The sequence below is a fragment of the Xiphias gladius genome, chromosome 23 (genome assembly GCF_016859285.1).
Source record: "Xiphias gladius isolate SHS-SW01 ecotype Sanya breed wild chromosome 23, ASM1685928v1, whole genome shotgun sequence".
Taxonomy (NCBI): Eukaryota; Metazoa; Chordata; class Actinopteri; order Istiophoriformes; family Xiphiidae; genus Xiphias; species Xiphias gladius.
In genome coordinates, this window is record NC_053422.1 from 3,206,168 (window position 1) to 3,316,911 (window position 110,744).

The following is a 110,744-nucleotide window of genomic DNA, read 5'->3' on the forward strand; positions in this document are numbered from 1 at the left end:
CCCCGACTTTATATTAAGCGTTATGTCTAAGATTTTTATAAAGTTACTGGTTCGGTATTATGCAAAGTTCTGAGACCTAAGTATGTGTTTGGTTTTAATGCTCGTTAAACAGCAGAAAACGACACTTTCAGATTAAAACTGAGAGACAGTTTTGTTATTCTGAAAGCTTCACCCACAGAGGGGGAAAAAAAAAAGGTATCAAGTTGGTCTGAGGGTGGCGGCAGTGGAAAGGCCATGTTGTCGCCTAAAGTGGACGGTGGCCATTTTGGGACAACTCAGACGTGACTCAGCCTTTACCATTGGACACACCGCGAGACGCCTGAAAGACAAGGTGAGTGAACATATTCAGGGCCAGAAAAACAAAACATAACCAAAGTTTAAAGAAGACGAAAAACTACACTTGTTTTATACAGATTTACGCTTTTACACATTTTTTGTAAAAACTACTCAGAGGAGATGTAACACTTCAACTGGTGAGCTTTAGAGGTGCCGGTATTGTATGAAAATGCCTCAAACACCCTCTTGCGTTGGACTGACCTGACTGAAACTCCGCAGCCCCAGTCGGGGTCTCGTCATGCATTTCATTAAAAGACTTTGAGAAACCTCTCTGTGTTTACTGCTGACACTCAAATGTGCGTTCATAAAAAGTTTTTTTTGGCTTCGCCGTACTTTGTAAAAATGGATTTTAAAATGCTTACTCGCAGCCTCAGCGGATATGAGAAGTCCTGCTTTCACTTGTGTTCCTCGCAGGTTCATGCAGGCTTTCTGCGTGTTCAGCAGAAAGAGCAAAGAGCTATCTGAGTTTTTAATCTATTTCAGCAGAACCACAGGAGCAGGCATGGGAGACTCCTGCCAGCTTGGGGACTGCTGTCAAATGCCAACAGTCTGCTAAATGTCACAGTATTTGAGTCCAGCGTGCAGTGAGCAGAAATGAACTTTTCAATCCGTGAAAAAGGGAATCACATTTACGCCATTTAGCAGGCTCAGAGTCGCTGATATCATGTTCATCAATCATGACTGTGCAACGTCAGCCCAGGGCGGAACCTGACATTATAGGCTCCACTTGAGACTTTTAGTGTAATTAATCTTTCCTCGTGGGTATCTATGGCCGTTAATAGCGTGTTACAATGTCATCTTGGTTGCCGCAACATATTCTGCCACCCCGACATCCGCAACCACACGCAGCACGCGCTCATGTTCGAGTGCACGTGGACACGTTTACGCATGTGATTCTGAGGCTCTGTTTTCGTCTGCTTTTATCTATTTTTGTCTCTCTTTCGGGCCTGAGCCGTCTCCTTCCTGTCGTGTGTTTGAGTGTGTCTGCTTTTTTCCGTACATTACATGAATCACTTTGCAGGTGACAAGATCACATGGATGGCAGGAATTCCAGATAATCCATATCCCATTCCAATCTGATCTCTGTTCTTGTCCCCTCACTCTGAACTGCCTTATCCACGTTTGGGAGCTCTTTTAGTTTTGGAATGCAAATCTAAACTGGAATCATCCTCGTACATGCCAAAACAAGCCGGCTGGACTGTGCCGAAACAAATACTGCATGGCTTTGTGTTGGTTTTCTTGGACATGTCTCAACGCTGCCCTTGCCACATGTTACTGCAGAGTTGGAGGAAAAAGTAGCAGCACCCTCCAGTCTCTCCGCTGCCACGAAACAAGTGCCCAGGTGTTTGTACTTATTTTGCCGATTTGCCTTATCAGGACTTGTGTGAGCCTGTGGTCTGATTGAAGTCTCCTCCGCTCACTCGTTTGTTAGTTTTTTCGTACGTGTCATGATGGGACAACCTACACGTATCACTTGTGCGGACATCCTGGCGCAGCCAAAAATTTGAGCCAAGACCGTCTGCACTGCGAGCGCGCCAACTGCGCATGCACCAGGCAAGTGAGCTGGACGCCCGTCTCATGCCCTGGACGCCCGTCGTGTTTATTTCTCATCCTTGGTCTTATTCTTGTTAAGTGGTCACACACACACTGTCTTCTTTTTTTGACTTTTTCATGTTATTCAGTCAAATTCAACATAACGAGACGCTTCTTCTTGCTGTCAGGAGGTCGCCGTGCACATGTGTGGAAAAGACCCCCGATGGTAGCATGAGCATAAAACCCTTTGATTCTTTAAAAATGGCCTTTCTTATGGCGCCGCTTTCAGGCCAAAAATTTATATTTTTTGGTCCACTGTTGTTGCCATGACCTACTAATATCTAAACGCTCTATTTTTTTTACCTAACAGAATTGTTGGATTGCCCATTGAGCATCACAGCTTCAGCCCTATTATATTTTTTTTGTCAGAAGGTAAATATCCTGTCCATTTTTCATGCATCCATCAGTTTTGTGTCAGTATAACATGAGGCTGTTACCTTGGCTATCAACTTTTAGTCCTATAATCCACTTGAACTGTGTTTTTATCAGATATAAACCTAAATTTAAAACGTAAATTTGCTTAGACAATAAGATAATTTACAGTATATGTGCAAATAAATTCAACCTAAACCTGTATTTAATTCATTTTCCTCCACACTGTAACAGAACAGGAGGATGTTGGTCCATGCACTGTATGCATTTACACAGGACGATAAAGTGCCCCCAAACAGAGAGGAAATATACGGGACGGACACACACACACACACACACACACACACACACACACACACACACACACACACACACACACACACACACATATACAGAGATGCATTTATTACCTGGCAGTGGTCAGCTGAGGACAGAGAAAGACATTTTAGCATGCTACCATGCTGACATTAGCATGCAGCAGATGAGAGTTCAGACAAGTCTGATAATATAGAGCTGAGTCTGAGATGTCGTAACCTGACCAGGGGGAAAAAGACATGAGGAATTAACATATAAGGAACCAGTGAGAGAAAAACAGAAGAAATTTTCATAGTGTGGAGGCTATTTATGATTAGTTGAACCAGAAAAAAAAAAAAATGAAGGATTTTTTTTGACAGACCAAAAAGGTAATTTTTTTTTGTTTTGAGCTCCTTGGTGCAACGTGCTGTGCTGGCCCCTGAGGAAGGCTGCAGCACCTCAGTACCAAAAATCAGAAAATGACAAGTCGAGTCACTGTTCACACTTGGCTGCAGCCGATTCTGAGCTACTCTTTTATGAACAAAAGCATGCAGACGTGGTTCCAGTTCGGCCAGGGACTTTTGTGGCATCGCTCTCATTTCCTGTCATCTCTCTACTGCATCTAATAAAGGCTAAAAAAAAAAAAGGATTTGGAGACTTGAGCATCAAGGCATCAGCCCGTCTCCAACAGAGCGCCTGCTGGATCATCTAACTGTGTCCGTTAACTGTCATTTCCAAACAGAGTGTCACTGTCAGACACTTTCCAACTGTGTTTGTACGTTTCACCGCATGTCACCCCTCTCTACATTGGCACATTTTTTGCCACGCTATGTGTGGTCCTTTGGCAGGTACGAACACCTTCACACCCATGTGTGATTGTTAAACATGTCATTCCAAAAACTTGGGCTTTAATGTCCTGCTATAACTGGTGTTGAACCTGGCCGCAAGGACTTGCTCCCCAGACACAAGATGTGAGGTCCATCGGCGTTGGACCTCACTGATATGAGGTCCAAGGTCTGGCTCACAGTCGGCGTTCCAGTTCATCCCAAAGGGGTTGGATGGGGTTGAGGTCAGGGGTCTGCGCAGACCAGTCAAGTTCCTCCACGCCAAACTGGGAGAACCATTTCTTAATGGACGTAGCTTCATTGTTGTGTGTCATGCTGAAACCTTCCCTAATATGTTGCCACAGAGTTGGAATAACAGTATTGTCTTAAATTCGATTTCCCTTCACTGGAACTAAGGGGGCCTCGTCTAAACCAGGATCACCGGTGGGACGCTTTGTCCATGGTAGGGCTACTTCATTTGTGTTTTGGTCCGTACAGGGCTTCACACAGTCTTCACACAACTTTGAGAAATTATACATTTTTTTTCTGGTTCTATCTGTGCAAAGCATTTTAGGATCCCCATATCGCTGCAACAGCTGTTGGCACAGAGTTGGTTCAGACTTGTGGCTATGGCTCCCAAGTGTTTTCCACTTTGCACCTTTTCGGGATATAATTAATAAACTGAAAGACTGAGCAGATTTGATACAAACTCAGTTACAGTATAATTTGCCCTGCTGTGTCTTCAGTCAATGGAAAGTTAAAGCCTGCTGTCAGTCCATTCAAAAAGGGACACTGAGTAAAGCATTCAAAGTCCAAAAGTGTGATAATTACTCAGTATGGACGCAACATGGCAACCTGCTGGTCAACATTAGCTTTGCTAGAAAAGCAAACAGGTTGTATTTGCTTCACTTTATTACACTAATTGTATCAACTGTGGCACAACAGAAGCCAGTATTTGTCAGAGGAAACATACATACACATAGACCAGACCTGGTGACATACTGTACTGTATGTTAGTTGTCAAGGAAAGGATGATTGCACAGAGTGTTTTTTTCTTTTCTTTGTTCTTCGGCTTCACCTTGCTTCCCCTTGTAGAGTCACACCTGTTTGTGAACAGCACAACAGCTTCCTGAAGATGATGTGCTTTTTGGATGTGAGGAGAACAGTTTTTCAGCAAAATTTTAATCCATTTAGGAATTTGAGACAAAAAACCTCCCGGAGCACCAAACTCTACCAGCTCCAGACGACTTCAGCTTCTTCTGGAAAGAAGAATTAACAAACTGAAGAGAGACAGTGTTTGTGTGTGTGGGAGGGTAATATGAGGAATCCAGTGACTGTGCTAACAACCCTGTTATCTGTGGAGTTTGTGCTGTACACAATGAGTCTCTGTTCGCCTCAGTGGCTGGTTCAGACTGAGGGGTCAAGCGAGGGACTCTTTGCCCTCTGCAGGACCTACGAAGGCTTCTCCAGCTGCACCACGTTTCCAGCGTGGATGGGTGAGCATCCATTTATACTTTATGGAAGTTTGGTTTTATCGATTATTTGTGTATTCATTGCAAGTCAGAATAGTCAATACTGGCCCAGCCAGGAAAGAAGGATTCATTCAGCTGTACGGTGTGACATGTAACACAGAAACTCAAGGCCAACTCGTGGCAGTTATTGGGAGACTCCCCCCCTGCAGTTATGCTGCTTTATATAGATATATTTGTGCAGATAAGTTTATGCAGTTCAAGGTTCACCCACTGTCCTGTTCCAGAGTTCCCAACCATACAGTCTTTGCTCTGTTGAGTTTGCTCCGTTGTCATGGACATGGATCTGTTGACATTTGTGCTGTAGCTGTTATGATTTCTTTCATAGCATCTCCAGCACTTCTCGTCTGTGTTGGCTTAAAAACGACTATTTCCAAACATTGACCCTTGAGGTAGAGGAGCTGTGTTAAAGTGAGTGTCTTCACCATATAATATGGCCTTCATCACGTACGTGCCTCACGTAGCCCAAATGTTACGTCCTTAACTTAACACGATATTTGCGCACATATCAACATGCTGATGTTAGCACGCTAACAAGCTAACAAACCGAACATCTGAATATTAGCGATGTGAACAGGCTAAATGTGAGCATGTTAAAAAGCTAATCATAGCACGGTAAATGTAATATGCTAAATGTTGCAAGTTAACATTAAGAAGATGCTAACTGATGGCATTTTCACATGCTGATCTGACGCATGCTAACATGCTACCATTCAGTCCAAAGCAAAGGTTGACAAAGATCTTAGACGGATAAAAGCTGAGTCGAGCCTGAAAAGCAGAGTCAGCCTCCTAATCTTACAAAATATCCCACATTATAATGTCTTTCAAAATGGCTACGATGACGGTTTTTGGGGATAATAATCGTGGTCATGTCAGACCACAAACTGAACCCGTAATCACAGTCTTGCAGTCTTTTCCCGAGGGACCATGCGCAGGTTATCGGGCAGGAGGGGTCAGAGACAGAGACTTCCAGGATCAAAAATGTCAACAACCATGGAGCCCGAGGCGTCAGAGACTTTTATCAGACTAAGCGAGAGAGGGCAGAGCAAGGCCAAACACAGTCTATTGCTAAGGCCTTGTGAGGCGTTCTAGATGCAGCAAAGGGGTTTGTTCCCAGGACCTCAGGCTCAGACTCAGGCTTAAGTCCAGAAAAGGTACCAATATGTCAGCCACCATCACTAAGCAGGGCTGGATAACCAACAGCGCAAAGCGAGAATTTTATTTTAATTTTTTGGTAAAGTTGTGTTTTATCAAACTGCTTCCGCTTTTTTCTGTGCTTCAAGTAATCAACACCCATAAAACCTCAGGCAGGGTCGTACCGTTCCATCATGGGAGAACTGTGAGGCTGTAACCAACAATTACTTTTTTAATAATGGACTTTTTTGTTTTTTTTTTAAGTTTATAAAATGTCAGAAACTAGTGGAAAAATGCTTGTGATTATTCCCTGAGGCCCAACTTAACGTATTCAAATTGCTTTTGATGGCTGAGCGACAGTCGAAAACTGTTCAGTTTACTATCGCAGAAAACTACAGAAACCACCAAATACTCACTTTTGAGAAGCTGGACCCAGTGAATTTTTTTTTGGCATTTTTGCTTAAAAATGACTTAAATGATCAATCCTTGATCAAAATAGTCGCCAGTTGTTTTTTTTAACAACCTACCAATCGATTTATCGACAAATCATTTCTGCTCTGGAGTACTGGTTGGTTTCTGGGTGCCTGGGGAAATAATGAAGCTGACATGTACTGTGGGGATCGATAGGGGGCCAACAACGATTTGTTTTGCCGTGCGAGCCCCCAGGAGGTTAATCCGGCCGTTTTTTTCTAAGTACAACGTTTTAAATCTTCTACTTGCAGGAAGCTACAGTTTGTCCTGGATGTTTCTGTCCGCTTCCAGTCTGCTGTCTCTGACCGCTCTGCTCACTGTCAGGCCTGCCATGACCAGAGGAAGGAAGGCCATCGCCACTCTGCTCCTCAACATCACCTCTAGTATAACACACAACTGACTCAAGCTGAACATTTTTAACCGTGCACAGGCCAAGATCACTGAGCATATCCTCATTCAGTAAAGCCCTCCTGCGCTCCAGGGAACAAACAGCGTCCTTCACTTGTTCCTGTACATACAGCAAACAGCAGATTAGCACTAAAACGCAGATCAGCAGTGGGTCAGTGAAGGTTGTGATTGGGGTGTTCTCTCTCTGTTTTGTCTGTGTTTCAGTGACTTTTTTTGCATTGCCTCTCACTGCATCAGTCTGGGTGAAAGTTTACTTAACATTACGGTATAGTCAGTAGGTAAGTAGGTAAGTTACCTGGCGACTAAGCAGTCCCATCTACACAGTTTTAGCAGGACCACTAAACCCTGAGTTAAGTGAAATGTCTTGCTCTTCGGCACTTTGACACTAGGTAGTCAAGCAAGGGTTAAAATCCTCAGACCCACATTTTTAGAAAAGGTCAAATCAGTGTCATTAAAGAGTAACTAACCACCTCGTTTGGGGTTTGACTTGCGGCTTTGCTGCAGTGCTGTACAGGCGTACGCTTTCGGGAGGGGTTACAAATGCAACAGACTCAAGTGTCTCAACCAGAAAGGGCAGGACGACACTGCATTTCAGCCTGGTGCCAAGTCACTCTCCTCTCGTTTAATCTACTTCCTCCCTTCCTGCAGTTGCTCTCTGTGCCGGCGCTCTGATCAACTTCCTGGTGTCCATCGAACAGCGGGAGCCTGAGCGGCTGCAGCATCTGGGCTGGACCTTCTACATCTGCTGCGCCACCCTCTTCTACGCCTCGCTGGTGACCGTGCTGCTGGGGGTCATTCACGGCGACGGCGGGCGGGTTGAACCGGCTGTCAGAGGTGGGGCGGCGGATCTGTCTGTGATAGCAGCCTGATGAACAGATAGATGAAAATGCATAAAATGTCACGTTCTATTGTCAAAACGTTGCAAGGTGTCACTGTATATTCACATTATAATACTTTATCTCTTATATGCAGTATATTTCATATGTACCACCGTTCAGCCACCACAATGAAACCGGGTTTAACGTTGTGGCCGATCCCCGTATTTACCGTGTCACTTTCCTCAGGAATATCAGGAAACCGTAATGTGATGTAAATTTACACTTATCTGTATCCTGCTCCTACTTCCCTCTGTGGCCTGTTTCTTGTGCTGCTGTAAGTCACTATATCAATAAAGTGTTCTCTGTGAATTTGTGGTTTCACACCTTAAGATATACACGACAAAAAGCAGCCATCTCGTGACGTATCTGGGCCTTAGGCTGCGTATCCCAACCTGGCCCAGCACCCGAGCAGCTGCCTTTCACACGGAGCTCTCAGCGGAGCTCAGTGTGCTAGAGTTCAGCCTGATTTGAACGGGGATAGCGATGAGGAATTTCAGCTATCTGCATTTCGTAACTTAATCAAACAGCTGACGGCGTGGCTGAAGCAAAGGTCTTTGTCTCGGTCTTTTAAACGTTGAGCTGCTTCCGGCCAACCGGTCCGAAATATCAAGGATTTTCATGATACTAACCATTTGTGTGAGGAATTACAGTGGAAAAAAAAAAGGATTAAAAAAGGGTAAACTGTTGTTTCTGAGCTCATCAGGAGAAAATAGAAGTTACGGCCTAGAGAGGAGACAGGTGCTACGTCTTTAAAACAGTTGAAAGATGTCAGTAAAGGGGGCACATCTTGAACAGACAGCGCCACCTGGTGGCTGAAGCACTGCCTTATTATGCAACCTGAACATTTTCACACAGTGTGGGGAGGTCCAGTGTGTTGCTCAGGGACACTTCAGCAGGCTGTGCATGAACACACACACACTTGGTAAACAGACAGACTTGCTATCCAACCGCCTGGATATGTGGTAAAAAAATCAGTGTAGACAAAAGAGCGTATGTCTGTTGTTCTTAGACGGGTTCTATTATCCCCCCTCATAAAGCTCTCTAGACAGAGCAGTAAAACAGTAAACCTTGACAAACTTAGGCAGAAATGATTTTATTTTATTTTCCATTTGTATACAACATATCAAGACAGGCCATCACAAAAAGCCCAGGAAAGGACGATTGTCTTTTTCCCCCCAAGTAACACGACAACAGCGTGAACTAAAGTATGTTACTGTGTGTTAGCAAATCTCAAGTGACGTGATTTACTTGACTCGTGATGTTAGTCGATCATCGTAGTGTAAACTGTGATGAAGCAGTGAGGAAGAAGCTTTACATAATAAAGTACAGCAGATGGTCCTAGAAGGAAAGAGAGAAGGACTGAGTTTCCCCCCTTGGTGCAGATCTACAGACACCTTCATGCATGGGAGAAGTTTTAAAAGGTGTTAATTCCAACAATACATGCAAGTGAGAGTATACCGAGTGAGAGTTTAGACAAATATTGTCAATAATTGCAGTGTTTTACAATACAGGGAATGTACTTCAGTTGTGTCAAAGGACTTTTGCTAGTGGCTTGTTTTTGCCGTTTTAAGGTGAACTCTTACACAAACAGGAGGGACAGTTACAAACATCACTTTCATACTCAACATGAAAACGTGCTTCAAATCTCAGGTTGCATGTTTTCCGTTTTTATTTCGCGCCTGGAAATTATATTTAGTTGAGAACGTGTACGGTGTCACTGCACAGCCCTGCTGTCTCCCCGTCTGGTTTTTTTTTTCCAGATAAAAAGGTAAATGAGAGCAGAGCAAAATATAAAACATCACTGCCACTTCAGGAAATCTAAAGACAAGAAGTAGGAAGACTGTGATTTCAGAAAAAAAACAAAAACAAAAAACACACTTTCCTCTCAACATCCAGTGTGTGTAAATCAGTCTTCCACACAGGAAGAACAGTTGTTAGAGTGCTTATTTAGGCCAGGCCGCTGTGTAGGAGGAGAAAGAGTATGGAACACAAACAAACAATCAATCAAGTATAGTGCTGCACATTTTTTTCTCCCCCACAGACAACAAGCACTAACATCATCATTTTGGGTTTGTTGACATTCTCCAAAGACACTCGCCAGTTCTGGCCTTGTAAATCGCAACACTGAAAGAAGATCTGCAACCAAAGGGGATTTTTGTGCGTGTAAGCTGCAGGAGTTGATGGCATCTGGGGGGGGTCCATCGGACTCTTCCTGACAGGTGAAGAACTTTAATTCCAGTATAAATGATCACTTTGCATCAGCAACAATGATTTCCTAAAGAAAACACACACACAAATAGAGAGGGAAAAAATAAGTGATCCGTTACATTTGTAAAAACCTTAGCAGATCAACTGATATTGAAAGTAGACTAATAAACTCTTTGTGAATTTAGATTAAATTTATCATTACAGAGAAAGATCAATAATATGTTGTGTTTTTTTTAAATTTCTGATTCAGGGAATATTGTTTCTAAAAGACAATACATTTAATAAAAGTAATAATTTAAGATTCTCCATCATTTCTGGTGGTCAGGAAAAAACTACAGATTTAGTTTATGCTGTCGGAAACATCAAACTGTGGGGAAATGAACATAAATCTATGAGCTCAGCTGGCAGGAAAAAAAAAAAAAGGACTTTAACACTCTACCACCATCATGTCACCTGTTCTACATGAGCAGAAGCAGACTCCTTCATTTAGTGCCGTTGTACTTGACCTCCTTCCCACATTTCTTCAGTGTCTCCATGAGAACCTCCACATCTTTGTCGGACTCGATCCAAACCAGTTTCTTGGGCAGGTCGACCTCAAACTTGACATCTGAGAGCAGAGGAAACAAACACTGTTTAATTCCAGGAAGCAACAGCACCGTAGATGCCCTGCAGTGCCTTGCATGACCGCTCTTGTAATACGCTGAATTGTATAAAGGAAAAGATTCACCATAAGACGCTTTAATTCTAACGTTTGTCATGTGTTATTCATTTCTGGCTCCAGTGCTCCAACAAAATAAATCTTTTCAACAATTTACCATCATGGATTGATGAGATCTGACAGTGTAAGAGGATCTGAAGGAACATATTTCCCTTAAAAGGTGCGTTTGGTCAGAACAGGTTTCTGGTTGTGTTGTCCCAGCCCAGACTATGGGACTGGTATGAGATAGAAAAACACAAGCCTCACTTAGGCATTCAACATTTCAACGACTAAGCCAAATAAAAGTTTATGCAACTGCATCAGGTGACTTTCTGGCTGACTTTAACATTCAGAGCCAAGAAGTCATGAGTGTGGTGCCTTTAAAACTTTGAAACTGCACTTTCACTTCTACTGAATTCTCTGTGAAAGGACAAAGGAGAGAGCTGCAGGCTCTTTTAAGATTATGCTATTAATTAATTGAACATTAAATATTATTTACCAAAGGCAATGTTGAGATTATCAAGAAACTAATTTTAAAAACTGGTTTCAGGTGGGGGAAAACGATACTAGTGTTTCTTCGGTGTCCTGCTGTTGGTTCCTCCACCACAAGTTTGCGTTGGAGGGCTACAGACGATTCACTTTATGTACAGTATGTATCTGTACGTATTTCAGCATAACAAGACAAAAATAGTCACAGCCGGCTTTAAAAGTTGAAATTAAAGAGTTTAACTACTGCTGATTTGGGTTTTTTAAATGTCGACACCAAATTATGTTGACTGCTGATAGTTTGTGCAAATATTCAATACCTACATGTTTATGATGTTTGATTGGCATTCTGTCTTTCGTACAGGTATTTATCCTTGTCACTGTACAGAAGTCTCTAAACCAGAATGCTGACCACAACTGGAAAACTACAAACTGTGTGAACCACAGACTAATGGAACCGTTTTAGGGTTAGAAACTCACAAGGCCACGGTTCTTACATTTAAAGGCAGGTAAACTCTTAAGTACTTTTGGCTTTAAAACTTTCATTAGAAGAAATTACGACTAAATACGCAGAGGAGCTATTATTTCATTGTTTATGTTGCAGATTAATGTTGTGCCGTTGAGGCCTGAGGGGGACACCCATCATAGTGTAAGTGGATGGCGTGGCTGGCCCATACATTGCTTTAAGAGAAGTCATAACCTGCAAACTGATACCCATGTCGTCCTGGGCTGCATTACACTGGCAGAACGTATTTGTCGTGCATTGATCGACGCTAGCCTGCGGAGAGGCCTCAAATAAGTTGAAGAACAAATGAGTCTTTCGGATCCTTCAGATCGTGTAGTGTGAAGGGGAAGAAGAAGACACACGTCAGCCTCACCTCCCAGTTTGTTGAGGACTCTGGTAACAGCTCCTGAACATCCCTCACACGTCATCGCCACCTCAAACTCGTGCTTCTGTTAGAGACAGATTCAATCATTTGCTGTTATCTCACTGTGCGTTTACTGAAGGTAACGATTCCCTTATTTATCACATTTGTTGTTAAATTCAGTACATCGACAACTCCGTTAGAGCACACAGATAACAACTGGGGATCACATTCTTTGAGCTATGATTAACAGTTGTTAACGATTAAGCAACTGATACTTTGCGATTCATTGATTAGCTTACGAACCATGAAAAAAAAAGGTCAAAAATGTCGCTGAAAAAGAAAAGAAAACCCCGAATATTCATCTTAAAATGATATATAACAAAGAAAAAAGTTCTTCACATTTGATAGGCACTCGTTTTTTTTCAGCTCTAACCCACTTCATGTCAAACACCAGCACTGATATTAATGTAACGTTAAAAACTAAACCGCCTCAGTTTCCTAATCCCATTGCTGATGCTAATCAAAGTTGGTGTTGGGTTCACGCTGTAACACAATCAGGTCAGTGAACGGTATCGATTTTGGCCTCTAACGACCCGTGGTTTTCAGTGGAAGAGATCGGTAACTTATAAATACGCCGACTACGGCTAGTTTAATAGCTAGCTTGCAAGCTAGTTAGCATTCCGACACGGAAATGCTTTCTTACTTAAAGCTAAACTTCACAACAGATAAAATATGGGCCAAAGGACTCACCGTCATGTTTGAAGTGATATGTCGAAATCTGCCGTCAGACCAGCTGTGGACTTGTACCTCTGCTCGCAGGTGATGCAAATACTGCGAAAGCCTCCCACAATACTGTCTGTCCGCAAAGCTAACTTTCATTAGCAGCAGGATTTCCGGTGTGAAAAAAAACAAGAAAAACTTATTTACAAAAGAACTTTTTTTTATGTTGCAATATTTCTGAGTCAATTATACATTTTTTTAAAAGTTCATGTTTACATATTATAATTATAATTATATAAATATTTTTCTTCTCTTTCTTCTGTATTTTATGCATCTTTTGTTAGTTCTATTTACGGTCTACTTTGTGAATAAAGTTTCAGAAAAAAAGAAAAAACTATTCACTTCCAGTTTTATTCAGAATACATTTCGGTTAACTTGACGCACAGCAAACGATCAGCCCGGTGACTTGCCTGGATGTTTGTCTTTTTTTTTTTTTTTTTTTTTTTTTTTTTTACAAGCGATTTCGAAAAACCTTAAGTTTCTTTGCACTTAGTTATTTGAGCAAATCGTGCAAGAGGAAGAGAGTATAAGCTGCGCAGGGAACCTCTAATCGTAGCCTCAGTGTCGTCTGGCTGCCCCGGTTCTCAAACCAAGCGCTACCATTCTGCTACTTTTTTTTTCCAAAATAAAAGCCCAATATTGAGTAACGACGAGTTTTCTTATGAAATACAGACTTGACGATGAAACACAAACAAAACGTCCTTTTATTAACAGGTTTCGGTGGAAACGTCGAAATTTAATCTTATATTTCCATAAATTGTATTTTGCTATATTGTCCTATTTTTTTGTCCCTGATTTTTTTTTTTAATCGTACAAAATTCAAGTACACACGTTTATAGATATTTAAGGCATAGTTCAACCGTACATTACTAGCTTACATTCACGTTGAGCAATATTAAAGACGGAAAAAAAGGACGACAAAAAACAAAAATACACACTCAAACATGAAAAGAGAATAATTTACCGAAGAGTGAGGGTCCCATTCAAGCAGTACAAACAAGTCCAGTAAAGTGTCCTTCATACACTGAAGGGATTTTGCAAGTAGGTTTTGTTCATTGTTCTATTTTTTCATTGGGGGTTTTGACCTTTAAATATTATTTACATCTATGAGTAAAATTGTTTGTTTTTTTTAAACCAGAAAATCCAAGTTTTCCTCCTTCGTTAGTGCTCCAGCTTTAACAGACATCCCAGGTTCAGTGAGGGCTCGTTAGGTGGAGTTGTATCAGACAAACATCGTTTTTCTTTCTAAACTCTTGTAGGGAATATTTTCTTCGGGTGGCCGACGCGGGCAGCTGCCCCGGGGCCCCAGCTTTTGCTCCATTAAATTGGGGTCTTCATAATTTGATCAATCAAATGTGTGTTTTTGATTCATTTGTATCAGAGAAGTACGATATCAACTGTCACTCGAGGGTCTCATGAATAAATCAATACAGGAGAGCGACAAACGCTGATGTTCATTGTCCGAAGGGAACTGGAATCGCCATTATCCAGGTAATAAAGGCGACCCCACCTCCCCTTTAGCTCTATTCTCTAAATGAACAGTTAGTATTAAATCACGTTAATCGCCATATGTAATAGGAACCTCCCAGAACGCGTTTTTCTCCGTCTCCTCGACTAAACAAGGACCGTATTTCCTCCAGAGGCAGGGCCGAAACATGTCAGCCTCAGCCCCAATATATCGAGTTTTAAACTCGCCAATGGAAACTCTGCCGGTTGTAATCCGTCTCCGTGGCAACAGCACGTCGAACACCAGGACACGCCGCGTCCTCGGCCGACCGGGTCACGTGACCACCCCGCTGGCTCGCCGACGCTGGGAGCCGAGCAGCAGACTCCCGTTCAGCGTTCAGTCGGTGCAGTGTCGCCGCCGGGCTGCGTTCGGTCACCGGGCATGGTCGCGGTATGAAAATCGGAGGTCTGCGGCGACGTTAGCCTCGCGCAAAGCCAGCCAGGACCGGAGAGAGGACACAAGGTTGCTCCGAGGTAGGTCGCTGTGCGTGGTGAGCCGTGTCGCTGGGTGTTTACGGGCACAAAGATGGCATCGGCTCGCAGAGCTAGCGCTGGCTAGCCCTGGTTTCGACGAACGTAGCGTTAGCTCCGCTAGATTTAATGTTTTGCGTCGAGTCGAAACAAAATAAAGAGGCGACAGGTTATTGCTTCTCGTTAACATAACCCCAGTAATCCCCATTCTAGCTCCCGTCTTCCTTTTCTTGCTGTTTCAGTCCCTTGTGTGTGTGTGTGTGTGTGTGTGTGTGTGTGTGTGTGTGTGTGTGTGTGTGTGTGTGTGTGTGTGTCGGAGGCAAATAGCCACTAAACCGTCTTTGCACAGCCCTATTTAACTGCTCTCTTGGCACAGCATAATTAATCATAAGCTCATTTGATGGTGCAGTTTCCTGGCCAGATCCCATCAGTGATGTTTGTCCCGGTTGTCTGCCTTATCACCGCGTCCATTGAGGCGACGGAAACACACTCACGTCTCCTGGCCAAAGATTAGTTTAAAATGATGGGATTATCTGGTTGATTTGGTCGGTCAGCAGTGTGTGTGTGTGTGTCCTGCCATGAAAGGACAACACCTCTCGTTTGAAAACATTAAAGATCAAATAAAGACGGACAAACACAGTAGACTTGGTGTGGCCGCACCCTGGTTAAACCTGAGCTGTGGGTTTGTTTACGGGTAACGCTGCATCCAGTTTCAGGTTTAATATTGACATTAGGGCCTTTTGAATTTTAAAGCTCACTATTGACACCTTTATGTAGTTTTTTGTTACTTGAGCTGAAAAGACTTCATGTCCTCTTTCACCACAGAATGAAGAAAACAATTATTCGGGTTTTGATACAATACTTAGTTGCAGCTTAAATACAGTATATACAATAACTAACGATTATTTTCATCAGCAATTACTCTTCTGATTATTTACTCTAAGGAACTGATTAATTGTCTTGTCTATAAAATGTCAGAAAAAGGAAAAAAAAAAAAAGAGATCCATCTAAGTTTCTCAGAGTTCGGCAGTGACCGCTTCGAATGTCTCGTTTTGTCTGACAAACAGTCCAAAATCCAAAGATATTAAGTTAACTGTTATATAAAACAGAGAAAAAGAGCAAATCTTCATATCTGAGAGGCTGAAAACAGCAAATCCTCTGCCATTTTGGTGAGAGCTGCAGGTTATATTTTCGGAATCGACCAAACGATTTATCGACTAAACGTTGAAGCTCTCTCTCTCCCTCATATTCATATATATACACACACAAACACACATATATAAATATACACACACAACTCTTTTTAGAAATAATAGACAAAAAGATCAATCAATGAATCACAAAAATATTTGTCAGAATAATTGGCATTGAAAAGAACTGTTAGTTGCAGGCCTAACAAGCATACAGCATACAAAAAAGCAAAGAAAAGAAAAAAAACAACTGTCAATTTCATATCCTCCAAAACTATATTTTCAGCTGCAGATCATGAACTGGTCTTATTATAATAGTGTAGTTAATATAAAATATTACCAAAATTTAATAAAAGTTATGTACATTCCCTCTCAGTAAAAATATAATATGGACCTTTGATGAAGAGGCTGCAGTTTTCTGTTGTTTTGGACTCTATTCTTGCCCTGCAAAGAACCCGTGAAGTATATCTTATTATTGATAACTAATAATCATGTTATTCAAAAATGGACTTCTTAATGGCTTTTTTGTTTCAGTTTTAAAGTGCTGGTGGCAGAAATTCCGCACTATGTTTAGAGACTTTGGCCTGCACACAGTTACACTACAGTTGTTGTGGAAATCTCCCAGAGGAACTGCTGGGAGAAATCAAGTTTCACTCTATTTGGGCAGTAGTTTTTCTTAAAAATATCACTGTTTAGTTGTACTGTGTAATGTTCAAGAATCAATAGTTTACAGTGCTAATGTGAGGTAGATGCAGGACAAATGTCTGAAGTGGGAATCCTACAATAGCTTTAAAAGCCTATATTTGTTTTGCAGGGGGTCTTCTTTGGTTAGAAGTCCAAGTTGTAATTTTTCCTATAAAAAACATACAATCCGATTTCACAAGCTGTTCTGAACTCATTCTACACGAAGCAGCAAAGATGTGGCATGAAGATTAAGGAAGTTGTGCTCGCTAGACGTGAAGTTGCAGTTGCAGGGAAATACGAACAATTTTGGTTCCTTAAAAATGTCTTATTAGTTTGAACTTTTTTTTGGTGTCCTTAAGCATTGAATCCGCAATGGACAGCAAAGCCTTTCTGCAAATCCATCTCTGATTAGAAACAGCAGCAGCAGCAGCAGCAGCAGCAGCAACACACAGCAGGTCATAAAGATGTTCTCACACATCCTGCTTTTGAACCAACAGCCCATATGCTGCTGTTATATAACAGCATGGCTTAGTGGGCTGGGGCTGCTAAGTGCCTTGCTCAAAGACCATCCAACACACCAGTATGTCAGCCCAAAGCTTACTGTAGAGGGAGAAAATGGTGCAGAGAAACATCAGATAATATTTTGAAGGGATCTGATTTTAAGCTGCAAGTGTTAACCAGGGCTGCAACCACAAGTTCTTTTCATTATCGATAAAATATGCTTATTATTTACTCTGATTAATTGTTTTGTCTATTAATTGTAGTAAAATAGTGAAGGAGGCCCATTATAATTTCCCGGAGCCCAACGTGATGTATTCAAATATCTCATTTTGTCCAACCAACAATCCAAAACTTCAAAATACCCAAGAAAGTATCATATATGAGTTAAAAGAGCAACAGCAAATCATTACCTTTGAGAAGCTCGAACCAGCAGACGTTTGGTATTTTTGTTTTAAAGTGAAATAAAACGGGTTATTTGATTATCAGAATAGTTGCAGATTAACTTTCTGTTGATAGACTAACGAATTGCATCTCTAGCAGTGTAGTTTGCCTCATAATCACAAACTGACGTTGATCAGTTCCAGTGAAGCAAAACATTTTTCTCAACCAGGTGCTGGTACACAAGTGAAATTTCAGACCTGAATGAAAAATTTCAAATGACTTTTTAGTTAAAGACTCAAAAAAGTGTTTCACTTATTGTTACTTTGAGCTTCACTCTGCAGAACGATGGCCAGTTGTGGTCCAACATGCAATGCTGAGAATAGACTACTCATGTATGTCACATCTTGTGTCCAGTGGTTAAAACTTTTGAAATGAAAATATTTGCATATTCATTGAGTAAGAAGGAGTGGATAGTGAGGAGGGGTTTAAGAATTTCGAAACGGGTGAAAAACCTCATCAGACACAAATTATCATTCAAAGCAGAAAAGTTTTACATGTTTTGAGGGAATCTTTAAAATTGTAAGTGTGGAAAGAAAGTAGTTACTTTCATTTACGCATTTAGCTGAATGATGTCTGCGGTCGATCAGATGCCAGTATGTTTCACTTTGAAATGGACAGAATATTTCCTTGCAAACACACACTGTCTGTCAAGGGTCGATTCCTACTGTCTTAGCTTTTTAAAATTCCCCTTTCAGAGCATGAGCATGTAGCAAAACGGAAAGAATTAACACAAATCAAAGCAAAAACACGGAGATTGTTTGCACATTTATTATGTTATATCGACATTGTGACAGTGTAAGAGCCAAATTTGTCTCCTTTTTTTTTTGGGCCAAACCATGTATTCTGTGGTAATGATCAATACAATATCATGGTTGAATTAGGTCCCCATGGGACCTGTTGTAAATTAAGGAACAGGACAACTTTATGGTAATACTGGATTGTTTCCATATTATTTTTTAAATTAATGTGAAGAGTACCTTGATTTGCCAGGTATTGAATTTGCTGGATTAGCCAGATCTTTTCATCTGGTAATTTTATCCAGAAACAGATTCTTAATTTATTTAGTTATTTATTTATTTATTTTTTAGCAAATGTATCACATCAGGATCGACATGGTATCTAATATTGGTATTGGTATCAATGCTGGACTCCCTGATCTCCCAGCATTAGGATCTGCGAGGCTGGGAGAGACGACACCCAGCCGTCCACAAAACCACCTGACCCAACATGATGGCCTCCAGCGATGTCGACATCCGAGGAGAAGGTATTCAAATTAAAAGTGCACTGTTTTTGCTGACGTAACACCGCCTTTAGTTATTAGATCCAAGTCTTAAAAACCGAAAGACTTTTTTTGTGGGAATGATAGTGTAGATACAGTATAATATAACGTAGGCCAATAGACGCAGTGGGATTATATGTAATCCCAGTTGGCAGGTAAACACTGAATCATCAAAGCAGCTTTGATTTCATTTACAAAGTCCCTCTGATGGCGTCGCTGGTGTCTTCGTTGACAAGAGGTCACACCACTGAAATATTCACCATGTTGTGACATGTTATCCACGACTTATTTAGTCATTAGAAGAATCCATGAAGTACCGATTTCGACTCTTCTTAGAGCAATCCTGTTGATCTTCTACTCTGATTCATCCTGAATTTTTAAAATATATTTACAGTGTCTGTGTTTGACCTCGCATTTAGTTGCCCTCTTTCCCCGTCTGAAATGATGTTAATGTGTCTTTTAAAGGTATTGGAGGGAAGTGTTGGTGTCTGTGTTTGATTGACAGCAGCTGGCAGGCTAACAAAGTGCCAGTAGGGAAGAAGAGACAAAATAAAATTGCGCTGTAGCTACATGTCATGGACCAACTGGGTGTTGTTAGTGCTACTGAAGAGTAAGGAGCACAGCAGCATATATCCGGACCCAAGTGGCATTTGCATTTATGTTTACGTTTTGTTTTATGTGCCGCAGCTGAGCAGCTACTTAGCAGTTTAGCATTTAAACTGGTGTTATCAGTGCACTCAACGTGCTAAGGTGCAGGACAAGACGCGTTCTAGTTTGTTAGATAAGAAGGAGACTTTAGCAGATAATGTGGGTTGTTCAGAGTCCGTGACAATGCTGCTTTAGGCGAAATTCAATTGGCTGTATTGAATTAAGGTCTCTATCTACGCAGACGGATACCAGAACGATTTTCTGTTGAATTAATGCAAAACAAGGCAACATCATGAAACCAGAAAGTATAAAACAGAAATTTATCCCAGATGGTTTCTATTTTTTCTTTTTTTTCCTCAAAGAGAAACACAAGTGATTTATAGAGCAGATAAAGTATGTATCCTGTAACAGACAAAAAACAACGTAATTCCGGTTGGACTGTAACTCATAAAAAACATGACCATTTGTTGTGTAGCAGTCAGGGGGCATCAAGGCCACTGTCATGCTAAACGAGTGTCCAGCTGAGAGGTCTGGAGCATTGGGCTGAGGGTTTTAAAGATGTTCTGAGTTTCACTTCACTATTAGTTTTCACACCGTGAGCGGACATTCAGCCCTGCTGATGCAACAATGAAAACTCCACTTTTCATCCCTCCTACACTAAAACTGTTACCTAACGGGTCTTCTCTCCGTGTAAAGGGGTAATAAGAGTCACAGTAGACTATAGGAAGGTTCACTGACGTCTTCTGTCTCTGTGCTAGAGCAGCAGGATCATGATAAGGTGATAGTGTGGTGGCCAAAATATAATTATTTTATAATAATTATAAATATAATAATTATTCCTCGGAGTTCATCTGTAATTTGGTTTTGCCACAGGATTTCTAAATTACCTTTGGATGCATTATTATATCGCTCCTGTTGAAATAAAAAAGAAATTGGAGGAATTAGTGGAATGTAGATGGGAAAAGGAGGAACACGTGTACACTGCACAGTTCTGCTTTGTTAAATCATAAAGTGACAAATTGTAAAATGTCACTCTCATGTTGTTTTCCATATTTTACCAGATTACATGTACTCTGCTGTAATCACACCAAGCCTATAAACTGATTAGGTTTTAGGATAATTCATTACCTTTGTGAGGTCCATATATAGAGTGTAATTAGTGGCATTTTTTCTCTTTGCTCTCCTTCTCCTAGGTTCTTTGTTTTCTGACCAAAATCCTTCAGAAATGGATGCTCTGTGTCCCTCTCCTCCTGGACCATCCAGACCCCAACGTCACTATGAGAGGATTGGGGGGCGGGCAGGAACTTCGTAAGTGTTACTAATCTTACATGCAGTTAACAGCCAACAGTCAGTAAGAACAGTGTCAAACAGTGAAACCCTAGTAAACATGTGGTGGTTCTGGTTCTAATGCAGATGTAACTGTTTTTTTTTCCCCTTCTCCAGTTTTTGTCAGACTCTCATCCACCTGTTGAAGGGGAACATTGGAACGGGGCTGCTGGGTCTGCCTCTGGCTGTCAAGAATGCAGGTCTGGTGGTAAGTACGCAGAGATTTTATCATCTAATCCCAGCAGGTCACAGGGCAGGTCTGGACACCAGAGGCTGAGGCCACGTTGACAAAGCTAAGGCCTTGCTAAAAAAGAAAAGGATGTAATAAGCTTAACATCGTAATATTTGAATTGCACTGGGCTCATCATGTTGAGTCTCCAGAAAAAGGGTTAACAAATTACAAGAACATCTTCATGGAACAAGTATTTAAGATTAATGACATATGAAGGCAGCATCCCTGTTTCAGATCCAGGGTTTCTGCAGTCACACGTGATCCCCCTTTTTCTTCACACCTCCTTTTCTTTACAGTACTCTGGAAGAATTCCCTTGTAATGTAAAGCATTTGTGCAGCAATGGCTGAGACAAGGCCAAAATATTGAATTTAGACAGCAGTAGGGCTGCAGTTATCAATTAATCTGCCAATTAATCATTTAATCATTTAGTCTATAAACCAGTAGAAAACTGAGAAAAATGGCCATCACAATAATCAAGAATAGTCCAAAACTCCATAATATTCAAGTTATCATAACATGAGACCAAGAAATCCAGCAAATACTCGCATTTGAGAACCACAAGAACCACGAGAACTTTTGAGAACCATTATGTTTTTAGCAATTTGTCTTGAAAAATGACTTAAGTAGTAGTCAATGATCAAAATAGTTGCTGATTCTTTTTCTTTTGTTTTGACTATTTGATAAATCAACGAATCGTGGCAGATCTAGACAGCAGCCTCTTAGGCCATATGAGTGAATCACTAATTAATGTACTTATATGGACACGTGGTTCAATTTGACAGACTTTATTTCAACTCATGGGACATTCCCATGTTCAACGGCATGTTTGAGTATTATGTTGTAACTTTGAGAAGATTACATATGTTAATCCCCCGGCTTTCCCTCCCTCTCCCTTTTCCCACTGTCTGTCCGTCTTTCTCCATCTAGCTCGGACCAGTCAGTCTGCTGTGTATGGGTGTCATCGCAGTCCACTGTATGAGGCTGCTGGTCAAATGTTCCCACCACCTCAGTGTAAAGTAAGTAAAAAGACCTCAGAAAGTCTGAACGCTTTAAAAACCGCTCTTTGCGCTGGATTTCTGTCATGTTAACCTACTTCCAGCAGGTCAACTGGAGTGAAATAGCAGAAAACATTTCAGCTCTCTGAAACGTCAATCGCAGACTTTGTAGTGTTTTGATGTCAGCGCCTCCTGACAAAGCAAAGGACTTCATGTACTCATGACATCATGCGCACTAACCGACCACAACACAGTGCAGCCGTTGTCTTGTTGCTTTTTAAGTAAGGAATTTGACTTTTTATTTTCCTCTCGCGCTTCTTCTAACGCTCCCTCCGGCTACACATTTAACGCACTGAAGGGGGTTGTAAGTTATCAATTTTTATTTCGTGATGACAGTATATATCATGAAATGCAGTGGTACATTATCTAGAAATCCAACCGAGCAACCCTTTATAGGGCAGCTCTGGGTTGTGCATTAATCGCAGGGTTGTCAGTTTGATGTCAAAGTGTCCTTGAGCAAGATAATAAACCCCAAGTGGCTCCAAATGGGCAGGCCAGCAGCTTGCATGGGTGAATGAGAGGCCAATTGTAAAGCACTTTGTCCTTCAGGGTAGAAAAGCGTCATAGAGGTGGTGTCCTTTTACCATTTACCATAAAATAACTAGACACAAATGACTCATATGGCAAATTAATTACCCGACAAATCAGTCATTGTCATTGACACTGATACTGATACACAAATCCTGTAAACTCAGTATTGCAGTAACGCCGTCTCTCTCATTGATGACCTGCCAGCAGCAGTGGAAGAAGTATTCAGATCCTTTACTTAAGTAGAAGTAGAAATACCATAGTCTAAAAATACTCCATTACATGTAAAAGTCCTGCAATCAAAATGTTACTTAAGTAACAACAAAAAAGTATTATCAGCAAAATGTACTTAAAAATCATAAGTAAAAGTACCTTTTAGCAGTGGTCCTTTCAGAGTGTTATATTGTTAATAATGCAATGTATTACTGGATATTATTATTTAATGTTGTATTTTGTCACTGTGTTCCCAGTTTTAGGTACTCGATAATCTGCTGGTCAATGTAATAGACAAGCACGATGTCATAATTTATAAGCTCCTAATAATGTGTTGCAGATAAAATTTTAATCTGAAGAGCAAATAGCAATTGAAGCTGTCTGAATGCACTTGGTTATTTTCCGCTGCTGATTAACAGCTTTGGCTGCAATGCAATTTGAGATGCTTTATTAAAAGGGTGGTTACCACAGTATAAACAGTAAAGAAAAACCTTTATGTATTGGTCAGATTGCCCCACTTGAAACCCGACTCTTAATCCAAAAGTGTCCTCCTCTTCTATGATGGCAGCAGATTTGTTTCGAGTGCTTTTGGGAAATGTCGGATTTTTATTTTTATGTATTCATTTTTTAACAGAAAAAAGGCAGGTCGACATAAGTTGGGTTCGACTTTTTCCGTGAGGTTTTAAACTAGTTTGTCTTTCCCTGTAGATGCAGCTGAAAACGTTTGCTTCCAAAACGCAGCCAGAGGATAACTTTCTGTCAGTGCCTCCATTTCCTCACAGCAGGTCCACTGTGGCTTGTTTCTGCCAAATAATGTAACTGTGCATGCTGTAAAACCACAGCTTCTGCTCTGCTCTCCTTGTCATGTGTTTACTTTCCTGCCCGCTGTGCAAACAGTGCCTTGTTTTGTTGTCGCCGGCTGACAGATTACACTCCACTTTAGTGCGTCTCCACCCTTTTCTGCAGTGTAATCAGTGGCGTTTCAGCGCAGAGCTCTGCAGTTCACCCGCTGAGGCCGTCACCGGCTCCACAAGCCAGACATAATGTAGCTTTTGCCAATCAGAAGCCGTGCAGTGCTGCAGTAAACGTTAACACAATGAGACCATAAACCTGAACAGTGATCCACGATCTGTTGTACAGCTGTCAGTGAGTTACAACTGAGGTGATTAACACACTCATGTGCACTCGTTATCAGAATCCCATTAGTTTGTGTTGCAGTTGATGCTGCCTGCGACAGTGAACCCGCGTGTCCACGCTGTCTCCCGCGCTAAGCCCAGTTCATAGAGGGATATACACCAGCCCTGCCGTGCTACAGAGGATTTAGCATGGATAGCATGGATGGATGAATGGCGTCTACAACAAGCCTCGGTCAGAAATAGCTTTCTACACAAACAAGTCACACATCAATCCGAGAAATGCAGAGAGGAAATGCTCATGGGAAAATGCTGCTGTAACCTTTTCTGAGATTCAGAGTGAGAATCATCACTTCCTGTTGTTGCCTTCTTCATATGCAGGGGCCACAGGTTGCATTTAATAAGCACTGTACCTACAGATATGCAGTTATCCATCCACATGTGGATGAAAAAATATTTGATTTCCAACTGTACACGTCATTAGCTGTTTTACTTTCTTCCCCGACCTACATCTGTTGTTCTTAGCAGCAGTAATGAACCATTTTATGCTTTCTTGACTGTTCATTGTTTCGTAATGTCGCGCTTATCTGATCTTAGCCGCATAAGGTTGTCCTACAAGTTGCATTTTCATTTTAGGCTTTTTGTTGGTGCACCGGGCAGCCTTCAGTGTGTGTGAATGTCTCTGAATGCGTGACTGCAAAGTGTGACCGTCAACATGAATAAACAGACATTAAGAACATACATCCAGTATCTACACAGGAATGCAGAATGAGATCTGTGCTCAGAGGCTGCCTCAGTTGCAGTGCTCTTGAAAGAGGGGATTGTATCTAAAACAGATGAACACGATGGCAGTTAAAGGATGTGAATATGTTTCTTGTCTAGGGTGAACAGGCCGTCTCTGACCTACGGCGAGGCGGCGCAGTACGGGATGGAAAACGTTTCGTGGCTGAGGAGACATTCGCAATGGGGAAAGTAGGGCAAATGTTTACCTGCTTTTTTAAAACCAGTTCTTGTTTTAAGCTCAAGTTATCCCCATACAACTGTATGTCATGGTTGATTTGTTGTTTGAATAACATTTTCAATAATGAATGGATAATCAACAAACAGTCAGTTGTTCAAATGGAGCAGTTCTTTCAAAGAAATGTGTATTTTGCCTAAAAGCAGTACCAAACTACATACATACTTCCAGTAACACTTGTGGACATTATGAGGTAATTATTCAGAAATACAAAGACCTGTAGGATGAAGCGTAACGAAAAATTCCGGCATGAAAATAGCCAAATGTAAAGGAGTAGTTCAACATCTTGGCAATGAGATTGAAACGACTCACTTATTTGCGCAGTAAATAGGAGGCTACTGCCAGCAGGAAGTTAGCTTAGCTTAGTGCCAAGGCTGGAAATGGGGTAAGAGCTAACCTGCGTCTGTCCAAAGATAAAAATACATACACCTACCAGCCTCTAAAGCTACCAGACTAAAGCATATTTCCCCAAATGTGGAGCTGTTCCTTCAGGCACTTTATATATTCTAGGCACAACATATTGCAAACATGGATGTCGGTCCAAAAATATCAGTGTTTCCCTTCAGAAAGCCATGTTGTTCATCTGTGTGATAGTTAATGAACTGTATCGGTCTCAGTATTTACTGTGCGAGGATTCTTACTCTCTGTCTGACCTCTTTTCTTCTTCATCTCTGTCTCTTTGTCTCGCGCAGACGGATGGTGAACTTGTTTCTGATCATTACGCAGCTGGGCTTCTGCTGCGTCTACTTTGTCTTCCTCAGTGACAATGTCAAGCAGGTCCTGATCAGACACATGCGCACACACACACACACACACACACACACACATACGTACACTGCATGTGACGTACGAGGCATTAACTGACACAGTTTTCCCGAGCTGAACCTTGATCCAAACACCAATGCTTAGACTTACTCTAGAATGATTTCTCTGTTTAAATGTTAACTTGTTGCTGCTTGTCAAAGCACTTCGTGGGACGGTTTGCTGTGTCAGCATAACGTACAGGTTACTGTGTGTCTCGATCCTGCCCAGCTCTAAAAATCTGAATAAATCCATACATGACCCAGTAAACGGAGAGATTGAGCACGCATCGAAGTGTGCAAACCGGGGTCTGTTTACTGTGACTGTGGACTTATGGCCTAACCTCAGTTGGGGTGGTCACATGAAGGTTATTTTAGTTTAAATGGCAGTCTCCGTCGTTATGCCTGAGTAATGGCCATGTATGTACATGTGCTCACTGAGAGAGTGAGTAGGTCTCAGTGCACGTTCAAAGTTTACACATACCACACTAGATACAAATAAATAGGTCGCTAGCAGTGAAGGGATAACAGTGATTTCCATAACAGCAGAGAAAGGGTTTACATACACCAGCTTCAAAAGAACAAATTAAGAGAACCCCAGACAACATCTAACAACTCCTGCACACCCTACAGCATGCCGTCGCAAGGCTACAATGGAATTTCTTGTACGTGCGGTGGAAATAGAGACAGACTAAGATACAGATGTACAGAATTTGGAGGAACATAAGACCAATTTGAATCTTTCATACATGAGAAAATGTGTACATCATCAACACTGTCACATTTCTGCTTTATAATATTTCTATAACCTAACTTTATTTTAATTTATTGTCTTGAATTAGAGACGGCCAAGTTTAGATTCTCTGGCCAAAGCATGTTTTTATGTGTCCAGAAAACAAAATATTCACATGACAAAACACCATGAAACGCACTTAGTTATTAAGATAATCTCTTAGACAATCTGAATATTATCAGCCAGGTTTGACGCAGGTTCTCTCTTCTGCTTTTTTGTCCAGTCACACACTTCTATATCATCCATGGTTGTTTGCTTTATCTATGATTGCTGTGACCTGACCCCTGATATCTTTACCACCAACTGACCCACTGATGTGCTTGCAGATGTTGAAAGTTACATCGGTTGAATGGCTTTCAGTGCACTTTTTTTTAATTTTTAACCTAGAACAACGCAGTTTGCATTTTGTGTGTACACTATGAGCAGATCTAATTAAAAACAAACCAACCTTTCTGCATCGGAATCAGGCCGGGTCCCTAAATTCTGGCCAGTAAAATGGTAGTCCTGGATAGACTCGATATGTGTAGGACACTATCTTACCACTAGATGGTGGTGTCTGTCTGCTGTGGTGGTCTGGTCTCAAGCTGGTACTACACCATATCAAGCAGAGTCCAGTACTGAGTATTGAGGTTAGGGTTTTTTTTGTTTGTTTGTTTTTTCAATATATTTGTATCAAGCAGTCCATTACAAGAGAGAGATAAACCTTTTTTTTTTTTTTTAATTTATAACTTCTGAGCACCTCCCTCACCCGATTGTCTACATACATAAATAAATAATACAAACAATAATTACAGAGGGCACTAGAGTGTAGATCAAAGATAAAAACATACAATCACGGGTAAATACATATAAAAAAAAAAAAAATTAAAATACAATAAAAAGATAAATATTGACCATAAATAAGAAAAATTATGTGAAAGCATTGACAGTGGTCACAGGCACAATCAGACGAACAAAATTTTATTAGCCCTTTTGTACAGGTTAATGCAAATGACTGATTAACTGTCCCTAAAAGAATTTTCTTTTTTTTGTTAGCAATTTTGTGACTAATGCACAAAGAAATAAAAAGAAGATGAAATATAAAAAATCTAAAATAATAAAACCAATAAAATAGATCAAAATAAAAAAGAAACTAGATAAAAGACACCGACAAGGAAAATATATGGGAGGGAATAAAAACTGTAAAAAAATCAGTGAATCAGTTTCCGTTCTTCTCACATATGAACAGACTCATTTCTCTTTTCTCCCCTCGTCCACTCGGCCTTTACCAGGTGGTGGAAGCAGCCAACGCGACCACCTTCAGCTGCCACATGAACTACACCAACCAGACGCAGGTCCTGGTGCCGAGCTTCGATTCCCGTCTCTACATGCTCTGCTTCCTGCCCGCCACCATCGTGCTGGTTTTCACCCGAAACCTGAAGTACCTGGCTCCTCTGTCTCTGGTGGCTAATCTGGTCATGACCGTCAGCTTGGTCCTCATCTACTTCTACTCTCTCACGGTAAACACCAGATTTATCACTCGTTTCTGGTATGTTGTGTGTGTGTGTGTGTTTTACCTGTGCAACTCCACCTTTTGTCCCACTGCCTCGTTTACAGGACACCGCATTACGTGCGACTGATTCACAATAAAAGCCACCTCGTGTTTCCCCGGTGAAATTCTTTCAATGTGAAGCAGCAGAAGGAGGAAATTTTGGTTTTGCATTAGTAGTAACTGTGGTGGGAGGGTTCAAACTAAATAGTGACGCTGATATCAATAAGGGAAAATTACAAACAGTACTGCTAGATTACTTGTTGCTTTGTTTCCTCAGAATCTCTCGTACCTAGGTAAGCGATTTGAATCTTGCACAGGAACAGCAGACTGTGCCACTAGTAAGAAAAACTACCATATTGAGAGGTAATTACATCGAATGGTCATTGCTGAAAAATGGCACACAGAATGCTCTTACTGTGTGTGTGTATATATATAAAGAGCACTTTGATTGACAGCATGAAAAACAGGCTCTGTTGATGGAAAGAGCAATTTTCTTCCTGTGGACATGTTTACTTTGACAAATGTCCTACGGTTCAGCTGTGGAAAACGACTTAAATGTTTTACTTTCATTCAGTTTCATTTTCACTTTAAATAAAGCTTTTTATTTATTTGATTTGCATTCATCGACACACAGAGCAGTGATGATTACTTTCTTCTGCTCTGCTGCCACAGCGATGCTTTCCCTGATCTGTGTCTTTGTCATGCCTGTGCAGACATATATCACCACAGCCTTTAGAAACACAAATGTACAAGTGAAAAATTAGGTTTCTCCAGCAGAAACCTGATAAAGGCAGTAATCTAATGTGATCTCTTCCTCGCTAAGGTTTACAGCCCCCGACCTTAAAGACTCACTTTTTCTCCGTGTCTTACACTCTGCCTCTTTGTTTCTACTTTGCTGATTGGTTTCTGGGGTTGTTGTGGATAACTGGACAACTGGTAGTGACAGAGGCTCCAGATTACCTGTTATTCCAGCTGTGGAGTATTTCATCATGCAGCTTCTGCCCTTTACAGATACATAGCAGTCATGTTCCCAGAGAAGCGGCCTTGCCTTGAAAAAAGCAATTTCTTGCATCGGAAACCTCACAAAGATTTAGCACTGAGAGATAAATGTTGCCCGTAGGGTGTTTCTGTGGCTGATGAATTACCTGAGCAAGGAATTTTGGGAAAACTAGAGCATAAAGGCTAGAGATAATTCGAAAACAGTCTGAAATCGCTTTCTTTTTATTGTTCGGATTGATTTTGTCACCTCACTGTATTTTAGCTCTGCAGTTAACACCAGAACGCATAATAATATTGAAGGGGTTCTTAGGTTCTTGCGCCAATTTCATTATTAATGACTTCACATCACCATTTTAAGGTTTTGGCTCCTTTAGGTGACCTTCATTGTAAGAGTAATATGAAATATGATCATACGAGGTGAAATCACAATGAGGTTTCCCTATAACAGCAAAGCAGCTTTAAGTCCAGCTGATACATTTAATTCAGAGTCATAGTTTGACTGTTCAGTGAAGTAAAAGGAATCAAGTCCAAAGACTCACATGGTCTTGTAATCTCCCGTTTGGGTTTATTTTGCATTCGTGGCAGTTTGCTGTATTTTATTCTGCTTATTCCACAGCTACTTATCAAAGACCCGATTGATGTTAAAGTATTCCACTTCAATCTGAAGTAATTTGCAAGCACTGGCCAGCAGATGGGTCCAACAGCACCAAGGAGAGGTGTTCTCTTGGCACAGTGGCGTTTTTACTTAATGTGATTACTTACTATCCATAGAGAGGGTCTGTTGTCTGCAGGATTGTCTGTCATTCAGACATAACAAACCAGTCAGAAGAGAACATTCAGCGGAGCCTTAGGTTATAATATCAAACAAAATGACAGGACTTTCACAGAATATAGAGTTCATGTTTGTCTCATTTTCTCCATTTTTTTCCTTCAGCACATCACTTACCCCATCAACCTACCAAAAGTGGGAAGAGCTAAAGACTATCCTCTCTTCTTTGGGACAGCCATCTTTGCCTTCGAAGGGATCGGAGTGGTACGTGACCAAATGATGATAACTGGGTGAAGCTGAAAGAAGCAAGGGGTCAAACACATTAGCATCTGTACAGTGAAATCCCATTTACACCTGGTGTTCACGTGAAATACGCATCTGAATACATGATCTGGTTTATGACATCTGGTCGGGGGTCTTTGGATTTACAACTGGTATTATAGCTGTTCACATCATCTCCATTTTGCCCACGCTAGGACTGGATTTTTAATATACAAAATATGTAGGCAGGAGTCGGTGTGCTTGTCAAAAACCATGGAGCGTCCCAGGTTAAGAGAAGCGATGCTCCTGTGTTGTTTGTACTCATTGTTTTTGTGGCTTTTTGCCAGGAAACTTAACATGGCAGCACAACGCACAGTTAGGTGACCTTTAAACTTGTTGAGCAGATGTTTTTCTTAAGTGTGGCCAACCGATTTAGATGTCATTTACACCTGGCGAAGCTCCGACAACAATATCAGCCAGACTATGATCCCAATTCTAATCACAGTCCGCTCTGTGTGCATTTACAGCTTGCATTTAAATGCAATTCCTCCTAATCCAGATAAGATATTCAGGTACAGATGGCATGTCTATACTGGTTGTAATGGGGTATCTTATATTTAACATGATATCTTATGGTTCTGTTGGCTGTTAAGAATGGAAAGTCATCTGAAATCAACAAAGTCTGAATTTAATTGGCTTTATCGTGTTACGTCATTTATGATGTTTTTGCTCCATATAAGAATCAGTGTGTTCATATCACTTACTTAAGGGTGGAACTTGAAGCTTGGATGTATGGAGTGAATTCAAACCATCAAGGAGAGTGGACCTTACCTATTAAATGGTGGTTTACACCCTTGACTATTATGTGAAGCAGTCATGTTATCTGTCAAATAGCAGAGGCATTTATTAAGCTACAGTATGTTGACATTTTGTAGCAAGAAAGATTTTGCATGAGCCTTAGCGACAAATCAAATACATGAATAGTCATGTGTGTCCAAAGTGGGCATTAGCATGCACGAGGCTGTGCTCAAGCTTCACATGAATTCAAATTTGAGGCATACATGTCGCTTTTGTTTCAGTACGCAGTTAAAGCTGCACTGAACCCATAGCTCTGCAGACGCCGTAGGCTTCATTGGTATTCAATTAACACCACCCGTTGTGCTGGAGAGAAGATTACACTTTTCAATATGTTGAGTGCAGTGCAAGAGAGCCTCAGTCTTTTGCTGAAATGTCAACACAAATTTAGCCTTCATTATAACATCCATAAGCCAAAATCAAGGCATCAGAGCCTGAGAGGAAGTGACATTTTAAAATGAAAAAACTCACAGGAAGACTGCAAAGGCAATTTTTCTCTCCTTCGGACTATTACCTCTAATGTTCAGATGTCGCTGAATCATTTAGGCCCATTGTCCTGGTAACAGTCTGGTTGTGTCTTTGTCACCGTGGGTCGGCAGGTTCTTCCCCTGGAGAACAAGATGCAGAGGCCTCAGAGTTTCTCTGGGGTTCTGTATCTGGGGATGGGCATCGTCACCTTCCTCTACATCAGCCTCGGTACCATAGGATATATGTGCTTTGGAGAGCACATAGGAGGGAGCATCACTCTCAACCTGCCAAACTGCTGGTAAGATAACATCGACGTTCCAAAGATTACAAATAGATATCGGTGTCTAATTCGCAGCATTTGAATACATGACATTAGATTAGCGTGCTGTTCTTTTCTAACCCTGTTCAGTTACGATTTGATTTGAAAAAAGGCTTTAAAACTTTCCTGGCCAGTAATTTGAGGGCTAATCTCTAGTTTTAAAAAGGTGCGGATTTAGTCCAAAAACACAACTGCTTCTTTTTACACCGCACTGGCTGTCGGCACTGTAGGCACATAAACACCATGTATGTGTCCACAAAGTCAGAAATGTTGCCGACGCACGGACGTAGAAACTGTAGATGAAGTTTCAAGAGGCTCTAGTTTCTCATTGTGGAGTTTTTGCCTCCCAACACCCTCAGTGAACGTAACCTGTTTATACTGGATGTTGGTTTGATGTACAAAGGAAGTGGTATTTGATTTTTAAGATAGTCTGAAAGATTCCTTTCATGCAAATATGCAGTAAACACAAATTTCTTTTAATATATAATTATATATTAGCATTACAGTTTATCAGCAGTGGCTGCAACCAGTGCTCAACCAAAGTCAGTATTACATGGACAACAGTACCGTGGAACTAAAGGTGAATTTGTTGAAGCAAATTAGAAGGATGGTAGCGAGTCTTCCTGTGGTGCCGCCTGGTGGCTGGCTTCAAAAGAGTTAAATACTCCCTCTAGCTCCATACAGGACAGTGAGACAACATCCCAACAAATTACTACTTTAAAAATATAGGTAGCCAATTCTCCCACAAAAGATTATGATTTTACCAGCTAATTTAACCTCTTTTTAGACCCACACCTGTACCTTAGACTTTTATCACTGACGTAGAACAACACGCTTGCTATTTTCAATTTCTTTCTTTTTGTTGGTTCATGATTAAACCAGTGTTGCACATGAAACCCTAGCTACTGCGTGTGTGTTGATGAAGTCAAGGTTGGCTCAACGGGCAGAGCGGCCAGCTGCCCAGGGCCCCTGGAGTATATGGGAAAGCTCCAAGTTCAACGGCGTGTCAACTGTTTTGTGGTCATTTGATCAAGTAAAATATTTCATTGAACAATAAGCACTTCTAAGCCCCAATACCAACTGACATCTTAATAGCGGGTTCCGCTTTATTAACTTAATGTTGGGATTTGTCTAGAAGAGAAATCTTGTGTGTCAAAATCCAGTTATAAATCCTTCGCTATTTCAATTTAGTGCTTAAATGCTGAATATTCCTAAATTAGTTTGATCAAAGTGTCACACAGCAAACCTGGGAATATGTAGTATCTCAGCAAAGAAGTACCAGAGATATTGCACAGGGAGTATCAGGAGTGGGGGGGTTAACAGGGGCCCAGCAGCTCCCTTTTGCCCCGGGACCCCTCAGCAAGTCGAGATCGTGTCTGTAAAATAGACCATTGTATAACATATGGAAAAATCTCCGGTTACTACTTTTAGTTAATAGGCAGTGTCCTTTCTGCAGAGCCCGGCACATGCAGCAATGCAGAAGCTAATAGTAAATCTCCAGGAATTACCCATATACAATAGGTTAGAAAAACAATCTTCACTTACTCAGGGCAAATGAACTTCTTAGACAAATTTGTGCTGTGTGTTGTCTGTTCTGGTTCGTAGAGCTTTTGATTAAGAGGTTATGTGTGCTCATTTTATTCCCTCTGTGAGCTCATTTTCTTCTTTTAGGGATAATAAAGTTAGTAAAATCAAATACTCCGATTGGAATTGCTCCTTTCTTGTTACCGTTGTCACAGCTGCAGGAGACGGACGTCTTTTCAAATGCCTCCTGTGACTGGACTGATGTGGCTAATTAGTGGAACAGATTGACTGTTTAATGAGGTTGAAAACAGAAAGACTGTAATTACCATTATCTGTATTTGAAATAAGTGAGCAGTAGACGGTTGGTGTTTACTTTGTATTTTACAGGGACTAACCATTGATTCCTCCCTAACCTGTAATATGATTTTAATGGATCTTGAAGATGAAAATTGAGGCCTTGTGGTGAAGCTTGTTTTGTGTTTTATGAAAGGTTTTTGATTCTTTGCATTTCAGTGCACTAAACAAATTTAGATATGATTGTTTTTTTTTAGCTGTAACTTTGCTACACAACAGTTGTTATTTAATCCATGTAAGTCTGTCTCTTTTTTCTTTTCTCACATTTCCTCACTCGCTCTTTCTCTTTCAATTTCGCCCCCTTTTCTCTGTCCATATTTCCAGGACTTACCAGGCTGTGAAGCTTCTGTACTGCTTTGGTATTTTCATCACCTTCGCCCTGCAGTTCTATGTTCCGGCAGAGATCCTCATACCACCAGTAGTGGCCCGCGTGTCGGAGAGATGGGAGACAGCTGTTGACCTCCTGCTTCGCACTGTCTTGGTCATCTTCACATGTAAGCATAAACCCGTCAGCAAAGTAGTGTCAGATATCATACAGTGGCACGAATCACGCCAGCGAATTCACTAAAAGATGAAAGAAGTATCTTGCCAAAGAGATAGCCATTGTATACATTCAACTTTTCTTGAGTAATTTGAAATTTAAGAGGTCCTCTCTGCACAGGTCAAAGCTGCATTGTGACGATATGGTTGGATTTGGACTTAGAGCAGCAAGAAACCAGGAGTGAAATCCTGCTTACAAAAAAAAAAACAAAAAAGAAAATGAAAAACCTGGGGGTAGGCTCTCGCCATACAAGCCTTGGCATTTTGGAGTTGCTCCGTGGCCAGACGACCCAGTCGTGACCATAATGATTTGGCCCTTGTCAGAGTGGCTCAGTTCTTTACACCTGCCCATTTCTCCCTCATCGAACACGATGGCTATGAGAACCAACTGTTCACTTACTGTCTAATATATCCCAGACCGGCGTTATTCATTTCATCTGTGAGTGATCATTATGTCTTTTCTCTTCTGTGTGTTCTGTATTATACATTTTAAACTACTTAATATAAAAGTTATTTATATAAAAGTCTTTAATTTATTACCCCGTTTTGTTTTCTCTCGTGCACACGCACATGCACGCACGTGACGTGACGTGATAAACATACCAGCCAATGGTTTCACACTGTTCCGCTGATCTACAGGTGACAGCTGCTAGGAAGTAAACATGGATGTAAACAATCCAGGTTTCATTTTTAACAAAATCAGCTTTGCAGATGTGTTATCAGGAAAGAAACATGTTTCTAGACCTTGAGGATACACACAATGTGTTTTGTGTAGCACTGAACGTAAACACAAACTGGAGGTGTGTACGTGGCAGTGTTGTAATTCTCTGGTTGGAGGAGATGACTGCAAGATCTCAACTTTCCTACTCCAAATCCACTAGTGTGTCAGGAAAGGCTCAGAGATCGCTGGCTTAGTAACAAACAAAAAAACAGATGTCAGAGGGAGCAAAGACCCACCTGGTCTCCTCTACCTGCTCTCATCCTTCCTGTTTTCTCTCCAACCCAATTTCCTGCATAACTTCACTTCTGTTAAACTGAGACAAGGTACCATCGGTTTAGTCACAGTTCATAAATGCAGGATGGTCTGTGATCATCCTTGCTCGACAAGCAGCATCCTCTGCCCACTGACTTCTCCCTTCCGTTCGTTGTATGCTCCGGTGCCGTTCAACGCAGCGAAGTTCAGCACAACGCCCTAATTTCGGAGCCTAGCAGGAACAAGAAATTTGCGTCGGCTTTGCGCTTCCTTCCTGGCTGATGTAAAGCTTATGAGCTTCATACTGTGGTGCACCCACTTTCTTTTTTTTTGCGTTTTTTATTAGGTTCATTTATACAAAACAAAGAGCAGTGACAATCACCATGCCAGGTTGTACTTTAACGGGGTCACACCCAAAAGTGTTTTTGTAATAAGTCACAAAATAATACGCAGCTCAAAATATGCAAGCAGACCACATCCAAAATCTACCTGTGCTTTTTACAGTTCTCTCTTCTTGTTTACACCTTTGTCTAAAAAAATTATATGGAGGTACAAAAGGGAGAGAAAGTAATTTACCAGAGAAAATAGAACAATCGCAGTCATGGGGTTTTGTATATGCAAACAGCATTTCGAACAGAGCTGAAACCTTGAGATCAGAGAAGCAGAAAGAGTATATACTCAGAATGTTACTGGTTTGAAGCCTGGTGTGAAAATTAGCAAGAAAGTCTGTTGAAAGATGCCTCTTATCCCTCAGTAACAAGGAATGTGTGTGCATTTCTGACAGCGATTGTGTGCGTCTGCAGTTGCATGCGTGTCCATCCAGACGTGTAAGTATGTGTGGGACACTCGCACCCTGGCCTCTCCGTGATGGAGTAGGTGTCATGTGAATGGAAATGAAACCCAATAACTTAACAGGCGCGTGTCCTGTAAACCCCTCCAATCCATCCTCCTTCCTCCCCTACTGTCAGGCAGCAGCAAACAGTTCCTTGTCATAGCTCCTCTGGGCTATTTATAGCAGCAATAATCCTCTAATTGCTATTGATTCCCATTCAGCTAGGATTGCTGATCCTTTAACTCTGTTGTTGTCTTGTGCCTCCACAGTCAGACTGCTGTGATTTAGTGTTGAGGTGCTGAGGCACGTGAAGGTCAGCACGGGGGCAGATTTCTACTTATTTAAAGATCATTATGTTCACATTAAAGCTTCCCAGGTTGAGATTTCCAATTCCTGTGTAACTCGTGGATTTAAGCAAATTCGTGGAAAGTCAGGCCAGACTTTGTTCATTGGCATGATTTTTGCAGAGCTCATGAACGTAATCAAAGTTTTACCGACTATATAATCTGCTTATACTGTATCAGGCCTCGGAAACATGCTTTCTCTTATGAGAAGTTAACCTCTAATTAATGGAAAAGGTCTCTGTAGGGTTGTTTTCTCCTTTAACCCCTTAAACTCTGATGTACCCACCTGCAGTTGCATCTTTTGAAAAAATTACCACTGTGCAAACACACAGAACTTTACTTCAGTTTCAAGTGTGGATATATGAAATTTGTCAAACTGAATTAAAGGGAAATGTGTAAATATAAGGTATAATACATCTACAAAAAGAGGTGGGGACAGTCCCTTCGGACTGGCAGATGTAGGCGGTCCGAGAAGTTGTGCTACATTTATGAATGCATCACACTGCTCAGGAGGCACAAGCAATTTTTGAATCCTCAGATTTGAGTAACCTTGCATACGGGGTGCTGGGGCTGCAAGCCATCCACTCCTCACATAAATGGAATGACAGCTCTATCTATATTCTTGTCAGCAGGTCAAGCACATTTTTGGTGCGCACTTGACTCTGCCAGGTTCAGTCCTTATGACCAATTTATTCATGGACAGAAACTCTAAATGCAGTTCAGGAGTGGAGTGTGTTCAGCTTGGGGACCTCAGTATCACATCTCTGCTTTCAACTGATGATGTAGTGCCTGTAAATGACTCATCAAACCTAAGCCCCTTTTCAGACGTGGAACACGTAACACTGCTGCCCTTCATCTCTCTGTTAAAGTGATTTTTTTTAACTCAGATAAAACAGAGTTAGTTATAAATGTTAGGATAGCAAGAAAAAATCGTTATCTCTACTCTACTGGTTTTTTGAACTTATTTTATACTTGAAGCCTTAATTAATGACCATTGTGAGCATGAGAAATTCTTGACACCACTTCTCATACTGAAGCTATTAATAGTATATTTTCACACCAATTTTGTCATTTAATGTCATTAGAGACCGAATACTGCTGCCGGTTTTGTAATATCTAACAGCCAAAAACTTATTGCATGAAAGGACATTAAGTTGGGACTTTGATTTAACTCCTGTTTGCTCAATTTAGAGTGCGGTTTTTTTTCTCTCTCGAGTGCTCTCTATCTCTCTCTCTCTGTATGTTTTACCTTGTGCCGATGCTGTCTTTCTGTTAATCTAACGGCATTCAATTCAGACCTGTGTTGAAAATGATAAGGAAATGTAAATTCGTCCTACATAGTAAGTTTGCTTTTGTGACTTTTACATAAAAGTGACCAGGGTGCTTATTCAGACATGAGAGTAAAATGTTAAATGGCCATTACTTTAACCAAAAGTGTTGCATGTCTGAAATGGTCTTTAGTGTGAATCTATTCAGATGAGAACAGCAACTCCAAATTTGAGGCCACTTTCTTTACTTGTCTGAAAAAACCAGACTCCCCAACCGAACAAGTTCACTTGTCTTGTGGTCTTGACCAGGAGAAAAGATAAGACTAAATATGAAAGGGCATGTTGGTGCAGCACCTGCAGTGATACAGGCAGACTGTGCCAGACGGTCACAATGAAGAAGAAGCTGAGTCTAAAGCTAAAATTCTTCATCTTCAGACCAGTCTACATTCCAACCCTAACCTACCCTTCATAAGCTTTTCATAGCAGCTGGCGCTGTCAAACCGTCTCAAATGATGTTTGATTATTCACTCTGTAAAGAAAACACTCCGGTTTGAACCATTTAAATAGCTATTTTTTAGCATTATGTCCACAAGAGGGCAAACCAATATGAGAGACATAACAACTTGGGTGCATTTTTTTTTTTAAAGATGTGCCCTGAGGTTGCTAGTGCTGGAATGCTAAGCTAACTGTAGCTTACATAGCCTGCATACAACTTTAACCGAGGTTCCACAATTTTGCCGTCTACTGACCAAAATCCGAGGTACTTCCAAACGGGTCGCTGTGAGTTGTGTGTTGAATTGTGAACTCTCTGCAATTATAGCCACACAGTTGTTGTTGAATTATTCGGTTGTTTCAGCTTGACCCATATTTAATTTTCAATCAGTGAGAGTGATGTTGTGTGACTCCTGTCCATCATTCAGTGAGTTCAGTGCAGCGACCTAGGCCAACGCGAGAACTCGTGAAGCAGACAGCCACGGTAAGGGTGATTGAATATTAGTTTTTTTCTTTTCTTTTGTTTCTTTTTACAATTCCATTATATAATCAAATTTAGAATATTTCTTTGACAGCCCTAATAATAGCTGACAGAATAAGCTAATGTGTACAGGTGGTTGGAATGAGTTGCCTGGGCTCACCCTTAGGCACAGAATGAGAAGCTTAAACATCTGGAGGGAGAGTCAGTTAAAGTGGTTATGGATGTTCCCTCTGGAGGTATACTGATCATTCCAGTTGGTAGGAGATTACAGGGCAGACCCAAAACACACTGGAGGGACTTTGCATCCCACCTTGACTGGGATCACCTCAGGATCCCCTAGAAAAAGCCGGAGGACATTGCTGCAGAGAAAGACATTTGGGCTACTGCAAAAAGAAAAAACCCAGACATTGAAAGGTGGTGGACAATTAATGGATTAATGGATATATGCACAGTGCTTCTAATTAAAGCAGCCACTGAATGGTTAAATCCAGTCAGCACACTCAAAAGACAATTTAAGAGGAGCTCAATTGATCCTACCAGTGAACCTGACTTTCGCTTTGATAAGATTTTGTAGCAGAATGTGATTGATGGCACTAATTAAATTTTGGATGGATGATACTAACTTGTGCCTCATTCTCAAGTCAGCTCGGGTTCACAGTCTTTCTTGGTGCTGTTTAAAGAAAAAAAGGCTAAATGAGGCCTTCAAAACAGCTTACTTTGTCAAAAACAAGGAACTGAAGAAGTAATTGTGTTTGCCGCAGGCACAGTGGAATCAATTGCCAATCTACAAGTAATGAGGACGATGGAAGCTCACTACTTTCATTGTGTTTACAAAGAATACGTATGTGTAGTAGCATAGTGGTGTGTTGTACTGATCTTTTTGTCCTTTGTTCCAAAATCCAGTTTGCTGAAGATTAACATAAATATGGAAATATTAGGAATGGGTTCATCAAGGTAAACAGCCGGTAGCACTAACTCTCCAGTCAGGTGCTATTAAACCATTGCGGAAGGAGAGGGCAAAACAACATGATGTAATTAAAACAACGCCAGTCAAATCTCAAATGGTTTAAAACAATGTACAACATATGATGGAGATATGTTTGTTTCATGTATTAATTTAAGGATTGTAAAAGTCACGCTTTGCTTTCAACTTTTCCACCTCAGACAAAGACTTTTTTTTTTTTGCACAAGGTTTTTTTTCTGCACAAATTGAAAATCCACATCAAAACAGGTGGAAGGAAACACACCTTGTATCTATAATTCATTCATCCATGTTAATCATAAAAACTCCCAGACAAAATAATCGCGACCCAAAGGTCAACTTACTGTATTTGAGTACAGTAAGTTTAATGCTGGACCTTTGAGCTAAGACTAAATTGTCACACAATTCCCAAGGTCAAATATACATATGGAAAATCTTGAACATAATAAATTTCAATAATTTCTTAAAAATAAGAAATTACTGTAACAAAAGTGAGTAGAAGTTTATATGTATTTGTCTCCAGGCACAAAATATAAAGTTGTAGCCATCAATAGTGTCAAATAATTTTTCATCATTCATCCTTTTTCACTCCCTGAGTCTAACTTGTTTCCCCTTCTGGGCGCTGTGATCCCTCAGAGGGAGCCAAGAAAAAAACTGAGGGGTCACCTTTTGCATGCAAACTATTGTAGCCCATATGTCTTCAGATTTTTCTCTGATTTTTGTGTTTTGTTTTTTTTTCCTTGTAAAGTACTTGATGCTTTGGCTTCTAAAAATCATTCAAATGAAAGGTTAGAGAAGCTAAATCACTGTGACCACCTCGGATGAAATCATTACAAGCAGACATGACGGTTTTTTAAGGGGCCAAAATGACTGGGATCCACTGCTCGACAATAACTGCTCCAACACTTATTTTTTGACTCTGCTAACTGTCTGAACACTGTCATCTCCACGGCAGGTCAAAGCAGCCTGTATAAAGTTTCCCCGTCAGACTGTGATTAACTTCTTCAAAGGCACATTTTTTAAAATAAATGTTGGTAGTTTAGAGCTGTCTTCTGTCTTTAATTATGTCAAGTGTGTTGGTAATGCATAGCCTTATGGGTATAGTCAAATAAGTAACCCATGCAGCCGACAATATAAAATAGGTTTCACTGTCTGGGTAGGTATTGATTGTCCTACGCACTTGTGGTGATGTTAAGTGCTTTGCATCAAAGCCTCCATTAAACGATGCATGTTAAGACGACAATTTAACTGCGGGGTGATGTGAAGGGTCTAAAATAAAGCAGATAAATGTTACAATCTCAGGTTGAGTGTGATACAGATGCTGGTGTCACTGCACCAAGGAGTGCTTAAGGTCTTAATAGTACGCAAGCTTTATTGGACAGCATTATATATATAGGAGACAGTAACAGGGAAGATACAGTACATGAGGGAAATAGAGCGGAGAATAAGATGCAGTGTAAAGACATAAATGCAGCTTATTTAACTGCACTACACTGATGCTATTCAATATTGGGTTTGTGAATGTGCACTTGGTATTATCCACTACATAATTCGACAGATAAACAGTTTTTAAATGGGCCAATATGAAATTTTTGATTCCCACCGAGGAAAGTCCAGCTTCACTTCATTGGCATTCTCTCCTCACTGCACCTCACATGAAATAAAACTTCAAGTCACGGCAGACTTATTGAGTTACAGAACCACAGCTCTCGTTGGCCCCAGGATCTTCATTTCCTTTATTAGCTGTGATTGAAACCTATAGAGAATTATGCAGATGACATTTGCCGTGCTGCACCGGTTTCTGCACATGCATGTTGATAAGCTAATAAAAGAGAATAAATGCATACATGTGCCACTTCATGTCTGCAGGTCATTTGCAAGGCAGCCTGTGGTTTCATTGGCGCTGAGCAGAGTGTGTGTTGTGAATGTGGAGATGGTGCAGCAACAAAAAAAAGACTTGCTTCCAGTGAAATCCCAGTGATGCATAGTTGAATAAAGGAGTCGAGGGACAGGGGGATGGAGGAGGAGTCATGTTGCTTCTACATACACATCTACAAGTAGAAGTTTGCTTTTGGTTTTGAATCCGAATACATGATGAGATTGAAGCATTGCTTCATCGTCAGTGTATGTATAGAGTACATCTTGAAGAGAATGCTTTTGAGAGTCTCAGTCTTTGAGTAGAGAGCAGATGTTGGTTCTTGGCTGTCTGGGGGGAGAAGCTTTTGTCTGTGTTACACTACTGCTGCTGTATTTTAGCTATGTGAATTTGATTCTCTTGGTCTGTGCTGCAAAGTTATCTGAATGTGCAGCGAAAGACAGCCCGACAGCATACAAAGAAACAAAACCCTTGACAGCATAACATAGACAGGTCCATCACTTTTTGGATGGTTTTTAATCTTCTTCTGAATGTTGCAAAAAAATGGAAAAAAATGCATATTAAACCTGTGATGAAACAGCATCACATAGACACTAAAACCCTTATAGTAATATCCAGAGAGACTTCTGAGTGTTTAGAAAAGAGGCGGAGCCCTAACCTTTGCCTGAAGGATATTTCATCTTAGAAATTGCTACCATCCCAAAAGAGAAGACAAATTTAAGCAATAAGTGGCTAAGATCTGAATGTCTCAATCTTCAGTGTGAGGAGGAATTGGGCCATTTTGTCAGGTTAACTCTGATCGTCTTGAACACATTTGTTTACTTAGTGTTTGTTGTTTAATATTTTCAAATGTTTTCACCGAATGTGAGATCAGTTGGCCGACAGACCATCTGCAATGCCAAAGTGTCTTTCAATTGATGGTTGAAAATGTCACAGGAACTGCAATATTGACTGATGTCCCAAATGTATTCATTTCTCATGGTTTTACTTAGAAAGGCCTTTAAGTGGCAGTGTTGTAAAATAAACTTTGATGTTACTCGGTTTTTCCAGTCACTACAACAAATCCTTGCCTTTATTTCTTTCACTTTGAGCTTAAACAGTAAGATAAGAGTTAAAAGAAGGGACAGCCTTGAGCAAACTCTCCCTCTCTCTGCTGAGCTGTGCTGTGACTTATACTCCCACTCGAAAGGTCACTTCATTTCAATGCAGGGGGATCTCTTTTGAAGTGAACTCTCTATTCTAATTCACTAGAGAGAGGCTGAGGGGTGGAGGAGCTTACTGTTGCTGTTACTCTTGTTTTGGATCAGAGAGTCTCTGAGTGGCAGTTGTTGGAATGCTACATGGCTTTGCCTTGTTTCTTGCACTTGTACTTGTCATGACACGGTTATTTTACAGGTTTTGGCAAGGATTTCCTGAAGGCCGCATCCTTCGATTGCTGTTTCGATCAGTTAATAAATCTCAAACGGGCACCCAGAAAAAATTGTTAATGTGAAGTGCCTTGGTAAAGTCGGATCAAGTGATCTTGACCAGCCATGGCAGATATAGTAGATTTCTGAAACAATCTTGTTGGAACAAGCCTTCATAAACTATATCAACCTATAAAGTAGTGATTGCTACAACGTCACTTACATATTAAAGCTGCATTAATCCGTGTTTTTGGCCATTCGGGAGCAGAACTCGACAACAAGCTGAAAATCACACACGTTTGACATATTATCACCTTAAAAACTCAGCATTCTAACATTCATTCGCGCATAAGGGAAAAAGTTAATATTTTAAATTTAATAAATGCAACAGACCATTTGAAGTAGTTTTCTTTGTGATCCACTAATTTAGACCAATAAACCGCCTACCCCACATCTTCACCCCGCAGGTGAAGATTTGGGGTGAAGTGAGGACTCCAAAGACTGCACCAATTTTCACCACCATTAGCTAGTTTCCTACAAACAACTAGCCATCAGAATAATTTGAAAGATGCTGTACTCAAACAAAAATTCTCCGCATAATAACACCTCGAAAGGGAAATACAACCCAAGGCAGTTCTTGCTTTCCATAACAATACCAATGCTTGTTGAAAAATAGGCCACGAAATAAATTCAGTGTTTTGTTCCTGCCTGTATAGCAGCTACAGTATATCGGCTGCACTGGTCATTCCATTTTCTCTTTGAAAGTGCTTCCTTTTTCTGAGTCACTTTGCCACAGGCTTGAGCTGAGCAGCTAGCGTGTGTCGTTAAGCTGTTGATGGGAACAAGAGAAGACGTGAGGATGTCGCGTGAGCCTCCTCTTCTTCCTTTTGTTTTTTTGTACTTTATCCTGGAGCACTGTGGCACAAAGGTGGCATGCCACTGGGAATGCATGTTGCATGTTCTTGGACTGTAGTGCTGTCATATTTTTACCCTTTCAGAAACATGATGTGTGCACACATTCACCTTTACGTCTTGTGGAGCCGATTCATCTCTGTTGTTTGGCCTTTGCTTTCTTTGCCTGTTGCAGCTCGTGTGAGTTACCTTATGTCTGTGAGAGGCAGTGAATCAAAGATCATATGTGATGTGATGAACCAAATGTAGGTCTAAAGGTCTATTTTAGAAAGCAATTTCAGAAAGGCACTATAATAATAACCAAAAAGCAACAATGAATTAGGTGGATACCAATTTGCTTATTTGTTGGGCTACAAAATTATCTCAAAATTAAATAACTTTTTTACGGACATTTTTGCATTGTTTTCTCCTACTTTCAAGTTAAAAGAAAATCCAGTTTAGGTTAATAAAACAAAATCAATTAGGTACCTTACAGGCCAAAAGTATGCACACATACTTGTGTTGGATGGGTTTGAGGTCAGGGTTCCGTGCAGGCCAGTCGACTTCTTTATTAGCAAAGTGGGGAAACAGTGCCTTCATGGAGCTGGCTTTGTGCACAAGGGCATTATCATGTTGAAATAGGAAAGGGTTTCCCAAACTGCTGCGACAAAGTTGGAAGAACATTATTGTCTAAAACAGTGCCCAGCTTTGGTGCCAGTGCCCTCAAAAGGTGGTGTGAGATGAATCATAAGGGGTCATGAGTTCAGTAATGGGCTAAAAAAAACAAGACAAAAGATAGTTATACTCCACATAATTACTTTTATCTTATATGTGCTTTTTCTTACTGTATAGCCTTACCTCCTCAGGCCTCTAAAAATTATCCAAATGAAACAGTCTGAAAAATGAAATCACTTCGCCCACAACTCGACGAGTGGTTGCAAGTAGACACGGCTTTCTATTAAGGGGTCAAACGCAAAAACGTTTGGGAACCACTGGTCCAAAATATTTAATTGTATGCTCTGGCATCAAGTTTATCCTTTATTTGAAGCAAGAGGCCCAGCCCAAACCATGAAAAACTGTATGTGGACAAGTGTGTCCACATACATTTGGCCATAGAGTGAATATAAACTCAACAAAAGGTAATCCTGTTTTTAATGGTAAGGAGAAGGAACTCAAGCTCTTTGGATTAAACCTCTGTGATATTGTGTGATTCAACACAACCTTGAACTGGTGTCAATATTGAGGTGATATGTTCCTGTTTTTCATCCTTTTCCATCTGTTAGCACACACATTCAAGTCTTTGTCATTATAACAGCACCCATGGTAAAATAAGGTAACAGTTCTTGCATGAGTCTCACCTGACTCACTTGGAGATGACAAGAAGGACAGTCAGCCCTAAAAATCACATCTTAGAAACAAACCAGAACACAACGTCTGAATGTGCAAGTCAGGTTTTTAAACTTGCCTTATCTTTGAATGACAACCTCTGTCCCCAAACATCCAAGCCACCAGCTCACTTAGTGTGCCAGCTGAGCTAAAAGAAGCACAGCCAGAGTAGCTGGACTGCGAGCAGACAGGTCAGCCTGAGGATTTCTGTCTTTAGCATAGACCTCCTGCCGGGCGGGGAAGGTTAGCCTCGCCCTCCAACTCCATCTTCCCTCACTTTCACTCTTCCTCTGTTTTCTTTCTGTTCTTAACCTTGTCTCCCTCGTAGTTTTTCTCATTCTGTTTTCTCATTCTCAGCATCTATATCACGGATGCTCAATATTCTGGCCTGTGACCTAATTTTTTAGGGCCTAAAAACGACACCAGAAAGTAAAGGAAGCTGTAACTCTTACCGTGGAGAATGCCATGTTCTTGTATTTTATTTTCAGTTCGTAGCTGCTACTCAAAATGGATTGTATTGAAATTCTGATATATTAGTAACATATTTAATGTACTTTTTACCTAATATAAATGGAATATCAGTGGGATATATCAGTCCCAGAAATCTCATGTGACCCAGACTGTATATCAAGCAACACCATGAGGAGTCTTGGTCTTTTACTTCTTTCTTAGGCCACCCATATGCCCCCTCTGCTTTTCTTTTATGTCCTCTTCTGTCCAGACTCTAGTTTTATAACCTTCCTCTGCATGTTAACCCACCCACAAGCTAAGACTTGACACCTAACCAGGCCTTCACAGGAAAAAAGGCACTCCGTGTAAAAAAAACCGCAAGGGGCTGCATTGGTGGGGGCATGTTGCCTTAACATTCCTAGATTAATGTGAAGGCCAGTGTGAGTGAGGGATGGGTTATGCTTGAAAAGAAACAGTGTTGCACTCAGTTGTTCACATAAAAAATGCCACAAATAGTTGTGTAACCAAATAAAAAATGAATGAATCACTAGGTGAAAGTTATTGTGCCGACAGTTGCCAGGTAAAGGTAGAAATAATATGTATGTATGATATGATTACAAAGTAATGTCCCCCCGTATTTCTTAACTATCTTTTTGGCACATAAAAGGACAAAAAAGTTGTGGGACATACGGGTCAACACTTTGAAAAATTGTTCTTGTCATTGAAGTCAGTCTTGCATTTTCAAACTCCCTCAAAAACTTAGAGCAGCAACTGAGGGCTCTTAAATACAGACAGGTCAGCGTTATGTCAAGCCTAACCTATAGGTTAGTTGCTGAGTGACACGAGAATGTTAGCATTTCTTTACCTTTCTAAGTTTTTCTGTTCCTACAAATTACAGTTTACTCCTGTCACTACCTCAAGGCCACCAACGCCCACTCAAACATTTGACCAGATTGTCCTCATGATCTGATATAACCTTCTCCATCTTATCCAGGAAACATGATTGCTCGCTCTGCGGCACGCTTTCCATTTTGGTCAAGATGTACGTTATTTATTTTAAAAATCACGGTGTCAGAAGAGATTGGTATGGATTTATTCATGAAACGAAGCTCTAAAGTAGCAAACATTCCTCTTTATCATACTTCCCCTCAGCTGCACAACTTACCGCTGCTTCACAAAGTGGCTTTTCTCGCTGAGCTGAACTTAGTTAGTGGTGCTATTCTATAGCATGAACATATTTGGTGCTATTAGATTAGCCGAGCAGGGTATAAAAAGAAACAGCCGCAGTGAGCTGTTAGATATAACCAGCATGGCTTGAATGGTCACAACTGCTCATGGCTCAGTAGCTCCCCCCTATAAAATGGTATCTTTAGTAATTGTACTGCTGCTGAGAAGCCCCAGCTCAAGAGTGCAGGCTCTTTCCCTCCTGCTCAAACTCTACATGACTTGCATGAGGTAGCATGGCGGAAGTCACTCCTTTTGATTTCTGGAATTCCTTAATTCCTGTTTTATTTTCAGATTTCCCAGCAGTAGTACATTTTTGCTATTAAGTCTTTTGCTCTTTGTGATTTTCTTGTTTCCATGCTCAAGTTTCAGGGTTCCCCATGCACACATTTTTAGATCAAATAGCATTGTTCTCACCTGACAAAAGCAAACAAACTATGGGGGTCTATGTCAAGAGTGTCAGAGGATGACAGATTAAGTAAAATAGCGGCAACAGAGATGCTCACAGACTTTCTTGCCTGCTCAAGTGAACTGGTCCGCTCATTAAAAAAAAAAAAAGAAAGGAAAAAAAAGGGATCCAAAGTGTAACCAAACCATTCAATGCATGCTCTGTGTAAACACGCGTTATTTGTTATTTATTTCTTGAAAACTGAAGTACCCAGGCATATAAAAACACTCCTCACGGTGTTGATCTTAAATAAGTGATAAGCACCAACAGAGAAAGCGGGGTGTGTTGTGTGAAAATGTACGTTTTTGACAAAAAGCTATAGTAAAAGCCTTTAGGGTTGAATTACAACGAATGCAGACGACCGTTTACCTTCTGACACAAAGTTGACATTTGTGGAAAATAAATGCTCTTAATTGTGCGGCTGCGAGGGAAAGTATGATAAATAAGGACGTTTGCTGCTTGTTTAGAGCTTGGTTTCATGAATAAATCCATACCAATCTCTTCTGACACCATGATTTTAAAAATAAATAACGTACATCTTGACCAAAATGGAAAGCGTGCCGCAAAGCGAGCAATCATGTTTCCTGGATAAGATGGAGAAGGTTATATCAGATCATGAGGACAATCTGGTCACACATTTGACCGGGCAGTGGTGGCCTTGAGGTAGTGACAGGAGTAAACTGTAATTTGTAGGAACAGAAAAACTTAGGAAGGTAAAGAAATGCTAACATTCTCGTGTCACTCAGCAACTAACCTATAGGTTTCCACTGAACCAGCGATGTCTTGTAAAGCGATGCTGAAATCAAACATGGCTCTCAATCATCCCAAAAGGAATGGATAAAAAAAATAATATAAAATAAAATTACACGTCATGTACCTCTGCTGAAGCAAGACAAACACAATGAATGAAAGTAAGGGTAGAAAGGGAATTAGTCGTCAAATAGGCAACAGGGCAAAATCACATACAGTGATAGAGCAAAGGTTAAAGAAAGGACGAAGGCAACTTTGTGCACGATTACTCGCCAGAAAGTGAGCAGTTCTATATCCTAGAGTTATTGTGGAACGCTCTTTGTGAAGCAGCAACTGTAGGAAGTGTTTGGTTTGCATTAGCAACTTTACTAGGCCTGGAAGGCAATCAGTAAACAGCAACAGGAATTATATCTGAAAGTATGAAAAGGAAAGGGAGTGTGAAACTAAACTCAAAACCACAGCAAATGAATTAGTTAAACTTTGTTTATATAGTACATTATAAAAAAAACACACAGTACAATGTGCTTCAAAAAGATAAAAGAAACACAGCAGAAAGGATGTTTTTAAAAAAGAAAACAGATTTAAATATGAATTAAATAATAGCAAATAAAATTACAACGAATACTGATGTTAAAATATCTTTTGTAGGTAAAAGTTTTGAAAATGTGAGTTTTAAGTTTTGCTTTCTAAAAGTAGTAAGTGACGTACACATTTTCAGCTCTGCAGGAAGGCTGTTCCAGAGGCTGCGGGCTGTATGAACTAAATGCCGCATTACTGTTCAGGGTTTAAACCTGGACCAAGGAACTGTTGGGAAAATAAACTGTGATGAGACCATAAAGTGATTTGAAAAACGAGAGAATCAGCCTTAAAATTAATTGTATGGCTTACAGGCAGCCAGTGGAGAGATTTTAGTATGGATGTGATGTGTGCACTCATTTGAGTTTTCTGTCAGGATCCTGGCTGCAGTGTTTTGAAGCAGGCAGGAGGCCTGGGAACAGACTAACTACTTGTACTATTGTACCAGTGCTTGCTGTGCTGAACAAAGACTTTTTAAAACAGCACCTATCTCTGTAGTCACCAACATAGCCACACGTGTTCGGTTTAGTACAAGACACTACTACAGCTACAGCCTGAAGACTTTTTTATAACTTATGACAAAAATATGTCATGAGCCAAACAAGTTGATGTGTCATATTGACATGTATTTTTTGTGTTATCTGGCCCTTGTTTGTATCTTAGAGGATGTTGCTGCCTAAGTCTTTCCTGATTAAATAAAGGTCAAATGAATATTAAATGGATAATCATCAAAGTCCAAACGGATCACAGCCCCTCCAGCAGACTGCTGCCTCCTGATTAAATGAATCCTCGCAAATGCTTGTAGGGAAGATTTTTAATGACAGCTTCTGCTACCTCGTATTTTTGTAATTTTAAACAACCATGAGCCACTAGAAAATTTAATTGGTAACTCTGATGCGTGTACATCCTGTTTCCACATGGCCAAAGGTTTTGACTGCTCTAATAATGTATCCCGAGGGCTGAAATAATTGATTTAAATCCAAAGAAATTCTAGCCATTTGTAGAGGATCTAGAAGGAATAGTTTAATGAGGACAGCCACCCCCTCCAACAAAAGTTTGTAATTGCATATCATATCCGCGCATATCCTTGCTGCATGCAGATACACCCCTTCCTCGGTCCCACATACAGTGTTTCCTAGTCAAGTTCAATTACTTTGTATTTTGTGCTGGAGCCATGGTGACTCAAATTGGCTGGAGCGATATACAAAGGACTGCTCTGAAAATTAAGGTACATTCCGCAAAACATCAATTTCCTTTGTAGTAGCGAAGTACAAAGAAAGTTTGTCAGTCTGCCTGCTAAGTTGTCCTCCTTCCTGTATCATATGTGTGAATATTAAACAAGGGTTTGTAACTTCTAGCTTGTATTCAAGCCTTTTTGTTATAGGAAACATGCAAATTATACGTAAACAGTTTTAGACATTGCAACCCACCCCTGACAAACTTAGAGATCAGAAAAAAGTTGCTTGCATCTGAAACATTGCTATTTGAAGCAACACCGTTATGTGATGAATCCAAGATAGTGTCTGTTGGTTTTTGAGAGGTGTTTGCTGATTGCTGACTCAATATGCTGATGAAGTGGTGGGAAAGGGGGGTGGGCCAGAGGTTATGTTGATAGATAAATGGAGGACAATAAGGAGGAATGGAAGGAGAAGAATTATTCAGAAAAAGTGGCAGAGGATGTGAGATTGATGCCAAGTTAATGATCTTTGGGGATCATGGCTGTTTAGTTAAATGACATGCTTTGCTGGCAATGATGAGACTGTGTCAGAGAAAAATACAAATCAGCATGGTTAAGAGGTTTATTACTTTGTCTTCCTCTTTCCAGCATCATGGTTTATAGATTTGTCATTGACAGGGTCGGACTGATAAATGGGGGTTAGAAAATCGCAGGCTCCAGTTGACGAATCTTAAGCCCCACCACCTAGTTACTGCTACGTCAGACGAGACCATCGCCCGCTGTTCTGTCGAGCACCTTCTACAGGGTAACAATAAAAAGAGACACATAAATAGGATTAAAAAAGAGTCAAATTAAATAAATTGGAATAAGACGGGTTAAACAGTAGAATAACAATTATAGTGCGCAACAAAGAAGTTGTCCGAGTTCTTGCTCTGCTGGGATTGGGGAAGTGAGGAGAAAGTGGTGGGGCTTCAATTGCTGTCATTGATATGATGTATATATTAGAAGACTTCTTCTTCTATGATTTGAGATTTATTTTTTTCTGGAGTGACAGTGAAAAGTTATTAAAATTTGTATGCTGCAGCTTGTGGCTCCATGCTGAGCAGATCCACTCCTGGCTAATTAACATTAGCATATGCAGACCTTGAGTGATCACTTGCTGCTGGTCACTGTGAAAGAAACTTTGAAGAAAAGGAAACTAAGACCCTCCCTATCAATCTTTGATCGGGCCTGAGAGCATCCCCTACTGTAATTGACTCCACTTGGCTGAAGAGCTGTTTCTCCGAATTTGATTAAAAAGTTGTGGGCTCCGCTCAGAAACGGCCTGCTGGCAGTCTACCGGCTGCCAGAACCCCACTTTCCTCCTTCCCTCTGAGTCTCTCCTTTACTTTCTTCTTCTGGCTGCTTATGTGAACTGTGAACCCCAGTCTCTCTGTCGATGCTGATTGGCTTAAAGATAAAAGCTCAGAGTTCTAGTTGTTTGATAGTGTGTTGTCTTAATGATCGAGTTAAAAATAGCAACAGCTTCTGCTTTTCCAGTGCAGAAGTTCTGGACTTTAATGAACGTATTTCTGCACTGATTATACTTGTGGTCATTGTTCGTGTCCAAGGAAATGAATAGCATAACAGCTCTTAGACATTTCTCGATATCGTACATTATAGCAAACCCTGCATTCTGTCTGGACCTCTTGTCTTTCTAGATTCAGAGTGATGCTCCAAGCATTTTAGTTCCCGTCCAGCAGTCCATGACCAGCTCATGGCTTTTTCTGCCTTTTCACTAAGCATTGATTTGCCCCATATTTGAAAAACATATCTTTTTATCTGCAAATCAGGTAAAAAATGGGAATTTTTTTTTCTTTTTAGACCTTTAGGTTAGACATAACCGTTGCTTCAACTGCCTTTCAGTTACTGTATTTCAGCATTTAGATAAGACCTGCATCAAAAAAGATTCATTAAAATGCCGTTGAAGCTACTGTTACTGCAAATGCAGACATCTAAAATAACTTTAGACTTTAAACTTTATCCTAGATGTCTAGACTAGAGTATCCAAGACCCAAGCGAGCTAACCGAGTCAGGTCCCATTATATTGATGTGGATCTTAGTCATATGGACTCTCCACAAGCTCTGATCATGTATTACATTATAATCATCATAGGAGAAAGACGTTTTTGATGCAAAACAGATCGGGGCTTGGGACGCATTTTCAATCGGGTCTGAATATCCTGGGCTCTCTTTGGATCAGGTCTCTCTTGTTTTGAACATTAACTTATGCACATTGGGTTTGGGTAGGTTTTTCACAGATCCATTTTGGATGAAAAGGATGTCTAATCTTTAAAATACATCAAGAGGTCTAAGTAGAACTAGATGTCTTTTGGCCTTTAAATTTCCAAATCAGTGCTAACTGGCTTGTATTCTTAATTCTGTCTTATTTTGGGGACGGCAGATGCCCAAATGTTTAGAAAACCTGTTTGTTTCTGATTCTGATGAGGCATTTTCTCCTGTATTACTCCCTCCATCGCAAGTGGACATCGCCTGCCTCATTGGCTATAGCCTGCAGGAGCTCAGGTGCACATTTTTTTTACATAATTGATCCAAGTACCAAGTGGATCAGTCCGTGTGGAGCACATATCCAAGTACTTACTGAATTCTTCTAATTATACATTCATTCAGAAGCCGTGCTGCTCCTGAATCATTCATCATGGCCAAATTGGGTTTGTATTAAGCCTTGATGTCGCATTGTGTGTTCCCTGAATTTGGAAGTATATTTATCAATGTCAGACCTTTAGATAGAAATCTTTGGAGAGCTATTTAAGAAGAAAATGCAGGATTTTTTAACAAAAGTTTTACTGAACTGAAGAGGGTTATTCACACCTTTCAACTGTTTGTTTTGTGTGTGGGTTTTCTTTTTTGACAATATTTATTTCATTTCTACTCTAATTACAGTTAAATTTAGATTCTGCCTTTTAATCTACTGTTTGTATTTTCTATCTGGTTTTAAGCATGTAGTTTGTACAACTTTTCATTTTTATTCAATTGACTTGTTTTTTCACTGTTCCTCTTTTTCATTTTCTGAAGGAGTGCCTCACTGTGTAGAGTGCTCTTCGGCATACCAAAGTCTTGCAGGCTGAAGGGAAGAAAGTGGAGTATTTTCTTTGTTTCTATAATATCGGAGATTGTAAGGCCAAATTAGTGTGCTCGGAGCGTTCCCTCTCCAGCCCTTTGAAGCTGCATGATCATCCACATTCTGCCTCTCCCTCAGGGGACAGCAGCCAGGCTTTTAGCTGCAGCCTTGCAGTTTATTTGCTATGAGGGTTCAGCATACCCTTTAGGTATGCCCGGCTCCTCCTCCATCACCATCCTCCTTCACCGCCTCGCCTGCCTTGTTTGATGGCTCGCAAAGCTTCAAATGTAGTTTGAAGAGCACCCTTCAGTGGCAAGGGCCTTTCCCTAGAAGTGACAGGTTTACACCCCGAGAGCTTGTGGCGGCGAGGTGCTTTTGCCGCACTTGTTGTCACATGAAAGCTCGACCTTGCCGTCGCCCCGTAGGTTAATTTGACAGACTTTGTGAACACGCAGTGGCAAGCTATTGATTATGGTTCAGAGAGTCTTTTATCAGCTACTGGTAATGGGTGTCTGATGTACGAAGAGCACAGGAGCACCAGACTTATCCTCTCCACTCTCTATGGGAGAAAATGGTAACGGACAGAGCGAGAGATGAAAAGTGCATGTTTGAGTGTGTGCGGCAAAGCAAGCCGCTCTCTTTTCAGGTGTGTCCATGTGTGTAACAATTGCTCATGTGCAGACATTTCAAGATGTAAGTGGGGTGTGTCAGCAGGAACAGAAACACACACCTTGGTTGTCACAATGCATCGTGGCACTGGAGCATGCCCTTGTGTTGTCCGATCATGGCTGCCGGGCGCTGTTTATGCCCATCTACATGACAACGGGTGAAGGAGACTCACAGCGTGGTCACCACTCCCAACACGTGAAGAACAACCCTCACAATCACAGCTTTATTTTCTGACATCGCTCTGCTCTCTCCGTTACAATTTCTCATTTTCTCCCCCTTATTCCCCTTTGCATTGTCATCTTCCTGGCCTTATCCATCTCTTGCTGCTCTTCCCTCACCTTCCCTTTATTTCCAAGTACGGTCCAACCCATTTTTTTCTTTCCCATCTTTTAAACCATCCCTACCCTCTACTGTAGCTCATACCACTCATGTTCAGTAGAGAAGATGAAAATGAAGAAATTGCCCCTCTGTCTCCTCTATAGGGTACTAATTTCCTCATCCAGCTCTTCTACTACGCACGGTCACTCTCATGTAACAGCGATACTGAGAAGTGGTGGAAAATGAGTGAAATCCTAGATCACAAACATGAAAATCAACCAGTATTAAAGAGGCCAAAGGTCACTGTGTTAAGGAGTTTGCGAACAAAGTGAAATTTTTTGTGTGTTTTATTTAATCCTTAACCCAAAAAAACCTGGTATACACAGTAACCTTTCACTTTGATTCTGTAACGTTTGTTGTGAGATAGAGATTTTTGTTTTCTGTCCTACAAAATAAAGTGTTAAGAGCTGGTGGAGTTTCACAAGTCGATACTGGAGCTTCAGCACTTCAAGATGTGCAAACTTTAACTACCCAGTTTGGTACATTAGTAAAAAATAGTGGAAGCTCACATCAAAAAGAACCGGACCAGTTACGATGTAGTTAATCATTAAAAGCAGTTGGCAGTGTGATATGAAATGTGAAAATCATTTATGGCAAACAACTTTTAATGGAGTTGGTATTTAAACATAGTAGATCAATTGTAAGTTGTCTGCCTTTGTGCAAATCCTTTGTAACAGCTCGTAACGAACCCAGTAATAAATACAACTAATTTTACATTTATATCATTGTACGCTCTGGGTTTGTCCTACTTTTAAAGGTTAATGAAAAAAGCAAAATAGTCTTAGAAGGTCAAAACTCCAGCAAGACTGTCATGTGCAGGGCTACTCTGTTGTCAGACCAGCGTGTTTTGACTTTGTGGCCTTAATCAGGGCCGGTATTCAGCACTTATAAAGAATATTTAAATAAGGTGATTATGAAAACAAAACTAAAAAGTTGAAAAAGTTAATTAGACAATAAATCATCCACATGTACTGTAGTTAATTGGGTATCGGGGCTATTACTAAGGTCATATGATAATAGAGGAAGCAAATCTCTGAACTGGGATCCGGTCAGCCAGATTACAAAGTTGTTCTTAGTATTTTAGGCACTTTATTTGTGGAGTTTTGACCCTGTTAGACATTTATATTGTTGTCCATGCACAAGAAGTGACATTTAGAATCTTCAGTAAAGAGAGTCTGTTGAACAAAATTAATTTTTTACTCTACCTGAGCCCACCTCTCAGGTGAGGTCAAGAAGAAGCTCCCACTCATCCCGTCCCTCTGTCTGTCGTCCTCCAGGTGCTCTCGCCATCCTGATACCAGAGCTGGATCTCGTCATCTCATTGGTCGGCTCGGTCAGCAGCAGTTTCCTGGCGCTGATCTTCCCTCCCATCCTCCAGATCATAGCTTTTCACACAGAAGGCCTGTCGCCGCTGGTGACCGTCAAGAACATCGTCATCAGCCTGGTGGGGCTGATCGGCTTCCTCGCGGGAACTTACATCGCCATCGAGGAGATCATCGCCCGTAACGTACACAAACACGAAGAGACGTTCTCCTCCTACATGATCCAGTGATGCAGTGAAATGACTCTTGGCAGGTTGACGTTACCCATCCGGGACATTTAGAAACAACTGTAGGGCACATTTAAATATTTTCTTCTTTGATTTGCTGCTGTTGGATACGGTGGCCGTTTTAGGATTAGTCTATCAAATTGTCGAAGCAGTATGAAGGTGTAGGGATTCGTGGTGCTTGATGTTATGTTTTCTTATGTCACTGCTGGACCACAGCGTCCTGTAGTACTCACATTTAATCAAATCCAGCCACTTAGTGCAATCTAATGACAACATACTTATGGTAAAAACTAAATAATTCCTTCAAGTAGGAGATACCTTCAAAAGAATTTCAGAATCGAGGGCATTTAGAGGTACTTTATTGTTTTGACAGCCTGAATATATTGATGTTTTTCATGTGTCAGTCAAAAAATCAAACTACCTCACAAACTGGTATTAATTTGGTCATTTAAAACTTTCTAACATCCAGATTAGACACTGCTGCAGAAATTGTGTGGACTTTTAATCCTCAATCCAAACAACATCTCACTTTGACCTTGTCAAGTTTGACACCCACCACCTCATTTAGAAAAAAGGAAGAAAAAAATACGACGTTTTGTGCACTCTGATTTATGCCTTATTCAGCGTAACAGCGCACTACTTTGACAGTAATTTTAGACAACTCGTTGCACAGACTTTAAATCAAGTAACTGTAACTTCAGTGTTGCAAAAGACAACAGAGTTTTTGATTTTATATGTTTGTTTGTTTTTTAAAAACAAAACCTAGAACAAAACAGGGCTGGGTATCAAAATGGTTACGAATTGGGAACCAGTTCCAAATGAATAAGAACCATGGATTCTTTAAAAGTTGTGCTTTTTGATTTTGCTCGATCCAATCCTGACAGTGAGGTTAGTACCTGCCGCCTCTCTGTCTACGTCAGCGGTGTCTGAGCATGTGTATTGTGTTTACAATAGGCTTTAAAGTACGGAAGTAAATCGCATTGACCAAAGAAAAAGCTGGGAGTCCTTATTGCGTAGTTACGACCTCTGCGTCTCACAATTATGACTCCGTCTCTTCGTAATAACAAGACCTTCACCTTATAATCACGAATACACAAGTGTTGTCATTACCGTGTCGTTAACGAGTTTTATCGTTTCAGCTGCAGGGAGCGCATTGAGTGCATGCGTGCAGCATGAAGTGATTAATAACAACACTGCTCGTGACTAAAGACAGTTGTATTGGATCGGATTACTATGGAAACAGCTTGGGTCCGACATTACTTGCTGCCAGCCGACACTGAAACAGCAACAGCAAGGTAAGGCTTCTGTTTAAAACAGTTCATCGGCTCCCCAACCATGCGCTATGGAACCTGTAATTACGAGATACTTAACGAGAACCTAGAGAAAACATTTTCAATTTCGTTTTTCTTTGGTAAATGCGGTGAACTAATACTGAAACGAAAGGGAGAGTTTTCGTTTCTCTAGTCGTATTGATAATGCCAAAAAAATCACCTAATTCTAGAACAACCGAAGTACGGAAGTAAAATCAAAAGGAAAATGAACAGCAGTTCACTTTTTCATGACAAGATGAAGAAGATTCATATGGTAATTATTTGATTTGATGAGAACTCAAATTGATGAGCACAATCAGAATCCATTAAATCTTAAATGATGCCCAATTCTAAAACATGTATGTGTTAGATTTCCCGATCAAAAGAAAAATATATCAGATTTTAGAAATGTAGTTGTACTTTGTTTATGAGGGACCTCTGCTGTTTAACAATTTGTCTTCGTCTTTAAAACTTTTATTTTTTCTATCCAATTCCTTTTTTTTTAATGTGTTTTAATGTTTTAATGTATTTACTAAATTAATGATTCGGTATCTTTTTTTTATTTTATATTCAGACAGCATGCGTTTTTAAGAGTTACAACTAACCTCGACTGTTTTATTTCAGTTTAATTACAGAGAGACTCTGCATGTAATATATTGTAATATGTATGTAAAATAAAACACGGTATTATAAGAATGATAAAACAAAGCCCATACGTCAGCTGCAGTAGGCAGAAAAAGTTCAGCTGTACCTTCGTATGTCTTCAGTGTTAATGTGACAGTTTTCTTTCAAAAGAAATGCAAAACAAACAAACTGAAAGCTTTGAGCCTTATGTGTAAAGGATTTGAAACAGCTGTTGCTTTGCATCACAGTTGTGTACATATACATTTGTTGCACATTTGTAAACAGCCGCACACACACACAAATGTTCCGTCTTATTTTAAATGACAAACTGCCCGTTATTCTCCTTCACACACGGATGGATTTATGTGCTAAAACTGTTTGAATGAGAGTTTACCCAAGTTTCCGACTGGGAGCTTTGAGATGATGATGATGATCATGATGACGATGATGATGATGACGATAATGATGATGATGTTGATGCTGATGATGTTGATGTTGATGATGTTGATGATGATGATGATGATGTTCACCTACCCAAAGAAGACTAAATTCATTAACCAGTTCATTATTTTTAGATTCATCAGTTGTTTAGTTCATCACAAATAAGAACAAATGCCCGTCTCAAGTTCCAACAGACTGGAACCTACACGTCTTGGATTTTTATTCAATAAATTACTCAAAACGGATAATCCATTTTCATTTTAGCACTCTTTCGTTTCTTTACTCCTTCCTCAGAATAAATAACACTGAAAGTGTCCACAAGTGTTTTACTGTCTTTACTGTCTTTTTCAGGGAGTCTTGGTTCCTCTCAGGGCTAAAGTGACACAGGAGAAACATTCGTTTCAGTGTCGGCTGCTGAGTTTCCCTCGTCGCTTTTTCTCCATAGTCAGCAATAAATAGTTTTTTGTTTCCTTTTTACACATTAGAAGTTACAGCTGTCAACAGCAGTACATCCAGAACCAGTGTTGCCAGACTGGGTAGTTTTGCTTTAATTGGGCGTTTAAAATAAATAGTTTTGGGCAGGCTGTTATAATTTGGACCACTTTTTCTAACCGTGTTCGGCGTTTTCCACCAAGTAAACGGACACCTCCTCTTTTCCGAGTTGTATGGTCGTGAATAACAGAGCTCAGAGTTCAGCAGCTCAGCTCGGCACACAGTGACACAGATAACTGACGACCGTCAAAGCCAAATGCCATTTCAGTTTTATTATTGATTACTCTGCCGAATATTTTTTCTCAATTAATCGATCGACGATTCAAGTTTCCCACAGCCCCAGGGGATGTGTTTTCATAGCATAGCCAACAGTCCAGAACCCAAAGATGATCCGTTTAGTAACATTCATGACAAAAAAAAAAAAAAGCATCAAATCCTCACATTTTAGAAGCTGGAACTAAAATAAAACCTCTAAAAATAGTCGCTTATTTGTTTTCTGTCTCTGTCTGATGACAGTGTGCAGAACCGGTCTAAATAAAAATGTGACCCTTGAGGTCACATTTTTGTTTTTTCAGATCATCATCAGCCTTTTTATTCCCACAAAAGCTCCGACCTCTGATGTGGTAGCATTTAAGTATTTAAAGCAGCACTGATCGGCGCTCCGTCTTATTTCCCGTCCTTTTGTTCAGTCACATGCATCTAACCCAGCTACATAGTTGCTTATTTTTCCTGTATTTGGGTAATTTAAGGATGTGGCACACATTGACTGCAATTTGGAGGTGGAAAAAAAAAAAAAAAAAGCCTTCACTTGAGTGAAAAATGGACACAATAACACCCAGGATGTGACCTTGTGAAGGACCTCATAGTTACAACTAGTCAAGTGTCCCGTTTTACCCTCTTAATGTGGAGAGGAGAGGCTACCTGTACTAATTTGATGTACAGGTCTGCAAAAAAAAAGACCAAAAAAAATCAAAACACTGCCCTTTTTTAAACCAGGTGAAAACGAAGGAGTCGTCCGGCAGAGATTTTGCTTAAAAACTAGATTCATGTCTGAGTAAACACCCTGTTTCCTAACGCATTGGGACTAATGCAGGAAGACACTCTTGTGGCTGCGGCTGCACAGTTACATCCCAGAGGTTAATAAGCTGGTTAACAGACTGGAGGGAGGGAGACCATTGTGACTTAAACGGTTGCTCCAACTTGCTGACTTCACTTTTTCCATTTATTTGAACCCGATCGCAGATTGTAATTGATTTTCTTTCAGAAAACGCCACTGAGCGTTTCAGACTTCGCGGTCTTTGTTTACAGAACGTCCTTGTAATTACATGTTTTGAATGTCATTAAAGCTTTGATAAGACTTTAGGGAACAGTTTATAACGCAGCCCGCAATTTGCAGTGTAATTTAGTTGTATGCGTCAGGTACCCATAAAAGAAACACTACCTATTGATTCTTAAACGTAGAAGTACAGTGGGGGAAAAAAAAAAAGCTCCGTGGGGGACGAGACAGTAACAACTGGGTATTTTTGAGGGAAAGGAGAAATAAATTATACGTAAGTATTTTTGTAAATCCTGGTGACCTTCGGGAACAGTACTGGAAACAAAACCGGAAACCGGGGGAAAAAAACCTTGTTCTAGCAAAAAGCGGAGAAAAGCCACAATATTTCACACCCGTTGTGCCCGTTTCTTCCCGTGTGATGTAAAATACATGTTGATGTTTATTTATTGCCATACGTAGGAGAAAATAAAACATAAAAGAGGAGCGCTCAAATATTACCAGTCAGCGGGCAAGCTGCACCCACTCTCCAGGGATTTATTCATGCCTTCCGCTTCAGTGTATTACATGAAATAAAGATAAGTCAAGAAATGGGTCGATACTTTTGAAAAATGTGCTCCTAGCAGGCGCGTTCATCCTGCACCGCCACAGGTCCTAACCGCTACGCAGGAGTAGAAAACAAACATGCCTTTGTCAAGTGCACGGCTCTGGATTTCAGTGTCTGTTGTGATCCGAGGAGGAGAAACTACAACAAAACAAAGTCATGTAATAATGATATGATATCATATCATTATTACATGACTTTGTTTTGTAACATAGCTAATCTTTAATGTTTAAGGGGCCCCTAGTATTTTAGTTAGAGTAAGAATAAGGTAAGTGGGCTGTAACATCAAGAGTTGACCGATCTCCCCGTTATACGCTTTAATCACACGGTATGAACAATGAACTTCAGTGTCGTTTCCCAGCACTGTACCGCGTCGGTACCAGCATTTACAAAAACACCCCTTTCCTCTAAAATGCCCGGTTGTTTTCTCCCACTGTACCTACATCTACCAAACGTACACACCTTGATGAAATTTGTAAATCTGCGAATGCAATTTTTATGGTTTGAATTTTTTCATTACTTTTATGAATATCACGCATGTACATGTAAAGTATTCCATAAAATTGATTACATTCCCGGTTGGTGTCACTAATGTTACAAATCCTTTCATTTTGATACAGTTTTATTTGTTTTTAGCCAAAACTCGAGACGAATGAAACCAATTGATTTGAAAAACAGAAATGTTTGACCAATTAAACTACCATGAAAGCTCCATATTAAAGAACCAACTGTAACAAAAGTCAGTACACCCTTCATGAGGGGGGGGGATTCAATTCTTTTTTTCATGTGTATTTTGTTTGTACGCCTTTATTTTGACGACAGACCCGATGCCCCTGGACATGGATGATACCAGTCTAACGCAGATCTGTGAAGAGATGTTCGGCCATTAATCAAGGATGATTCTTTTCAGCTGCTCTTTGCTGGAGGGGTTTTGTTGCTCCACCTTCCGCTCTGAAATAGTCTGAAGTTGTTCTGTTAGATTGAAGTCAGGGGAAAAACCTGGCCAGGTCAAAGCTGTTGCTTTTTTTTCTTCTTCACAAACGCTTGTGTGATTGTTGCAGTGTGTTTGTCCTTGTCCTGTTGGAGAATTCCTCTCCTGCCAAACTTCTTGAGCCGGGGATTCATCTGTTCTTTCAGTACTTGCATTCAGAGTGCCATCTATGAGTGTCATCTCCCCTACACCCTTTGACTCGTTTTAATGTTACGTTCTTTTCATGTTCTTCGACAAAGCTTAATCCCGCAGATTTGTGCAATGGTTTTCTTCTGGGACGCCGTCCTTTAGAGGCTGACTTCATGCAGTGTCCTTCACTCTGTCTGATCAGTCACTGGAACTCCAGTGTCACACAGATAATCCTTGGGCCAAGTCAGAAGCACTAAACCGTTCAGTTTTTCAAGGCAAGGTTGCGTAAACAGCGAGTTGTGCGCGGCGTCACTTTTTCGGGACGGCCACTGCGCCTTCTGTTATCGGTAGCGTGACTCTTCCTAAACATCCCTACCACCACTGCCGCAACTGTGTCTCAGTTTATGTCCGGTAGCCTGCCGATGCTCTTGTGCCGTCTGCCGTCTTTATGTTATAAACTCTCACAATCTGGTTTTTTACTTGTTCAGGCGGTGATCACCTGCATGAGACGCAACTCAGACCAAAACTGAGAAAGCTGTGGCGTTCACTGTTTCTTTTCATAACCTCGTTCATGCAACCAGCCTTAATTGGAAATCTGCGGTGTACTCACCTTTGTTGCGCGGAGGTTGTACTGTGGGTCTCAAATTTGTAAAGTAGTCATTCTAACTTTTTTGTTTTTAATTATACATAAGATCAAATACCCTACATTTAAACCTACATTATTATTTATTATATTATTTTTAAGATGGAACACTTCTGAATCATTTAACGGGGGTTGACAGCCCTCGCTGTCAACGTTTGAGCCTTTAAGTCTTTTTGTGTCTCACGCTCTGCAGAATGTAAATCCCCGCCGAATAGAGGACCTCGGAGCTCTGAGGGCCGAGCTGCTTTAGCCACCATCTCTGCTCGGTTCGTATTCTTCCTCTCCGCGTCCCTGAAGTGCAAACGCATTTCAACATTTGCTACAGAGGCAGTCCAAGTAATCTCACTCGTTGCCTAATTGATACAAATGAGGGGGAGGCCGATTGGATTGGAAAGAGGAGAGACAGGTCGGCCGGGGTTAATTTTCCTCCGTATAGCTGCACTTACATTCAGCCAGAGATGGAATCTCATTAACCCATGTGGGAGCAGGGGAGTCTTTAATGTAGACCAATGTATTCAGACAACAGCACCATGCATTTTAGATGAGCTGGTCATTATAGACTGCGTGCATGCCTGCGTGTAGCTTTACGTCGGTGAAAGTGTCCTAGAGTGTTAGGAATGAATATGGAGTTGTCTCATTACCTCCGCCAAGGAGGTTGTGTTTTCACCCGTGTCTTTTTTGTTTGTTTGTCAGCAGGGTTACTTAAAAGCTACTGAACCAATTTGAACCAAACTTGGCAGAGGGATGGGACACGGGCCGGGGAAGAACAAATTAAATCTTGCTGCTCCTCCGGTTAAAGGGGCAGATCCAAGTTTTTTTTTATTTTTTTTTAATCACTTTCCTTGACATTATGAGTTCCCGTTTTTCGCCTTGGCGGAGGTCTGAGCTCTACTGAGTGCCGGTCTGCTGAAATGACTCCTCTTTTTTTGCTTATTACCAACCACCCGAACGCACTTTGATGACCCCTACTAAGCACTTCCTTTGTTGTTGCAAGCCAAGCCCAATTCACTCTCACGTTGCAGCATCTGTCTGAGGCTGCGACAAACACAGACAGGACACGTGACACTAAAAGACTCAGTTTGTGTAATTGACACATTTATCCAGCAGCAAAGCTTGGATGCAGAGTTAATTGTGATTGTAGTGATTGTAGTATTGATAGTTGCAGTAGCTGGTTTCTGAACAACGTCATCAGTGAGATGCAGCGAAGGCAGGAGGCAGAAAATGACCAAAATGAGAAATGAGTGTTTATTATCTTCATGAAGGAAACCTGCCTGTTAGCTCAGAGAGCAGGATTAGCTGTTAGCTCCGGCGATCTGGTCAGAACTCTGGATTTTATGAAGCTCTGGATGGTTTTACACTCGCACTGATGGAAGAAACACCAGTTTTGAGGTCAGACAGCTCACACACTCTCTGAGTGCTCAAGGCGGTTTCATGAATGCTGCTAATGCTCCGTGTTTTACATGGTTAGAGTTTCAGTTTGGGAATGGGTGACAGCTGAAGTTGAAGAGGCACTGGAACCGAACTAATCAACAACATCGCCTCCGCCACTTCTCGCTCGTCGCTGTGGGAGTGTCACAGCTCGCCAGTAGCTGGCTCACCAGCAAAAATCGTGTAAATAAGCACCTTCTCCAACAATTCATGTGACGTTGTGGCAAGCAGCACTTTGTTTTTACTTAAAATCCTGCAGGCCATGGACTCTTCCGAAGACATGCATCCACGGCTGGTAAACACGAATCTCACTGGCTCAGCGCTGCATTGCTTTGTTGTTGTTGTTGTTCGGCAAAGCACCGGCTCTCCACCAGGTGAACAATGCCTTGCAAAGTGATTCGCTCATGTCCCCGGGAAAATGAAGGGGGTCGAGCTTCGTGCTCAGTGGGTCTTCGCCATGATAGAGAGGCGGCCTGATGGCTTTGGAGCCTTGGTTGGAAAATGAGTCATTTTTAAATGTCTCTTCTGTCCTTTTGCCCCGTGCTATTAGTTGATGTTTTTGGACACACGGGTCTGTTAAAAACCCAACTTATACTGAGGGAAATACCCTTGACCTTGTGCTTTCCTATGTTGTTTATGTCCATGTTGTTGTAGATTTTGTTGTCTCCGACCGCTGGACTGTGATCTACCATGCCCTGCTGCTGCCTCCTGCTCATAGGCCACCTACCTGTATCCCCTCTCGGTATTTTAATTCCAAGTCAGCTACCAGTTTCTGAAAAACGTTCTCAGCTGCCTCTGCTCGTAATAGCCTTAATCATGGGAGCCTCTCTGTCAATGATCTCCTAGATCATTTTAATAGAACATATCAGACCTTACTTGATCAACTCCCCGTATCAAGCTGAAACGTGCGAAACGTAATGCACCTTCCCTGGCCTAAGGACCATTCAAGGGGTTTAAAGAGGCTATGCAGGAGAGCTGAGCGTACCGTAAATGGGAGAGAGACAAACTCAAGGTACCCCTTGAAATCACAAAAACCTCAGTGTTGGCCTGTCAGTGTGCGGTTAAAGAAGCAAGGTGATTGCCGGTAGGTGCCACAACCCCAGGGTCTCTATTTCAGGCAATCAACTCAAGTGGTTAATCCTCCTCCTAGCCGGCATATGGAAGCATCCACTGAGGTATGTGAGCAATTTCTCCACCATTTCTTTTAATGAAATACATCACATTAGGCTCCAGATCACACCTGTGACCAGAGATCTCTTCATCACTACTGAAAAACTCTGCCAGTATGTCTCACTCTAAGCAGATGTCAGTGCTAAGATTGGGGGAATCAATCTCCCTCTTAAATTTCTCAATCTGTCAACTAGATATTATCCCCACTGGATTTTCTGAAAGAGGCATTTCAGACTGTTGGACCACAAATCCTCTCTATGATCAACTCCTCTTAGTCTACTGGCTCTGTTCCTTCCAATTTTAAAAATGCAATATTTTGACCTTTCCTGAAGAAATCTACACTTGACCCTCTTGTTTGAAAGGATTTTAGGCCAATTTCATACTTACCTAAACTTTATCAAATTCTTTTATAAACGTCTGTTGCAACTAAAGCAGTTGCTGAAGTCACCGAAGTCGTCATAACAGGGTTTCGTCCATATCCGTAAAACTCACCAACGCCCCATTCTCAAGTAATTTTTTTCGCCTGTCTAGTTGCAATCTCTGCTGTCTAAAAACTTCAGGAGCGTTCAGTCGTCCTCAGACATGTCTGATACAACCATGCTCGAACCACTCTAACGCTTAACCTATTTACTGGCCCTTTGGATATTTTTTAGGAATATTTTAATTTTGTAAAAGACCTAGAAAAAATAATATAATTAAATCACCTCTCCAGCCTGACCAACCATTTACCCACCACCTGCACTGCACCTGTTTCACTAGCGTTGTAGAGCGTTGTTTTAGATGAAGCTGAGATATATTGATGTTCGGAGAGCAGGCAGCTCTCAGGAACATGCAACTGCACCACCTTTCACTGAGAACAGTTTCCTGAACAGTTTCCTGTGGGACCTCAGCTTAATGGATACCTTCTCTTGATCTTCATCCTCGAGCAATTTCTCATCTTCGATTTTATTTTGATTTTTTTTTTTGATGATGATTTTTTTTTGAGTAAGTATTCGCTCAATCGCTTCTAAAGGAAGCGGATAGAAAAAGCCACTTTGATGATGCGCAAGATGATGTGATTAAAGTAATAAAAATAGTATGTGTAATGCAAAGATGTAAATTGTTTTTCATGCTGCATTTGCATGCATTAAACTCTCTCCTCCACTCATGGTCATTTCTTAAAGGAAAGGACAAGGACATTTTCTTATATATATATTATTATATTATTTATTTTTATTTTTTTTATTTATTATATCCAGGCAAAGGGCAAAATCCCCATTGAAATCTTGAAAAATCCCTTTTGTTCTTGAGATCTGTGCATCATCAGAGGTGTTGGGTGTTGTTTTTGTTTTAGCTACTCTCAACAAAAACAAAACACCTCCTTTTCATCATCAGGTAGCTAATATAATATCGAAAAAAAAAAAAAAAAAGTAGAAGCCTGACATGACTCTTGCTGTACTGATGAATTAGTTCTTTGGAAATGGACGTTATACTGAATTTACCAGGACAAGAGGAAAGCATGGAGGAAGTATTGGGTTTTTTGTTTGTATGTTTAAATAACTAATGTTTAAATAACTAATGTCTTATCTAAGCCTAGTTATCTCTGCCATTGAGGTAAATAAAGGTCCCGGCCACTATTTGAGAATTTTGTAATCATTCCAACTGGAATCATCCTTCGTTTCTGTGGAAGAGATGGCGATTTGACGACAACAACCGAGTTTACTTGAGGAAAATCCCGGACAAACGTTTTGAGATGACCCTCCGACTGCTTTTCTGACCTTTGTCCAGTGTTGCCAGGCTGGGACTGGGAGAGTAAAAACTGATCTGGCGTTGTTGTTATGATTTGGGGCCGCTTTTTGTACCATCAGGGCGGCTCCCACCAACGAAGAGTTCGGCTGTATCCAGAGGTTTTCAAACTGTACGGCAGGTGTGGCGGGAGAGACGTGAGGCAGAAACACTGTGCGAGGCGAGGGAGGCAGCTGCATGCCGGTGTCTCGAAAACAACGGGAAGTCATTTATTGCAGTTCTGGCTGCAAATCGACAGGATCAGCAGCAGTGGCAGTGACACACAGCTCATGGAGGGAAGTAAGGTGAGCTACATTAAAAACGCTTCATGCTCGATTGCGTTTTGTGTCAAATATCTGGGTCACAAGTCCATCAAATCTGAACACACAGACATGGTACGCATATTTTTAGATTCGGTCTTCAGGATGCAGTCGTCTCTGATGTCAATTGCAAATAAATGTCTGCTTTAAAACCGAAATCATAGGAAGAAAAGCGTTCTTTATAACTCCAGAACTCGCCTTAGAATCTTCACATTTTTAAGGTTACTCCGTTATCAAAAGAATTCATTGATAGCTGTCAGTACATCCAATGGTGCATAGCAAACATCAATTGTTAATTACAAATTTGGCATGCTTCATTTTCCAAAATAGAAAACAAATATAGGCTAAAAGAACGGCTCTAATTATATCCCACAGTGTAACTCCCTGAAACTAAGGCAACGTTATACTTCCTGGTTCTTGTAAAGGTTCACTTCATCTGAGGGCCCTTCAATTTCCATCATGAAGGGTTCTCCAGCTGCATGTGCCGGGAGCAATCAATGGATGTCTCACATGGGTCCATTAATGATCTGACCTTAAAGACCCGGACGGGGCTTTCTGCATCCAGGGGTCATCCCTCAACCTCCATCCTCTTGATTGGCTTTGACTGCTTTGAAATTGAAGCTCACAGCTCACAACATAATCACAATATGAGAAAATTAGTTTTACACGAAGGGTGTAATGTGCACCGAGGCTGTTTTCGTTTAATTGCAGCGAAATGGATTTTCCCTGTGTTTTTGAACTTGTTTGGACATGTAAAAAGCAACTGCTTTGGATGAGTTATACTTGTTTATACAGGGAGAGGGGGAAGTGGAAAAAAGAGATGATGAAAGTGGGAGGAAAACCGAGCAGATGGATTCAATGAAAAAGAGGGAGACAGATTTTTGTGTCTCCTCCTCTGACTGTTTTCAATTCAATAAATGAATACATTTCTACTTCTGTTCAATGCCAGAGCAGTTTTCCATCCATCCTGTGATTCCCTGACACCTCACCTGCTCTCGTCTCTTCCCCTTTAAAATCCTATCACCTACTATGCTTTCCGTTCTCTACCTTCCTTCCTTTCTTTCTTTCCATTCTTTTCCTTTTGTCTCATCTCTTTTTTCATTACTGTCTCTCTCTTCTCCATTACTCTCACCTCTTTTCCCATCTTCTTCCCTCCTGTCCACTCACCTCCACATACACCCTCCTCTCTTACAGTAACAATGCTTTTTCTAGACCTTCTATTCCCTCTTGGTGCTTGGAGGGAAAAAAATCACGTCTTTACAGATACTTTTTCCAGTCTGGTGTTTATTGGATCTCGGGGTATCTGCAGTAGTGATGGCCCAAAAAGAACAAACAAATCTTTTCTACTGGTCTTTTTGAGAGTTCCCCACTAATCGAGTTTGCACCGGCTCTGCCCAGGGACGACGGCGAGACCGCAGGGGAGCTTTGCCTTTCGCCAGATTTGATCATGTACCGGAGTCACGGCTGACTCAGTGCTTGTTAGCCTGTTAGCCGGTCACTGTTAATAATTGTTGTGCATTTTGATTTACACACGTTCACTGTCTCCAGGTAATTTCTTATTTCTGCTACTGAGATGATATACATGCATAGTTTGGTACAGTTTTGTTTATTCACTGTAAAAAGACACACACAGAGCATTGACACAATTATCACGGTAAATTAAGTGCAAACAATTTCTTGATTTCATCAACGTTATGTAGCCGGCTGCTTAATGTTTTGGGAGGATAATGAAGGCTATTGTTTTAACTCCACTTGATACCGACATATCAAAACTGGAAAACTGGAAATACCGGAAATACCCAATACATTTAGAAACCTATATACGTACCAAGGGAAAAAAAGAAAAACACTCAAACATCCTGGCGCTGATCTGTGGGTCTTGAAAAGTCTTAAAAAGCTTTGAATTCCCTCAAAAAAGGCCTTAAAGTGTATTAATAAGTCTTGAAAGAATATTGTTTTTTTTCGTGCCTGCTTTAGACAATAACATCAGTTATAACAAAATCAAAAACATTAAAATGCAAAACTAAAATGAACAAGTTATTTATTTATTTTTAAATTTGCTAATCCATCCATAAAGTGTCTCTGACTTATGTGGGTCCAAGCAAGGACACGGGGCCCCTGGGCCCCTGGGCGCAGACACGTGTTGGTGGGTGGAGTGAACGACCTTGTCGTTAATAGAAAATCTTTACTCGAGAGCGGCGGTTCTCTGATGACGTCAACAAACCGGAAAGGCAGCTGGATCCGCCGAAGCGTGTCACAGGTAACCGGACTCTGCTTCCCCAGCGGACTGCTTGTAGTTCAGTTTCATTAATCCCCGGACACCATCTGACAAAAAGGCACGTTAAACGGCAGCCGTCCACCATGATGCCGGCTGGTTAGTTTCACTTGAGCGAATTAACTAGCCAGCTAGCTAACTGAATTAATTCCACGCATCCAATTTCAGCTTTCAATGAAAACTGAAATGCTTTTCTTTGAGTTCAGGCCGAAACGCATGTTAAAATGAGGTACCCCCATATATTTTAAGTTTAAGATTAAGATTATCCTGGTGGAGGCCGGTAAGGTTTGCATTTAAATATCACCTGACCCTGTGTTTGCTCTCTTCACTGACACAGGCGAAGATGAAAAAGACCGCATCGGTCAGAGGTCGGCTTTGGGACGGGAAGAGACACGGGACAGGATGAGGAGGCCGAGAGTAAAAGAGAGAGAGAAGGTGATGGAGACGAGAGAGGGAGAGCAGGCACTGCCCACTGTAACCAGGAGAGGATTAGCGTTGCGTCCCTGTGCCGCTCAGCGCGACTGAAACTGACCTGATGAGCGTCAAACAGCGTAGGCTTCGTCAGCACGGAGATATATGCTCTTCAGTCCCATGCCACGGGCAGGTGGCCGAGACCACCTGCCCGTTGACCGTAATGGGAAAGCGGTGCACGCCCTGCTACGTGCTGCTACGTAGCATTTAACCTGATACGAACAAGCTGTGGCGGTGTTGAGAGCGCCGAAAAAGTCGCCTTCAGAGTTAGTGCCGAGTGTCGCAGGACGTGTTTTAATTTGAAACCTGAGTGGATGTCCTGTGAATCTGAAGTTTAAAAAAAAATCAAAATAATGGAACAGTCGTTTTTACGCTGTTTCAGTAAGTGTTGTGCACTTATGCACAATGCAATTCTCCCCTCTCCTGCCTTCCCCTCTCCTCTACCGGTGTATAAAGAGAGACAGTGTTTTCCGGCGGCATCGCTGGAAAACACTGCATCGCTCCCGGCGAACGTCCCCTCCGAACAGGCAGGATGCCCATCAGATCTCCCTGTTACAGCAGCACCAGATTCGGCCAGCGGAGGAGGAGGTAGAGATGGCTGTCGTGCGTTTTAACGGGGAGAAACCGGACAGCCGTCAGGCCGCTGAGATGTGATAGAGAGAAGTGGGATGAGGCAGAGAGAGAGAGAGCAGGGCGATGAGTTTCAGACAAGAGGAGAATGAGATGGATCACAGACAAAAATGAAGAGGAAATATATGGAGAGATGGGAAGATTAGGACGGGAAGAGGGAGACAAAGGAAATAAAAAGACAAGAGAATTGACTTGAAGAGAGTTTAGAGTAGATAGGAAATGAAGACAAAAGGACAAAACAAATGATACTAGTGTGGGTTTATGGAATATTGTCACTGCTGTACTAAAAAGGAGAGGAGGACTTTTAGCTACGTTAGCAGTGCGGCTCCAGCGATGACGATGTCAGTCTGCCGGTCGCCCACGTTGGTCCAGACTGAAACATCTCAAAAACGTGCGGATGAAATGTTGAGAGATCTGGTCCCGAGACTCTGGGTCTTCAGAGGATCATTTGCGATCCCGTCTTTTCCTCTGGCTCCATTAGCAGGTTGCGGTTGGCGCTTTGGAGCGACATGCCTCGACACCTGAATCTCGATTCGCACGATCGTGTCCCCATCAGGGTGAGCTGGAATAACACTGGTGATCACTGGGTAATGAATAAACACCTACAGAACTACCCACATTCACACGGCAGTGTGTTGCCGCCACCACGACCGAAAGAATATTTGCTCACTTTCTCATTTATAACGAGAAACTTTTAGCGTTGTACAATAGTTTTCACACCATTGCCATCGGGTTTTCTCATTATAACGAGATATCGATGTATTCAGTTTTTACGAGGACATTTTCCCATTAGGACAAAGTGCGGTTTCGCTTTGTCTTGTTACTTCACAAACCGGCTTTTCTCTTTGTAACGTGATAAGTTGGTTTGTTGTCATTGCAAGAGGCTTCCTTTACGTTGTGAAAATAAGAAACAGGTCCGTCAATGCCTGACGAGACACTGCAGCCTGAACCAGTCATATAACGTAACTGATAAATACATAACATCGTCACAGTCTGTGCCCCTGGGCCCCTGGGCCCCCGGGCCCCTGTCTCCAGTCCCTCTTCCTTTTTTCCCCAGACCACCCACCCACCTGATGTCCTCAGGCTTTCCTCCCGGTTCCCATTCACCTGGCTGCCCTGCCCATCTCCTCACCTGTTCCACATCTTCCTCCTCGTCGGGTTGTCTGTTTATGTGCCTGCTTTTCGTCGGGGGGTTTTCTATGTATTATGACTGTGGATTGCTTCCGTTATGTTTGTCAGTCAAAACAGTATAACTCTTATCTCTTAATAAATAATAAGAAGAAATAAAACATCTCGTCATAGCGAGAAACTGAGCAAATGTTATCTTGTCACGGTGGCCGTACGTTCTCATCTGTACGTGCTAATTAGCGAACGTTTGCGTGTTAAGACACTAAACGAAGTGTTCACATGGCAAAAAGAATGTTTCTATCCTCTTCTTTTTGTCTTAAAGTGGACAGATCTGGAAACAGTCAAAGCGTGTGTGTGAAATAAAGCGAGAGACAGGAAGGGCGGCTCACAGTGAACGTTCCTTTATTAAGATGCGTTTACCGGGGCTCGGTTGTTTTCTTTTGTCATCAACACTACAGACATTCAGAGGAAACATTCTCCACGGCGATGTGCAAAACAGCGTGTGAAAGGAAAACAGGTACATTCTCATTTCCTGTTGGCTTCCAGTGCCACTGGCTGGCCCTCAGACGCTTTGTTTTTTTTAAAACTGTTCAAGACACACTAACAACAACAAGCTCAGTTAATTGCATTGATTTTTAGCGCTAAAAAGAAGAGGAAAAAAAAAAGTTTCGATTTACACGACCACAGGTATAAGGCCGGTGCTGTATTTTTTTAAAAACCCTCAGTGGGCCAATTATATTTGCTGCCGTCCTCACCAGCCCACACCTGGGATCCATTCATTAACTGCTGCTCCAATTAATGTAAATTCAAATCTATCTGTCCTGGGACGATGGGGTTTACTCTCGCAGCCCGTTGTTCTATTTAATATCTACCTTTTTAACGTTGAAAGCGAGGCAGGCTGGGCTGGGAAATCGGCTTTTCTTTTCTTTTTCTTTTTTTTAAATGAACACCTCAGCATATTTTTCGCCCATATGACCCTTTTCTTCTGGGAATCGGGGAATCGCGCTCGTTACCCGGTAGGCGTGGTTTGGGTAATTTGCAGGTGAAAACAAGGTGCCAGCCTCTAGGTCAAAACTGGGGCAAAGTTTAAGATGTTTTTGAGAAATCCAGGTCCATTTCAGTGATGGCATTTCAACCATCTCAGTGACAGCTGAGCAAATTCCATACACAGATGAAGACCTCAAAATGTGGATGAGTGCTCTGGGAAATTGCTAGTAAGTGGAACTTGGGCCAAGAATTTTTGTCACACTAAATGCGTAAATATGGTTTAAATTCCCGGTTGCTTTTAATTATTAATTACTGGTATTCTTATGATAATATATTTATTTTTGAAAGAAAAAAAAGAAAAATCATCACATGCAAAAAATGTGAAAGCAAACTGTACTAAGTATTCTACAGTATTGCCAAAAAAAGAAGTAAAAAGTTCATATAAAATAATGGAATAAATGACTACTTAGGAAATACATTTATTCGCTGGAAGACTGGAAGCAGGGAGGAGCTGCTGGCTTGGCTCTGCCCGAAGTTCAAAAACACACCTAACAGCACCTCTACAGCTCACTGGTTATCAACAAACATGCGCACAAACGGTGAGGTGAAAACAACAAGGGCTGTAAACGGTGGTTGCCCGGCGGCCTCATTGTGACAAGAGGCCTCCCTGAGGTCACTGCACCCGGCTTTCGTTCACCAAGGAACCGTTCCCGCTCCTAAAAAAAACCCAAAAAAAACTCCTCCCAAAACCACAAATGGCCATTTTTACATTTCTGTTTGTGTATGTGTTAAACAAACCAGGTACAACGAGTCATTGTGTGAGTTTTCGAGGTGTCTGTAGGTATAGTTTAAAGCTTTGGAGAGAGCTAGGCCAACTGCCCCCCCCCCTGTTTTTAGTCTTTGCTAGGCCAACCAGCTGCTGGCTGTACCTTTATATTTACTGTGCGGACGCGGCAGTGGTGGCGATCCATCCCATACAAGGCTCGTAAAGAAAGCAAAAAAAAAAACAAATTCCCAAAAGGTAAAACCGTTCCTGTTAGTTAAAGCAATGACACACCTGCCAATTCAACACACCTGTTGCCAGCTACGCCATTTGCTCCATCAGTTAATGGGATAGTTTGGGATTTTGGGAAACATTCCTATTCACTGTCTTCCCAAGAGTTCGGTGAGAAAATCGCTAACAGCAGCTGGTTAGCTTAGCTTAGCATAAAGACTGAAAAAAAAAAAAAAATAGGGAAACGGCTAGCCTGGTTCCATCCAAAGGTAACAGCCAGCACCTCCAAAGCTCCTCTCGAAATTACGTGTATTTCTCAATTTCCGTTTGTATGTCTAGATGTTGTTTCACCTGCAAATCGTCCAGGTAACACCTACTGGGTACTGAGGAACAAAGGAGCATTTCGCTTTAAATTTCCCCACCGCCAACATTCTGTCACGAAATAACCAATTTACACGTCCATGTTGGAGAGCAGCCTGATCCACGCACACACACACACACACACACACACACACACACACACACAAAGCAAGGTGATTAACATGGGACTGAAGCACAGGCAGATTATCACAGCAGCAAACTTCTTATTCATACATATGCAACATTCATCTTCCACTTTCCACGAGTGTAAAACACAGTGATGTGGTCAGAATACTGTTGGTAACAACCATTAATTAATTACTAATTTTCGAGTCGCATTTTTTTCTTTTTCTTTTTTTTGTCATTCTTATGTTTAATATTCAAATGTGAAGTGTGAAGTAAATGTAGTCACGGATAGGGGGGGGGGGGGTGATGAGGGAACAGGAATCCAGTGGGTGAACACAGTTTTGGGAACTGAAATGAACCGTTTTAAGGTGTGACGACAAGTTAGCAATGAAAGTGCCCACAGTAATGCTCCTGAAATGGCAGAGACACCGTGTTTTTGTCTTCTTCTTCTTCTTCTTTTTTTTTTTCCTTTCTGGTTTTGTTCATTTGAGAGTCCGTACGCAGACGTGTTCGGTCCACGAGTGTGAGGAAATAACTTCATATCGTCTGAGGGGATTATCGCAGGGGGAGGAGAATCCCTCCCACCTGTGCTGTCCCCGTCCCAGGTAGAAGAAGCCGATAATGTGAAGAGGTGAGACAGTCCTGCAGGATATAGGACTCAATACCACCAGTACAGCTTTCACCAGAGGGAAAAAACCGCAGAGGTGGGACAAAGTATTTGTTTTGCCAGTCACAAGTCTCAGTCCCACAATGTTGGCACTAAAAGTCAAGTCCAAGTCCTAAACATGTTTGAGTTTCAGGTCCTTAGCGAGTCATCACGGGCCCCTCCCTCTCTCTGAATGATACAAAGAAGAGGACGAAAGAGAGAGAGACCATAACTGTTATATTAATGTGTGTCGTGTTAGACAGTGACAGTTGTCGTGGTTTGTTTAAAATGCCACGGTATTAAAAAAAAAAATCACCAGGGCTGTAGTAGTGCATCAGCAACAGGAGACAAATAATTACCATACTGGCCCGAATATAGGATGACCCTGATTGTAAGACGACCCTCCCCTTTCCCAACATCCGTCCTGTTGGGAAAGTTTCCCTGAGATTCCACTGATCCAAGGAGAAGAGAGTTCTCATCATCGGTAACATGTAAAACCCACTCACTAGCTTAGCAACACTGAGGCTACGAACTCTCTCTGTAGAAGACCGTGTTACACTGGTACTCTGTCCATCCAGAAAGAATGTCTGAAGTTGTGAACATGTAATTGTCTAGTCCTCAAAAAGAAGAGGACCTCCACTTTTTTCAAACCTAATTTCACCAGAAGAAAAGTCTTATATTCAGGCTAATACGGTACTATCCGTAGACCGTTTCGTAAAGATCACTATCGTGGATTTTGAGAAGCCAGTGGCGTAGGCGGTGGGGTGATTCGTAGGATAGTCCGGGAGCATCACAGCGAAGGTTAGCCGTCCAACACGGTGAGACTAACAGAGAAACAAGGTTTAATTAAACGGAAAAAAAAACAGCTTTGAGAGTTGGATAGTTAAAGAATTTAAAAAACTGGACAAGAAAACAGTATCATCAGTTCATCATGGATGTATTCAAGAGAAATAATGTAAAACTTAAGCTGAGGGCAGGTCCAGCAGTGTATTACGTTAGAAACACCCGTAGGATGTGGCCTGACATATGCAACAACTTCCCAAACCTCAGTGTTGATTTCTGTCACCCAACAACCAAAAATATAGATGTCCAGAACCATTTGTAAATATCTTACAATAATATGATTAATTAAATAATTAACTGATTCACAGTATTTTGTTTACACAGTTGTCTGTACCGTGAAATGTTGTAATAGCTTTCAGTCTTATGTCTTTTACATTCCTGTTATTATCAGGTGTACAAAGTGCACCCTGGCAGAGAGAAACCTGAGATCGTAGACTTTTCTGTTGAAAATGACATTTATTGTGAGTTTTGATGGCTATTTATGGCGCTTGGGCTCTCAGGATATACCGTGGATCTGCTTGACAGTGTGGTCAGTCTGTGATGGGGATATCGTGGTCTTAACAGATACCGTTTTCTTCTCCAACTCTTTAATGCTTCAACTGTCCAACTCTCGAAAAACCTGTTTCTCGAGAAAAACGGTCTATAAAGTCCAGTGTGAGTAAGAGACCAGTTTGAAGACCCCAAGAAACTGACTTCTAGTCTTGATGACTGTGAGGTAGAGACTTCACCATTTGCATTACAAGGTAATGTTTTGTTTTTTTTTAAATATTTGATTTACCAGTGCGCAAGGGCTTCTGTATCAAGAGGGTTCATCAATAAATATGAATATAGAATGGCGGGTCAACCTTGCTGCTAATGTGCCCCCTCAAGGCCAACAAAGGTACCGCAACAAAAAAATCCCCTGTGGTCCGAAAGGGATTTTCCCCACACAACTACCGTCGAGAAGGCTGCGTTTGTCAGTGACAGTGCTGATGTTGGTCTGATTAGTGCGTCTCGTGCCGTAGCCACTGCAACGCAAGACAGACGTGTCATACATGAATTTTAAAGAGGGGCCTTTACTGACCCCCAGGGCTTTAACTTCTCACCTGGCTGCGGTGACGTACAGGTGTACTCCAGGACCCCACGGCGTCACTGTTGGGTGTGGTTGCAGGTGCAACAGAGCACGTTTCTGACCGCACTCACCCACCCACCCCCAGCGTTTGGTGGAACAGGCTTGAAACCTTCAACGAGAGGGGGCAGCAAAACACTGCACTTCAGCCTGGTGTTAAGCCACTCTTTAAGATATGTTTTTGGTTTGAAAGACTGCAGGTTTGAAATTTGTACGGCAAAAGTTGAAATTGTTTGTAATTTCATCCAGAGTTTTCAGTTGGAACCAAAAGTATGAAATTTTCAACAAAAATCTCAGATCAGTTCTCGGATTTTTTTTTTTTTTTTTTTTTTTGGAATGATATCAAGTCATTTCAAGTCAAGTCAGAGTCAGATCGCAAGGTTTGATTTTGCTGACTATAATGTAATCACGTTCGTGACTCTGGTCCAACTCAGTCAACATCTGTCTTGCCCCTCCATCCATCCATCCATCCATCCATCCATCCATCCATCCTTCCATCCTTCCATCCATCCATCCATCCTTCTTTTACTTTCTTTATTCCATTGGGAGTTTGGCTCATTCCCCGAAACACCATTAATGTCAAATTTAAAATATCAAAATTACTGTATACAAACAGGACTACAGCTGAGGCGACTATCAGCCTCCGTCAGAGCTCATGTTAAATCTTGATGCAGTGCTAAAAAGTACATCTTACTAAGTAATATTTCCAAAGAGCACCAATTAGTTATTCTAGTCAACAAATAATCATTTTGTAAAAAACCCTCTTTTCATTCCGAAATCAGCTTTAGTCAGTTTTCTCCTCTGCGAACAACCAGGAGACATAAAACAGTCTTCTATCCTTTTAACAAAAATCACAGTATTGGACTATTTCTGTCTTGAAACTAGATTATAGAGGCGTTTATGCATCAGAATGGATCAGTGGGAAGAAGGTGATCACAATGTTTGGATAATCCAACATCACAGCATGAAGTTGGAAATAATGTGAGAAGGAACTTTCAGTATATTTTAATTCAGACAGTAATTCATGACTTTGTTACCATAGTAAGTCATGACGAAGCACGTTACTAAGTTAAAAGTTACTTCCAAACTCTGGTTTCTGCTGCCCTCTCTGTATTTTTAAGTCTCTCAGTTTCCCTGAAGGCATGACTGATAACTCTCAGCATGGCATCATTTATTTCACTTTGTCTCTGCCCTCCACCTCTACTCCTCCAGCTTTTAGAGTTCTTCTGTTTTTCTCTCTCATACAAAGTGTTTTTCTTTCTTCTTACTACCTTCATTTGTTTCATTTCCCTTTCATTACTACTGCTCTCATCTCTTTGTCAAGGTCAAGTCGTCTTTCTTTCGTTCACAGCTTTTTAATAGTCTTTTCTTGTCGTCACAGTTAAAATAACCTCCGCTCGTTGCCTCTCCTCTCAGTGTGTCGCCTCAGCAGTGTAATTTGAAGATGATCAGGACGATCCTCTTGTACTCTTTCCTGAAGTTGTGGTTCAGGACGCCGTAGATGACGGCATTGAGGCAGCTGTTGAAGTACGCCATGAAGTAGCTGGCGGTGAACAGCCACTCCGGTATGGCCCGGCCCAGCCTGGAGTCCAGCGCCACCGCCAGGCCGATCAGGTTCAGCGGCGCCCAGCAGACGGCAAAGAGCACGAACACCACGAACATGGTGAGGAAGTTGCGGAGGTCGTGCGGCTTGATTTTGGGTCGCGAGTCCGGCTTGACCCTCCGCCTCACCTGGATGACGAGGATCCAGATTCGCAGGTAGCAGTAGGTGACGATGCTGATCGGCAGGATGAAGTGCACCACAACCACTGTGATGGTGTACAGCGAGCTGACCGACTGGGCGAAGGTGCAGGAGTACACTCGAGGGTCATACTGTAGCGACTCCACGAACCAGTTGGGCACGATGGCGAGGATGGTGAGCGCCCAGACGAGCACGACATAGCACATGGTGTTGCTGTTGGAGAAGAGTTTGTCGTACTTGAGGCTGTGGCAGATGTAGCAGTAGCGGTTGATGGCGATCCCGGTGATGTTGAAGATGGAGCCGATGACGCTGAGGCCCATGAGGAAGCCGCTCATCTGACAGTGGATGTAGCCAGCGATCCAGCCGTCGTGGAAGATGGCGGACAGGACCAGCGGGTAGGGATAGATGGCGACAACCAAGTCAGCGAGGGCCAGGCTCACCACGAAGGCGTTTCCTGCAGAGCGAGGGGAGGAAGACATGACAGGAGCTTTCAAACAACTGTATGAACGGTGTGTAAACATTATTTTGGTTTATCAGTTGTAAAGACAATCAGAATCATGTGTTGGAGATGGTCAATGTAGAGTTGTGTGATAACTGCATTTAGCCCATAGGCACCTCCAGCCTTTCTGATTAAACGGTCATACTAGTGTATAAATACAAATTGCATTTATTTCACAATACTGACAAACATTAGAATCTATGAACATTTTCAAATGATTTTCTGTCTTCCAGGCAGCCATTGGTTTCTCCTCATATTCTACTCAAATCAACTTGTCAAGAGGTGAAACTTGATTAAGGTAGGTAATCAGGTAAGCTACCTGTTGGTGTGTTTAACAGTGCTCCGCCCCTTAAGATTTGAATGTCAAGTGTCGTCTATGCCAGACGCATCACGCAAGCAACGTCTGGGCATCTAGCGAGCAACTGGCAGTAGTTTCTCTGCACATTCAGACGTATCTTGTTTCAGAAGTGTTGATAGCTTCCTACAAACTTCCCTGTCCACGATCCCTGTGCACATATTGCCAGGCAGTTGGCTAGACAAGGTGTAACTATTGAGCAGCAAGCCTCAACCAATCAAAAAGTGTGTTTGTAGATGGGTGATAAGGGGTTGGAAGGAAAAAAGGTCGGGAGCTTTTTGTCCTTTGTTGGAAGTGAAGTCTGGAAAATAAAATGTGTAAATGGTGGATGGCTGAAAAACAAGTCTTAAACAAGTCCCGAGTAGATACTGTGCGATTTGCAAATGTCAGTCTTTTTAATGGAAGGAAAAACAAACTGATGATGATTCTTTTTGCATTTTTGGTCATTGTCTTCTGGGTTTGAATGTCTAACCATACACAGAAGGTTGTCAGTGCAACGGTTCTGGGGAGATGAGCAGCAGCTTCGGGATGTGGGATTGTCCTTCAGTGCACCCATGCAGTAAAGTAATCCCTTTGAAAAAGATTTTATGTCTCTGTGAGTCAATTTTTACAACTCGAAGGTCGAAAAGAACTGAAACCAGTGGCTGCTTGAAGTTGAGCTACACCCATGTTTCTTGTATTTACACTTTCTTCCACTTCCTTTGGGAAACAGCAAGTTTATCAACCTTAAACTTTGTTTTATAAATAAAATGTTGACTATGATACACTTTGGACAATGGTTGGCCTCTTGGGTGGATGAAACAGTCCATTTAAAGAGGTCATGTCTTGTGAACTTGGGAGCATTTTTCCCATTTTTTGTGATTAAATAGATTCAATGATGAATCGATTGGTCACAAAGATAATCGAGAGATTAACTGGAAATAAACTGTTGGTTGCAGCTGTAATGTAACGTCACAAAAAGTGTAATGTCACTTTTTTCTCCTAGCAGTTGAATTTAAACATAAAAAAACGGTTATGTATAAGATGATATAGTCAGAAGCTAAAGGGAAAAAGCAGGGCAGGTTTGGAGTAGAACAGAAAGGGAGAGAGGGAAGATTTGGAGCCAACAAATGTAAAAACAGCACAACAAAAAAGAAGTGAGTTCCTTCAGATATACAGAAAAACACCAAAAAAAAGAAAACACAAACTGGGAGCACGGAGCTCAGAACAACTCTGAACACAAACAAGATGTTACTGAAAGAAATGGGAGAGGAAAAAGAGTCTCCAAGTGAAGCAGTAGACAAAAACCATACAGCTAAACTCCCGGTCAGATCATATTTCACTCGAACTTCACTTTAATAGCATCTGGATCATTAGATTCTCCAAAACTCATCACTGCCACTTTAATGCCTCTGGCATCATTACAGGCTAATGATACAACCGTCCCAACTGCTCGTGTGCACTTTCAGTCCAGCAATCTGCTCTCTAACCACTTCAGATGGCTCACACACACTCAAACACACACCTCGTCGGAAATAAGTTCATAATGATGGACTACTGTTGTTCCATCAGGAGAGCAGTAAACACTGGTTTGAATGCCAGCCACAGCAGCAGGTGGATTGGAGTTTATTCAAGTTTTCTTAGCGCTTTGCCTCCCCAAAATGCCCTTATCTTTGCCAATAAAAAGCTGATCCTTCCAAAAAAAAAAAGCTGTTTGCTTTATTGTTGACTGTTAAAGCGAAAGGCCACGGTGGTCGTTTTGGCAACAGCCACTCGGTTGGATTTGCACTAATTCTGAAATCGTAGAGGTAAACATGTTAGTTTAACGGCTTCTGATTATTAGTTCACTGGAATTATTTGGATAAATCCAAAATAACCAGAATAAGGTTAAATATGTGGAGAAACTGGAAAAGCAGTGAACCCTCTGAGCCTCTGGGCAGGGCCCTTAACCCCATGGAGCAGTTCTGCATTTTGATTTAAATACTTGTATCGTCTCCCGGTCACTTCTTAGTCCTGCTACTGCCACAATATAAATAGTTGATGGAGTTTTGTTTATTTACTGTAAAAATAATACACACGTAGCCTGCAGCTTAATATTTTGGAATACCATCTTAGCGTGTCCTGCACTATTACTTCTACACCCGAAATACTTGAAATACTTGAAATACTCGATCCATTTCCCCCAATATTTACTGGGGGAAAATGACACTCAAATCTTCCGGCACTATTGTGGATGTGCGTATCTAAGTGTCAGCGGGACGTTGCCCGAAATACGTGAAGCATCTACAGAAAAAAGCCAACTTTTTATCATCTGTTGGGTAAATTCCTTCGTAAATCTTCACTGTTGCCCTCATAAATCTACACTAATGGCTTATTTGTAATAAATTACCCTTTCAGTTTAGCTTCTTTTTTTTTTATATTACGTGCCAAATCATATGACCAGAACAATCCGCAGATGCTAGGGGCCATTAGAGGTAAATGCTAATGTTTTTCTGTCACCTATTTATTGATCTCTTGTACCAACAGCAAATACGCTCACTCCATCAATTCCCTGCCGTCATAACATCCAGCTTCTTGCCCCACCCTTACAGATAGCCACACTAAAAATGCTTTGTCCGCCCTTCACCTTAACTGGGAGCCATTTGCATCTGAATTTTACGCTCTAGGCCTGCAGCAGGACTAACTAAAACTGAGCGTGCGGTGTGTCTGAAACTTGGCTGGTGTCAGGTTGAATCCCTGCAGTGGTTGAGACGTTTGTCCTACTGCTCTGCAGCTGCTGTAACTGATACGTTTCGGTGGAAGCTTTTATCACAGCGCATACCTCCTCACACCCAGAGCAGAGTGCGGCGCTTAGCTGTGGCAACGTTAGAAGCACCTTGTTCTACCTGCTAAACTATGCGGCACCGTTCAGTATTTATCACCCCCTGACTCTGTCTTCATTATGGAGAAGCTTCATCGTTAATATTCTGGACAACCACTCTTTGTCTCTGGCACGTCACACAAGGCTAATTAGGGAAGAGCTGTGGCTCGGAGCACAGAGACGGGGGACTTGTTAACCGCCAGTCAATATATATTTGTCCGTGCTTCTGTCTTTATTACTGCGTTTGCCCTTTGCAGCTATTCCCAACAATATCCCTCCTCTTTTGTAAGTTATGTTAATAAGCGAAGAGAGAAAACACTGCCAGGGTTAGAGGTTCAATTCCCCGAGTAGTTGAATGATTGAAGAAGACATTAAGGCTGCTAGAGCTGGTCTCATTAGAACCATTCATTCTGTAAGTGTATATATTAATGCTACTTAAAGGTGCTTCTGATAAAAGTATCAGCTCCTGTCATGGCCTCAGTACACATTTAAACTGTGTGGAAGGAGCTTTATATGCCAGTATGGATCCTATCTGACGTTAGCAGTGGTGACGCATTACGCATTACGATGCTTTGCCTAGAAGGAAGTGACCACACCACGATATAAAAATACTCCATTCCAGAGGAAAGAAATTCATTAACAGCTGTATCTGCAGCAAAATGTACGTAAATATCAAAAGTCAAAATGTTTGCAGAATGCAAGATGGTGCCTTAATATTAATTTTGTTCATGTTGATATATTACCAGACTGTTTATCTGTCATATTAGTGGATGATTATTATTGGTGCATTGCAAGACTTCACATTTACTGTTTGTTCTTCTCCATACATTTGTACTATTTTATGTTTTTCAGTCGATCAACAACAAGTCAACTTTATGGATAAGTTAATGAATATTTATACCATATTAGGTCTGCAGTTGTAAATATTAATGATCAGTTTATAAATGGATTTTGGCCCAGATGTCCTGCGGCAGTTTACCAGAAGTGGAAAGTCCATGGGGGAGGTCTCACTAATTAAAAGATAAAAGCAAAATGTTGTGCTGGTGAAGGATTTTCCAGAACCTGGCAACACAAAAGTTGCTCAAATTAATGTCTTATAACTGATCTCTAAAGCATTAGCAAATGATGTATTACCCATTAATAAATCCAATCATTACAGTCTATGAAGCCTTTATAAATGGCGCCTCATCAGAAAGCGGTAGCGGCAGCTGTCATCCTAAATGCAGAGCGAATCATGTATCACGGCAGATACTTTCAGGCCCGCAATGTGACTTTACAGTTCTACCAACACAGTCAGATGACAGGAGGCAACAGACTGAGGTCCCTAGTGATAAATTAAACCCTACCAGCTATGCTAATTAACCTGTTCATTAAGACAACCAATGGATCAATTAGGAAAGATATCTATCAGTGTGGTGTGATCTTTGCCCTTTGAACCCACTGAGATTGAGAGTGAAATGCAAATTTATGCAGCGAATCGTTCCGAAATCTAATCGGATCATCTGCTCTCTCGAGGGAGCAGCGCTGTGAACTTTTTAAAGTTCCTGTAGTCTGTTGTTCTTGAGTTAGTGTGTTCGTACCGGAGCGTCCCTCACAGACTCCGGCACGGTGGAGCCATCTCATAACCACAGCCTGTTTCGAAGTGAAAGCCTCGCCTTCGTTCCTTCACTCCGCCCGTGCTTCGCGCTATTTGTTTCCCTGGCCAGTGTGAGTGTGTTCAACACTGCAGCCGCCGCCGGTGGGTCTGATCCTGACGGCAGCTCTGACCGCTGCTCCTTGTATTTGGTGGAAGTACGACAGCAAACACTGCTGTCACCCACTGACAGATACAGAAATCTGGTGTCAGGTTGTAGGAAGAACAGACGCTTCCACTGACATTCGTGGCTGATACTGAAATGTTGTCAAGAAACAAGAGATGGGGGTTGTAAAACTGACTTTGGCAAATATCACATTCAGGGCTGTGGCCAGGATTTCTGAGGTACGGAAGTCACGGGTCCAAATTTACACATGGGGGTTACTCTACCGCCTGACCCACAATGCTTTTAGGCAAACCAAACTAGAACTTGGGCTGGGTATCAGTATCATTGCCTATACAATACCTTACTTTGGTGAATATAAAGATGTCTTAAGTTTTTTATGGGTTTTTTTTAAACTAAGAAAAAAATCAATCTGCTCAGTGCATCGGTGTTAAATAAAAATACAAGCTAGAGTTAGAAAAGTTTCCCGACTGAAATCAGAAAATATCTGTCTAGAGAATCAGTGGTTTTGGGAACTAGTCCATTAAAACAAGAATGAGTCCACAAGTCCTCCGGCCAACCAAACCAAACGCATCACCAAGGTTTGTATCTGTGAGATTTCATACCGAAAAGCTCCAACACCAAGCAGACAGCGGCTCAAAATACCCCGGGCTAATTTTATCTCTGCTTAAACAGATATTCAACCCAAAATCTACATCTGTATTTTGAGTATCAAGCACTTAAACACAGTGAGCTTGGACTCAGCCTCAAAGGAAATGAAAAGTCCAGTTCTCCATTGTCCGGCCACATGCTCGGTTCTTTATAGACTTGCTCATATATTTGCCCAAATGTGGCTAAATGCACAACTTCTGATTCAATCCTCAAAACCAGCTGAGCAGTTGGGTGCGTGAGTTTGATGTTGACGGAAGCTCGGTCACGCTGGAACCACTCCCTGCAAATACTCACTCCTGCGTGACTGCCTCCAGAACGTGTTTCCTGCTTCTATGCCGCCTTGTCCGTGAAAAATCACCTTTGATCAACGTTAAGCTGCAAATTCTGGATGGTCGATAAGAAAATGTTGTCTTGATTCGTCTGGGGTTCAAAAATGGAGGAGACATCCCTCGAGTTGTGTGTCATCGCCCTGTTTTGCAGAATCTGCACGGCGAGACAACAAGATGCAGAGTTACTCTCATAGAGAGTTTACAGTCGGCAGTCACACATGACATCGCATCCTTTTTTACCTCTTTTTGCCATGTTCACTGGGACATTTGGATTTCTTTAAAAGCTGTAATATTTACTACTTAATAATATGGAGGTAAAGAAATGTTGATGTCTCATCAGCCAAAATCCATTATTTTATATCTGGATTTAATATATATGGTGTTGTATTGTCAGTGCCCTCACATGACCAGCGCTGCAATCACACAACGGTTCCTAGTTGTCTGATGATCTTTCCCATACGTCATAAACCTAAACTGCGCCCCTGCTCTTCCATTGGTCAAAACTGTTCTATCCAAGCTCACCCATTGGCTGATCCGTGAACCATTCACGGGTCAGACCTTAGACGGTCGTAGTTTACTTTTCGGCTCATGGGCACGTCAGCCAAGCAGTTACTTCCCCTAATAACCGAAACACCAGACTCAAGAAAGTCCGGCAAGAGTCTTTGGCGCGTACTTTTTGTTTTTTCCAAAAAGAAAATCCGAACTGACCAAAACCCCCCATGCTCCACGAAACTTCCGACTGTGTGCAGCTGCCTCTCAGGCCTACGGGAGGAGAGTGTTTGATACTCAGAGATAGATTTGGACCGGTGTGCCGCTTTAACGGCTGCGAGGTTGCGGTGACAGAAACCACACATTGCACATTTCCCTCCCACGACAGAAAATACACAGCAGAGAAATTTGTAAAGAAAATTTATTTTAGAGTCAGGATCTCAGGGCGTGAGGTTAAAGATGAGCAGGGTTTGTTGTGTGTCGCACGCCTCCAGCAACAACCGTGTCCTCTCCGACGCTGAAAACACAAACAGGCAGAATTATGGCGAATGATGAAGAATCTGAGCAGTTAAAGGAAATGAGGCAAAATAAATCACAGTGATCTGGCAGTTCACCAGAGCGTGCGAATCCTCGGGCAGGTGTGCTGCAGCAGGACGGGGTCGGGCAGGTGGTTGGGATCAGGTCAGACTCATCAGACATGATGTCAAGGGGAAAAGAGAGGCCGTGACTTCATGTTACGCACTGCGGCAGAGCACACGCCTTCCCCACTAGAGCAAACACTCGCTGGCTTGTTAAGCCTCCAGCTACCTGTTGCAGTTGCGCTGCCACCCCCCGAATACAATGGAATATAATGGAGTCCAATTTATTATATCTCAAAGTATTCAAACATTATATATGAAGAACTCATTAACATCTCTTTCCCAAACACAACATGGACAAAAACTAGGACCTGACATACATGATACAAATGACATGCCTGCTATTTTTGCCAGATTCAGGATAAACTCCGGGCACAGAAACGTCTCTGACCTGCTCCCAGTTCCCCTGAAAAGCAGTCTGCTGTTTTCCTGCGCATAGACTTGCACTGTACAGTTTGAATTCTGCTTTTTGGTCTCCGTGAATCTGGACTCAGCACAAAATTCTGCATCATTACATGCCATCATTAGCAGCCCTTTCATTACCCTAGTCAAATCAATCCAAGACATCTTTAAGAGAGTCACATTTACTAAATTGGTAAATCAATCCATAAAACATGAATCTGAGACGGGACAAATTCACCGGTTAAAAACCACCAGCTACCAGGGCTCGCCTGATTTCTATCGCTTGCAGCCAATGGTTGTTTTTAGGCTCAAAGTGCACGTTAGACCGAAGCTGAACCTGAGCTCTGTTTCACCATTTCACCACAGGTGTGTCACCATTTCAACGGTTTGTCCAAAGTGTACCTCCACATTACAGTAGGAGCACGGTAGGCTTTAGCCCCAGCCCGACTTTGTGTCATTCATTCCAGCCCAATTCCCCAATGTTCTTGTGAACATGTTCATACACATGAACACAGGGATTATTTATTTATGTGTTATAGTTCTCACCAATCGTTACTGAGCCTCATCTTCTCCCCTCTGATGAAGGACACCCTAAAACAATCCCGATGATAAAACGGCGAGCATCTGCTTAGTAGATTCAAACAGATTCACCACTTTTCCTTTGAGAAGAACATGATGAAATCTCCGTGTATTGGCATTTTATTAATGAATTAATTAATAAACGAACTAATTATCACACGTAAAATTACCTAACAAACTAAAACTGTTATAAGTTCCCGTTTATTTATGTTTTTTACCCTTTATATGACCATCAGTATGATTCTTATCATTGTCACTTTGACACTGGAATGTGAACATTATACCATTGGTGGGTGCAGGTTATGTGCAAAGCAGGGTAGGTGGTTACACAACGTCTACACACCACGGTGAAAGCAGCCTGTTAAGCAGAGCAGCAGCATCGGCTTCAGTCCTCACGGGATGCGTCCAGGCGCAGTATGTCGTACGTAGGAATCTAGGCCTCCCGCGCCGAGGCAGCGCTCAGAGCCCAGCACACAATCCCTGTAGTTATGTGTGTAAAATGGAAGAGAATAGACTCGAAGGTTGCAGTTGGAAAACGTGAGCTTGTATCTGATCCATCAGACGCAAGTTTAGGAAAACGCAGCTGAAACGCTTCCTGTGTAGACACGCCATGAGCCTCCAGATGAGTTTCCACGAATCCTTAACCAAACTAACTAACTAACTAACTAACTAACTAACTAACTAACATGACTGTGATCGATTCGTAAGCTTGGGCCGCTTTTCATTTCTGCTCCAAGTTCCTGCTGATAGCAAAGACAACATCTAATTAACATTAGCGCCGTGACTATTGTTTTTGCTCCAGCTCTCACAAAGATTAAACAACCTTGCACGAGCAACAGTTTCCACCGCTTCCTTCGCGCACAAAACCCCTACACCAATCTAACCCGGTTTCCCGACCACCCACTCCCACCTGTGCCCAACACCACTCGGCAGCAACTGGAAGCATTTAACAGACACCGCCCTGCTCTACGTCCATCTAGCCAGGAAAAGCAGGGAACCCGAATCCGAGTATGCTACATTCACAGCCTCCTTCACCACCCTGTCTCACTCTGGGTACGTCCACAGTTCGCCACGTCTCCATCCAAAAGGCAGCCACTGTCCGTCTCCCTGGAGTTAAGGTACCTGACGTACAATCTTGGATTCTTATTAGAACAGTGCAGTGCAGATTGTTTTCAACATTTCAGTAAAAATCTCAGCCTATAACTGCGGTGTTATCTCAGCCTATAACTCCACCGGCTTCCTATACAGCACTGAGTTCAGCACAAAATCCTCCTCACAGTCTACAAAGCATTAAATAGCCTGGCCTCAGAATATTTTACCAGACTTCCGCCCTGCCTTGTTAAAATGCACCGCAGGGGCTTTTAGTTACTCCTGAGGACTTGAGCACAGAGACTAGCTCAAGTCACCTCAAAAGTCAACTTAAAACCTTTCAATTTTCCTCACCTTATGGCTGAATTGTTGTTTATTCATCGTCTTTCTCTCTCTCTGCCTCTCTCCGTTTCATAATTTTTCTGTTTGTGTGCACTGACGTGTTGTAACTTTTCTGTGAAGCATTTTGAGTCGAGCACACGGGACGTTTATAATATATACGGTACCTTCCGGTGGTTTAACTAGCCTTGTTGCGGCGATGTAGAGGTGTACTCCAGGGTGTGTCAGCACATGGTGACATCGGTGTAGGGGTGTGGTCAGAGGTCAAGCAAGCTAGTCCTTATCTACATTTAAGTGAAGGCTTAACTGAGTTTTTGGGAAAACTTCTGCGCGTAGAGCGAGTCAAAGTTTCCGTCAAATTCCAGCTTTTGACTGTAGCGTTGCTTCTTGCATTGTATTCATGAATAAGGCCCAGGAGATTATTCCCTCCTCATACATGCAGTGAAATCGTGTTGCGCGGCGACGGTTGAAGTGACAGCAGCACCGTCATCCCACCGTGACACATAATTGCCCATCCATGCTTTAAAAGCTGCTGAAAATGCTTTGCCAGAACAAATGGAACATACAGTTTTCCAAAGGTGTATTATCTGAAGACCCACAGGGGGGAGTTTTCACAAATGTTCCTCTCACCTGATGGCCAGGTGTGACATTGCTCAGGCAGTCACCCAATACTGAAGCTGTGAAGGTATAATGATGGGTAGGCGTCACATTTCCCTCTTCATACTCCCTTAAAATCTAAAGTTGACAAACAGGATCGATTTCGTAAGATCACAAAGGGAAATGAGCTCTTATGTCTTCTTGAGACTCATGTATGAAATCAATTTATGATAACACAAATAATAATAGAGTTAAAATGCTTCAGCCTCTACTAACTCCATCAATGTAACCACCATTGTAAACCCATTTTGGTATGGGTTAGCAGCCGAAACAAGATTTTTTAGCAGAATTAATTTCATAAATGACTTCATAAATGAAACTTTTCGCTGTTTTCTGGCGAATTTGCTATCTGCGAGCCAGTGTCTCGTCAAACCTCTAATGTCTTCGTTGGACAAAGAGGAAGCATTAACTACCTCTTGAGCATCAGATACTCCCCCCTCACAGGTTTGAAACGTGGCCTTTAAAAGTTTAGAGCTCGCTCTGCCCCGGAGGACGGCAGCACGGATCAGCTTAGGCGAACAGAATTTGCAGCGGATTCAAACAGCGAACCAGACTCATGGCAAAAAACATCATAACATCCCTAGAAAATTTCAAAGAAAGTTCACTATGATAGGTCATCTGACCAGCCTTTTTGCCTCCTTCTTGTCAGATTTGCGTGCCTGATCTTCTGACTGTGTACCCGTCTACTGAACCCTTCTGGCAGGTAAAGACGGTGATTTTTAACCCAGTGACTGTCTCGGAGTCATGCATTTGAATCCCCTATCCTGGGGTGTACCACTTGAGTAAATGTACTTTGTCACTATTACTTTCCACCATTGGTTCCAAACATGTAGTTTCTTTACAACAGACCCTGATCCAACCCGTATCCGTGGATTAACGGTATCTCAGAGAAGTTTCCCCTTTGTCAAAAGCAGATTTTGGAAAATGGGCGGTCGTCTAACAATCAGGGTCGTGTTCTGGTCGAGCCACCAGTCGGGTACTACGTCTGTGTCAGCTCCAAAGTAGCACGTTTACCAATTAATTGTGTACAGAGTGTTGGATACGTGAAGGACACATTGTAAACAGAGAGGTCCTTTAAGCGTATCCCCTTTTTTATTCTTAACAACTCAACAGCCCCAGGATGACAAGACTAAGGGTTTACAGTCATGTTAGTGGCTCTATGATGCAGCAAGGCTCTTTATGACGAGTATTACTGCTCTTCATAAGAAGAGAACCAAACTTTGAGAGCTGGACATTGGAATGATTTGTTATTTTGGCTCTGTACTCCAGTACATTGAACCTGAAATTAAGTAATGACTATGGACTTCAAGTGCAAACTCTGCTTTAATTTGTGGGTATGTTCAGATGTATCAAGAAAACCATGTAGTAATTATAGCCATTTGACAGACTGCCAATTTCAGAGGACCAAAGGTTATTGGCTATTGGCTCCTATAAACCTAAATAAAATGGCCACATTTAGTACTTGGCTTCATACTTACTGCATCAGTCACTATAGGCGTATCTCTTACTCTAGGATTCTCTATCACCTCCTAAAAGAGAGAGAGAAAAAAGCGTTATAGTGAGGTAATGTAAAATTAAATTAAATCCAAAAAGTACTTAAGTGATGTTGGGCCAACAATTACACATAATGTTCTCTATAGGCCGCACCCTGCAAACTCTTTATGTACACATAGAACTGTTCCAACAAATTAAAGTTGGGCTACAATTCAAACTCCACAGTAGAACTGTCCTATTTACCAGAACATATTCTAGTTTCAGGTGTATAAATCGGATGGATTGAAGTTCAAAGTGTCATCTAAGCATCAGTGCACATGTTCTCCTTTCAGAGACAGCTGGAATCCCCAGTATGAGATCTGTCTCTCATTTCTTTCACTTCCTCACAAGTCTACAAGCCATGGTTAGTGGGCAATGAAGTGAAAGTTTTCACTGTTATTGGTCACAGGGAGCAATTAATATGATTAAATCCATTTGATGTTCTATCTGACAACTGTTAAAAATATGACTTTAGTTTTGTGGTTATGCACAAGCAGCTGGACTAAGAGGCTGTTTTGAGTTTGAGGGAGAGTAAATATGATCCTGAACTGGTCCCACCACAAGGCTGTGCAGTCTCGTCCCTTAATATACACTAAAACACACACACACACACACACACACAAAGCGAAGACGAGTAGCTGAAAGCAATTTGTAAATGCCTCTGTATCTCAGATCAATTGTATGTCCCATGTACACTAGTTACATATTTGCCAAAATGTGGAACAGAGCTTGTCTGGGTTATTGTTGGCGGGATATGGTACTTGCACTCCACTACTCATAAAATGTACAATCTTTGGCATGTGTCTATTTTAAGCCTATAAGCATATATATAAATATACAGTTGCCAGTTTATTAGGTACACCCTGCTTAAATTAATGCAGTCTAACAGTCCTGCAATAAATCCTACGTTGTGAAGGTTATAATGTTAAGTTTTTGTTGTTTAGAGGCGCTGATTCAACTCTGATTGTTTTGGAGGATACAGAGATGTTTTTTCTGACAGTTACATACCGTGTTGCTTTTTGGATCCTTTGTAGATAATTGGCTTGCTAGGTCATCAAAGTCAGTCTCCCCTGGTTTCACGTGTCAGCTCTTCAACAGAAAAAGACGTGAAGTAATTAGTTATCTGCAGTTATACTTTCCGTTTAGTGTGATCATCTACGTTTATGCTGCGGACCTTATCACACGTCACTGATGCGGCGTCTAAAAGAAAAAAACGATGTGTGTAATGAATGAATTAACCGAGGAACAACCTTGCTAGAGACAAGCTAGCCATGATACCTAGTTGAACTAGCTACCATTCATTGGAATCAGGTGTACTAACACGGTTGCAGCTAAGCGTTGCTAACTTTAACAACAAATCTAATAACCGTAGATAAACTTAGTGTGCCAACGAAGGCCACTAACTGCAATTAATGTGAGGTCAATGGTTGCCAATCTAACTAGCTATTATCTTACGCTAAACACTGACTAAAGCTGGCTGCATTAAATAACGCTATTGCCTAGATTCATGAGAGGTCAGCTGAGGCGTTAAGATGTCAAAAAATGCAGTCATTTAATCGACTTACCCGTGATCGCGCTTGGGAAGCACTGAAAATGAATGGGGTTCAGTGGTGGAACAATGCAGCATTTGGACCTAACGGACTCCCCACGAGATGCGTCACTTCCGCATTCCCCGGTTACGATGGAGGTCTTTGTCATGGTCGCAGCTCTCTTATTCAAGGGCGCTGAGCACCCTTACATGGCTAAAAGATGAGGTGTGCAAAAGTACCTAGGCTATACTGCGTCGGATGCTTTATCTACATCACATCTACATTTTAGCGTGGGCGGCTGGGGCTCAGGAGGTGGAGCGGGGTCGTCCACCAACCCGGAAGGTCAGCGCTTCGATCCCAGGCTCCTCCTGTCCGCATGTCGAAGTGTCCTTACTGAAGATTCTGAACCTCAAACTGCCCCCGATGTGTGTTTGAAAAGTAAAGCGCCGTATGAATGTGTGTGTGTGAATGGGTGAATGTGGCTTGTGGTGTAAAGCGCTCTGAGCGGTCGATAAGACTAGAAAAAGCGCTCTATAAGTGCCGTCCATACAGCTACTGTACTGAATGTTTACTGATGTAGGTTCCTAATCTGTTAATCACAGACTCCCCCAAACTGGGTGAAAGTCATTGCCACCTTCTGCAGAGCGTTCACTGATTTACATAATAAATTTCATTAGTTGAGAGCTTCGGGGCTTAGTGAGATCCATCAGAGTTCCTCAGCTGCGTCTTGAGATGCTGAGATGAAGCCGAGGTTCAAAGAAGAATCGTGAGCTTACTTTACGAGTAAATCCCCTCAGTGGATGGTATTTCAGAGCACGTCCCCCCTTCCCGGCCGTTTACAGCTGTCATACCAGTTGGTTCGGGATTCAGTGCAAAACCCAGAGAACAGCCATCTGCTCGGCTTTAGTTCTCATGGCGCAGAGAGTGACGCCACGTCTCATCCCGACACTTAAAACTGACCAAACTCCATCTGGACTGATGATATTTATCCCATCACATATAAATGTTTGAATATCACAGACTTTAAGATGACTTATTATCCTGTTGTTTTAGAACAGATTGTGAAGTTATTTGTGGTACTGTGTGTATGACAAGAAAGAATTAAAACAATTTTTCATCCAAAGTCTCCATCAAGAGGTATACAGAAGCGTTGTGCTGTGGAGCAATGCTTTGATGACTGGGTTCCTGTTTGGCTTTTATCATTCACAAGCGTGCAACGCGATATGAATCGCATCCCTGCCAACACTTTCACGCCATTTCACTGATTGTCAGTTTGCGGCAGTAATGTGCCAAGAAACGTAGCAAATGCACCTACAAAGGAAAGGAAGAAGAGGACACCGACAGCGTCGCAAACATGGATGTACACGATGCAGGTTTGAAAATGTTCAAAAAATTGTCTTTACAATGAAAACCCCACAAGGTGCCTTGAATTTAGCAAGTGGTACCAGTGCATAAAAAGGCAAGTCACGCAGGTAAAAACGTGCTTCTACATTGACGTGGTAATCGCCTTTTCAGATGTAGACAATTACAGCTATTTCCATACAATATTCTATCCCAGACTATATTAAAGGAGCTTTATTTGCAGGTGTTTTTGCAGCCCAAGCAGAAATACTGAGTCTGTGCAAATTATTAATGAAATATCTGCTGTTTTGTTCAGATCTGGTGACACTGACACGATGAACTGTGACGGGACTTTACTGATGATCAGGTAATGTGTTTCTGACAGGGCAGATGGAGAGAGGCGATGAATGGATGGAGTGGGACGACGGGAAAACAGGGGGAAGAGGAGAATAATTCAGCAGCAGGAGAAGAGAAGCGGTAGACAGGAGAAAGGGTAGGAATCCAGAGAAGAAAATCAGTGAGACGAGAGACCTGGCAGGGCCAAGTCGGAGGAAAGAGATGAGTAATTAAAAGGAGAGGAGAGTGATTGAAAAGAGAGGACAGCGAGGAGAGTAGATGAAAGGTGAGGAAAAAGAGTTTAAGGGAATGTATCAAACGGTGGGGACAGGAAAGGCAGGATAGGAGAGAGGGGAAGAATTGCATGGGGAGGAGATGAGGGGGTGACGAGAAGAATAAATGGGAAAGGTGAACAATTCACCCAGTTCCAACTCCAATCGTTATACTCTCGCTCAGGAATTCCAGGTATCTGCAGAACCGCCGGACTGATGGAAAAGCAGGAAATAAATGACTTGTCTTTGTTGACTGAAAGCTGTGACGAGCTGCAGGGAAAGACAGAAAATGGTTGTCCGTGCATTGATTCAAGGTGATGCCAATTTGTCGCCGTGACAAGTCTGGGGGCTCCGGAACATGATTGGGAACAGGTAACTGGAAGCAGCAGATTTAAATGCTCAGGGGACAGAAAATTACCTTGGACAAAGATAATTCCTTTATAAACCCCGCCAACTACACCCTCCCCTTCTTCTTTGTTTACCTCTTTTTCTCTCGTTTTGCTGACTTCTCGAAAGCTTACGTGTAATTTAGATGGACGTGTAAATTTTCTCCCACTCTGCGGTCAAGACGTCCGTGCTACGTTGCACAAGTAAAACTGGTTTGAACAAGTTCAAAAGTAGGATGAGTTTAAAGGGAAATTGCTGCAAGTTTAGATGTTTATGTTAAAATGGGCCTGACCTAGGTTACATTTAACCATTTTCGAAGCAGAATTTCAATAGAGGACTCAATGTGACGCAGGTCCTACCTCCATGTTGAAATAAAGTCACTGAAATGCTGTTGAAACTAAAGTTATATCTAACCTTTACATCTAATAATGTTCACTTGTCAGTCCAATTTAGTCCAGTTTTAAGCCAGAGGTCCAATGTAGTAAGTGTAGAGAACTAAAGATGGGGCACAAGCAGATACATTCATTAATGTTAACTAATGTTTGGTCTTGTCCAACCAACTGTCCAAAACCCAAAGATATGGAGTTTAATGTCATGTAGGACAAAGAAAAGCTACAAATCTTCACATTTGAGAAGCAGGAAACTGAAAACATTTGTCTCTTCTCTTTTTTTCTGCTTAAATGATGATTATTGAATTATCAAAACAGTTGCTGATTAATTTTCTGTCAAGTGACTCCTCAAATAATCAACTAATCGTTGAGGTCCTCATTTCCTTCTTTGATGAAGTCCTTGGACGACGATGGAAAGAAGAACTGGGAAGAAGACACAGCAGTGTGCACCTACTACGCACCTACCTGCACTATATTTTTTCTTTCTTTTTGTGAAATAACAGATGAGCAGAAGGAACCATCCTTTACTTTCTCCTTACTAGGTGTTAAGTTTTCTGTCTAACACTGGTCTGCATGGAGCGTTTATTCGAAATACAGAAAAAGTTCCCTGGAGAAAAAAACGTCAGCAACTTGGCATTAACTACTGTTTTTCTTTCCACTCTTAAGCTGCTATTATACTTCCTCAGAACTTTTTGGCGGACGCTGGAACAGCTTCAGAAACCCTCTCCCCCCCCCCCACACCCTTCTGACGCCCGATTAGGTGACTGTCTCTCCGAAGCCGAGAGACGCCGACATCCACGCCCGCTTCACGCTGTGATTGGTCAGCTACGCAGAGGTGAGAGAGGAGCCAGAGGTCGAACTTCTCTCTAAACCCTCCTTTTTCATTTGTTCCGCATATTTCTATTCACTTGGGATGCGTACAAATGAGTGCGGCGCTATGGATGTATTTCAGGAGAGACTGTCTGAAAGTGTTGCACCATTGTCCCAATACTGATATCGATATCAGACACCACGTCCCTTAGAGTCTGAATAAAATTTTGACAAGGTTGTCGGCGCATATGAGCCCAAAGCTGTCTATTACTTTTGCCTTTGCAAATATGACATCGATCTCAGGTCTATATTTGTCCTCTTTTCAAACAAGTCCTCTGACTTCAACACTTTCAACATTCACACAGGATCAGGGCACGGAAATAACCTTTCGATCAACCAGCCTCAGTGGCTGGTGGATATTTCAAATCTCTCGGCAACCGTGCGATAATATCGTTAATCATCTGGATGGGGATTTTAATCAAGCGGCAGAACCGCGAAGCGGTAAAACATTCTTCTTTTCGCAATGCCCAGGTGTAACCATCGTCTGTCAAATTTACTTTAGCAGCCAACATTGCTCCGGGGAGCAGCTCTGTACATTCAACGGTCAGCTGTCAAAGTTTCTCGTCAGCATGTGAACGCACCAGAGCAGCACACCTTTCAAATCCACATGTGCAGCTGTACAACCATATAACGGTAGGACATCTTTGATAAAACATCCAATCAGACCTAGCGGTTACTGTTGCTCTGCCCGTTGTGGTGAAAAGTAGTGAAACATTTTAACATTGGATCGTAAAGACTGTTAGGAAACTGGAAGCGCCGTTATATTTCGACTTTTAGCTCAAAACCTGCCCTGACACTGAATCGAGAACCCGAGAGATTCGCAGCCTTCCATAACATTTAGCAGCGTGCTGCTGGTCAGCAATGAATTCTCTGCGCGGGATCTTCTCGGCCCAACCTCCCGTTGATCACCGAGTCCACTGACGAGGCAAACCGGGGCGACGGGTGCTTTCGCCCGCTGGCGGCCGCTCACCCGGGCCTTCAGAGGGGCCACGGTCACCTTCGTCCTCCACACTCTCCCAGCAGATCTGGGGTTTGACCCTGCAACCTTTTGACCTTTCACAGATAAGCTTCTCTAACATCAACGGTCCTCTGATGTAAAGGGGGGGGGGGCGGTGAATCGATTCTCCTGCCCGGACGGTTAATGTCGAAGCCTCACAGGAAGTTAGGCTTCACCAGTAAACGGCCAAACGGCTCATCGGTATTCATACGTTGTCATGTAAGTGCGAAGAAGGCGCGCATCCTCGCTAAGTGCCTTTAATGTGATATTTAGTACCAGAGGAGGCTCCGTGGGAGCCTGCTGCTAAGTGAGACACAAGAGTTAGGAGCCTGGATTGATTTTCCCTCTGTCTGTGTGTTTGAGGGTTCCTAAGTGCCCCGGGATATTTATGCACAGCGGTGCTCTTGAAGGCTTGCTGTCCGCATCGGTGTGCGGCCTCACACATCAATTCCAGGGAGCCACAAACTAGAGCTTCACCGCTTTTAGTTTCTAAAAGTCCTTGACTGAGAGCCAAACTGGCAGGTCTCCCAGTCCGCAGCCGCAGAGCCGCTCCAAGCGTCCGGACCGCCACTGTTGTCCCGCACTAATGTTGACAGATCTTCCTGTTCATAAAACTACAACAACACGTCGGGCGGCGCTTTTATTCTGAGCGTCTGCGGCAGCCGAACATCTCGTTAAAGTGTCCTCGACGAACACATCAAGCGGGAGCGCGTTCGATTCCCCCCTCGGCATGACGGTGGCAGAAAAATGCGGCGTTGCGGAGAACTGAGTCCTAGAGGAGCGAGTCGACCGCTCTGACCAGATCTGTCCTCTTCCCCGCATCAAAGCGAGTTTACTGTGAAATCAAATGTCCCAAATTCCTCGTTGCGTTCGCGCAGGAGACTAGAATTGCGTTTCATGCTAAATATATAAATATACATGCGTTTACAAATATCTCACGATCACTAAAAGTTGTTTCAGCTCTGGGTTGGGTTTAAACTGTTGGAATATTATAGGAACATCACGAGAAATTGCAGAGTATCGGAGTATAAAACCACTGCAAGCACACTACGACTTGAGCTCGACGTGGCACCCCCAGAAAGAAATAAACTCCCCGTTAATAAAGGGGATCGCGGACGTTATAGGGTCACAACAGTGAATAGACAGGACATGACAGACCTGCAACATCAAGCACAGCGAGGTGACTTCAACACCTTTTCACTCTGGCTTGACTTCTCCATTTGCTACCTCCGAAGCCGACAAGCCGACTAACGTGAACGGACGCCACACCTCTACCTGCTTTCCTGAGTTTCCTGTTCCTGAACACGGACACGATGACCAGCATGTTCCCGATAACATCCACCACGATGGTCGTGATCAGGACGCCGGCCAGCAGGGTCACAACCCAGGGGAAGGACTGGTGCTGCTGACCCGGAGCCCCTTCCTCCGCCGCCGCCGTAGAGTTGCGGGGCCCCAGGGTCCCTCCCACCATGGTGGGCTCGTGGTCCTCCAGGGACATCAGTTGCGGAAGGTGCCTCGGGTCGACGAGTCGCATAACGCACGGCGGTCAGACTAGGCGCACCGGGCAGCTGTGCGCATCGCCGCGCGCAATGGCACCGGAGCGACGACGTCTCCCAGCAGGGCATCGTAGGACATCTCTGTGAATCTGGGGCGTTTTTGTCTTCGACTAGTCCCGCTGTCTGCCTGTGCAGGTTCACTTGTCACCGGTGCAGATCAGAATGCGGAAGCGACGGATTCATCCGGACACTTGCGTCCAGGGCTTTTCGAGTGACCAACATCCAGGGACAGAAAACGCACCAAAAGCCGCGCGGTTTCCGCTCCGTCCCACTTTAGACCCGCAGGAGATGCGGCTTCTCAGGTCACCCGCTTCATTTTGCGAGTCTGCGGTGAACTCTGAGGGTTCATTCACACATCCGCGCCGTTATTCATGGTCCCAGCTTCATTCGGTCGCCGGTCTGTCCCTCGCGCTGCCGGCAACGTGGACTCTGCGAGTCTGAGCCCCCGTCGAGGAGGTTCGCGCGCCTTATAGCATCCAGCAGTGACGCGCCCTCGCCCCCTTTTCTCCCTCTCCCTCTCTCTCTCTCGCTGCTGTGGTTTTCTCTGTCACCCACCGTCCGTATGATCCACCAGTGGCGCGCCCTCCACGTCCATTCTCTCCCCCTTTTCTCCCCTTCTCTGCGCCCTCGTTTGCTCTTCCTCCGTCTCTGCGTTCATTCCCCTCATCGCTTTCATCTTCCGGGGCTTTTCACCTGTGCGCAGGAAACGGTGTCTTTTGATCCACCACGCTCTCCCGCCCGCTCGGCTTCCTGTCGCCTCCTCCAGATGTTGCCCTCGGCGGCCCTTCGCCTCCGCGGGAGCGCGCTTCAGGGTCCATCCGAAAGGCTGACCCCTGAGGGGGAAGTCGTAGTCCGTCTGCGATTCTCGGCAGTGAATCCACCGTGCCCTTGTTGTGTCCCCTACGTTTCGTCTCTTAAAACATGCGCATCAGAGGAACCATGGTGCAGCACCCCACCGGGTGTGCGTGTGATCTCTAGCCTCGATTAAATGTACTCTTTGATTCCAGTGTTAACTAACACCCTTCGGTGTAACTGGCTTCTGCTTTGTGACCAGTCGAAACATTAAAAACTCCAGTTCTTAAAAAGGATGAAAAGTTTCGCGGATCAAACAGTGATGCTGGACTTCACTTCCCAGAGTTCCACCGTCAGTGAATTAGTGCGGACACGACTGTGACACTTTCTCTGGGATCTGACGCAGCTTGAGTTTTTTAAGGTGGTCGCCCTTTTTTACTTTTTTCTCATCGGCAGCTTTCGCATCGTAGCTCATACCAACCTCATCCTCCTTCTTCTTCTTCTTCTGTTCATTCCAAACAAACACAGAACAAACTACCAAACCACTGGAATAAGGAACGTTGATGCCTTCACGAGTCTGATAAACGCAGGAACTGTGTAGCAGCTCATGAGGGAAAACTCTTCTTGATACCTGTTCATATACTTTTTTTGCTGGGGTGATGAGACATTTAGGATTTAAAAACAAACTGTTCTTGGATTTTGACAACTCAGTCACCCAGAGATCCCGTGTTCATGACAGGAGGAAAGCGAATAATAGTTTGGCCTTCTAAAATGTGGCGCGGCTGAGTCCGGCTCTCGCTCACTGCTGTTTGTATTAGACTTGGCCCTGGAGGTCGGATCTGAAGGACGAGACGATCCCCCACCGAAGAAGAAAGCGATGTCAACGTTTCAATGTGGGCTTTTTAAAATGAGCGTTTAAACGGTGGATGTTGGTCAAAGGTTTCTGGCCTTTGGATTTCTATGGCTCTTGAAAGGGATGATGCACTTTTGTTTGGAGTTTTTTGTTTAAAAAGATTTTAAACCGCGAAAAAAAAAAGATCTTTCACATCTGCCCACAAATTATTATCCTCAGTGCGTGTGATGAAAAAAAGTCACATGCAGGGACTTTGCAAGTCCCAAATTTTGGTCCAGAATTCTGATCTTTAAATGTGAGCCGTGGTTGTGACCTCGTTCCAGGGCGAGAACATTTAACTCGTGTTTCCGTTTCCTCTGACGATAGGTACCTAGTTCACTGCTAACGATGTTGTGAGTCTTCGGTTTCAACAGCAATATATTGTTCATTTTGATAATTGATGGTGAGGTTTTCTGCTACGAAAGCGGTTGATACCCGTGACATAGTCGAAACCCCAGCCCCAACCGTAATGTCTGCTATGACAAGCGTGGCGTGTAAAACGAGTATTGTCCGCCATCTTTACAGATCCAGTGCGCAACAGAAGAAACACAGCGGCATAGCAACACGACGGAAACAAAACAAGCTCCACTTGTTCCATGTTCTCAGGTGACGTGTTCTTGGAAACTGACTCTGCCTCTTAAGTGTTACCGTAATTGGCCTACAGAGGGCGCTGTGACTGAAGGGCAGAAACATCAATCTGCATGGCACGTCTAACCGACACTGACATCAAGTGCACTGAACACACCTGCTGAGAGATTCTCAGCTGCTGTGAAGTTTTCTTTAATGCCCATTCAGACACCATTTCCATAACTCTGAAGAAACTTGGAGGAATTTCAGGTAAGTTCCTGCGTCACTTTTAATTGACACGTTTTGTCACTAGCTGGCTCAAAGGCTGCCAGCGCCCCGTTTTTACCGTAGACCACAGTCCTTCTTTGGGCAGTTTTACATGAACTATGACTGCAATGATTTCCTCATCCAAGAAAGACTTAACGGCACCTACACTTTTTAGCCTGAACACGACCACGTAGCGCAGGAATATGGCAGCGCTACAGGCAACCTCACAGCCGCTCGGAGTGAAACAATTCAACGCCGGAGTGTGCGCGGTGGAGCGAACAAGGTGATGGATCCAGATCATAGACGCTGGTCCAAAACACAAAGAGGGAGAAGAAGGAGGTGGGGGCTGGAGTGTAAGAAGACAAGATGGTGCCCGGAGACTTTGAATCATTCATTTCCACATCAAACGCCACGTTCGCCAAGTCTCTGGATTTTCATCCAAACAGGGCAAATGCTCTCTCTCCTTTCCCTCATCTGACATGCACTTTGTTGGTGCTTGAAACACCCGAGTCTCCGCTGTGAATAATGTGACTCGGTGTCTGTTGGATGTAGGTAAGCATCCACACACACACACACACACACACACACACACACACACACACACACACGGACACATTGCTCACACAACATATGCAGAGATGCCGCCGTGCTTCTTTGGGATTTCTGACCGAACACAGCGAAGCGTGCTTTATAGACGATGTGTCGTGAATACACAAAGCCAGAGGCATGCACACGCTCTCATGCTCAAAGGCAGAGAAAACCTCACATGTACGGGGAAACGCATACAAAGAGCTAGCAGACAGTAGTTGTATTTTTTATCAACATGTCCCGTCTCTCCATGCATCATGCACAAAATTAGCAGTCATTTCAGGGCACGCTCGCACTCAGTATGGTTTCAGAGGTTTTTTCACACCCTGAGGCATTTGCTCCGTGACTTAAGTCAGAAAGCAGCACAGAGAGACGTTCGGAAATGAGAAGTCGATGTGTGATGTCCGGTAGTTGGCCGCGCTCGGAAAACGTTGAGAAAAATGAAAATGAAGCGCAGAAGTTGAGACTGATTAGAAGTTCTCTTTCAAATCAGAGTTTTCCAAAAGTTTTCCTCGTGTTTTCTAAATTATTTTTGAATGAAGCAGCTGCTTTGCTCGTACCTCAGAGTCCTACAAACTAAACGACGAAACAGGTCGTTTGTCACTGCCTTCCAAAACGACACACATGATATACGTTTTCCGATATCGACGCCCCCTACTGGCAGGATGCGATCGTTCGTTGGTGCCTTTCACAATCGATGGTTCATGTCTCTTTTCTGATCTGACAACTCTATGGTTAAGGTTCTGTTAAAGTTTAGGCAACAGAAACTTCTCATTTCATCAAGGCAAAGCTTCTGGTCATGGTTAAAAGAAACCAACATCGGCTGAATCAAGATGCCCCCCCCCGACCCTCCCCGGACCTCTATTGCCTATAGTTCTACAGATTTCTGTATCATGTAATGTTTTAATAAAGTAATTGTTTTACACATTCATAATAACTTCTTTTTGTTTTCCTTAAGCAGCATTTGGACAAACTACAACTTCACGTGTATTTCAACAAATCCTGTGTACGTAAATCAGTGATGTCCGGTGAAGCTGACTAAGGCCCCTTTGTGGACTGGATGAATGGCGGGCTTGGACAGACCTCGGCACCCGCAGGCTTCCCACGAACGCGCCCGCAAAGTCCGCAGGTCTGGAAGCGCGGCGAAGTCCTGGATGTTTGGATTCAGCCACTGACACTTGGTCCCGTCCGCTGCCGATGCAGGAAGAAGTGCAGTCTGTACGTACAGAGGCAGAAAGCTGAGGGTGTAAATGTCGTGGTGGTGGAGGATGGGCATTCAGTACATCCGACTTCGATGCACAAGACCAGAGTTGACATTTGCCTTTTTACAAACCATGAACACGATCGTTCCCTAACCTCAGCCATGCTGTGGCTGCCATGTGCAGATATCGACCTTTAGGAGGGGAATTAATAAAAACATTGTCACTGAACATAAGTCTGGGTTTTGCAGAATCCTCCAGTATTAACGTTCTTTTCTCTGTTGCAGGACGCGAGCGGCGATCTCCTGTGTCAAACGTCACACGTGTAAATTATATCCATTTAATTATGTCCGTATAATTACGTCCAGTTATAGCTCCAAGGTTCCACTAACCACAGGTAGATTCCACATTTTATCATTGCACTCACAATTAACTTGAACTGAACCAGAACTATCCTCCTTTTTTAGTCCGTGCATTCTTCTACCTTGTTAAAATGTGGCGCCCACCATACCCACAATGCACCGCTGACGGTTTGGTCTGAGATTCAGGTGTCTTACGCGATGTCGCCTAGGGCCTGTGGCCTGCAGCAGAGACGAGGAGCAGGCTCCAGAGGTCCGGTCAGCTCGCTTCTTTCTTGCTCCACACCCCCGGATTTCTTTACCTCTCGAACTCTGACGCTGACTCAAGAGACATCGCTCGAGGACGTTTATCGGGCTTCACACTGGAGACGCTGACGGCTTTACGCCGGCTTTTCACACATGCGGCAGCACTTCCCCACACCTGCAAACAGAAGATGACGTGTAAAACCAGCGGAGTTCCCTTTCAGCAGTTCTGTGTCTTTGCTCCTGACCGACAACAGCCATTACTGTCAGTCGGCCACAGGGGGGTCGCCCGTCAGAAAAACATTAGCAGAGGTCATTTAAAGTGTTTAAGCAAGCGACCGATGCAGTTTCTAACTGTCAGCGGTGATTTTACATGTAACAGTATAAGAGATACAGTCTTTCCTCCGTCTCTATTGTCATCTGAGTCATCGAGTGTGGCACTTACACTGCCACTTCCCGCATTTTTCGGCATTTCCGTTCATACTCAGCCCTGACGGAGGCATCCCTTCTACTGGGTGCCGTTCTAGTTTTGTCATGCTTCTGGTAATAAACTTCCGTCATGCATCCGTATGGGGAACGCTCAGATTCAGGGACCAATGAAACGGATTTATTGGCACATCGTCCTGTAGTGCTGGCAACAGACATGTAAAATAAATAATCACTAAAATCAATAATGGTAATATGTTTCTTTATATAACACGCTTATGTATTAAATGCAGATCAAAATATTTTGCATAAAAAAAAGCAAAATAATAAAAAAATAAATGAACAAATACAAATGTAGCCATTGTATAGTAGATGACATACTAATATCCAACACTGTAGGTTTCAACAATGAATCTTATGAATACATTTTGAATGAGCTGTGACACTTTCAGTAACCTGTCTTATTGATTCCAGGTGTTTCATATAATTCAGGACCATTTTGCCGCGGTAAATCTCCTGTTGTTTTCACTGTATACGTTCCTATATGTGCCAAATAATGAGGTGTATTTTTAGGACATATTTCCCAGAAAACCCTTCAGCCTGGCATGAGCGGTGCGGGGCTGTGAAATAGCTTTTTTCTGACCTCTGACCCCCTCCCTCTGTCCTGTCGGCTCTTTGCTGCCCACAATCACAACAGGATTGTGTGTGAATTGCTGCGCTGTTTCCACAAAACAGATTTATGGAATTACCACAGCGGCGCTCGGCCTCACCTAACAAGCAGAGACATGGGAACACACACACACACACACACACACACACACACACGCAGACGTATTCCCACTGAGTCTGACATGTACACAAATACACACACGGTAAATTCCACTGCAGAGCCATGTGGACTACATTAGTGCTATCTTGGGTCACATTGAGGGTGTTTGATTAGTTTGTTGTGATCCAGGAATCCCTGCAATTTCCATTTGGGGTTAGTAAAGCACCCTATCTGTCTATCTATCTATCTAGAATCGGTGCGGTGCAGGTGTGTGTATGCGCATGAGAGAGAGTGCCGCTCTCGACCCTTCATAATCTACGAATTAAATATACCTGGTGGGGCGTGTGCGGCGTTTTAAATCTTACGTCTACACGCCGGACACGTGCGCAGTGTACTGCAAAGCCGTCAGTGACAAATGAGAGGGAAAAAAAAACACCCGAATGAATGAGTGGAGAGACATAATGAATGTTACAGGTCTCGGATGAGTATGGAAGTGGGGTGAACCGTGTGCCGTAGCCTTCACAGTCACCAGACCTCAACCCAGCTGAACACCTATGGGTGATTCTTCAGCCGTGTATCGGACGTGTGGCGGCCTTTTACTTTAATTTCTTGCCTATATGAACAGTATAAACCCCCCCTGTTCCGTTCAGTATGATTTGTGTAAATTAACATTTTATCATCACGGTTTTGTTCCTGGTATTGTATAGTGTAAGATTTCTTTTACTTTTCAATATTTCACATTTTTCTTAGATATTTTCAGTTTAATCTGAATTAATCTCAACTAATATTAAATTCTCGTATTTGTATTCTTACGGTGTATCATTTTCTAGTACAACGACATATTTGAACCTGCAATAACAGATATTTTTTTGGCCACTTGGTGCCGGCAGAGACAAGTTGCGAACAAAACACTGACATAGATACATAACAGTTACTCGTCCACACATCCAGCTGAGGGTCGTTAGTCTGGTTGTCTATGAGTGGATAATGAGGACGACACCCCGGGTGCTGACATGATTGAAGCTGTTTGATGTCTCATCAAATATTATTCTCACGCATGCACAAGCCTCTGAAACACACACTTTCTCTCCCTCTCTCTCTCACTCACACACACACACACACACACACGTTTACCTTTCCTCATAAGTATCATGAACACACTAAAATATGTTCATACCAGCAGAACAGCAAATGCATGGATGTCTGATCCTCGATGCTGCTCAGGGAAGCTCAGTAGACAGGCATCTAATAAGGCCTGACAGGAGTGTGCATTCATGTGTGTGTGTGAAGATAAATGTGTGTGTGTGTGTGTGTGTGTTTGTGTAAGGGTGTTGAGGTGCCTTTAAACGAAGAAAGAAGACAAGTATGTACTTACTTCGGTACTGTATTCTGTTTTCCACCTTTGCACCAACATTGCGACTGTTGTCGAGCTTCGTGTTCTTGCGAGGCACGTGTGCGGTTTAAAGTGATAACGGCGGCAGATTTAGCGCTGAAACTCACAGTAAGGCAGCTTCTCATTTGTAGCCTGTGACCGTCGATGCGGCAGCTTGAAACGTGACCTGTCACCAGCAGCTTTTATCCCCCTGCAGTTAGCGTGCTAACTACAAGGTTTCCAGCTGAATCGTTTCAAGAATGGCCCCAAAAAAGTGAGAATCAAACTGTAAGATCAGACTGGTATTTTGGAGCAATATTTGACAGGTCTGCCATTTCCAGCTGAGGTCGCGGTGTTGCGTTTGCGACAGTCACTGTTCAGGGAAGAGGTTTGGTTTAGCCAACGGTCAGTTAAGTGGGCAAGTGCCGTGTGATTCCCCTCCCACCTACCATGCCGAGTAAAAAGATGATCACTGTAAAGCGATAAAGCTTTTTGTGCTTTCGTGGTGCATATTTCTAGATATTTTTTTTTGTTCAATCAAATTTCCACAAACTAATTGACACGGAGCAAAGCTGCGGCCAAGAGGCGTTAAGAGTATTGTATGTTTTTGAGGCTGACAGCGGAACACAACGAAGCTGCCACGTGTAGTCTGCTGTGTACATTGTACTTGATGGGTAATTGAAACTAACAGGGTACGAACACAATGTACAGAGGTGCGAGGAACAGGGGTCACAGCTCATTTTTGCCCCCGCAGATTAATCCAGCCGTCGTGACAGCGGAGACCGACTATGGCAGAACAAAGGAGATGACTCACATCTGTAATTACTGCATGTTAGCACTCAGGATGTAAGATAACCGTGTACAGTAGGTCAGTGCTTCGTATGCCCACACATCCTCTCCTCCTCCAGCTCTTCCCTGTAACGTTTCACTTCACCACTGAGTTTGGTTTTTTTAACTACACGTTTATTATTCTTTGATAACAAAGCAAGAATATGGGCAGAAAAAAAAAAAAAAAAGCAAACGAACAGCAAACAGTACACTGCAAGGTGCTTTACATTGGTCACAACATATTAATTCTTACCCTGAAAAAATTTCACCACAGGTGTCCCAGACTTTAGTGAACACACCTCTTCTATCGTCATTATAAAGTCTCCAGATATAATGTGTTTGCCATTTCTCCAAACTGCAAATCGTACATGAGTACAGAGTCCAGTTTCTCACTCGCAAGATTAACTTCTTTGCAATCGCCATGCCAAACAAAACAGCCATTTTTCTTCATGCTCATTAGCAAAAGACAAGGAGCTAGTTGCTCCAACAATGACTACGAGTGGGTCAGGCTCCCAATGTTTCCCAGGAGCTTCTGAAAAACAATGAAAGATGACCAGAGAGAATGTGTTAAATTACTGATCATAGACTTACACTGATTACAAACAGGTGAAACATCATTAAAAAAAAGCAGTGTGACTTTCCCCTGAAGTAATAGTTTGTGTAACGATTAAAACGGTATAAGACTATGTCTGACACCGATTGACCGTGTTTACCCTTTAGAGGGACCTCATCTTTTAGTTCTGCGTTCAGCTCTCCCGCCCAAGCCCCTTTAAGTCCTGCTGTCTTCATCAGAGTTCTGTTATATAGGATCTGATTGAAAGGGGAACCGCCCCACGGGCTACAGGATCAAATTTAGTTATTGCTTCCAGGGACTCCAAGATATTCTAAATGGGGCAAAGGCTTCCTGACATAGTCTCAAATTTGTAAATAACTAAAAGAAACACTTGATGCTGGGATATTGTAAAGAGCTCGCAAGTGTGCAAATGAGGCAAAGTTCCCATTAATACAAAGGTCACCTATATTACAGTTACCTCTCTGTTTCCAAGTGGAAAAAAACAGTATCATTCAGGCCAGATACAGGTAGTTTTATTTTATTTTATTGTCTACTGATGCTTGCAGGCTGGAGATGGATAAAAGGATGTCATCAGCATATAACTAAAGGTGATGTTTATATTCATACATGTCAATGGGAGATATTAGAGGGTTCTGTCTGATGCTAATAGCCAATGGTTCGATGATAGCTGAAAAAAGAAACGGGGAGATAGGGCAGCCTTGACGGGTCCCCTGACGAATTGCAGAAGGGCAACAAAAACTCTAATTAGTAATAATTGAGACAGTTGGGTGTGAGTAATTGATCTCAATCCATTTCATGAAGAAGGTTCCAAAGTGCATTAATTGAATCCGTTGACAGCTAGGTTAGTTAAGTACCATCCTTGATTCAAGTTTGGCTCTGGAGGCCTGTGATCGTCTTAGCTGACGGGCTGGTAACCTCTGGGGCTTTCCGCTGGGCTCAAAGTATCTCTGTCTGATTTGTACCAGTAGTTTTGAAACTTTTTTAATGATAGATTTAATCTCATACCGTAAAGCAGTAATTGTTTGTTTGAGTCTGTACAAAGCTTCCAGCTTAGCTAACTGATCTTTTTCAGTTAGCCTTTCCTTGGACCTTTTCTGCTGCCTCATATGATATTAGGTGGTCTCTAAAAACAGCCGTCATGGCCTCCGAACGAGTGGAAACATCAATACCACCCACATCACTAGTGTTAAAATACAGATCTATTTTATCTGAAAGATGGGAGCAAAATTCCTCATCCTTCAACAAGGCATAATTTAAGCGCCGGCTGTATTCACCCCTTTTGTGGCTCAATTTAAGATTTAGAGTAACAGGGGTATGATCGGATATACTGCAAATATATTATGATAATTGCATTTCACCTACTGCCGTTAACAACTTGAAATCTGGCAAGAAATAATCGATTCTCATGTAGGATTTATGTACAGTGGAAATATAAGAAAATCCATTTTTCTTGGGGTAGAGAAGCCTCAAGATATCAACTAAATTATAGGATTGCATAGGATTATTGAGTGGTCCACTGTTTCTTAAAAGAGCTTGCTTGGGGGTGCTGCCCGTCTAGGACAGAATCTAAAATGCAAATGAACTCTCCACCAATGATTATGTTGGAATCTGACAGATTTGGCCAGTGCAAAAGATTCTGAAAGAAGATGGGATCATCAAAGTTGGGCCCATACGCCTTCACTAATGTTATTGGTACAAAGTTAAATGTTTCGGTAACTATTAAATGTCCGCCTCTCTGGTCAGAGGTAGTTTGACTGTGAATAAATGGTAATATTTTTCATCCCTAACCTTTTTCCGGAGCAACCTCAGGAAACAGCTAGAAAGTGAATAGTACATATAGAAACCTTTTTTTTTTTTTTGTTTTTGGTTAATCGCCTCACATTTTGTAAAATGTGAGAAAATATTGGAAAATGTCGAACCAAATTTTTCAGAGGACAAGGTTAAGTCATCAGATTTCTTGTTTTGTTCAAACAACAGTCCAAATCCCCAAAATATTCCATATTTCATCCTACAGAAATATATAAAAATCAGACAAAAGCAGCAAATCCTCACCTTGGAGAAGCTGAAACCAGAGAATATTTGTAATTTTAGCTGCTGCTTTTGCTGAAAAATGAATGAAACAATCATCAAAATCGTTGGCAATTAATTTTCATGCAACAGACTAATTACTGGGATCTCTGACCAAGATATGTGGTGAGTGCGACATTTTACAGTTTGAAAGTAACGGAGACACTGTTTCTAAACTTCGACATTTCTGGATTCGAGTTTCCTGTCACTCATCGGTCGACGTGTATGCTCTGATGTATCCATATCCAACTGTGATAGCTGTAGAAGGAAAGCGAAGGGCAGGCAGTAGAAAGGAGTGTCGCGACGCACACCGCTCTGCTGGTCTTAGGCCTGGTGCTGAACGGCAGCGTGGTCGTACAAGTCCTGAACCAGTTCAGACTCTGGTACTTCTTCAGCACCACCAGAGTGTTAGTATTTTACAATTTAATTACACACATCTGTTACTCTTTCAAATGCGTGCTGTTATTGTCTCACTGCATTTTGATGAGATGAAATCCAGATAAAAGCAATAAAAGCGGAGTGTTATGGGTGCAACTTGACGGATTGCTTCAGCTTGCACTGTGCGCCAGACTATAGTTTAACGGAGTGGAAGGCCATGAATAATTATTTCTTCTAACTCTAGGTACAGTGTATAAATGGAAAGGGACCTGTAATATTTTTTCAATATTCCTAAAAAAACAAAATTGTATCCTTACATGATGAGCAGCAGGAATCGAGCACATAAATGAAACTAAGAGAGGGAAGGTGTTTTACATAGAATGACCTCCACCCCCAATTTTTTGCAGAATCACATGTGTCAGATTTGATTTCAGTTGTGGGAACAGCCGCAGTATTCACACTTAAAATACCCCAAAAATACCCAAAATATTGATCGGCGTTCCCCGCTGTAAGCTGGTGAAAACATCGGCGTCCGAAGGAGTCACCCGCCGGCAGCCCTCCGTCACTGTCCTACACAGTCTCTGTCCAAGTCTTCCCAAAACACTAATGTGACTCCTGTCTCCTTCAGCCTCCACTGTGATGCCACCCGCCACCTGTAATGCTGACTAAAGACTGTACAATAAATTACTGAGCCTGCCAGAAGTGTAGGTTTTTCTAGTGCACATTTTTATGTAGGTCATGTGTGATTGGAGGAATCAACACATCTCTAGTGCCACTGGATTCTTGTCATGGAGCATGATATAAGAGATGCGAGCCGCTGAAGTCTCGGTCTGTTTCAAAGCTGTTGAACAACAAACTTTTGCTCAAGTGGTTGCTTTTGGGAAAAAAAAAAAAAAAAAAAATTGACACCGTAAAGCTGTTTGATCGTTCGAGTTTCTTCTTCTCCTTTTTTTTTGAAATGTTTTGGGCACTCCTCCTTCAATTCCATCTGCTTTTTATGCCTGACAGACATGGATTAAGGCAGTAAGTGAAATTTGTGCTGAGTTAGAGTATATCCTGTAAGATTTTACCTGCTGAGCCGGTATTCAAGCACAGAGAGCGAACACCGTGAGCCCCTTTTATTTCAACAGCTAAACCCTAAAAAGACAATCCTAACTCGGGGTCCAGTTATTAACTTTCAACCATATCACAGGGTCACCATCGACAGGTGGAGTTTGCTTAGTTGTCATGGAGACGGCTCTGCTGACATGCTCCATAGCTGCTATGATTTTATTTAGGGTCGAATATGATTATAAATACCATGAGACATTACCACGAGATTTGTCTATCGTCAGGGATTCTGCCAGTCTATGTTGTGGTATTTTTCCATTCGTCATCTCTGTGTGTATTGTGCTGTTGATGGCAAGGGCACAAATGAATGACCTTTTTATGGTAATATTTTGGTTTTTGCATCTAAGTGATGAGGTATCCAGAATTTTTTGGTTGATTTTTAACCAAAAAA

At 42.1% G+C, this 110,744-nt stretch overlaps 3 protein-coding genes across 5 annotated transcripts; 1 reads left to right on the top strand and 2 right to left on the bottom strand.

The window, feature by feature from the left end:
* Positions 1–8,916: 8,916 nt before the first annotated feature.
* atox1 (antioxidant 1 copper chaperone) lies at positions 8,917–12,990 on the bottom strand. Its single transcript, XM_040119466.1, has 4 exons — positions 12,850–12,990; positions 12,109–12,184; positions 10,501–10,654; positions 8,917–10,114 (listed from the first exon to the last, which is right to left on the bottom strand). Exons 1-3 carry the CDS (start codon positions 12,976–12,978, stop codon positions 10,530–10,532), a joined length of 330 nt encoding a protein of 109 aa, XP_039975400.1. The 5' UTR covers positions 12,979–12,990; the 3' UTR covers positions 8,917–10,114; positions 10,501–10,529.
* Positions 12,991–14,617: 1,627 nt separating this feature from the next.
* Positions 14,618–58,254, top strand: slc36a1 (solute carrier family 36 member 1). Of its 3 annotated transcripts, none has more exons than XM_040119465.1 (12): positions 14,618–14,859; positions 18,837–18,936; positions 20,793–20,907; positions 21,043–21,133; positions 22,086–22,174; positions 24,970–25,059; positions 25,798–25,882; positions 27,970–28,197; positions 30,163–30,261; positions 31,713–31,879; positions 34,103–34,272; positions 34,440–34,833. In XM_040119465.1, exons 2-12 carry the CDS (start codon positions 18,900–18,902, stop codon positions 34,616–34,618), a joined length of 1,350 nt encoding a protein of 449 aa, XP_039975399.1. In that variant the 5' UTR covers positions 14,618–14,859; positions 18,837–18,899; the 3' UTR covers positions 34,619–34,833. The 3 variants fall into 3 exon arrangements, with proteins under 3 accessions (XP_039975399.1, XP_039975398.1, XP_039975397.1); XM_040119464.1 differs by lacking the exon at positions 34,440–34,833 and adding an exon at positions 55,320–58,254 and having other exon boundaries at positions 14,619–14,859; positions 18,761–18,936; XM_040119463.1 differs by lacking the exon at positions 34,440–34,833 and adding an exon at positions 55,320–58,254 and having other exon boundaries at positions 14,619–14,859.
* A 19,519-nt stretch (positions 58,255–77,773) lies between these two features.
* On the bottom strand, positions 77,774–97,900 carry mtnr1al (melatonin receptor type 1A like). The gene is made up of 2 exons (XM_040120064.1): positions 97,642–97,900; positions 77,774–78,543 (listed from the first exon to the last, which is right to left on the bottom strand). The coding sequence occupies exons 1-2, from the start codon at positions 97,898–97,900 to the stop codon at positions 77,774–77,776; spliced, it is 1,029 nt and encodes a 342-aa protein (XP_039975998.1).
* Between the last annotated feature and the right edge of the window lie 12,844 nt (positions 97,901–110,744).

Coding starts and splice junctions, on each gene's coding strand:
- atox1 (XM_040119466.1), bottom strand. CDS start 12,978: ATGAAAGTTAGCTTTGCGGACAGACAGTATTGTGGGAGGCTTTCGCAG. Junction 12,185..12,849: donor ATATCACTTCAAACATGACG/GTGAGTCCTTTG, acceptor TGTCTCTAACAG/AAGCACGAGTTTGAGGTGGC. Junction 10,655..12,108: donor AGTCCTCAACAAACTGGGAG/GTGAGGCTGACG, acceptor CTCTGCTCTCAG/ATGTCAAGTTTGAGGTCGAC.
- slc36a1 (XM_040119464.1), top strand. CDS start 18,900: ATGATGGCCTCCAGCGATGTCGACATCCGAGGAGAAG. Junction 21,134..22,085: donor TCAAGAATGCAGGTCTGGTG/GTAAGTACGCAG, acceptor TTCTCCATCTAG/CTCGGACCAGTCAGTCTGCT. Junction 22,175..24,969: donor TCCCACCACCTCAGTGTAAA/GTAAGTAAAAAG, acceptor TTTCTTGTCTAG/GGTGAACAGGCCGTCTCTGA.
- mtnr1al (XM_040120064.1), bottom strand. CDS start 97,900: ATGCGACTCGTCGACCCGAGGCACCTTCCGCAACTGATGTCCCTGGAG. Junction 78,544..97,641: donor CAGGAAACTCAGGAAAGCAG/GTAGAGGTGTGG, acceptor CTCGCTCTGCAG/GAAACGCCTTCGTGGTGAGC.